The sequence below is a fragment of the Rhinatrema bivittatum genome, unplaced genomic scaffold (assembly GCF_901001135.1).
Source record: "Rhinatrema bivittatum unplaced genomic scaffold, aRhiBiv1.1, whole genome shotgun sequence".
Lineage (NCBI taxonomy): Eukaryota > Metazoa > Chordata > Amphibia > Gymnophiona > Rhinatrematidae > Rhinatrema > Rhinatrema bivittatum.
In genome coordinates, this window is record NW_021820334.1 from 535640 (window position 1) to 679818 (window position 144179).

General features: G+C 44.7%; 1 protein-coding gene across 1 annotated transcript; it reads left to right on the top strand.

Annotated features, from left to right (window-relative positions):
- Positions 1–30802: 30802 nt before the first annotated feature.
- LOC115081506 (vomeronasal type-2 receptor 26-like) lies at positions 30803–102031 on the top strand. Its single transcript, XM_029585960.1, has 5 exons — positions 30803–31084; positions 48933–49736; positions 77782–78009; positions 82344–82470; positions 101136–102031. Exons 1-5 carry the CDS (start codon positions 30803–30805, stop codon positions 102029–102031), a joined length of 2337 nt encoding a protein of 778 aa, XP_029441820.1.
- The last annotated feature ends 42148 nt before the right edge of the window (positions 102032–144179 follow it).

Genomic DNA, 144179 nt, shown 5'->3' on the forward strand with positions numbered 1-144179 from the left:
AGGTTCCAGCCTCAGTACCCTGCTTCAGTTCCAGCCTGGTTCCTGCTTCTGTGTCTTGCTTCCGTTCCAGCCAGGTTCCAGCCTCAGTATCCTGCTTCCGTTCCAGCCAGGTTCCAGCCTCAGTATCCTGCTTCAGTTCCAGCCTGGTTCCTGCTTCTGAGTCTTGCTTCCGTTCCAGCCAGGTTCCAGCCTCAGTACCCTGCTTCAGTTCCAGCCTGGTTCCTGCTTCTGTGCCTTGCTTCCGTTCCAGCCAGGTTCCAGCCTCAGTATCCTGCTTCCGTTCCAGCCAGGTTCCAGCCTCAGTATCCTGCTTCAGTTCCAGCCTGGTTCCTGCTTCTGAGTCTTGCTTCCGTTCCAGCCAGGTTCCAGCCTCAGTACCCTGCTTCAGTTCCAGCCTGGTTCCTGCTTCTGTGTCTTGCTTCCGTTCCAGCCAGGTTCCAGCCTCAGTACCCTCTTCAGTTCCAGCCTGGTTCCTGCTTCTGTGTCTTGCTTCAGTTCCAGCCAGGTTCCAGCCTCAGTATCCTGCTTCATTCCAGCCTGGTTCCTGCTTCTGTGCCTTGCTTCAGTTCCAGCCAGGTTCCAGCCTCAGTATCCTGCTTCAGTTCCAGCCTGGTTCCTGCTTCTGTGCCTTGCTTCAGTTCCAGCCAGGTTCCAGCCTCAGTATCCTGCTTCAGTTCCAGCCTGGTTCCTGCTTCTGAGTCTTGCTTCCGTTCCAGCCAGGTTCCAGCCTCAGTACCCTGCTTCAGTTCCAGCCTGGTTCCTGCTTCTGTGTCTTGCTTCCGTTCCAGCCAGGTTCCAGCCTCAGTACCCTGCTTCAGTTCCAGCCTGGTTCCTGCTTCTGTGCCTTGCTTCCGTTCCAGCCAGGTTCCAGGCTCAGTACCCTGCTTCAGTTCCAGCCTGGTTCCTGCTTCTGTGTCTTGCTTCCGTTCCAGCCAGGTTCCAGCCTCAGTATCCTGCTTCCGTTCCAGCCAGGTTCCAGCCTCAGTATCCTGCTTCAGTTCCAGCCTGGTTCCTGCTTCTGAGTCTTGCTTCCGTTCCAGCCAGGTTCCAGCCTCAGTACCCTGCTTCAGTTCCAGCCTGGTTCCTGCTTCTGTGTCTTGCTTCCGTTCCAGCCAGGTTCCAGCCTCAGTATCCTGCTTCCGTTCCAGCCAGGTTCCAGCCTCAGTATCCTGCTTCAGTTCCAGCCTGGTTCCTGCTTCTGAGTCTTGCTTCCGTTCCAGCCAGGTTCCAGCCTCAGTACCCTGCTTCAGTTCCAGTCTGGTTCCTGCTTCTGTGCCTTGCTTCCGTTCCAGCCAGGTTCCAGCCTCAGTACCCTGCTTCAGTTCCAGCCTGGTTCCTGCTTCTGTGTCTTGCTTCAGTTCCAGCCAGGTTCCAGCCTCAGTATCTTGCTTCCGTTCCAGCCAGGTTCCAGCCTCAGTACCCTGCTTCAGTTCCAGCCTGGTTCCTGCTTCTGTGTCTTGCTTCCGTTCCAGCCAGGTTCCAGCCTCAGCATCCTGCTTCAGTTTGAGCCTGGTTCCTGCTTCTGTGCCCTGCTTCAGTTCCAGTCTGGTGTCTGCCTTGATCCCAGATCATCATCTCTGCATCCCCGCTCACCTACGTCCCAGCGGCCGGGCTCCTACGGGCTCCTCCCGGGAGAGTCTTGGCTTCCAGGGTGAAGACATCTTCACTGATCTCCTAAGTCCCAGCAGCCGGACTCCTACGGGCTCCTCCCAGGGGAGCACGGGTTTCCAGGGTGAAGGCCTACTCCTTCACCTGGTCCAGTGTCTGCCTCCCGGCCTGCACCTCTCTCCATGGAGACAGTGGTCCACCTTTCCCAGTCTCTGCCAGGCCGGCCCAAGTGTCCCCTAAACACTCACAACACCAAGTAATATCTTTAGTATCTGACAGGATTGTTTTGAAAATGTTTTGGTCACATTGTTGCCTACTTTTTATGCAATCTGTCTATCCATCCTCCTAAGCACCCCATGAAGCAAAGAGGGAGAGTATATAAATATATATATATATATTGTTTTTTAATTGTTATCATTTGCAACTGAATCTTTTATATTATCTGATTTTATTTATTCTCTGATCTGTCCTCTTATTATTCAATAAACCTGCTTCCATAAATACCTGGACCCATGATATACTGAATCAGAGTATGGATGTGACTATTTGTGTGGGGAATAAGCTCCTGAGTTCAAGCCCCCAGGTATAATCCCAGTAATTGTGTCTTTTTATATTGGGTAAGCCCCCCGAGGAAGTCCTGAGTACAAGCAGGTGACAAACCTCTCAGTTAACTTCCAGTGTAGACCCCCAGTGAGATTAGCCCCCGGTTCAGAGCCCCTAAGATCTGACCCGGGGACTAATTGTGAATCTTGCACACGCCAAGCCTACTCCGAGCCGCGCTACCTTCCCCCGTTCCCTCCAAAGCCGCTCTGAACCTGGAGCGGCCTTGGAGGGAACTTCCCTTTCCCCCCTACCCCACCTTCCCTTCCCTTCCCCTTCCTCCCCTGCACTTTCCCCCGAACCTTGCTCTTCTTTTTTTTCTTGTTACAAAACGTAAATTGTGCTAGTATTATTGTGCTAGCCGGATGATTGCTGGTGCACAATCCCCGGCACAGCGGCAAATATGGCCGCTGTGCCGGGAGCCTGACCCTGCCCCGCCCCTGGACCACCCCACCCATGCCCCGCCCCTCCCCACCCCTTTTTGCAAGCCCTGGAAGTTACACGCATCCCGGGGCTTTAGGCCTGGCGGGTGTAATACTTTTAAAATCCGTCCCATAGGGAAGGATCATTTTCAACTGCTCACATAAATCAGCAAATACACGCAGAAGGGGATAACTGTGCCTATACTTTATGAACTGGGAGGCAGGAGCTGACCATTTTATGAAACACCACATATCTGTGTCCTGAATATAGATGCATGTATTTCAATATTCCTAAATGTTTGTAGTGCAGGGAGCCACACACTTTCTGCACCTATTTTAGAAAAGTGCACAAACATATTTTTTACTCAAAATAATTGATTTCTATAGGCTGGGCCCTAAATCTAGAATTCCATGCCCCCTGATCTGCGCCAGGAACATTGTATTCAGAAATTTTAAAAAAAGCTAAAAACCTGGCTTTTCAAACAGGCTTTTGCATAACTCCTCCCTCTCCCCTCCCTCCACACACCTTATGTCAAGTTACTCCCACTGCCTCTTCTCCCTCCCCCCTTCGCCTGCCTCTCCTGTTCACAAGCTGCCCCCTGTGAAAGTATAAATAATATCATCATTTTGCCTCTTGTGAATCTGTAAATATTACAACCCTGTTGAAATATATTAATGCTATTACCTATCTTTTCCTTCCTGCCCTTATATTTAGCTCTTCCAGTTCAATGTATCTCTCTTATTTTGTTAAACCGTTCTGTATAAACTGATATGATGTGAAAACGAATACCTTTATATAAAAACTAGGGATGTGAAGCGTGTTTCTGACTATTGAAAATATCGTACGATATTTTCAAAATCATCAGAAATCGGGGGCTTCCCAAAACCAATAGGAAAACCCCACAAAATTGTTTGTGGGGTTCTCTTATCATTTTGGGAGGAGGACGGGAAAAACGGCACACAAAAACAACCCCTAAACCCTCCCCGACCCTTTAAAACCGCCCCCTTAGCTTCCCCCACCCTCCCGATACCCCACAAAATGTTTTAAAATTACCTTGTGATCCAGTGGTGGTCCCAGAAGCGATCTCCTGCTCTCGGGCCGTCGGCTGCCACTAATAAAAATGGCACCGATTGCCCTTTGCCCTTATCATGTGACAGGGTATCCATGCCACTGGCAAGCCCCTGTCACATGGAAGGAGCACTGGATGGCCCGCACCATTTTTAAAGATGGTGCCGGCCGTCCATTATGGCCAGAGCCATTTTTAAAGATGGTGCTGGCCATCCATTACGGCCGGCGCCATCTTTAAAAATGACGCGGACCATCCAGTGCTCTTACCATGTGACAGGGGCCAGCCAATGGCATGGATACCCTGTCACATGGTAAGGGCAAAGGGCCATCGGCTCCATTTTTATTAGTGGCAGCCACGGCCCGAGAACGGGAGATCGCTCCCGGGACCACCACTGGACCACCAGGTAATTTTAAAATGTTTTGTGGGGGGATCGGGAAGGTGGGGGAAGCTAAGGGGGTGGTTTTAAAGGGTCGGGGTGGGTTTTTTGTTTATCGGCTCGGGCGCAGCCGTTAAAAAAAAAAAAATGAGGGGACCGAAAAAAAAAATCCACAATGTGAATCTAACCGGAATCAGAACCGATTCCAGTTCCGATTCACATCTCTAATAAAAACTTGAAATAAATAAATAAATACATGCATGATTACTGCAGTTAAATACTTAGGTATTTTATAATATATTCAAGAACTCTGCTTAGGAATAAACTGATTTGTTCACATACATGTAATCTCCAGTTTGCTGACACCTTCTCCAGTTCTCACACTCTCTAGCTTGTCACCCTGATACTCACTCTTCCTCTGCCATTTAATCCAGACCTCCCACCCAAAAACTGCATTGAAAAGACAAATGCAGGCATTTTCATAGGAGGCTATTTTCAAGGGATTCCAAATGGAACAAACTGAAAATGGCCTCATTCATTGCAGTTTTGGCATTCATTCCAAATGAATGTGCATTCCTACTAAGCAGTGAGGAATGAATGCAGTAATTCATTTTAGAAAGAGGCATAATGATTAGGGATCTCTCAAGGAGATAAAAGACTGAATCCTGTGGCATCTCTCTCTCTCTCTCTCTCTCTCTCTCTTCCTGTCCCTTTCCTCTCTTTCAGTGTTAAGCCCTCTCAGCATCTTCCTAGGGGACATTTCAAGCACTGCACCTTCAAAGGAGTTATCTGTACAACACCAGTGTAAAGATTCAGAAGATAATTAACAAGGTGTGTGTCCAGAGATCACATCCCAAATGGGCTTATCAACCTATTTAAAGTCTCCTAGCTTATAAGGCAATTCATAACACAGATGCAGAAAGCATTGGCCATGAAAGTAAGTGATGGGATCAGACCTTTCTTTGCTATACATGAATTTATGCTAATGTTCTGCAATATGATGTATCCTCAGATACAAATTGTACAATATTTCTTATTCTTAATGGCAAGTGAATATATTGTTTCATTAATTATGTGCAATTTTTAAATTTGTAAACCTGGCCGTTAGGTGGAAATTTGCACTAAGCCATAAGCAGTGACACTCATGAATAGCTTACACTCACATAACATTAGGTGACTTCTCCAGCAGAAACTATCCTGTGGTTTATCTTTGAAAATCTACAAAAAAGCAATGCAGGTGTACAATGGCCGCATATCATAACCCTGCTATTTCTGCAGGTTGAATTATGGGTGTAAACGATATAAACATGCACTTTTCTCACCAACTTAAGATTCCTCCAGGTAAATCCTAAATAAATTCTTTCAAAGTTCTCTTGAACACAATTGAATACAAAAACCAACTGAATCATTTAAACTCTTTTTTTTTTTTTATCGATGCTTTCAGCGACTTTAGTGTAACAGTCCCATAGCCTTATTAAAAGTGCAGTTTTTGACTGCCTTTAGAGAGTGTAAAGGTTGCCTTTGCTATCGCCAGGAGAATGCATTTTCCACACGAATACTTAATTCAAATAATAGGCCCCCTTGAATTATTCTGATTGGTAAAAGACACATTTGAAAAACATCCTGCAAAATCTTTCTTCCTTTGATTGTGAAGAATTTGCCAGTTATTGTGTTGAGAAGCTCGACAATCTCAGACTCCTGCAAGTCACTGTGTCGCATTTGGATCTGCCCATACATGAGCCAATCCGGCCAGTATTGTGCTCAGGGTTTCAAACTGTAAATATATGAGAGATTGTCAACATTGTATCTTATTTAAACTCTAAAAATTAAACCATATCAGTGAAAAAAAACAATAAATGCCAAAGAAAAATTCTTTGCTCAAGGGTCAAAAGGCATTTGTATACTCTTCATAACCTACTTGACTGTCATCCTTTGGATGCAAAATGCACACATCAAATTTTAATATTTAAAAACGTCTATATGTTTTAATCATATTGTCTTATTTTTTTTAAAGAATTTTGTGATATTGCAAATAAAAACTCTTTATCTTTGAAGAAGAAACTGTATCAGTCTGATATGACAGAGTAAAACCCATTCACTATTCTCAGGGAATTGGGGTTCTTAAGGATATCCAAGATTTTGAAGAACACCAAACACTGACCATGTTTTAAAGATAATATATCTCCTTTAGGGAGGTAATCTTCACAAACAATAATGGGGTAGATATTTAAAAGTTAGCAAGTTATGTAAGATAGCCAGGTTAACTTAGATCGGATATTCAGCAGCACAGCTATGCTGCTGAATATCCATGTATATGTCACTATTTAACCAGATAAGTCTGCTATTTTTGTGGATTGATTTAAAGGGTAAAATACAGTATATGCCATTACTGAAACATGCAATATATGTATGCATTTTTTCTCACCAACCTAAACTTTCCCCCAGGAATACCTATCATTTACAAGGATAAATGATGCTTACTACACACAAAAGGACCAACAAATTATTTTCATTATTCATGTGATTGAATATAAATGCTAATTGCATTATTTAAATGCTATTATTAATACTGATGCATTAAGTAAATATTTTCTTTTTAGAGCAAGAAAAACAACTGGTCATATTTATTGGTCATATTTATTGTTAAGTTGTTCCAGTTATTCATAAGGTACTACATTTAAAGTTGTTTTTCTTGCTCCAAAAAGAAAATATTTACTTAAAGCATCAGTATTAATAATAGCATTTAAATAATGCAATTAGCATTTATATTCAATCACATGAATAATGAAAATAATTTGTTGGTCCTTTTATGTGTAGTAAGCATCATTTATCCTTGTAAATTATAGATATTTCTTCATAAATAAATATGAGAGTCCTTGATAGGGTGACTGTGTCACCTTGCATTTGTCACTGTGTAACCCTCTCACTATGACTCTATTGCTCTGCAAATTTAAATTTAGAAACATCTCTCAGACTGTGCAATTATATAAGTAGGAAACAGCAGCATGTAAGTATGTTATTGTGTAATTGTATAGATATCTAACTATGAAACTATCTGGCACTGAGAGTGTAGGTATATAACTCTGTAAATGTTTTATTGCAAGAGTATGTAGCTGTGTGACAGTATACAGGTGTTACTGTGGAAATCCAAGACTGTGGGATCCCACAGGAGGTTTTGCCAAAAAGATAATGGTGATGCTAATAAAAACAGGAAAGCTGATGGGCAATAAAACCATTTACTGATAACAATGGCATGATTAACAGCACATTTCACTTACATGTTGCCCTGGCTGTTCCAAGTAATATCTTTAGTATTTCACAGGATTTTTTTGAAAATATTTTGGACTCAGTGTTGCCTAATTATTATGCATACTGTCTCTCCCTCCTCTCATCAGCACCCCATGAAGCATGCCTACAGGGAAACAGGAAATCACAGCAGTATTACAGAATTCCTGATTTTGGGATTCTCAGAATTCCCAGAGCTGCAGCTCCCTCTCTTCATTATCTTCTCATTCCTCTACCTGATGGCCGTGTTGGGGAATCTTCTTGTAATCTTCATAGTTTGTGCTGATCGACACCTACACTCTCCCATGTATTTCTTCTTGGCCAACTTGTCCATCCTTGACATCTCTTCTCTCACAGTCACTGTGCCAAAATTACTGTCAATCCTCCTGACACAGAACAATATTATATCTTTCAATGCATGTATAATACAGCTGTATTCTTTTATGACTTGTGTGGGGATAGAATTTACACTTCTCACTGCCATGGCATATGATCGTTACGTTGCAATATGCAATCCCCTGCGTTATACCATTGTCATGAATAAGAGAGTCTGTGCTCTTCTGGCAGCTGTTTCATGGATAGCAGGTTTCCTTGAGATATTGCCATACACAATTGTTATATCCCACTTTTCTTTCTGTGATTCCAATGTAATCAATCACTTCTTCTGTGATTCCATGGCACTGCTGAAACTTTCCTGCACAGACACCTTCATCATTGAAATTCTGACTTTTGTGGAATCGGTCTTTTCATGTTTCACCCCATTTCTCCTAACCCTGACATCCTATGTGTTTATCATTTCCAATATACTGAAAATCCGCTCTAGAGAGGGGAAAAGCAAGGCCTTCTCCACCTGTTCCTCCCACCTCACAGTCATCATTCTGTTATATGGGACTATACTAGGAGTTTATATGCAGCCCGGCTCAGGGGATTCTGTGAAATCAAACAAGTTGGTTACAGCAATATACACAGTCACTCTTCCACTATTAAACCCTCTAATTTATAGCCTGAGAAGTAAAGAATTAAAAGTGGCCCTGAGAAAAGCCATAAGCAGGAAGTCAGCATTGTCAGTCACTAAACTCTTTTGGAAGCTCAACTGAAATGAACCAATTTTTTAAAGGCTTTAATTACTTTTGAGAGCAAACATGAAAATATAATTAGGGATTATTACATGACAGATTGGGAGCTTTCTGCTCATACTGTTCTGAATTAATTTTATTTGGAGATGTGGACAGTAATAGTAGCAGTACAGGGAATATACAGTAGAGTGGGGCACGGTAGGATAAAACTTTGATTTAAGTGCCATTATGTAGGGGCAACTACACTAATAAATGTAGAAATTATAATTTAATCTTTATTTAGTTCTCATTCAATAAAGATCAATATAAGAACAGAATCAGATGCCTGTTGTCAGTGTCACTACGTCATAAGAGATTCTGTAATCTCTCTGTTGACTGTTACAGGGTTACTGAATCACTAGGGTTAAAAGTTCTGCAGAGAGATATGGTAGGATAAATGTCTTGCTGAATATCCCTGAATAAAATTATCCAGATTGCCTTTATCTGGATAACTTTAAAACTAACCAGCTATCTTTAAATATCACCCAGTGTCAAAAGAATGGGGAGGTCCAAGGTGAGCCACTTTTTTTGTTTAAATTGGATGGGGAATGGGGCCAGGAGAATATTCTATAATGGGGGTGAGGAGTAGGAGAGTTAGGCCAGAGCAAGGAATTCCTTTCTTTAAGAAGAGATGATAAAAGAGGGATCAGAACTCAAGCCTGCTTCTGCTTTCTATGGTGGGAGGTGGAGGTACCTTAAAGATCTGTGTTATAATTTGGTGTAATTGTGCACTCTTGGATCATGGTGAGAGCTGATTCCACCCTCAGGGAGGAGCCTTGAGGGGACTCACCATGATAGGCTAGCCTCAAAATTTATCTATTTATTTATTTATTTATTTATTTATTTATGAACTTTTCTTTACCGACATTCGTGGAACACATCATGCCGGTGTACAATGAACAAAAGGGGGAAAATTACAATAAACAGGGGAGGGGGAGGTGGAGCAGGCAGGAAATGCAAGAGGGACGAGAGGGAGTGTGGAAAAGGAAAAAGGTGGAAGGCAGTAAGAAAGAATACATAGGAACTGCATATACAGAGGAGCTATATACAATGGAATTATGTACATCTCCATACATCTTATATGGCACTATATGTATCAGTAAGAATCTTATCATTCAAGGTAGTCCTTGGGGGGGAGTCTCCGTGGCAGGCGGAGTGGAAGGGAGGTTACGGGCGGGAGAGGTGCGGAGAGTGGGATAGGGGGAGACACCTATCCTACTCTCCGGGGTGTCTGGGGTGGGGTGAGTGAGGGGAGGGGAGTGGGGTGGGGGATTAAGAAATGGCGGGGATGGCGGGGGGAGGTAAGAGAGATGACGGCTATGTTTGGTTAGCTTCTGGGTAGGCTTGTCTGAAAAGCCAAGTCTTGATGCCCTTTTTGAAAATATGGAGGGAGGGCTCAAGTCATAGGTACAGAGGAAGGGAGTTCCAGAGGGTGGGACCGATGATGGTGAAGGCTCTCTCTCTAGTGCTGGAGAGGTGTGCGGTCTTAAGGGGTGGGACGTGCAGGGTGCCTGCGAGGGCAGTTCTGGTGAGGCGATTTGAGGTACGGAAACGAGGCATGTCCTTGAGCCATGTGCCATTGTTTTTGTGCAGAGTGTTGTGCAGGATGGTGAGGGCAGACACAGGGAGAGACTTTATTAAACTGTAAATGGTAGAATGCCTACCACAAGAGCTGAGAGGCTCAGTCCAGGGTTGAAGTATGGTTCGATGGCGATTCTTGGTAGTGGTCCACGGAGCAGGGTATGCCAATGAAGGCTGTCTCCTCATTGTCTTGTAAAAGGTGGATCCAGTTGTGACCCGCAGCGCGGGGTTGCCGAGAATCCATCCAGCAGTAGATAGAATCAAGTAAGCAGGCAGTATAGTAGAGAAGAGTGTTGTATTCACTCCGAGGGAGATGATCTTGCTGAGGAGAGTTCTGTAGTAACTCAAGACATGGTGTATCCTGGCAGTATCGTCTGCAGAGATGGTGGAAGCGAATGTCCTCGCCCCAGAGGATAGACAGGAGCGGAGAGCACGGCAATGTCCCGAGGTACGGGGTACACCGGATAGTTCTGACAGAAAGGCAGATGGAAGCAAGAATTACTCACACTGAAGCGTAGATGGTAGTCTTGCTGCAGGAGCATGGCAATGGCCCGAGGCATAGGGTACATCAGAGGAATCCGTCATCAGGATAACAGGAGAAGACTCCATTGAGGAAGGCTGTCCGAGGAGCGGATAGCCCTGAACGTAACAAGGCCCCTGAGGAGTGGGTACCTAAGGCATAAAAAGAGTCAGGAGTGAAGCATCTCTGAAGAAGTGGAATATAGCAGGAAGGAAGTCCTTGCTAACTCATAGGAAGCCAGGTCCGAAAAGCTTAAATACACTGACATCTACCGGTTCACCATTATCCACATGTTTATTAACCCCTTCAAAAAATGAAGCAGATTTGTTAGGCAAGACTTCCCTTGGGTAAATCCGTGTTGACTGTGTTCCATTAAATTATGTCTTTCTATATGTTCTACGATTTTGATCTTCAGAATAGTTTCCACTATTTTTCCCGGCACTGAAGTTAGGCTCACTGGTCTATAGTTACCCGGATCGCCCATGGAGCCTTTTTTAAATATTGGGGTTACATTGGCCACCCTCCAGTCTTCAGGTACAATGGATGATCTTAACGATAGGTTACAAATATTAACTAATAGATCAGAAATTTCATTTTTTAGTCCCATCAGTACCCTAGGATGCATACCATCCGGTCCAGGTGATTTGCTACTCTGTAGTTTGTCAATCTGGCCTACTACATCTTCCAGGTTCACAGTGATTTTGTTCAGTTCATCTGTCTCATCACCCCTGAATACCATCTCTGAAGCTAGCTCTCCTGTTTTTCCCAAAGCTTGAGCCCTAGTATGTGTATACACCTGTGCTTTCACCTTACTTGATGTGAACATTTGTCTGTCCCCTTGATGTGAAACATGGCTGTGTCAGGTCTTCTTTTGAATAAAATGAGTGTTTTGTAGATATTGTTTGTGTGTTTCTGTTATAAAAAAATAATAAATGCATGGAGATGTATTGAACAGTGATTTATTTTTTGCCACACATTCTTTTTGTTGCATTTTGTTCTATATGTGTGTGTTGTTGACTCCACCATCGCTGTGAGCTTTCGCCGAATAAGTTTAATCAGAACAGACCTCTTGTGCTGGCTCTGCAAACTCTTCCTAGCTGGTTGTGAAAGGTAAACAGATTCTTCCTGTACTCCTGAGAGGGGATTTCTGCCTCCCAAAAAATGCAAGTCAGAACACTCCCAAAATATTAAAATGGACAAAACCCTTCTCTGATCCTCCTTCCCTCCAGCCTTTAGTACAAAGCACTGTCAGGGCTGTGTCTCACCTTTGCTGTGCTACCTTGGGGCCTAATTCAGAGCGCACACAGAAACACTTTCTCCGTTGCTGAAATCAAAACCACTGCCCCTCTAACTAGGGCTCAACCCTCCCCCCCCCCCCCCCCCCCCCATGGATTAGGATATCATCACTCACAGGCTGTCTCTGGGGGAAGACCTATGCAGAAATGCAGTCTCCACCTAAGCTGATAAAAATCCTAAGGGCTAGAAGCTGGAGCCAATTAGTGCAGACCAAGGGGTCTCTTCACTGCTGGTAATCAAAAGGAAATAGCCACTGCTTGCTGCTGGCATTCATAGCATGGGATCTATTCAATGTTTGTGTAATTGCCAGGTACTTCTGGCTTGGATTGGCCACTGCTAGAGACAGGATACTGGGCTTGATGGACCCTTGGGCTGACCCAGTATGGCATCTCTTATGTTCTTAGAAACAAAGAAATGACAGTAGAAGAAGACCAAACGGCCCATCCAGTCTGCCCAGCAAGTTTTGCACTTTTTTTCTCATACTTATCTGTTACTCTTGGCTCTTAGTAACCTTTTGGTTCTATTTCCCTTCCACCCCCACCATTAATGTAGAGAGCAGTGTTGGAACTGCATCTTATTTGTTTACCCATACTATGTAATTCAGTCCTTGTTGGTTGTTATCTGTATATAGATCCACTTTTCTTCATTCCCCCTGCCGTTGAAGCAGAGAGTTATGCTGGATATGCATTGAAAGTGAAGTATCAGACTTTCTCCCCTGCCATTGAAGCAGAGAGCTACGCTGGATATGCGTGAAGTATCAGACTTTCTCCCCTGCCGTTGAAGCAGAGTGCTATGATGAATATGCATTGAAAGTGAAGTATCGGACTTTCTCCCCTGCCGTTGAAGCAGAGAGCTATGCTGGATATGCGTGAAGTATCAGTCTTTCTCCCCTGCCATTGAAGCAGAGAGCTATGCTGGATATGCATTGAAAAGTGAAGTATCAGGCTTATTTGGTTTGGGGTAGTAACCACCGTAACAAGCAAGCTACTCCCCACTTTTTTGTGAATGCAAATCCTTTTTTCCACATTTTCTCTTGCTGTTGAAGCTTAGAGCAATGTTGGAGTCTTAGCGCAATGTTGGAGTCGCACCAACCATGTGTATGTTTATTGAATAAGGTTATTATCTCCAGGGAGTAGCCGTCATTCCCGCGAGCCACCCACTTTTCATTCAAGTCCTCTAGACTTTATGGATCCACAATGTTTATCCCAAGCCCCTTTGAAGTCCTTCACAGTTCTGGTCTTCACCACTTCATCCGGAAGGGCATTCCAGGCATCCACCACCCTCTCTGTGAAGAAATACTTCCTGACATTGGTTCTGAGTTTTCCTCCCTGGATCTTAAAATCATGACCCCTGGTTCTGCTGATTTTTTTCTGACGGAAAAGGTTTGTCGTTATCTTGGATCATTAAAACCTTTCAAGTGTCTGAAAGTCTGTATCATATCACCTCTGCTCCTCCTTTCCTCCAGGGTGTACATATTTAGATTCTTCAATCTCTACTCATAAGTCATTTGATGAAGACCATCCACCTTTTTTAGTCGCCCTTCTCTGGACCGCCTCCATCTTGTCTCTGTCTCTTTGGAGATACAGTCTCCAGAACTGAACACAATACTCCAGGTAAGGCCTCACCAAGGACCTGTACAAGGAGATAATTACTTCCCTTTTCTTACTCGATATTCCTCTCTCTATGTAGCCCAGCATTCTTCTGACTTTAGCTATCGCCTTGTCACATTTTTTCGTCGATTTCAGATCATTAGACACTATCACTCCAAGGCCTCTCTCCTGCTCCATGCACATCAGCCTTTCTCCCCCCATCGAATACAGTTCATTCGGATTTCCACTCCCCATATGCATGACTCTGCACTTCTTGGCATTGAATCTCAGCTGCCATATCTTCAACCACTCTTCCAGCTTCCTTAAATCCCATCTCATTCTCTCCACTCCTTCCGGCATGTCCACTCTGTTGCAGATCTTAGTGTCATCTGCAAAAAGACAAACCTTACCTTCTCTCCCGTCCGCAATGTCGCTCACAAAGATATTGAACAGGACCGGTCCCAACACTGATCCTTGCGGTACACCGCTTAAAACCTTTCTCTCTTCAGAGAGAGTTCCATTTACTATCACACATTGTCTTCTGTCCAGCAACCAGTTTGCAATCAAGGCTACCACCTCGGACCTCACTCCTAAGCTTCTGATTTTATTCACCAGTCTCCTGTGTGGGACTGTATCAAAAGCTATGCTGAAATCCAAGTAGATGACATTGAGTGTTCTTCCTTGATCCAATTCCTTGGTTACCCAGTCTAAAAAGTCAATCAGATTTGTCTGACAGGATCTTCCCCCTGGTGAATCCATGCTGCCTCTGGTCCAGCAATTCTCCAGACTGTAGATAGTTTACTATTCTATCTTTCAACAGTGACTCCATTACTTTTCCCACCACTGACGTGAGGCTGACCGGTCTGTAGTTACCAGCCTCTTCTCTGTTCCCACTCTCGTGAAGTGGGACCACCACTGCTCTTCTCCAATCACTCGGCACCACTCCCATTTCTAGGGATCTATTGAACAGATCACACAGCGGACCCACCAGCACATCTCTGAGCTCCCTCAGTATCCTGGGATGAACTTCATCAGGCCACATGGCTTTGTCTACTTTCAGTTTCTCCAGCTCTTCCCATACATTCTCTACTGTAAATGGAGTTACATCTACACCATTCCCCTCCAGTTTCTTGTTAACTAGCCATGGTCCTTCTCCAGGGTCTTCTTTAGTGAACACCAAACTGAAGTATTTGTTTAACATTTCTGCCATTTCTTCGTCTCTCTCCACACATTGATCCTTTTCATCTTTCAGTTTCACTATACCACTTTGGACTTTTCTCCTTTCACTGATGTATCTGAAAAATGTTTTGTCACCTCTCTTTACCTCTTTGGCAATCCTTTCTTCCACTTGGCGTTTTGCCATCTTGATTACTTTCTTTGTCTTCCTCAGTTCTACCAGATATTCTTCCTTGTGCTCCTCCCTTTGGGATCTTTTATATTTCTTGAACGCTGTTCTTTTAGCATTTATTTTGTCAGCCACCTCCTTTGAGAATCAGATAGGTTTCATTTTTCTTTTGCTTTTCTTTACTTTTCTAACATATAGATTAGTTGCCTTGGTAACTGCTCCTTTTACATTGATCCACTGTTGATCCGCATCTCTCTCGTTCTCTCTGCCTTTTAGTTCTTCCTCCAGGTACTTCCCCATTTCATCAAAGTCCGTGTTTTTGAATTGCAAAACTTGGGTCTTTGTGCTTATTTTCCTATCCTTTTTGTGATATTAAACCATACCATTTGATGATCACTGGTGCTGAGGTGGGCGCCCACCTGGATATCAGAGACATTATCTCCATTAGTGAGCACTAAGTTGAGTATAGCTCCTTCTCTCGTGGGTTCCATTACCATTTGTTTGAACAAAGCTACTTGCAGGGTATCCACTATTTCTATACTATCATTAGATTCTGCAGATGGGATTCTCCAGTCTACATTTGGCATATTAAAGTCTCCAATGATCACCATTTCTCCCTTCTTTCCCATCTTTTGGATGTGTTCAACCAGATCTCTGTCCAGCTCTTCCTTTTGGTTTAGAGGCCTGTAAACCACTCCAATAAAAATGGATGTCCCATCTTTTTTTAGATCGGCCCATAGTGCTTCTTCATTGCCCCATCTTCCTTGCAGCTCAGATGCTTGGATATTGTTTCTGACATAAAGAGCCACTCCTTCCCCTTTCCTATCCTCTCTGTCCTTCCTTAACAAGTTATAGCCTGGTATTGCTGTATCCCAGTCATGAGATTCCGTAAAAAACATTTCTGTGACAGCAACAACGTCCAAGTCCGCCTCCACTATTAGGGCTTGAAGATCTGGGATTTTATTGCCCAAACTACGAGCGTTTGTTCTCATAGCTTTCCAGCTTTCTTCATTCAGGTTACTGCTGTTCCTGGACTCCTTTTGAAACCTCTTTAGTTGAGTTTTGTTATCCATTTTTCCCTTTGCATTTGTGCAAGGGAAAAGATTAGTGCCTCTGATGTCAGATTCATCCATCACAGTGAGCTTTTTTCTTTAGTTTCTGAGCTGGAATTTCTGTATGCATTGGGTTTCTTCTCTCTTTTCAGATAAAACTTCAATCTTTTTCTCAAGAACTTCTTCAGTATTTAATACAGAGATGGCATTTTGTACTTGGTGCACTTGATACAGTGTGTATCTCTGGATCACAGGTCTAATTCTACCAGAGCCCACTGTAATACTGTTTTTTGAGTTTCTTAATGCCCTATGTGAGTGTGTGTGTGGGGGGGGGGAGGGGGGTTAGAGTTGTGGGCTGCACAACTGTCAATAAAGGGTGTCTGTGGGTCACAGGTCTTATCCTACCTGAGCCCACAGTAAATCTCTTTTTCCTTAACTTTTGGTTATTCTGTGGTAATGGAAAATTAATTCCTGAATAATGTAAAGTGGCTGAGACTTTCTTTATTGAAGCTAATTCAGCTTTAACTTCAGCCAGCTCTTTTTCCAAGGTAGAGAGTTCTGAACAAATGGGGCAAGCCTTAAGTATCCATATGATTACCCTCAATATAAGGCTCCAGAGCAGTTGCATTGGATAGTCCTCATTTTGGTAAATTTGATGGATAACACTTAAGGAATTATCAAATTACCAGCCTATATAGTTGACAAATTATATATTCAGGCAGATTATATCAGAAACCCAACCCTAGGGGTGAGTGGGTAGTGGGGCAGGGTGGGAGGGAGTTAAACAGTTACCCTTGATCAAGGTTACTCTCAGGACCCTGTATCTGCTATTGCATTTGACAATAGCCTCCCCCAGATTGGCTTACTTTGTTAAACGTTTTACTTAGTTGGACACAAGAAGCTTTAGTATTTCCTGTATTCTGCCTGAGTTTTGTTAGGAACTGGGGAACCTTTTTGGGAAGGGGGAGTCTCTTCCGAAGGGATGGGCTCCACCTTAACCAGGGTGGAACCAGACTGCTGGCGCAAACCTTTAAAAAGGAGATAGAACAGCTTTTAAACTACAACAAAGGGGAAAGCCGACAGTCACTCAGCAGTGCATGGTTCAGAGAGAGGTATCTTCAAAGGATACTAAAGATGCAATAGAATTAGGGCATCCTGACAGTGAAGTTCCAATAATAAGAAAAGTAGTCCAAGTGCCTGTAACTAAAAACTCACCTGGGCTAAAAAATTCTAACTTATCCCTATCAATTAAAAAGCAGAATGAAAATACAAACAAAAAACAAACTTTGAAATGTTTGTATGCTAATGCCAGAAGTCTAAGAAGTAAGATGGGAGAATTAGAATGTATAGCAGTGAATGATGACATAGATTTAATTGGCATCTCAGATACATAGTGGAAGGAGGACAACCAATGGCACAGTGCTATACTGGGGTACAAATTAATTCGCAATGATAGAGAGGAGCACCTGGGAGGCGGTGTGGTGCTTTATGTCCGGGATGGCATAGAGTCCAACAGGATAAACATCCTGCACGAGACTAAATGCACAATTGAATCTTTATGGGTAGAAATCCCTTGTGTGTCGGGGAAGACTATAGTGATAGGAGTATACTACCATCCACCTGGTCAAGATGGTGAGACTGACAGTGAAATGCTAAGAGAAATTAGGGAAGCTAACCAATTTGGTAGTGCGGTAATAATGGGAGACTTCAATTACCTCAATATTGACTGGGTAAATGTATCATCAGGACACGCTAGAGAGATAAAGTTCCTGGATGGAATAAATGATAGGTTTATGGAGCAATTGGTTCAGGTACTGATGAGAGAGGGGGCAATTTCAGATCTAATTCTCAGTGGAGAACAGGATTTGGTGAGAGAGGTAACAGTGGTGGGGCCGCTTGGCAATAGTGATCATAATATGGTCAAATTTGATTTAATGACTGGAAGGGGGACAGTAAGCAAATCCACAGCTCTCGTGCTAAACTTTCAAAAGGGAAACTGATAAAATGAGAAAAATAGAAAAAAACTGAAAGGAGCAGCTACAAAAGTAAAAAGTGTGCAAGAGGCATGGTCATTGTTAAAAAAAATAGCATCCTAGAAGCACAATCCAGATGTATTCCACACATTAAGAAAGGTGGAAAGAAGGCAAAACGAATACCAGCATGCTTAAAAAGGGAGGTGAAAGAAGCTATTTTAGTCAAAAGATCTTCATTCAAAAATTGGAAGAAGTATTCAACAGAAAAAAATAGGATAATTCATAAATGTTGGCAACTTAAATGTAAGACATTTGTAAGACAGGCTAAGAGAGAATTTGAAAAGAAGTTGGCTGTAGTGGCAAAAACTCACAGTAAAAATGTTTTTAAATATAACCGAAGCAGAAAGCCTGTGAAGGAGTCAGTTGGACCATTAGATGATCGAGGGGTTAAAGGGGCACTTAGAGAAGATAAAGCCATCGTGGAAAGATTAAATGATTTCTTTTCTTTGGTGTTTACTGAAGAGGATATTGGGGAGGTAACCGTACTGGAGAATGTTTTCATGGGTAATGATTCAGATGGACTGAACCAAATCATTGTGAAACTAGAAGATGTGGTAGACCTGATTGACAAACTTAAGAGTAGTAAATCACCTGGACCGGATGGTATACACCCCAGAGTTCTGAAGGAACTAAAAAATGAAATTTCAGACCTATTAGTAAAAAATTGTAGCCTGTCATTAACATCATCCATTGTACCTGAAGACTGGAGGATAGCTAATATAACTCCCATATTTAGAAAGGGCTCCAGGGGCGATCCAGGAAACTACAGACCGGTTAGCCTGACTTCAGTGCCAGGAAAAATAGTGGAAAGTATTCTAAACATCAAAATCACAGAACATATAGAAAGACATGGTTTAATGGAAAAAAGTCAGCATGGCTTTACCCAAAGCAAGTCTTGCCTCACAAATCTGCTTCACTTTTTTGAAGGAGTTAATAAACATGTGGATAAAGGTGAACCTGTAGATGTAGTGCACTTGGATTTTCAGAAGGCATTTGACAAAGTTCCTCATGAGAGGCTTCTAGGAAAAATAAAAAGTCATGGGATAGGTGGCGATGTCCTTTCATGGATTGCAAACTGGCTAAAAGACAAGAAACAGAGAGTAGGATTAAATGGACAATTTTCTCAGTGGAAGGGAGTGGACAGTGGAGTGCCTCAGGGATCTGTATTGGGACCCTTACTGTTCAATATATTTATAAATGATCTGGAAGGAAATATGATAAGTGAGGTAATCAGATCTGCAGATGATACAAAATTGTTCAGAGTAGTTAAATCACAAGCAGATTGTGATAATTTGCAGGAAGACCTTGTGAGACTGGAAAATTGGGCATCCAAATGGCAGATGAAATTTAATGTGGATAAGTGCAAGGTGATGCATATAGGGAAAAATAACCCATGTTATAATTACACAATGTTGGGTTCCATATTAGTTGCTACTACCCAGGAAAGAGATCTAGGCGTCACAGTAGATAACACATTGACATCATCGGTTCAGTGTGCTGCGGCAGTCAAAAAAGCAAACAGAATGTTGGGAATTATTAGAAAGGGAATAGTGAATAAAATGGAAAATGTCATAATGCCTCTGTATCGCTCCATGTTGAGACCGTACCTTAAATACTGTGTACAATTCTGGTAGCCGCATCTCAGAAAATATATAATTGCGATAGAGAATGTACAGAAAAGGGTGACCAAAATGATAAAGGGAATGGAACAGTTCCCCTATGAGGATAGACTAAAGAGGTTAGGACTTTTCAGCTTGGAGAAGAGACGGCTGAGGGGGGATATGATAGAGATGTTTAAAATCATGAGAGGTCTAGTTCGGGTAGATGTGAATTGGTTATTTACTTTTTCGGAAAATAGAAAGACTAGGGGGCACTCCATGAAGTTAGCAAGGGGCACATTTAAAACTAATAGGAGAAAGTTCTTTTTTACTCAATGCACAATTATTTATTTATTTATTTATTAACTTTTATTTACCGACATTCGTGAAGCACATCATGCCGGTTTACAAAGAACTCAGGCGGGAAATACAATGAAACAATATAACAATATAACAATATAACAATAACACGTTAATAAAAGAACCAAAAATCAGAATACAAAGAGAGCCAAAGGAGCAATGATAACGGAGGGAGGAAGGGGGAGGGGGTGGTGGGGGAGGATAGGCAGGGGGCAGGGTATGGGGAGGGAGGGAGGGTAGGGGTAGGTGGCATGGGAAAAGGGGGGATGGGGAGCAGGAGGGGAAAAAGGCATAGCTAGATGAAGTATAAAAAACAACAGAAATAAATATAAAATAAATAAAAGGGGGAGACTATGTACAGTTGAAGAATGTACAGGTACTATTAACTTAGGTAGTCCTACGGAAGTGTTGGAAACCGGCTACATTAATTAGGCGACAGTATTCACTAGGATATAGTTTATTTAAGGGGAAACTGGAGGTGTAAAAGCGGAATCTAACAGACTAGGTTTTCAGCTGAATATTCGCCTAAATCCAGCCTGGCAAAATTAGACAAAATAGAAACTGGAGGTGTAAAAGAGAGAGAGGTGTACTCGGGGAATTAAACTCTGGAATTTGTTGCCAGAGGATGTGGTTAGCGCAGTTAGTATAGCTGTGTTTAAAAAAGGATTGGATAAGTTATTGGCGGAGAAGTCCATTACCTGCTAATAATTAAGTTGACTTAAATAATAACCACCACTATTATTAGCAACGGTAACATTGGGCTGGATTTTAAAAGGGTTACTCGCATAAGGTATGCGCGTAACCCTTTTAAACCCCCCCTGCGCGCGCCGAGCCTATTTTGCATAGGCTCGGCGCCGAGTGCAAGCCCCGGGATGCACGTAAGTCCCGGGGCTTGCAAAAAGGGGCGGTTGGGGGTGTGGCCAGGGGGCACAGTTTTGGATCGGGGAATGTTCGGGGGCGTGTGGGGCGGGTCCGGGGGTGTGGCCAAGTGCCCCGACACAGTGGCCTGTGTCAGGGCCTGCCACACCACTGCGCGTAAGTTACTACTGCCCGGAGGCAGTAGTAACTTTTCAGATAAAGATAGGGGGGGTCTAGATAGGGCCGGGGGGTGGGTTAGGTAGGGGAAGGGAGGGGAAGGGGCGGGGAGGGGAAGGGGCGGGGGTGTGGAGGGAACGGGCAGCGCGCACTGGGCTCAGCGCTCGCTAGTTGCACAAATGTGCACCCCCTTGCGCGTGCCGACTCCGGATTTTATAAGATACGCACGGCTATGCGCACATCTTATAAAATCCAGTGTACTTTTTTTCGCGCCTGATGCGCAAACAAAAGTACACGCGCGTGCTGTGTTTTAAAATGTACCCCTTAGTTTTTGGCTACTTGCCAGGTTCCTATGGCCTGGATTGGCCACTGTAGGAAACAAGATGCTGGGCTTGATGGACCCTTTGTCTGACCCAGTATGGCATGTTCTTATGTTCTTATGATCCAATTGCCCCCTGCTTGTTCTGTGAGTCTGCTGCCCAAGCTGGTTAGAGCAAGGCTGTTTCAGGAATGCTTTCAGTTTTGCTTTAAAATTATCTCCACATCGATTTTTTGCCCCAATGTTTATATGTAGACAAACAGTGATTTTTAATAACAGCTATATGTAGTTAAAGATAGAGATTAAAGTGTAGAGTGATTATAGTGACAGGAGTATCTTAAGAGGATTTTTTTGTTTTTGTTTTTTTGTCTTGAAACAATTAACCCACAGCAAATTAATAAACAATCTCAATATCTATGTAAATAAAAAGTCCTCATAAAAATCTGTTGTTCCAAAGCAAAAAGTGTCTACTGAAAATTAATAAGGTAGGAGAAACTAAAAAATTCAGACCAGACATTGGGATTTTTCCCAGATTTACAGCTCACAGATCAACAAGAAAATTAGAGTGGGACTGCAGAGAGAGTAACATCTGTCCCTCGGTCTGTTGTGGAGAGAGACCTTCGAGCTGCTGCAGAGGTGTGCCTTGCTCACTGTGGTATTCCATTTCCCTGTCTGAGACCTGGGCATCTGATGTCATGGAGCCGGGACAGCAGGAGGTTGGCTATAAAATCTACTCTGTGATTCTCCATTGAAGACCTGCTGGAATGTAAGTTTCCTCTCTGTTTTTTCTTACCATATTTCCCCTCTGACTGGATGGGAAAGAAGAGAAAAGGGTCTGTGCATTCCCCCATCAAGGCCCATAAACTCTCCTTTATCTCAAACATCTATAGAGGGGTTTATGATTCCATTGGACACAAGCACTCCATCAGGGTCAAGTCAGCTTTTCATGGCTAACCATGCCGCTTCCTCTGGGAATTCAATCTCCCTCAGCCCTGACTCTCTCGTACCACTTCACTTGAATCCTGTGGTTTCTGCAGTTTCTCAGGAGGTCTCCCTTCAGCCTCTTAGAGCTGTTATTAACTCCTGTGGTGGGGGAAGCTACTTTGATTAAGCCCCTTCAATCCATAAGAAACATTAATGAGACTCTGGCTGTTCCTGCTACAGAAACTGTGTCTGAAGCTGCAGTTCTTGAGAGACCTGCACAGATCACACAGAAACACTTTGGACATCTATTAAAGGGTTGGAACAGCCTTTGGTATCTAGGTTTAATAATGTCAGCTGTAGGTAAAGTTCAAAATCAAGCAGTAGGACATGATCAAACGATTAAGAGTAATACAGAGAATGTCCCCTTTAGAAAAGCATGTGATTCTTTGGGAAAATATGATGGGGCTTAGATTAGGGGTCATGATCTTATTCAGTGTAGACTAGAAGTACTGGAAAATAATTCTAGAAGACTTTCTAACGATACTTAATTTTCCTAAATCCTCAATTTCCCCAAAAGAATTGCTTAGGATATTTTATGTAGATGTTCTTAGGGTTCCTTTTAGTTCTGTTCCACCTATCACTAAAGCCTTTTACTTGCCCTCTAGGCAAGGTGATGTGCCTGCTATTACTTCTCCTTTGGAACCTAAGGGCCAGATTTTAAAAGGGTTACGCCCGGCGACGAGCATAAAGCCCCAGGACACGTGTGAGTCCCGGGGCTTGCAAAAAGGGGTAGGGAGGGGGAGGGGTCATAAGCGGTCCGGGACAGTCCAGTGGTGGGGCAGGGCAGGGTCAGGCCCCCAGCACAGCGGTCATATTTGCTGCTGTGCCAGGGATCGTGCGCCGGCAGTCAGCTGGTGCATGCAAGTTGTGCCTGCCCAGAGGCAGGCGCAAAAGGTAAAACAAAGATCAGGGAGGTTAGAGTAGGGCTGGGGGGGGGGGGGAAAGGTTAGGGGAAGGGGTGGGAAGGTCAGGCTAGGTGGAAGGGAACAGGAGAAGGCACGGCGGCTCGGCACGAGCAAGGTGCACAATTGTGTACCCTCTTGCACACGCCGACCCCCGATTTTATAACATGCGCGCAAATGTTATAAAATTGGGCATAAATGTGCGTGTGCCGGGTAGTGCACTCACATGTTCGCTGCACACACTCCTTTTAAAATCTACCCCTAAAGTTTTAGGACTCTATTATGCTGCAAGAATCTCAAATAGAAATTCAGGGTACTGCCACATTGCTTGTTATTTTTGCCTTGGAACCTGATTATATCTGGACTATGAAAATGTTCTTTTCATGTTTCTGTAAATTTGTTTCTTGGCCATCAATTGGCATTATTTCCTGATGTAGCTAAGGTGACAAAATTAAGATGGAAGGCCTTTTTAATTAAAAGGCAACAAGTAATTGATCTTGGAGCTACATTGCTCCTTCAATTTCTATAAATGTAAGGCATAAATAAATATCTTTTCTTTGAACCCAAATGGATGGAAGGGTTCCTTCAAAACAGAGAAAGACCAATGGCTGTCTCTTTTTAGTCTAGCTGCCCAATTATGTTTACATTATAATGAGCTATTATTATATTGCATGCTTGTGCCACATTTCCTCTTAGTTTATCTATAACTGTATGATTACGTCCCGGATGTTGAGGTCTTATTTTCGATCATTATTCTTTTCCTGTGGAAGAATTTTTTTTCTGTATGTTTGTTTTTTTTCTTTGATATCCAAAATAAAGTGATATTAATTTTTTGACTTGTAATTTTGGAAACATTTGAAAATAAAGAGTTAAAAAAAAACCAAGAAAATTAGAAAAATATAGAACAGTAAAAACAGATTCCAGGAGCCCCTTTTGGCTTTTCCATTTGTCTCCCCAGAAACAGCTTTCATCCACAGTTAGAAATAAGCTTCATGTAGATACCCGCAACTACTGAGGTTCTTCAGCAATGGTTCTTCTCTACTCTTCCAAGGAAGGACACCCTTCAAAGTTTGCATCCACATTCCTCATTGTCTTTTCTTGGACACAGTATGGGGCAGATTTTAAGAGCCCTGCTCGCCGGTGCGCCTATGTTCAATAGGCCTACCGGCGCGCGCAGAGCCCTGGGACTCGCGTAAGTCCCGGGGTTTTCCGAGGGGGGCTTGTCGGGGGCGTGTCGGGGGCGGGGCCGAGCGGCGCGCCGTTTTCGGGGCGGGACACGGCGTTTTGGGGCGGGCCCGGGGGCGTGGTTTCGGCCCGGGGCGGTCCGGGGACATGGCCGCGCCCTCCGGAACCGCCCCCGGGTCGCGTCTAGGCGCGCCAGTGGCCCGCTGACGCGCGGGGATTTACTTCTCCCTCTGGGAGGCGTAAATCCCCCAACAAAGGTAGGGGGGGTTTAGACAGGGCCGGGGGGGTGGGTTAGGTAGAGGAAGGGAGGGGAAGGTGAGGGGAGGGCGTTAGCGAATTCCCTCCGAAGCCGCTCCGATTTCAAAATTTCCTCCGAGGAATTCCCTCCGAGGCCGCGCCGTTTTTGAAAATCTACCCCTATGTGTGCGGGCAAGCTTCCTCTTCCTCCTATCATGCACATTCACCATCGCTTACTTAAAATAAAAATAATGCAGCACACAAACATTTTTTGAAAAAAGAGATCTTTATCTGGGTCATTTGGCCGCAGCACAGGTTCTATACCACACAATACTTGTTAGGATATTAAAACATTTATCAATATCAACCTCACAACATTTGCATATAGTTTTTAACCATAACAACATTTGCATACAGCAACATTTGCATACAATTTGAACTTCCTACTGTAGCAGGGGGTGACCATGCTTTGCTTTCTCGCCCGAATCTTTGCTCTCAGTGTTTTGTCCGTTCCTGGCCGTTGAAGCCATTGCTCCATAGTAGCCAGCTGGCCGGTTGTCTTGTCCAGGTGCCCATTCCATAGAAGTCTGGGACCCCAACATCTGTGTTTCCGCTTTTATATGTCCCTTGCCGTTGAAGCGAGTGGAGAAAGTGTCCAACTTGTTATGCGTCCCATCGCTATGTTGGGTTAATTTTTGTTGCGAGCGTCTCCTACTTAGCCCCCTTTTTCGCCTTCTGGTCACCCCTGCCACCCTGCCTGTGTGGTGGGTGGGTGGGGAACTGCTGCCAAGGATGCCTGCTGAACGGAAAAAGGGGGGGGGGGTGTTTCTTGCAGGTCGGAAGCTTTTCAGCTTCGGCGGGCGTCCAATGGCAACCTTTGTTCCCTCCCCTTTTTAACCCCCTTCACATTTTAATTTTAGGGGCTCACCTTTCTTTATCCTCCCCTGAAACCTCCTGCCTGCCCGACCCAAGCCCTCCCTTCCTACCTGACTCACCTTCCCCTCCCCTAGCTGGCTCGTCATCTGCTGCCCAGCACATGTTGTGCCTGCCCATGGTTCATCCATTTTCTCTCAGGGGACGTAAATAAAATGCAGAGCAGTGAAAAGAGATTCTTTCTATCCCCCAAGTGCTCTGCAGAAACAGTGTCAGAGCTACAGCTACTATTTCAGCTTCTTGGAAATTCCTGTAAGTGCTGAAATCTTTCAACAGTTGTTTCAGACTCTTTTCCATGAGATTGATACACGCCAAATGTTTTACTCAACTTCTTTTGCACAAAAAGGAACGCAGTTCCCAGCTGTGCATGTGAAGCCCCTCACCACAGATCCCTTGACAGAAAGGTTCTGCAGAAGGCTGAGCTTTCCAAGATGGTGGAAAAAAAGAAAAGGGCAGCTTCCCCCTAAAAACTGGAAAATGTTATGTGAAACAGGAGCACTCCCTCTCTATGTGAAAATATGACTGATATTTGTATGTGAAAAAGTGAAAATTTGGAAAATTCTCTCCAGAGAGCAGGCCAGCAACTTCACTCCTCTCAGGCATTGATTTCTCCCATTAGCTTAAAATCTGCCCCTCTATGTCCTTCTGGCCTTTCAGGATGGTTCCTGACCTCTATGAGCCTTTCAGCATTGCCCCAGTTAGCATCCCTAGAGGTATGGCCTGCAGAAAACCACCCACTACTTCATGACCTGGGGTAACACTGGGCCATGCTTCCCTTATTTGCCCTTGGTTTCCTCCATTTCCTCTCTCTCCTTGCCCCTGCTCTTTAGGGAGTGAAGGGAGGGTTGGTTTCATACGACTATCTACAATCCTTGATTCTGCAGCTGTGTTTATTTCCTAAATAAAGTTTGAATTGTGCCAAGGATTTTGATGACAACACTTCTAACATAAACTTATTTGGAATCATCTTTCTTGTTCTCAGTAAAGAAGTATTATGGGCCGGATTTTAAAAGCCCTACGAGCGCCGGGCCTATTTTAAAAAGGCCCGGCGACTTGCCTAAAGCCACGAGATGCGTGAAAGTCCCAGGGCTTTACTAAAGGGGCGGTCCGGGGGTGGGGCAAGGGCAGGGCAGTCTAGGGGTGGGGCGGGGTGGTCCAGGGAAGGGGCAGGGCCAGAGGCCTCCAACCACAGCGGCCATTGCCGCTGTGTTGGAGGATCACGTGCTGGCAGGCTGCCAGTGCGTGCAACTTGCACCTGCCTGGAGGCAGTCACAAAAGGTGAGATAAAAGTCAGGGGGGGGTTAGAGTAAGGCTAGGGGGAGGGAAGGTTAGGGAAAGGGGTGGGAAGGTCAAGCTAGGGGGATGTTACCTCACAGGCCGCTCCAATTTCGGAGCGGCCTGGGAGGGAATGGGAGAAGGCAATGCAGCTCGGCGTGTCCAAGGTGCACAATTGTTCACCCCCTTGCTCATGCCGACCCCAATTTTATAACATGCTGTGTTATAAATTCACGTGTCCATGTGTGCTCGCCAGGTAGCGCACACACATGGACGTGCTTGCACAGCTTTTAAAATCTACCCCTATATTTTTTTCTCATTGTATTATTCCTTACTGTATTGTCCGATCATAATTTTGAAACAAACATCCATGGACCAAGCCCTTCCCATTACAATAGAGACCTGCACGGCTTTGCCCAGAAGTGAATGTGCTTCTCATAGAGGCAGAGAACAAAGCATTAGACAACTAAATTATTTGCAGCCCAGTCCATGAAAGTGTTTTCCATATTGGCTTGCTTTCTCTAGAATTAAACTCAAATACACAAAGAGAAGAATTAATGTTATTAGATCCTGCAGGTGCTCTGCTCTGATTAGTATTTGTGCCTTTGGTAAAATCAAAGAAAGAAAAACAGAAATTATGAAAGGTTACATTAATAAAATCACAACCTATCATTAATATTAAGAATACCGTTGATGAACCAGTTTACTTAATATTAATGATAGGTTGAGGACATTCCTTTCAGGTGCAGGGCTCTATAAAGATCACAGCTGAGGGGTCTCAGCAAGAAATAGAAGTCTCATTTCATCTGCTGAAGCCTTAGTCTTTTCTGGTCTTCACTTCAGCTTTTTCAAATGTTTGCCAGTGTCTGCCAGAAAAACACAGAATATTTCCAAATCAGAATGGAAGAATGTGACTGATAGGGGCAGTGAGTGAAACCCTTTCCTGCATTGCTCATTAACTCCTGTAGGGTCAGAAAAATCTGAGGTTTCTCTGGATGTGATATCCTGCAGCCTGAGAGATGGTAGCCTGCAAGTTTCTGATTTTGTTATTATTCATTGATGTCATGTGGAAGACCATAACCCATCAGTGTGCAAAGAAAAGGTTTAGAAGAAGACTATCGGAATTCTACATAGAAGGAGACTTCACAATTGGAGGAATTGCAAATTCCGGAAGCTGTTATATAACCCAACTTCCATCCTTCAAGTCTTTGCCAACATTCTCAATAATGGAGAGGTAAGCAGTGTCATAATGTATTTTCTGTCTAAGATCCAATTGTGAAATTCATTTTATTTATTTATTTATTTATTTATTTAATGCTTTTTTTTTTTTTTTTTTATACCGACATTCATGATACAATCATATCATATCGGTTTACATGGAACAGGGGTATAATAACAACAACAAAGCAAAAAAAGGCAACAAAACAAAGGAAGGAAAAAAGTTACATAAAAAACAGGGGGAATGGAACCGGGAGGTGAAGGAAGAGGAAGCCAGAAGTGGAGAGATAACTCAACAACTATAGCAAAGTGCTTACGTCGAGTGAAATAGCGTGAGGTGAAATTTTGTGCTTACATCAAGGAAATTTTGTGAGGTCACTGACATGAGCATGAATGTCATTTTGCCCTGTAAGAGGGATGAATAGCTGCTTCCTTAATGTTATATTTTCTTGCTGGTGTTCTTTCAGACATTATGATATGAGCATGGTCTTACAATGCACAAAAATAATCTTCATAGTGTTAATGACATTAATCCACAAAAATATAATTTCACTAGAGACAAATTACAACACTCCATTGTATTTTAAAAAGACATCATAACCTAGATGCTAGTTACACATGTACCTTGTGACACAGTTTTTATGGAAGTGTTATCATAGTTTAATCATTATTCTTGGAGAATTTTTTTTTTGCTAATAAACTGTTCCATTGATATGGTATGATCCTTTGTTAGTGTAAGATGCATTCTCTAGAAATCACCTTACACTGGCACCTCAGTTATCATAGAGACAATCACAAATATGATCTACTCATTTCAGATTCAAAATCCCTTCAAAGGGAAATCCTAGTGTGAGAGATTCTTTCCCTTTGCAATAACAGATGCACATGTTTAAATATTTAGTAAGGTACTCCAACCTTACAATTCATGTGTACAATTAGAAGTGGTGTATGATCGTCCAGGAGTTGTGTATCTTGATGGTTTGAATAAGCATATGTCTATGGCTGAGAACAAAACCAGGGATTAATTTACAAATAATATTTGATTTCTATACTTGCTTCTAATATTGTACCAGATATCAAAATGTAGTGCTTTGTTCTGGGAGTTTCAGAGTAAGATATAAATATAAATAAATAAACAAACAAAAAACACATATATAAATATATATCTTACAAATAGATTCCAGATAGCGCTTCAAAGTGGATTATATTCAGGTAGTGTAGGTATTTTTCCTATCCCCAGAGGGCTTACAATCTAAGGCCTGTTACCCAATTAGAGAGTCCATCAAGCTAGGTGGCGAGAACATTGCACAAATCTCATCTTTGGGTGAGTTTCCTCACTCCGAAGGTCATCAAATCTTCACAAGAGAGCACTGTTCTGTTTGTGTGTCTCACTCTGAATGTGAAAGTGGCCCCTAACTCCTACACTCCTACCTCAACCTCACCTCGAGTATCTATGTGGGCCTCATATAGAGATATAAATACCTACCTAGTAGGAGGACATTTTGGTTTAGTCTCTCTCTCTCTTTCTCCCCCTGTAGCTTAAAAGACTAACAATACTATGAACAAAAACATTGCAAAGTACTCTAAAGCCATATCACACAGCTTAACACATATGAAAGAGGTGTAGTTATTTGCTGTGTTAAAACTGTGTGATATGGATTTGCAACTTGCAAATCCAGCCCACTTGGCCAGAAATTCCACCCCTTTTCTAAATTAGCATCGCACCACGAGTTATGGTGCTAATGCAGCTTGGAAAAAAACAACCTAAGTTTGTACCTGAGACAATGGAGGGTAAAGTGACTTGGCCAAGGTCACAAGGAACAACAGTTGGACTTGAAGCCAGGTCTCCTGGTTTGCAGCCCACTGCTCTGACTACTAAACCGAAATTTCAGGAAAATTTGGTTCATTTTTGGGTTCCCCATTGAAATTGCCTAATTCGATTTTCGGGTTACCCATTGAAATTGCCTAATTTTTCCTAAATGATTGCACATCCCTAGTATTTATTGTCACTTGCACCACACACAGAGAAGGAAACATGCTCCCCTCTCTCAGGGAAAGGAAAGTCACCAAAAGTCACTCCTGTTACTCCGGTACCTGAAAGATAAGTCTTTACCCCACCAAGAAAGACTCCCGACCCTGGGGAAAACAAGACTGTGAATAGTCAGGAGTGGTTGCAATCCTGAAGAGACATTAAGATGGTAACTTTGAAACAGTTGCGTGAGCGCACATGTATGCATGTATGTCGGCTCACACACAGAGACGCGACCATTATTTAACATACGACTCTACCGCATAAGTGGGGAATTTTATTAGATACACGTGCCAACACAATTTCAAGTTCTCTGGTCCATTCTCAGTTCATGTATGTGATGGATAGGACTTCCTAACCCCCCTCGTTAATATGCCTCCCTTTTACCCTTGTAACCCCAAACCCTTAAAGCTCTCAGACCCTGCCCATAATCTGCCTCATTTTTTTTACCTTTCCCATTTGTGCAAGGACCGGGAGACATGCGAGTACTCGGTGCTTCTTAAAATCCAGACTTTAACTCTTTTATGGTCCTATCGAGGGTTAGTAGCCATCCAAAGATGGGGAATTCAGTTCACTATTCACATTTACATACATAACATTGAGTTTTATGCAGGTAAATAACTTTGAAAAATCAGCGATATAAGGGTAATTGTTATCAGTCTTTTTTGTTTCACTGTAAAAATATGCTGGCCAACCAGTGCCACAAGAATTCTCTCTCTTTCTCTTCTCTCTCTATTACTATATATATTCTTCAGTGAACATATGCCTATTGCCTATACTTCCTACTTAGATACTAACTTGATTTTACATTTTAAAACATTTCAGCTCTGACAACATGTATTATTATAATTTCCTGGCCTTTATTTCTGCTGTGATGGATATCAACAAGAACCCGGAGCTTTTACCCAACATCACACTTGGGCTTCAGCTGTACAGGATTTGCAACAACCCATTTCTATCAACTAAAGTTTTAATGGATCTGTTTTCAGAGAGGTTCTATGGCCTCCCTAATTACCAATGTAGGACAAAAGGCCTGCTCACTGCTGTCATTGAAGGCCTTCCATCTGAGGTATCGATGCAGCTGTCCAAAGTGTTCAGGATCTATCACTACCCACAGGTACGATTCTCAGCTTTCACTTTATACCCAACTGTACAATTCACCCATACAGAGCATTGTTCTTCTTAAGGATGATTACAGCACATTTAAAGCCTAAAGACATCCTTCACAGAAATATCTCATTGACTTGACCTATATAGAGGGTAACCTTCAAAGCTGGAAATGTCTGTGCATAGATTTTACCTGTAGACTTTACTCTCATTTCTTTCACTTGTACTTTCACTTTGAAATAAATGTATACTGGGAAAACTACCTACAAAGATCTACACCTGCTAAACTGTAGGTTTTGTGGGAACATTTAGATGCATAGAGGATAACTTCACATAACTATGCGCTGCAGCATATATATTCATATATGGCTGCATGCAAAACTATGCTAGCATTTTATACCCCCCGTATATCAGATACACACGCACTATAAAATACACATATCTTTACCCATGTACACTGTATGCATGGAAACAGTGTTTATCATTGCTTTGCACATGAAAACTTTTCCTACCTATTTAAAAAGCATGACAATGTATAATTTACATTAGGAAATAACATGGGACTTATTCAAGCAAGTACCAAATTATGCAAATAAGTTGGCAAAATTTAAAATATTCTCATATAAATGATATTAATCAGTTTACCACATAGTCCACCATTTTCCCTAGTCCATCTCCAGATCATCAAGATCCTTCTGGTTCTTCAGCCTGAACTCCCCTCAGTTCACCCAGACCACTATCCAACAAAAAAATATACTACAAACCCTTTAAATATCACTTCTGCAGGATAATTAGCAAGTGTAAAATTACACGAGTAAGTTGTTGTTTTAAAGCTGACTTAGCTGCTTCACTGTTGCTCCACACTGGAATGTCACTAGATTCATCTCCTATTTATGTGCGAACATGTGTGCATGTGAAAGTGAAAATACACATCCATTTTCAACTTTTATAATGTACTGGTTACATGAATAGAGACTGTTTATGCATATTTAAGCTAATTTTAATGTGAGTAACATTTTGAAAATTCACCTCATACTTTTTAAAATGTAAATTAGTTGTGTAAATCTTATTTCCTCTCCAACACTGCCGCGAAGAATGATGGAACTCAATGCATGAATATTTATTTCCATATTGATAATTAGAAGAGATTGATGTTTTACTGTCAGAAATGGCTTTGACAATGACCTTCTATAAACTTAAGATGAACCCTACCAAATTCAAATGCATAAAGACTTAATCATTGCCATACTTAGTAAGACCAATGGTCCACCAAGCCATTATCCTGCTTCCAGCAATGGCCAAACTTAAGAGTGTCATTTCTAACGCAGCATTAACAAATATAATGAAAGCAATAAGTAGTACATCACACATTAGTATGCAAATTTTACATTTTATATCCAAGTGGGAGGAGTTTTGGCAGAGTTAATGGGAATGAGGGTCTCCTAGCATGGAATGCGGTAGAGTAAAGCAGGATTTAACTACACCTTTTTGCTGTGCATTCTACCCATGTTAGCAGCGCAAATGTTTTTATGAGAGTGAGAGTGAGAAAGAGAGAGAATCTTTAAGATGATGACTAGGACTCTCCATATAAGGAGCACTGTAGATGGGCACATTCAACTCAGGATGGGTTTGGGGGAGTTGGTGGGGGGGGGGAGAGGTTACACATACAGGAAAAAGAATTAACTGAAAATTTGATAGCACAGCTGATGCCTGGGAACGGGAAATCTCTCCCCAAGGCCCCCCTGGATCTCTCCTCTCCCCGAGACCCCCTGGATCTCTCCCCGAGGCCCCCCGAGGCCCCCCTGGACCACCAGGTAATTTTAAAAGGTTTTGGGGGGGTCAGGAGGGTGGGGTCGATTTAAAGGGTCGGGTGGGTTTTTTTTTTTTTAGCAGCGCGGGCCTCCTAAAAAAAAAAATTAACGATGTGAATTGGAATCGGAAACGATTCCAATTCACATATCTTAACGATCAGATTTCCCCCCCCCCCCCCCCCCCCAGCTGAATCTGATCGTTAAGAGGCGCGGGCCTCCCTAAAAAAAAAATTAGCGATGTGAATTGGAATCGGAAACGATTCCAATTCACATATCTTAGTCGAGGACAGAAGTCAATGCCACCTAGGGACGTAAGGCCTGGACTGACAGGCACAGCAATCGAGGTCAAACACTTGTAGGAACATAAGGCCTGGACGGACAGGCAGAGCAATCAAGGCCTCGGGGTAGGGCTGATGAGTAAAATGGCCGGCGCCATCTTTAAAGATGGTGCCGGCCATCCAGTGCTCCTACATTGTGACAGGGGCCGACCAATGGCACGGATACCCTGTCACATGGTAAGGGCAAAGGGGCATCGGCGCCATTTTTTTTAGAACGCTGATGCCTGGGAACAGGAAATCTCTCCCTGAGGCCCCCTTGGATCTCTCCTCTCCCCGAGGCCCCCCTGGATCTCTCCCAGAGGCCCCCAGAGGCCCCCCGGGCCCACCAAGTAATTTTAAAAGGTTTTGGGGGGGTTGGGAGGGTGGGGTCGATTTAAAGGGTCGGGTGGGTTGTTTTTTTTTAGCGGCGTGGGCCTCCCTAAAAAAAAAAGGGTCGGGAGGGTGGGGGAGGCTAAGGGGGGTCGATTTAAAGGGTCGGGTGTTTTTTTTTTTTTTATCGGGCCATCGGCGCCATTTTAATTAGTGGCAGCCAAAATGGCGCCAATGGCCCGAGAGCGGGAGATCGCTCCTGGACCCCCCCCCGGACCACCAGGTAATTTAACATTTTGGGGGGGTTCGGGAGGGTGGGGGAGGGTAAGGAATTGGTTTTAAAGGGTCGGGGTAGGTTTAGGGGTTGTTTTGGTGTGCCGGTTTTCCCGCCCTCCCCCAAATAATTCCCATGCCCTATTTAACGATACAATACAAATGCCCCTGATGATAAATCGGGGGCATTTGTATTGTATCATGCACTCTAACGATTTAGGACGATTTTAAAATTATCTAACGATCATTTTAATCGTTCAAAAACGATTCACATCCCTACTTCCTGCAGGATGGGGTCTGGTGTGCTATTGTGCTCTAGAAATGCAGAGGTTGCTGTATCATCCTGCAGGGATAGATACAGATTTATTCTTCCTTTTTTCCATTTTTCCATGTCTGTTAAGCACCAGATAGCGCTGTAGCACTTCTGAATAGTGTTTGGCTTTCTCATATTCAGACATACCAGAACTTTGAAGTATACCTTTCATTTCTTCATTGAGTATTTGACCTGTGGTGGTTCTAATATTTTCCTCAAGAACTGAAGGATTTCTCAATCAAGTTGTTGACATGGTCATCATGTAGCAACATAAAAACAGTTTTATGGAATTCAGGTCTGTCATTTGTCTTCAAGCAACACTTTCTCACAAATTGCACAAAATTAACCAGTTCATTTTCTGCAGATGCATTTTCAGAGGGGCCTGATATACAATTATTTATCAACGCCCCTGAAACATTGTCATCAGTACAATTATCTAAGGCCATGCTTTCACATTCTTTCTCTATTGTGTCACTATGTGCTGGTCCGCTGTCTCTTACGTTCTCACTGTCTTTTCTTTCAGAAATAGATCCTTTTGTAGCATTTTCATGGTCTAAAAATTAAAAATAATAATAAAAAATGAATATGGGGGGTCATACATTTTATTGATTTTACAATATTTTAAGAAGAATTTTGTAAAACTATAACAGTATAAATTCTTACTATTTTGTTTATCTCTTGGTTTTGGTATGATCTTTTGTCAGATTTCTTTGGCATATGCTGCTCTTGGTCTTTTATGTAAAAAACACATGGTAATATATTTTCATTTATACAGATGAGAACTAATTGGAGGCTTAACTGTATATGTTGTGCTGGAGGTGGACCCTTGGCCTGCTGCAGCATTGGTATGGACCACTGGTTGGACCCAGTTAGCACCTGCCACCAGGAGGTGGAGTACACAAGGAGACAGAAGCTAGCTGGAGCTTCGCCAATAGCAATCCGGGGTTTCTGCAGGTTGAGCCCTTGGATACCCGGACCGCCTGGACTTAGGTGGGCCTCAGAGGGTCTTTTGGAGAGGTAGCAGAGAGGTGTGCCCATCACGAGCAAAGGTGTGTGGCTGGTAAAGAGAGGAGGGACTAGACCCGAACAAGGATCACCAGAGACCTCAGGAAGGCAACAGGAAATGAAAGTCTTCCAGGCGAGATAGGCAGTGCCTAGTGTTCTAGTCTGAGGTAGGCCACGGGCAGCGTCCGAGCAGGCTGGTCTGGTGGTCACAGGAGGAGCAAACAGAGTATTTAAATGCAGCGCAAATGTCAAAGCCAGGGTATCCATCCGAGGGTGGTCAGACAAAGCAAGGATCAGTTACGAGATCAGTCCGAGTGTAGACAAGGCAAGCGGAGATCAGTTCCAGGTGGCGGTCAGCGTGGCCAGCCAAGCAAGGGTCAGTTCCAGGCGGCAGTCAGCATGGTCCAAAGGCAAGTGGCAGTCAATTCCAGGCAACGGTCGACGTGGTCAGGCAAGTGGAGGTCAGGTCCAGACAGCGGTCAAACATGGTCAGGCAAGCAGAGTTAAGTATCGAGTATCAGTCCGAGAAGGTACTACCAGAGGAGGAACATGGAGCAGGAATCAGGACAGACGCTGGGACACAGAGAGGGCCACGGGAACATAGGAATGCAGGAACACTGGAACAGAGACTGGATCAAGGAAGCAGGAACACACAGGAATGTAGGACGGCAACTAGCTATACCAGAGGTGTCGACCCGATTGCCAAGGTGAGGTCCTGGGGACAGGGCCTTGCATTATATAGTAGGGATGTGAATCGTTTTCCATATCGTGTGGCAGGGCAAGAAAATCGTTTTTTCCGATTAGTGCGCACTAACTCGAGTTAGTGCGCACTAACGGGAGTTAGTGCGCACTAACTGGGAGTTAGTGCGCACTAACTGAAAATGATACAATTTGACACTTTTCAGGTCAGTTAAGGACAGTTTAGGAATGAATATGTATTCCTATTGGCTGCCCTCTTATTTATTCATGTTACCAAGTTTCCTACTGACAGTATATGGGGGATGGGAAATGGAAACAGTTGGTAGCTTGACAAAACAAGTAATGTGATCAGTCAATGTGACTAGAACTTGTGCCCTAACCCTGATACCAGGGGTATTGTGATCTTCCTGCACACAGTGCCCTATCCCTATTAATACCAGGAGTGTTGTGATCTTCCTGCACACAGTGCCCTATCCCTAATACCAGGGGTGTTGTGATCTTCCTGCACACAGTGCCCTATTCCTGATACTGGGGGTGTTGTGATCTTCCTGCACACAGTGCCCTATTCCTGATACCGGGGGTGTTGTGATCTTCTTGCACACATCCCGATATCAGGGATAGGGCACTGCATGCAGGAAGATCACAACACTCCTGGTATTAATAGGGATAGGGCACTGCATGCAGGAAGATCACAACACTCCTGGTATTAATAGGGATAGGGCACTGCATGCAGGAAGATCACAACACCCCTGGTATCAGGGATAGGGCACTGTGTGCAGGAAGATCACAATACCCCGGAGGAGTGAGGGTCAGGCAGCTCCCCCCTGTCTGTGAAGCCAGCCTCTCACTAGTAATGCAGGGAGGGAGCTGTCTCAGACTTCACCATCCTCCCCCCCCCCCTTACCCACACACCATTCACTAGCTGGGACATGGGGGAAGGCAGGAGTGAGGGTCAGGCAGCTCCCCCTGTCTGTGAAGCCAGCCTCTCACTAGTAATGCAGGGAGGGAGCTGTCTCAGACTTCACCATCCACCCCCCCCACCTCACCCACACACCATTCACTAGCTGGGACATGGGGGAAGTCAGGAGTGAGGGACAGGCAGCTCCCCCCTGTCTGTGAAGCCAGCCTCTCACTAGTAATGCAGGGAGGGAGCTGTCTCAGACTTCACCATCCTCCCCCCCCCCCCTCACCCACACACCATTCACTAGCTGGGACATGGGGGAAGTCAGGAGTGAGGGTCAGGCAGCTCCCCCCTGTCTGTGAAGCCAGCCTCTCACTAGTAATGCAGGGAGGGAGCTGTCTCAGACTTCACCATCCTCCCCCCCCCCCCTCACCCACACACCATTCACTAGCTGGGACATGGGGGAAGTCAGGAGTGAGGGTCAGGCAGCTCCCCCCTGTCTGCGAAGCCAGCCTCTCACTAGTAATGCAGGGAGGGAGCTGTCTCAGACTTCACCATCCTCCCCCCCCCCCCTCACCCACACACCATTCACTAGCTGGGACATGGGGGAAGTAAGGAGTGAGGGTCAGGCAGCTCCCCCCTGTCTGTGAAGCCAGCCTCTCACTAGTAATGCAGGGAGGGAGCTGTCTCAGACTTCACCATCCACCCCCCCCCCTCACCCACACACCATTCACTAGCTGGGACATGGGGGAAGTCAGGAGTGAGGGACAGGCAGCTCCCCCCTGTCTGTGAAGCCAGCCTCTCACTAGTAATGCAGGGAGGGAGCTGTCTCAGACTTCACCATCCTCCCCCCCCCCCCTCACCCACACACCATTCACTAGCTGGGACATGGGGGAAGTCAGGAGTGAGGGTCAGGCAGCTCCCCCCTGTCTGTGAAGCCAGCCTCTCACTAGTAATGCAGGGAGGGAGCTGTCTCAGACTTCACCATCCACCCCCCCCCCACCTCACCCACACACCATTCACTAGCTGGGACATGGGGGAAGTCAGGAGTGAGGGACAGGCAGCTCCCCCCTGTCTGTGAAGCCAGCCTCTCACTAGTAATGCAGGGAGGGAGCTGTCTCAGACTTCACCATCCTCCCCCCCCCCTCCCCCACACACCATTCACTAGCTGGGACATGGGGGAAGTCAGGAGTGAGGGTCAGGCAGCTCCCCCCTGTCTGTGAAGCCAGCCTCTCACTAGTAATGCAGGGAGGGAGCTGTCTCAGACTTCACCATCCTCCCCCCCCCCCTCACCCACACACCATTCACTAGCTGGGACATGGGGGAAGTCAGGAGTGAGGGACAGGCAGCTCCCCCCTGTCTGCGAAGCCAGCCTCTCACTAGTAATGCAGGGAGGGAGCTGTCTCAGACTTCACCATCCTCCCCCCCCCCCTCACCCACACACCATTCACTAGCTGGGACATGGGGGAAGTCAGGAGTGAGGGTCAGGCAGCTCCCCCCTGTCTGTGAAGCCAGCCTCTCACTAGTAATGCAGGGAGGGAGCTGTCTCAGACTTCACCATCCACCCCCCCCCCCCCCCCTCACCCACACACCATTCACTAGCTGGGACATGGGGGAAGTCAGGAGTGAGGGACAGGCAGCTCCCCCCTGTCTGTGAAGCCAGCCTCTCACTAGTAATGCAGGGAGGGAGCTGTCTCAGACTTCACCATCCTCCCCCCCCCCCTCCCCCACACACCATTCACTAGCTGGGACATGGGGGAAGTCAGGAGTGAGGGACAGGCAGCTCCCCCCTGTCTGCGAAGCCAGCCTCTCACTAGTAATGCAGGGAGGGAGCTGTCTCAGACTTCACCATCCTCCCCCCCCCCCTCACCCACACACCATTCACTAGCTGGGACATGGGGGAAGTCAGGAGTGAGGGTCAGGCAGCTCCCCCCTGTCTGTGAAGCCAGCCTCTCACTAGTAATGCAGGGAGGGAGCTGTCTCAGACTTCACCATCCACCCCCCCCCCCTCACCCACACACCATTCACTAGCTGGGACATGGGGGAAGTCAGGAGTGAGGGACAGGCAGCTCCCCCCTGTCTGTGAAGCCAGCCTCTCACTAGTAATGCAGGGAGGGAGCTGTCTCAGACTTCACCATCCTCCCCCCCCCCCCTCACCCACACACCATTCACTAGCTGGGACATGGGGGAAGTCAGGAGTGAGGGTCAGGCAGCTCCCCCCTGTCTGTGAAGCCAGCCTCTCACTAGTAATGCAGGGAGGGAGCTGTCTCAGACTTCACCATCCTCCCCCCCCCCCCTCACCCACACACCATTCACTAGCTGGGACATGGGGGAAGTCAGGAGTGAGGATCAGGCAGCTCCCCCCTGTCTGCGAAGCCAGCCTCTCACTAGTAATGCAGGGAGGGAGCTGTCTCAGACTTCACCATCCTCCCCCCCCCTCACCCACACACCATTCACTAGCTGGGACATGGGGGAAGTCAGGAGTGAGGGTCAGGCAGCTCCCCCCTGTCTGTGAAGCCAGCCTCTCACTAGTAATGCAGGGAGGGAGCTGTCTCAGACTTCACCATCCTCCCCCCCCCCTCACCCACACACACCATTCACTAGCTGGGACATGGGGGAAGTCAGGAGTGAGGGTCAGGCAGCTCCCCCCTGTCTCTGAAGCCAGCCTCTCACTAGTAATGCAGGGAGGGAGCTGTCTCAGACTTCACCATCCTCCCCCCCCCCCCCCTCACCCACACACCATTCACTAGCTGGGACATGGGGGAAGTCAGGAGTGAGGGTCAGGCAGCTCCCCCCTGTCTGTGAAGCCAGCCTCTCACTAGTAATGCAGGGAGGGAGCTGTCTCAGACTTCACCATCCTCCCCCCCCCCTCACCCACACACCATTCACTAGCTGGGACATGGGGGAAGTCAGGAGTGAGGGTCAGGCAGCTCCCCCCTGTCTGTGAAGCCAGCCTCTCACTAGTAATGCAGGGAGGGAGCTGTCTCAGACTTCACCATCCTCCCCCTCCCCCTCACCCACACACCATTCACTAGCTGGGACATGGGGGAAGTCAGGAGTGAGGGTCAGGCAGCTCCCCCCTGTCTGTGAAGCCAGCCTCTCACTAGTAATGCAGGGAGGGAGCTGTCTCAGACTGGTATCAGGGTTAGGGCACTGTGTGCAGGAAGATCACAACACTCCTGGTATTAATAGGGATAGGGCACTGTAAGAGATGACTGTAGTAGATTGAATAAAGATCTGATGTTTCTGCTCTCCTCACACCAAACAAAAACAACACACAAGCAGAGAAGCCCTTCTTACAAAGCTGAGCTAGTGAGTTAAGTAGGAGGAAAAGTAAACATACTGGTGCCAGTGTGGCTACTTAAAAAATACACTTACCAACAATCAATTACATATATTTGAACTGTGTACAGTTCCAGCCAGGACCACCTTTCTAAAATGCACAGTGATTGGCAATTCAACATGCACTAGCATTTCAGGTGCCTGCTAACAAAAATAATAAACAAACAAGTTCTAGTCACGTGAGTGCTGATCATTACATTACTTTTTTTGTCAAGCTTCCAACTGTTTCCATTTCACATCCCCCCAACCATATTGGTAACATCAATAGATAAGAGCACAGCCAGCCAATAGGAATACATACATACATATTCATTCCTAAGTGACCTTTACTGACCTGGGAAGTGTGAACACTTTGTTTCATTTTCTGTTGGTGTTCGTTAGTTTCCAGTTCCATTTCCCATCCCCCCAACCATCACCTCAGTGGTAACCTTGGTAATATCAATAGATAAGAGGGCAGCCAGCCAATAGGAACACATATTCATTCCTAACTGACCTTCAGTGACCTGGAAAGTGTTTATTTGTATCATTTTCAGTTAGTGCGCACTAAATCGAGTTAGTGCGCACTAACGGGGAGTTAGTGCGCACTAACTCGAGTTAGTGCGCACTAACACGATTTAACGATTTTTAACGATAAATCGTTAGAATTTCTATTGTATCGTGTTCTATAACGATTTAAGACGATATAAACATTATCGGACGATAATTTTAATCGTTGAAAAACGATTCACATCCCTATTATATAGTCCTGCTAGGTGACGTCATCGGGAGGCGTCCGGGTCGAGGTTCTCGCCCTCGGCCCTTTAAATGTGGAGATGGTTATGCGCGCACCTTGGGGTGGAGCCGAGGATGCTGAGGACGCAGAGCCCCTACGGGAGCTCCGCTGAGAGGCCTGCCGCGTGGAGGAAGCCGGAGATGCCCGAGTAGAGCGTCGGCGATGTTGGGAGCTGGCAGCTGGTGGAGGGAAGCGCGAGGTGAGCAGGCCTGGTCGCGGCACCAATGAGGCATGGATGTGCAACACTGAGACCTCGCTGCAACCAGGCTGCTGGTCTGTGCTCTATACTAGGGATGTGAATCGTTTTTTAACGATTTAAATTATCGTCCGATAATTTTAAAATCATCATTAATCGGTAAGGTACTCGATACAATAGGAATTCCCTCAATTTATCGTGAAAAATCGTTAAATCGAGTACGGGAATTATTTGGGGGGAGGGCGGGAAAACCGGCACACCAAAACAACTCCTAAACCCACCCCGACCCTTTAAAACCAATCCTTTACCCTCCCCCAACCTCCCAAACCCCCCCCAAAATGTTAAATTACCTGGTGGTCCAGTGGGGGGGGGGCCGGCGTGATCTCCCGCTCTCGGGCTATCGGCGCCATTTTGGCTACCACTGATAAAAATGGCGCCGATGGCCCGATAAAAAAAACCCATCCCGACCCTTTACAAATTACCCCTTTGCTTCTCCCACCCTCCCGACCCTCCCCCCAAAAAAACCTTTTACATGTACCTGGTGGTCTAGCGGGGGGTCCGGGAGCTATCCCTTCAATCATACCCTCGGTGCCGGTGCTGGACTGGTTTCAAAATGGCGCCGATCGCCTTTGCCCTCGCTATGTCACAGGGAGCGACCGTCGCTCCCTATGACATAGCGAGGGCAAAGGCGATCGGCGCCATTTTGAAACCAGTCCAGCACCGGCACCGAGGGTATGATTGAAGGGATAGCTCCCGGACCCCCCGCTAGACCACCAGGTACATGTAAAAGGTTTTTTGGGGGTCGGGAGGGTGGGAGAAGCAAAGGTGTAATTTGTAAAGGGTCGGGGTGGGGTTTTTTTAATCTGCTCAGGCCTCACTAAAAAATTAACGATGTGAATTGGAATCGGAACCGATTCCAATTCACATCTCTAATGATCCGATTTTTTTCTCCCTCCATCCGAACCTGATTGTTAAAACGATCGGGCACACGATTCACATCTCTACTCTATACTGTATCTGTTCTTGCAATATTTTCTTGTTCTAATAATAAAAATAAAATAAACACTTTTTTTTACCACACTTTTAAAATCATATCTAAAAACAAAAGATACAATAAAACTATTAACCCACCTTTCAGTTTTCTTTGCTGCCTTTTTAGTGAGTGACAATTTACTAACAAATCCAGACTTCTGCCTTTCTTTGTTTGAAAAATCCATTTCTGTTTAAAATTCTTCAGGCCTTACAAACTACAGACTGGTGAACCTTTCTGGTCACTGGCTATACCTTTTATTTCCATCATAAGGGCGTAACCACTAGCATCCCTCAAAACTTGTGTATTGTAACACAAAAGCTACCTGGCCCTTCTCTGTCATGTGATGGACACCTGCTACAACTATCCCAGACACCCCCCTTATAGTATAAGATAGTTCTCTTGATTGGATTATTATTTACAGGCCTTTTGTGTGTATTGTCAATATCTCTTTAGATCTGAAGCCATTTCACAAAGCTACAGTCTATTGAACCTTCTGTGATTTAATGGTTCCTGGACATTGTTTCTCCCTGATTAGATCTTGAGTCCAGACATCTACTCGCACATATGTCATTACAGTATCTACCCCCTTTTGTTCATGAAAGGTAGTGTGTTATCATTGCCTCTTTAGGTTTTGGGGGCACTTTACAAATTGTAGACTGATGATCTTTTCAGTGTGTATCCCCCCACACAGAAATCCTAAAAGATATTGTGTATTATAACACAAAACTCTCTGCCCAAATCTTCACATGTTGAACAACTGTATTGTCTACAGTAGCCCCACCACCATTTATGGCGAAGGCCTATTTCTCTTGAATGGCTTGTCTTTCAGGCCTCTTGTTTTTTTCCTCCAAAGATCACACATATACATTGTCTCACCCTGATTAGATTAACAATTTACAGATCTTGAGTCCAGACAACTTCCCCCACACTTAGGTCATTGCAATGTTCATTCCTTAGTTAATGAAATGGTTGCTATATCAACCATTTTACAGTCTGTACATTATTATCAATGAGTCTTTTCATTGACAAAGGCTGGATCCTGTGAATCAAAAAGCTTTTGTCCCAACGGAAGGTCATCAGATTCTGGATCTGTCATTTTATCTGCGTGTCTCTTCCTGCAAGTGTACGATTTGTGCACTGGTGTATCAACTTCTGTTTCAACATCTTTCAGAAGGCCTCTTCGCTTATGGTACCTCTTTAGTTTTGCCTGCTGCTCACTTTCCATTTCCAGCCTTTTAGAGGTCGCATACAAATCCATTATTTTACTTTCAGGATCACAAAGCTAAAGCCTTTCACGAACAGCTACTGCCCCTGCTGTCAGAAATTATGTTCTCACGTGACCTCTATCTTCTACATCCGGTCGTGCAAGTTTGGACATTTACATGCAAATTACAGTGCATGCAGATCATCACCTTTTGTTTCTTTTAAAATGTACCCTAGCAGGTTTGTGTAGTGAATAAGCATCTGCATAGATGCACAGAGAGAGGAATATCTAGTAAGAGAAAGGAAGTGATGATCCCCTTGTACAGGGCCTTGGAGAGGCCGTACCTGAAGTACTGTGTTCAGTTCTGGAGACCATATTTCCAAAGGGACAGAGACAGTATGGGGGCGGTCCAGAGAAGGGTGACCAAAAAGGTGGAGGGTATACATAAAATGACTTATGAAGAGAGATTGAAGAACCTAAATGGAGGAGAGGACGAGCAGGGGTGATATGAAACAGATTATCAGATACTTGAAAGGTTTTAATAATCCATGGTCAATAACAAACCATTTCCATTGGAAAAAAATCAGTAGAACTAGGGGTCACAATTTGAAACTCCAGGGAGGAAGACTTAGAACCAATGTCAGGAAGTATTTCTTAACGGAGAAGGTGGTGGATGCCTGGAATGCCCTTCTGGAGGAAGTGGTGAAGACTAAAACTGTGAAGGAATTCAAAGGGGCATGGGATAAACACTGTGGATCCATAAAGGCTAGAGGATATGAATGAAGAGAATAGCCAAGGGGGTGGCTCGCTGAAATGGTGATGGCTACTACCTGGTGATTATTACCCTTACTTAATAAGGGGCAGATTTTAAAGGCCCGGTGATGCAAGTAAAGCCCCGGGATGCGCGTATGTCCCGGGGGTTTTCTGAATGGGTGGGCAGGGGGCGGGATGGGAGCGGGACAGGGGCATGGCAGGTGGTCTGGGGGCATGCCTGGGTGGTCTGGGGGCGGTCCTGGAGGCATGGCCGAGGACTCTGGCACAGCAGCTTCTGGCAGGTGTAACTTACAAAACAAAGAGGTACGGGGGTTCTTTAGGGATGGGAGCGGGACAGGGAGGGGAAGGTGGGGGTGGCGGGGAAAGCCAGCAGGGCACCCCGAGGGCTCGGCATGCAAAATTTGCACTAGTGTGCACCCCCTTGCGTGTGCTGACCCCTTATTTTATAACATGCATGCAGTTGCACGCGCATGTTATAAAATTGGGTATACATTTGTTTTAAAATCTGCCTCTAAGCCTTCACATGGTTAATGCAACTCCAACATTGTTCCTAACAATCAGGTTTAATTTACACACCTAGTTTATTATTTTACATTGTTACCGTACTATGATGGCACATGAGTAATTTGTAATCTATACCACCCATATTTCTCTTTATCGTGCCCTTCTGTAAACCGTTGTGATGGTATTTAACTTAACGATGGTATAGAAAAATTTCAAAATAAATAAATAAATAAATAAAAATTGCTCGACATATCAACGGCAAGGGAAAATGTGTAAAAGATGATTTGCATTCAGACAATAACCAACAAGGACTGAACTACACAGTCTGGGTTAACAAATAAGCCTGGGGGTAGCTTGTTTATTGCAGTGGTTACTATCCTAAACCAATAAAGCCTGATACTTCTCTTTGAATGCATATACAGCGTTGCTCTATGCTTCAACAGCAGGGGGAAATGTGGAAAAGAGGACTTACGTTCAGACAACATCCAACAAGGCATTGATCTGTGAGTCTGGGTAAACAAGCATTGGGGTAACTTGCTTGATGCGGCGGTTACTACCCTTAACCATTAATCCTTATGATTTACCTTTGATGCAACTCCAATATTACTCTCTGCATCGAAGGCAGAGGGTAGCAGGAAATTTGAATCAAACAGTTACCAACAAGGGCCCTGAACTTGGTGGTCAGTGAAACAGAAGTATGGGAATATAGGTGTGGGAACTTGCTGGGCAGAATGGATGGGCCATATGGTCTTTTTCTGCCGTCATTTCTATGTTTCTATGTTTCTATGTTGATCTGTAAGCCAATCAGTCACTTGTTTTTTGGTCACTGTCTGATTACATGTTTTAGCAGCATGGATTTATACCAGCAAAACTATCTACAGTGTCTGATTCATAATAAATTTTATTTAAGATCTGATGGTGCATGTCTCTTTTGTATGGCTGTAAACACAGAGTTCTGTTTTTTAAAAGAAAACTAAATCCTTGTTTTATTCACTTTTGAAGCCCCACAACTTCCAACACCCAACATCCTGCTGTTAAGTATCCTCTGCTCAGATTTCACTCTGCCAGGATAGGGGCAGTTTGGGCATGGGTATCTACAGTGAAAGGAGGAGGGAAGGCGGGGTGGGGGGAGGGGGATTCTCCCAGTCTCTGTGTACAGAATGAGACATAGCTTCCTGCCACCTAACAGCTAGTAACTTTTAAAACAGAGGGGCTAGAAAAAAAAAAAGCCTGCTTCCAGCTCTGTCATCATTAAAAAGTGACGGACATTTCTGCTGATGTTCTAGGGGATGCATTTTTGGGGGTGGGTTGGGTTTGTATTGTACTTCTGGTGAGATAATAAAAAATAGCCAGAGTCCATTAATTCTGTCATCATTAAAAAGCAACAGGGCCCTTTCTGATGACATTCAAGGGGGAGTGTTTTTGGGGGTTGTGGTCCGGGGGGATGAACTTCCGGTGATGTTATACCTGTGATATCATAGGGAGTTTGGCTTGGGGTGGGGTGTGGGAGGGGACACCAGTGACATCATAGGGGGGCTGGTTTGTGTGTGGGGTGTGGGAGGTGCCACTCCATTTACTTCTATTGGGGAGGAGCATGGGTGGGGACAGGGGTGGGGCTAGGGGTAGGGCTAGGGGCAGGAGAGGTGTGGCCAGGGGCAGGAGGGGCAAGGTTGGGGGTGGGAATGGGCAGGGATTAGACTGAAAGTGAACGCTGATTGGCTGACATCATTTTGATTGACAGTGTACCCATAGACTACTCACATAGGAGACTCGTGAAGAAGATGAGAAGTTTGGGAGTTGGTGCCAAGGTAGTAGCGTGGATTGCAAACTGGTTGACTGACAGGAGACAGTGTGTAATAGAGATGAGTTTCGTTTTTCTGGGTCGGGTTGGGTTTCAGTTCGGGCGCTTCGTGGAGAAAATTTGTTTTCCCACGGATCGTTTTTTGGCAAAAACGAAGCTGAAACCCAACCCGAATCCGGAAAAATGAATAAAAAAAAAAAATCCAAATCGTAAAAAAACCCTCCTCAACCCTTCAAATTTACTGTATTACAACTCCCCCCCACCACCATCCTGATCCCTCCCCAAGACTTACTAAAAGTGCTGGTGGTCCAGCGGGGTCCCACGAGCGAGCGATCTCTCCCTCCGGGCCATCGGGCTGTTGGGCCTGCTACGAATCAAAATGGCGCCGATAGCCTTTGCCCTTACGATGTCACAGGGGCTACTGGTGCCATTGGTCAGCCCCTGTCACATAGTAGGAGCAATGGATGGCTGGTACCATCTTGTGCTCCTAGACAGGGGCCTCCTGACCTCCCCCCAAGACTTGTCCCTGGTGATCCATCGGGGGTCCTGGAGCAATGTCCTGCACTCGCACTGCCGGCTGCCAGTATTCAAAATGGCGCTGATAGCCTTTGCCCTTGTTTCAGGGGCTATCGGTGCCATTGGTTGGCCCCTGTGACATTGTAAGGGCAAAGGGCCATCGGCACCATTTTGATTCGTAGCAGGCCCGACAGCCCAGAGGGAGAGATCACTCGCGGGATCCCGCTGGACCACCAGGACTTTTAGTAAGTCTTGGGGAGGAATCGGGATGGTGGGGGGATTGTAATACAGTAAATTTGAAGGGTTGGGGGTGTTTGTTTGTTTTTTAATAAATGTGCCCCTCCCCCTCCCCCCGCACTAACCAGAAAAATGAATTTTCCCCGAAGTTCGGGGAAAATCCGTTTTGTGGTTTGGGTCCCCCGAACCATGACAAATTAGGCAATTTCATTGAAATTGCCTAATTCGTGATAAACAAATGCACATCTCTAGTGTGTAAAGATAAATGGAACCTACTCTGATGAACGGTGTTAAATGGAGTGCCATGGGGATCAGTTTTGGGACCAATTCTGTTCAATATCTCTGTGAGTGACCTGGCGGAAAGGATAGAAGGAAAATGTTGCCTATTTGTAGATGATACTAAGATCTGCAACAGAGTGGACATGTCTGAATGAGTAGAGATAATAAAAGTGATTTCAGAAAAGATTTGGCAGCTGGGATTCTGTGCCAAGAAGTACCAAGTCATGCATCTGAGATGCAGCAATCCAAAAGAGATTTATGTGATGGGCGGTGAAAGACGAATGCACATGGACTGGGAGAAGGACCTCAGTATGATAGTGTCTGATGATCTAAAGATGGTGAAGCAATGTGACAAGGTGATAGCTAAAGCCAGAATGATGCTGGGTTGCATAGAGAGAGGAATAACCAGTAAGAAAAACAAGTTGATAATGCTCTTGTACAGGCTCTTAGTGAGGGCTCTTCTGTAGAACTGCATCCAATACTTGTGCCTATATCTCAAAAAAGGATAAGTGGCAGTCCAAAGAAGAGCGACTGAAATGGTGTCTTATGAGGAGAGGCTGAAGGATTTTAACATATACACCCTGGAAAAATGGAGATGCAGGGGAAATATGATGCAGACCTTCATATATCTGAAAGGTTTTAATGATACACAAATGTCAACCCTTTTCCATTGGAAAGAAATCATTAGAACTAGGGGTCATGAAAAGAAACTCCAGGTAGAATGATTCAGAACCAATGTCAGGAAATATTTATTCATGGAGAGGGTGGTGAATTCCTGAAATGCCCTTCCAAAAGAGGTGGTGAAGTTGAAAATATTTAAGTAATTCAAAGGGGCATGGGATAAGCACTGTAGATCTCTAACAGCTAGAGGTTGGAAATATAGAAAAGAGTGCATGGGGGTAACTATGGGTAGCTTACTGGTGTGGCAGTTGCTACCCTTAACAAATAAGCCCTTATACTCCTAATGCAACTTCAACGGCAATGAGAAAAGAGGAATTGGATTCAGACAGCAACCAAAGGGGACCCAACTTTTACAGCTGGGGAACAAATAAACCATGGAGGTAACTAGCTGATGTGGTGCTTACTACCCTTATTCACTAAGCCTGATAGTTTTGATGCAACTCCCACATTGCTCTCTGCTTTCATGGCAACTGTTAAGGGAAATTGGATTCAAACAGCATCTGAAGACCCTGACTTTTAGAGTCTGGTAAACTGATAAGCATGGGGGTAACCTGCAAAAAGCAGCAGATACAGACCCTTTCTGTCATCATTTCTAAGTTTCTGTGGTTCTCTGATAAGTTTGGTAATCTATCTGCATATATCTTTTGCAAAATGATAAAATAGCCTGAAAAGGTCACTGGGCAAGTAGAGGAACAATGTCATTGAATCACTGAAGGATGAAAGCATGTTTCTGATGTCATAAAAAACAACAAAGTCATAAAGCTGTAGTCATAATGAAGGGACAGAGCTAATTATTTTTAAATATGTAGCATGGAATTTAATATGTAGACTCACCTTATCAAAGCTAATGATGATTTTTTTTCTCAACAGATCAGCTATGCCTCAGAGAATCTTTTAATGAGTGATGCTGTTAAGTTTCCTTATTTCTACCGGACTGTCCCCAATGAGCTGCACCTCTGCGAGGGAATATTAAAGTTACTGAAGCTTTTTGACTGGACCTGGGTTGGCATCATTGCATCTGATGATGAAAGCAGCATGAGGGCTATCAATATCCTGAAAGAAGGGATTGAGCAGAACAGTGGCTGTATTGAATTCACAGAAATTTTCAGTCACACAAATGAACTGTCAGCAGAGAAAATACATAAAATTAATGAGAGCATTTATGCATCTTCGACTAATGTGATCATATACTATTCTATTGGAGAAATTGCATATAATCTATTAGATAAAATAGACATGTTGCAGATACCTGGCAAGGTCTGGATCACAACACATAAATCAGACTTTGTTTCAGGCATGTATGATAATGGTTTCAATCCTAAGATAAAGAACAACACCTTGGCATTCACAACAGTAGAGAAGAACATTCCAAACTTTTCAAAATTTATCCAGAAGGTGAATCTTACCCTGCTTCCAGAATATGAAAACCTTGGGTTATTTTGGTTAAGCCTGTGTAACAACCTTTGCAATAAGAACATCAAACGAACATGTCGCAGAGATGAACCTCGGGTCTTCATGAAACACTGTATTGCCAAATTCTTTGGGAGCAGCTACAGTGTGTACAATGCTGTCTATGCCCTGGCACATGCACTGCATGACATGATCAGATCTGGCTCTGGAAACTCCATGCAGAGTGGAGAAAGTAAACATTTCGTGGATTATTTACCATGGAAGGTAGTATCAATTGTTAAAATTGTGTTTAGAAGAAAAGAAGGGATATATAATGACACAAGGTAGAAGGAAATCGTTAAAGGGAGAAGGTATCAAGGAATCTTTATGCTCACAAAATGCTGCTCAGCCTGGGATAATTTGTCAGAAGTGAAGCAGATGATGTTGTGAGAGGAGTAATGGAAGGAACCTTTGTCTGGCCATATTTAAGAAGTAAATGTGCCCGTTTATGGAGGAAAGGGAGATAAATGAATTAAAGTACTCTCAGTAGGGAAGGAAAATAAAGGACCATGGGGATTGAGGGGGAGAACACACCCTGGAGCTCCACCATCTAAATAAAAAAGAAATCAGTCCTTGAAGCCATATAAATGAATAGATTATTGTCTTTATTTATGATTGGTGGGATGTGTTTTATTTTTCTATGCAATAGAAAAGAAATCCTTTATCTGATTCTAGATTTGTCTTAATTTATACAGAAGAAAGTAAAAAAAATGATTTCTTTAATGAGAAAAACCATTCTGATGTGTTATGCTATCTCTGGAGGTGGTGGAGTGCAGCTTTGTGGAGAGATCTATTTTACCTGTGAGGAAGTGAGAAAGTTGTAGTGTTTTAACTTTCCCAGCCAGACTCCCAGTGGTAACAGCTAAATCCACCTTACTTTATATCGCAATGATAGGGAGATTCAACTTGGAGGGGGGTGTGGCACTTTATGTTCAGGAGGGTATAGAGTCCAACAGGATAAAGATCATACAAGAGACTAAATGCTCAGTAGAATCTATATGGGTAGAAATCCCATGTGTGTTGGGTAAGAGTATAGTGATAGGAATATACTACCGTCCACCTGGACAAAATGATCTGACAGATGATGAAATGCTAAGAGAAATCAGGGAAGCAAACCAATTTGGCAATGCAATAATAATGGAAGATTTCAATTACCCCCAATATTGACTGGGTAAATGTAACATCAGGACTTGCTAGAGACATAAAGTTCCTGGATGTAATAAATGATTGCTTCATCGAGCAATTGGTTCAGAAACCAACAAGAGAGGGAGCTATTTTAGATTTAATTCTTAGTGGAACACAGGATTTGGTGAGAGAGGTAACTGTAGTGGGACCACTTGGCAACAGTGATCATAACATGATCAAATTTAAACTGATAACTGGAAGGGGGACAATAATTAAATCTGCAGCCCTAACACTAAACTTTCAAAAGGGAAACTTTGATAAAATGAGGAAAATAGAAAAAAACTGAAAGGTGCAGCTGCAAAGATTAAAAGTACTCAACAGACTTGGACATTGTTTAAAAATACAATCCTAGAGGCGCAGTCCATATGTATTCCACACATTAAGAAAGGTGGAAAGAAAGTAAAACGATTATCGTCATGGTTAAAAGGTGAGGTGAAAGAGGCTATTTTAGCCAAAAAAAAATCCTTCAAAAATTGGAAGAAGGATCCATCTGAAGAAAATAGGGAAAAACATAAGCATTATCAAGTTAAGTGTAAAATATTGATAAGACAGGCGAAGAGAGAATTTGAAATGAAGTTGGCCATAGAGGCAAAAGCTCATAATAAAAACTTTTTAAAATATTAGGGATGTGAATCGTTTTCCATATCGTCTTAACGATAGAAATCGTGTGGCAGGGCAAGAAAATCGTGTTAGGCACGATTTTTTAGTTAAAAAATCGTTAAAAATCGTTTTTTCCGATTAGTGCGCACTAACTCGAGTTAGTGCACACTAACGGGAGTTAGTGCGCACTAACTGGGAATTAGTGCGCACTAACTGAAAATGATACAATTTGACACTTTTCAGGTCAGTTAAGGTCAGTTTAGGAATGAATATGTATTCCTATTGGCTGCCCTCTTATTTATTCATGTTACCAAGGTTCCCACTGACAGTATATGGGGGATGGGAAATGGAAACAGTTGGTAGCTTGACAAAACAAGTAATGTGATCAGTCAATGTGACTAGAACTTGTGCCCTAACCCTGATACCAGGGGTATTGTGATCTTCCTGCACACAGTGCCCTATCCCTATTAATACCAGGAGTGTTGTGATCTTCCTGCACACAGTGCCCTAACCCTGACACCAGGGGTGTTGTGATCTTCCTGTACACAGTGCCCTATCCCTATTAATACCAGGAGTGTTGTGATCTTCCTGCACACAGTGCCCTATCCCTAATACCAGGGGTTTTGTGATCTTCCTGCACACAGTGCCCTATTCCTGATATTGGGGGTGTTGTGATCTTCTTGCACACATCCCGGTATCAGGGATAGGGCACTGCATGCAGGAAGATCACAACACTCCTGGTATCAGGAATAGGGCACTGTGTGCAGGAAGATCACAACACCCCTGGTATTAGGGATAGGGCACTGCGTGCAGGAAGATCACAACACTCCTGGTATTAATAGGGATAGGGCACTGCATGCAGGAAGATCACAACACCCCTGGTATCAGGGATAGGGCACTGTGTGCAGGAAGATCACAATACCCCGGAGGAGTGAGGGTCAGGCAGCTCCCCCCTGTCTGTGAAGCCAGCCTCTCACTAGTAATGCAGTGAGGGAGCTGTCTCAGACTTCACCATCCTCCCCCCCCCCCCTCACCCACACATCATTCACTAGCTGGGACATGGGAGAAGTCAGGAGTGAGGGTCAGGCAGCTCCCCCTTGTCTGTGAAGCCAGCCTCTCATTAGTAATGCAGGGAGGGATCTGTCTCAGACTTCACAATCCTCCCCCCCCCCCCCCCCCCCTCACCCACACACCATACACTAGCTGGGACATGGGGTAAGTCAGGAGTGAGGGTCAGGCAGCTCCCCCCTGTCTGTGAAGCCAGCCTCTCACTAGTAATGCAGGGAGGGAGCTGTCTCAGACTTCACCATCCTCCCCCCCCCCCCCCCTCACCCAAACACCATTCACTGGCTGGGACATGGGGGAAGTCAGGAGTGAGGGTCAGGCAGCTCCCCCCTGTCTGTGAAGCCAGCCTCTCACTAGTAATGCAGGGAGGGAGCTGTCTCAGACTTCACCATCCTCCCCCCCCCCCCCTCACCCAAACACCATTCACTGGCTGGGACATGGGGGAAGTCAGGAGTGAGGGTCAGGCAGCTCCCCCCTGTCTGTGAAGCCAGCCTCTCACTAGTAATGCAGGGAGGGAGCTGTCTCAGACTGGTATCAGGGATAGGGCACTGAGTGCAGGAAGATCACAACACCCCTGGTATCAGGAATAGGGCACAGTTTCTAGTCATATTGACTGATCACATTACTTTTTTTGTCAACTACAAACAGTTTCCATTTCCCATCCCCCCAACCATCACCTCAGTTGTAACCTTGGTAACATCAATAGATAAGAGGGCAGCCAGCCAATAAGAATACATATTCATTCCTAACTGACCTTTACTGACCTGGATAGTAGGGATGTGAATTGTTTTAGGACGATTAAAATTATCGTCCGATAATTTTAATATCGTCTTAAACCGTTATGGAACACAATACAATACAGATTCTAACGATTTATCGTTATAAATTGTTAGAATCGTGAGCCGGCACATTAAAACCCCCTAAAACCCACCCCCGACCCTTTAAATTAAATCCCCCACCCTCCCGAACCCCCCCCCAAATAACTTAAATAACCTGCGGGTCCAGCGGCGGTCCAGAACGGCAGCGGTCCGGAACGGGCTCCTGCTCCTGCATCTTGTCGTCTTCAGCCGGCTGGACTTTTGGCAAGTGTCGTGGGGGTCAGGAGGCCCCCCACAAGCTGGCTGTCCAATCTTTTTCGTCTATGGCCACCGCCATTTTCGGCGCCATTTTGGAAAATGGCGCCGGCTGAAGACGACAAGATGCAGGAGCAGGAGCCCGTTCCGGACCGCTGCCGTTCCGGACCGCCGCTGGACCCACAGGTTATTTAAGTTATTTGGGGGGGGGTTCGGGAGGGTGGGGGATTTAATTTAAAGGGTCGGGGGTGGGTTTTAGGGGGTTTTAGTGTGCCGGTTTTTCGATTTTTCGATTTTTCGATTTTTAACGATTTTTAACGATTTTTCACGATATTTTACCCCCCCAAACGGCAACAATACGATTCCCTCCCCCTCCCAGCCGAAATCGATCGTTAAGACGATCGAGGACACGATTCACATCCCTACTGGATAGTGTCAATAATTTGTATCATTTTCTGTTAGTGTTCCTGAGTTTCCATTTCTATTTCCCATCCCCCCAACCATCACCTCAGTGGGAACCCGGTTAACATCAATAGATAAGAGGGCAGCCAGCCAATAGGAACACATATTCATTCCTAACTGACCTTTACTGACCTGGAAAGTGTCAATTTGTATCATTTTCAGTTAGTGCGCACTAACTCCCGTTAGTGCGCACTAACACGATTTAACGATTTTTAACGATAAATCATTAGAATTTCTATTGTATTGTGTTCTATAACGATTTAAGACGATATTAAAATTATCGGACGATAATTTTAATCGTTAAAAAACTATTCATATCCCTATAAAATATATCCAAAGCAAGAAACCTGTGAGGGAGTTGGTTGGACCATTAGATGACCGAGGGGTTAAAGGGGCTCTTAGGGAAGATAAGGCCATTGCAGAAAGACTAAATAAATTCTTTGCTTCCATGTTTACTAATGAGGATGTTGGGGAGATACCAGTTTCGGAGATGGTTTTCAGGGGTGATGAGTCAGACAAACTGAATGAAATCACTGTGAACCTGGAAGATATAGTAGGCCAGATTGACAAACTAAAGAGTAGCAAATTACCTGGACCGGATGGTATGCATCCTAGGGTACTGAAGGAACTCAAAAATGAAATTTCTGATCTATTAGTTAAAATTTGTAACCTATCATTAAAATCATCCATTGTATCTGCAGACTGGAGGGTGGCCAATGTAACCCCAATATTTAAAAAATGCTCCAGGGGTGATACGGGTAACTATAGACCAGTAAGCCTGACTTCAGTGCCGGGAAAAATAGTAGAAACTATTCTCAACATCAAAATCGTAGAGCATATAGAAAGACATGATTTAATGGAACACAGTCAACATGGATTTACCCAAGGGAAGTCTTGACTAACAAATCTGCTTCATTTTTTTTGAAGGGATTAATAAACATGTGGATAAAGGTGAACCGGTAGATGTAGTGTATTTGGATTTTCAGACGGCATTTCACAAAGTCCCTCATGAGAGGCTTCTACGAAAACTAAAAAGTCATGGGATAGGAGGCAATGTCCTTTCGTGGATTACAAATTGGTTAAGAGACAGGAAACAGAGAGTAGCATTAAATGGTCAATTTTCTCAGTGGAAAAGGGTAAATAGTGGAGTACCTCAGGGACCTGTACTTAGACCGGTGCTTTTCAGTATATCTATAAATGATCTGGAAAGGAATACGACGAGTGAGGTTATCAAATTTGCGGATGGTACAAATTATTCAGAGTAGTTAAATCACAAGCGGACTGTGATACATTACAGGAGGAGCTTGCAAGACTGGAAGATTGGGCATCAAAATGGCGGATGAAATTTAATGTGGACAAGTGCAAAGTGTTGCATATAGGGAAAAATAACCCTTGCTGTAGTTATACAATGTTAGGTTCCATATTAGGAGCTACCACCCAGGAAAAAGATCTAGGCATCATAGTGGCGAATACTTTAAAATTGTCAGCTCAGTGTACTGCAGCAGTCAAAAAAGCAAACAGAATGTTAGGAATTATAAGGAAGGTAATGGTTAATAAAACGGAAAATGTCACAATGCCTCTATATCGCTCCATGGTGAGACCGCACCTTGAATACTGTGTACAATTCTGGTCGCCGCATTTCAAAAAAATATAGTTGTGATGGAGAAGGTACAGAGAAGGGCAACCAAAATGACCTAACCTCTTCAGCCTTTCCTCATAGGGGAACCGTTCCCCTATGAGGAAAGGCTGAAGAGGTTAGGGCTGTTCTGCTTGGAGAAGAGACGGCTGAGGGGGGAATATGATAGAGGTCTTTAAGATCATGTGAGGTCTTGAACAAGTAGATGTGACTCGGTTATTTACACTTTTGAATATTAGAAGGAGTAGGGGGCATTTCATGAAGTTAGCAAGTAGCACATTTAAGACTAATGGAGAAAATTCTTTTTCACTCAATGCACAATAAAGCTCTGGAATTTGTTGCCAGAGGATGTGGTTAGTGCAGTTAGTGTAGCTGGGTTCAAAAAAGGTTTGGATAAGTTCTTGGAGGAGAAGTCCATTAATGGCTATTACTCAATTATACTTAGGGAGTAGCCACTGCTATTAATTGCATTAGTAGCATGGGATCTTCTTAGTGTTTGGGTATTTGCCAGGTTCTTGTGGCCTGGTTTAGCCTCTGTTGGAAATAGGATGCTGGGCTTGATGGACCCTTGGTCTGACCCAGCATGGCAATTTCTTATTTCTTATTTATTTATTTATTTTATTATTTATTTTTTATTTTTATATACCAAAATTCTTGTAGGGACTACAAATCACTCCGGTTTACATAAAACGAAAATGAAAAACTGCCCAACAGAGAGAGGGGCTTTACATAGAACAGTAGCACCGATGGAACAATAACTGGATGACAATTAAACATATTAAACATAGTGATAAATAAATATTATAGCTTAACATAGTAATAAATAAAAATTATATTATATGATATAATCTATACAGTTTAACTAATTAACGTAGAATGGCATATAAACAATGCAAAATATATATAATAAAGTAAAATGAATTTTTGAGCTCAAAGATTGTGAGCTCAAAGATTTTGAGCTCAAAATTTCTTATGTTCTTATGTTCTCACCAAGCTGTTAAGTGCAACCCGTCAGAGAGTTCTCTGCTTCTGCAATGTTTCCTGAGTCTGAACCATGCTTTGCCAAGGCTTTCGTGAGCTTAACTGGATTTTTCCTCAATTTATGAGGTAAGGGGATACTGCATCTCTTAATACTTTGGCTGTTTAGCTGCAAACTGTAAGTTAGGAAGCAAATGTTTTGTTCTTTCTTTTGTTTTCTGCATGAAAGAACAGACTGAAAGCCCAGCTATTGTGTTACTTTGCAGGGACAACTATGTTGATAGAAAGTCAGTGTTGATATTCTCCATCCCAGTCCTATGCTGGATTTCTTCTGGCACTGAAGTCAGGTTGACTGGTCTATAGTTTCCCAGTTTGCACCTGGAGCCCTTTCTAATATTGGGGTTACATTGGCCAATTTCCAGTCTTCAGATACAATGGATATGTTTTTGAGGTGTTTGGTGGATTCTTAGGGCAACAGTGGTAGTGACTTCCACAGGGAGGAGCCCCGTGGGGAACTGTAGCACCAGGCTAGACTTAGATGCACAAACACAGAGATCAAATCTTTATTATGCAGCTTGTAGAGTGCACCAGAGGTGGCAGTAGAGAGTAGATTCTGGTAGCAACAGCCTGGGATCCTCAGCGGAGGAGTCCCATCCCACAATGGTGGTATAAGACTCCAATGCAGGTATTCAACGAGGAGCTGTAGGTGAGACAGACTGGAAGATGTTATTACTCACTCTCTTGCAGCTGTAATGGTAGAGTTCCCAGCAGGCAGAAGAATTGGTAGCAGGCACTAGGATAGACAACACAGGCCCTTGAGGAGTGAGTACCTGAATTCAGGATAGGCACCTAGAAACAAGCAAAGGGCCCTTGAGGAGCGGGTACCCAAGTTAGTAGACCCCCGGAGAGTATAGAGAGCTTCCAGTGGCAGCAGAAGTGGCAGAGCAGCTTACACCAGACAAATCCAATTCTTGCTAACTCAATGGGAGTCAGCAAATGGGCAACCTTAAATAGTCGGAAGCAGTGATGTCACTCAAGGGGACATCCCAGAGGTTCACGCCAACACTGCAATAAAAATGTGGGGCATGCATGAGCGCATGCCCTAGGAGGCCCTCAGGTAGAACATGCCGGGATGCCACTCCATAGCCGTTCTGGGGACGCCGGAGGGTGTGACAAGCAGCTGCTATGGACACCATTCTCCCAAGGCTGCTGGAGAAAGCAGAAACAGAGGTGAGGCATGTGGGACGAAGCCGTATGAGTCTGACGGATGCAACAGTACCCCCCTTCAAAGAGTCTCCTCCAGACCCCTACCTGGTCTTGGTTTCCGAGGATGGATCGATGATACTGGTTCAGCACCTCTTTGTCCAATATATTAGCTATAGGCTCCCACGAGTTATTTTCTGGTCCATAGCCCTCCCATGACAGGAGGTATTCCAAAACTCTGCCTCTCTTCCTTACATCAAGTATAGCGTCAACTTTGTACTCAATGTCCTGTTCTGCGCCAACAGGAGGGGGATCTGGTGTCTTGATGCTGAATTTGTTGTGAATGAGCGGTTTCAGTAATGAGATGTGAAATGCGTTATGGACCTTCATTGCTGAGGAAAGTCTGAGACTGTAGGAGAGATTGCCAAGACATCGGGGAATGGAAAATAGTCCGACACAGCATGGAGCGAAGCGAGCAGATAGCAACTTAAGTCTAAGGTGCTTTGTAGACAACCAGACTTTATCACCAGGCTTAAATTCAGGAGCCTTGCTATGATGAGTGTCATAGTCTCTTTTAGCTCGGATTACAGCTTTGATGAGCATCTCCTTGGTCTTCTTCCAAAGTTGTTGAATCTCTTTGGCAGTAGCTTGTGCTGCTGGGGACGACACTGATAGCGGAAGTGGCAAAGGTGGTGAAGGTAGTTGTCCATATACCACTTCGAATGGTGTTGATCAAGTAGATGTTTCTGGATGAGAGTTGATGGAAAACTCAGCCCACGGTAGTAGTTCAGCCCAGTCATTCTGATGTGAAGAGACGTAGGCTCTGTGGAACTGCTTGAGGGTACGGTTCATCCTCTCAGTTTGGCCGTTAGATTGAGGATGATAGGATGAAGTGATATCAAACTTCTTGAATAGAGTCTTCCAGAATTTTGCTGTGAATTGTACACCTCTATCTGAGATGATGTGCTTAGGTATTCCGTGCAGGCGGAAAATGTGGCTAATGAAAAGTTCACTGGCAGATGGTTCACTGGCAAATGTTCACTGGCAGATGTTCACTGGCAGATGGTAAGCCAGGAAGTGCCACAAAGTGAGAAATCTTTGAGAACTGGTCCACTGTTACCCAGATGGTATTGTTGCCCCTGGTGAGTGGTAAGTCTACCACAAAGTCCATGGTGATGTAACTCCAGGGCTCATCTGGTACTGGCAAATGTTGAAGCTGGCCCCAAGGATGTCTGGGCGGAGGTTTCTGTCTGGCACAGTTGGTACAGGCTGCTACATAAGCAAAAGTGTCCTCTTTCATAGACAGCCACCAGTAGTATTTTTGTAGCTTTGCCAGGGTTCTCCATTGACCGGGATGTCCAGCCAATTTAGAGTTATGAGCCCATGCTAGTATTTTCCTCTGGAGGTTGTTAGGCATAATTGTTTTGCCTGAAGGTACTGGGTGAGTAGCAGATAGAATGACTCTCTCTGGGTCAACGATGTGTTGTGGAGCATCAGGCACATCTTGAGAGAAGATCAGGATGTCATCCAAATACTCAATGACACATTGGTAGAGTAGATCAGGCAGGATGTCGTTCATCATGTTTTGGAAGACAGCTGGGGCATTGCATAAGCCAAAGGGCATCACCAAATACTCAAAGTGTCTGACTCTGGTGTTAAAAGCTTTCTTACATTTGTCGCCTGAATGGATACAAACAAGGTTATATGCTCCTTTAAGATCCAGCTTGGAGAAGATCTTAGCCTCTTGTAGTCGGTCAAACAGCTCTGAGATGAGTGGTAAGGGATAGCGGTCTTTGACCATAATCTCATTTAGACAACGATAATCAATGCATGGACGGCTGGCTCCATCCTTTTTCCCCACAAAGAAAAAGCCTGCTCCTGCAGGAGACTTGGATGGTCTTATGGAATCCTTTTGAAGATTTTCTCGGATGTATTCAGACATCGCTTTATTTTCTACCACCAAGAGGGGGTAGACCCTTCCCTTGGGTGGTTCGGTATTCAGTTTCAAATTAATAGCGCAGTCACAAGATCTGTGTGGAGGCAGTATATCAGCGGCTTCTTTAGAAAACACATCGTGAAATGATGTGTATTAAGGTGGCAACCCAGGCATCAATGGGATCATAGGCATACAGGGTAATGGTGAAACATCCCTCAGGCACTTGCCATGACAATATGGGGCCCAACGTGAAAGCTCCAAAGTAGCCCAGTTGAATTGAGGCATGTGCTAAGGGATGCATAGCCTTCTCTAGCACAAAGAAGGAAATTGATTCTGTATGAAGAGCTTCTGTCCTTTAACGTACTGGTTCCGTAAGTAGGGTTACTTCTCCTGGTAAGGGCTCCCTATGGATAGACGACAACAGAAGCGGAGGTTTCACAGTTGTAATGGGGATTCTCAGAAGTTCCACTAGTCGTTGTTATAATTAGTGAGGTTTGGGTGGACTCTTGGACACTGTGGCAGCTGACTACGCCCATGGAGGACAGTCCCATGAGGGTCCACATGTCAGGCTCAGCTGAGGACACACAAACACAGAGATTGACCTTTATTTAAACAATGTTGTGTAGCCACCAAAGGTGGCAGTGAAGAGTATCTGAAGTAGCCTGGCAGGGCAAGTATCCTTCAGGCGCTAGAACAGCGACTCCTCCGGTAGCAGTGCTGTAGTGGAAAGAACTGAGATAATGAGTACAGTGGAATATGAAGAAGCCCCAGTATAGAGAATCCCAGGATAGGAAGAGCAGGCCCTCAAGGAGTGAGTACCTGATCCCTGAGAGCTGAGAGGCTTATAGGAGATGTACTCACACAGCGGTTCCACGTAGGAGATGGCACCAGGGCTGGAGCAGAGGCAGGCCCTCGAGGAGCGAGTACCTGGTTCCAGGGAATCTCTGAGGTGGAGATGGTACTACTCACTGGTGTTGAAGATAGTAGAGGTGTGCATCTGTTTTCCACATATTTGTAATCCGCAACTTATTTTTTGCTATCTGTTAAATACGTGGGGAGGTGAAACGCATCGCGACTCCCCACGTATTAAACAGATTTCTGTTTTATTCGGCCTAAATAAAAATTTAAACCCCCCACCCTCCTGAACCCCCCAAGACTTACCAAAACTCCCTGGTGGTCCAGCAGTGGGGTCCGGGAACTCACTCACACCCTCGGTGCTAGTTTCATCATGGCACCGATAGCCTTTGTCACAGGGGCTACCGGTGCCATTGGTCAGCCCCTATCACATGGCCATCGGCGCCATCTTGTGCTTCTACCATGTGACAGGGGCTGACCAATGGCACCGGTAGCCCCTGTGACAAAGGCTATCGGCGCCATGATGAAACTAGCACTGAGGGTGTGAGTGAGTGCCCGGACCCCACCGCTGGACCACCAGGGAGTTTTGGTAAGTCTTGGGGGGGTCATGAGGGTGGGGGTTTGTAGTTAATTTAGTAGTAATGTATTTACAGATCGACAACTTATTGAATTCTCCATACTTCCGCATGAAACGGAATTGACCCCCCATGAATACCTATCGCGTACGCAACGAAAACTTTTTGCCTGCACATCCCTAGAAGATAGCGAATCCTTCCAGGCAGAAGAGAAGGTAGGAGCAGGCAGCGAGTCAGGGAACATGGGGCCTCAAGGAGCGAGTACCGGTTTCCTAATAGCGACCTGAAAAGCAAGTGAGTCCCCCGAGGAGCAGGTACCCCATTAGCGATAAGAGTCCAATGAAGATCAGTGGTAGAGTAGCTGGGTACGGAGAGTGAATCCCATCCATAACATTCCCCTTGCTAACTCAAAGGCTAGCAAACAGTGTAGGCTTTAAATATCTGGGCAGCATGACATCATCCCAGGGGGACGCCCCTGAGGTTTGCGCCAAGTAGGAAATAAGAGTGAGGGCCGCATAGCGCACGCGCCCTAAGGTACAGATGGAGCATGGTGGGAGGCAGCGCCCAAGCCAGTCCAGGGACGCCGGAGAGGATTGCAGATAGATACCGTGGCAGCCAGATGTCCATTAACAGCAAGAGGAGGAGCAACAGGAGAGAGGTAGGAGGAGTGCAGCCATCAGGAAGGGACAGTTGCAACAGTACTCCCCTTTAAAGGGCAGTCTCCTCTGCAGGTACCAGGTTTTGGTTTCCAAGGATGCGAGAGAAGAAACTGATGGAGCATCTCTTTGTCAAGGATATTATCTAAAGGCTCCCAAGAATTTTCTTCGGGGCCAAAACCTTCCCATGATAGAAGGTATTCCTAGGTTTTGCCTCATTTGTGGGCATCAAGAATGGCTTCGACCTTGCATTGTAGGTCATATTCTGCATTGATGGAAGATGGTTCCAGAGATTTGGAAGAAAGTTCACTGATGATGAGTGGTTTCAGAATTGAAACATGAAAAGCATTATGGATGTTCAATCCAGGTGGTAACTTCAGATTGTAGGTAACATTGCCAAGACGTCGGAGGATTGGAAATGGTACAACGTAGCGAGGAGCAAATCGAGAGGAGGGTAACTTCAGTCTAAGGTGCTTAGTGGATAGCCAGACTTTGTCACTAGGTTGAAAGACAGGCGCTTTGGAATGATTAGCATCATATAAACTTTTGGCTCAATTACTTGCTTTGAGTAGTATTGCTTTCGTATGAGTCCATAATTAATGGATTTCTTCAGCAGTGGTTGAGCTGCTGGGGACGTCACTGAGAGCTTCAGTGGAAGTGGCAGTGATGGTGAACGTCCATGTACCACTTCAAATGGTGTTGATCCAGTTGATGTTGGTGGATGAGAATTAATGGCAAATTCAGCCCATGGTAACAGTTTGGCCCACTTATTCTGATGGCAACTCACATAGGCCCAAATGAACTGTTTCAGGGTCCTATTCATCCATTATGTTTAGCCATTAGATTGAGGATGTTAGGCAGATGTATAATCTAGAGAGATGTCGAAGAGTTTGCACAGAGCCTTCCAGAATCTTGCCATGAACTGTGATCCTCGATCTGAGACTATGTGCTTCGGTAGGCCGTGGAGGCAGAAGATATGGACTATGAAGAGCTTCGCAAGTTCCAAAGCTGAAGGTAAGCCAGGCAGAGCTACAAAGTGGGCCATCTTGCTGAAGCGGTCGACTGTGACCCAGATCATATTCATACCTCCAGAAAGGGGTAGATCAACTACAAAATCAGTAGTGATATGCATCCAGGGCTGTTCCAGAGCTGGAAGCGGTTGCAGCAATCCCCACGGTTGGCCAGAAGTAGGTTTGTGCTTGGTACAATTGGCACAAGATGACACATAGAACAGTGTATCTTCCTTGATAGTTAGCCACCAATAATACTTAAAAACATAAGAACATAAGAAATTGCCATGCTGGGTCAGACCAAGAGTCCATCAAGCCCAGCATCCTGTTTCCAACAGAGGCCAAAACCAGGCCACAAGAACCTGGTAATTACCCAAACACTAAGAAGAACCCATGCTACTGATGCAATTAATAGCAGTGACTATTCCCTAAGTATAATTGATTAATAGCCATTAATGGACTTCTCCTCCAAGAACTTATCCAAACCTTTTTTGAACCCAGCTATACTAACTGCACTAACCACATCCTCTGGCAACAAATTCCGGAGCTTTATTGTGCATTGAGTGAAAAAGAATTTTCTCCGATTAGTCTTAAATGTGCTACTTGCTAACTTCATGAAATGCCCCTACTCCTATTATTCAAAAGTGTAAATAACCGATTCAAATCTACTTGTTCAAGACCTCTCATGATCTTAAAGACCTCTATCATATCCCCCCTCAGCCGTCTCTTCTCCAAGTTGAACAGCCCTAACCTCTTCAGCCTTTCCTCACAGGGGAATTGTTCCATCACCTTTATCATTTTGGTTGCCCTTCTCTGTACCTTCTCCATCGCAACTATATTTTTTTGAGATGTGGCGACCAGAATTGTACACAGTATTCAAGTATACAGAGGCATTATGACATTTTCCATTCTATTAACCATTCCCTTCCTAATAATTCTTAACATTCTATTTGCTTTTTTGACTGCTGCAGCACACTGAGCCGATGATTTTAAAGTATTATCAACAATGATACCTAGATCTTTTTCCTGGGTGTTAGCTCCTAATATGGAACCTAACATCGTGTAACTATAGTAAGGGTTATTTTTCCCTATATGCAACACCTTGCACTTGTCCACCTTAAATTTCATCTGCCATTTGGATGCCCAATGTTCCAGTCTTGCAAGGACCTCCTATAAAGTATCACAATTTGCTTGTGACTTAACTACTCTGAATAGTTTTGTATCATCCGCAAATTTGATAACCTCACTCGTCGTTTACTTTCCAGGTCATTTATATATATATTGAAAAACACCGGTTCAAGTACAGATCCCTGAGGCACTCCACTATTTACCCTTTTCCACTGAGAAAATCGACCATTTAATCCTACTCTCTGTTTCCTGTCTTTTAACCAGTTTGTAATCCATGAAAGGACATCGCCTCCTATCCCATGACTTTTTAGTTTTCGTAGAAGCCTCTCATGAGGGATCTTATCAAACACCTTCTGAAAATCCAAATATACTACATCTACCGGTTCACCCTTATTCACCTGTTTATTAACCCCTTGAAAAAAATGAAGCAGATTTGTTAAGCAAGACTTCCCTTGGGTAAATCCATGTTGACTGTGTCCCATTAAATCATGTCTTTCTATATGCTCTACGATTTTGATCTTGAAAATAGTTTCCACTCTTTTTCTCCGGCACTGAAGTCAGGCTCACTGGGCTATAGTTACCCGTATCGCCCCTGGAGTCTTTTTTAAATATTGGGGTTATATTGGCCACCCTCCAGTCTTCAGGTACAATGGATGATTTTAATTATAGGTTACAAATTTTAACTAATAGATCAGAAATTTCATTTTTTAGTTCCTTCAGAACCCTTGGATGCATACCATCTGGTCCAGGTGATTTGCTACTCTTTAGTTTGTCAATCTGGCCTACTACATCTTCCAGGTTCACAGTGATTTTGTTCAGTTTGTCTGACTCATCACCCCCGAAAATCATCTCCGGAACTGGTATCTCCCCAACATCCTCATTAGTAAACACAGAGGCAAAGAATTAATTTAGTCTTTCTGCAATGACGTTATCTTCCCTAAGAGCCTCTTTAACCCCTCTGTCATCTAATGGCCCAACCAACTCCCTCACAGGTTTCTTGCTTTGGATATATTTTAAAAAGTTTTTATTATGAGTTTTTGCCTCTATGGCCAACTTCATTTCAAATTCTCTCTTCGCCTGTCTTATCAATGAGTTATATTTACCTTGACAATGCTTATGTTTTTTCCTATTTTCTTCAGATGAATCCTTCTTCCAATTTTTGAAGGATTTTTTTTGGCTAAAATAGCCTCTTTCACCTCACCTTTTAACCATGACGGTAATCGTTTTGCCTTCCTTCCACCTTTCTTAATGCGCAGAATACATATGGACTGCACCTCTGCAGCTTCAGTAGGGTACGGCGTTGACAAGGATGACCAGCCAGCTTGGAATCGTGCGCCCAATAGAACACTTTCTTTCAGAGATGTTTAGGCACAATGGTCTTACCAGCGGGCACAGAATGAGTAGCCGCTATGATGATTTTCTGCAGGTCGATTATGTGCTGTGGCTCTTCCAGAATAGCCTCCGAGATGAAAGAGTGTGATAGAGCATCAGCTCTTGTATTCTTGTCTCCGGTGCAATATTTGAGCACAAAGTCAAAGCGGTTGAAAAATAAGGACCATCTAGCTTGTCTATGGTTAAGACATTGCACATGGCAGAGATACTCTAGATTCTTATGGTCCATAAACATGGTAATTTAATGTTGAGTGCCTTAGAGCCAAGGCCACCATTCCTCGAATGCCAACTTAATAGCCAGGAGCTCTTTGTCACTGATCGCATAATTCTTCTCTGCTGGAGAGAAACATAGTAAGAAGAAAGAGCAGGGACGTAAGGACTTGGAATCTCCAGTCTGGCTCGGAACAGCCCCCACACCGACTTCAGAGGCATCAACCTCTACGTTGAATGGCTTGTTGGGGTCCGGATGATGAAGGCATGGTTCCATGGAAAAGGCAGTCTTTAATTCTTCGAACACGGAAATGGCATCCACAGACCATTTAGAAGCATTGGCCCCTTTCCAGGTCATAGCAGTCAAGGGCACCATTAAAGAAGAAGGTTTGGATAAGTTCTTGGAGGAGAAATCCATTAACGGCTATTAATCAAGTTTACTTAGGGAATAGCCACTGCTGTTAATTGTATCAGTAGCATGGGATCTTCTTAGAGTTTGGGTAATTGCTAGGTTCTTGTGGTCTGGTTTGGCCTCTGTTGGAAACAGGATGCTGGGCTTAATGGACCCTTAGTCTGACCCAGCATGGCAATTTCTTATGTTCTTATGTTCTTAAGAATAGTTCTTTATAAAGCTTCTATAGTAATGGGTGAACCCCAAAAAATCATCTCAGGGCCTTCAGGCTGGTAGGTTGGGACCAGTTCTTGATACATTCTAATTTTGGGGGATCCATCTGGAAGCCATCTTTAGACGCAATGTAGCCAAGAAAAGGCATGGAGTCTTTATGGAATTCGCATTTGGATAGGTTGGCATAGAGTCGTTGTTCTCGGAGTCTTAGCAGAACTTGCTTGACATCTTCTAGATGAGTAGACAGATTCTGAGAAAATATCAGGATGTCATCTAGGTACACTATGACACTGTTGTACAACAAATCCCACAGAATGTCATTCATCATGTTCTGGAACACGGCGGGTGCATTGCACAGGCCTAAAGGCATTACTAAGTACTCAAAATGACTGTCTCGAGTATTGAAAGCCGTTTTCCACTCGTCGCCACTGCGAATCCGGACTAAGTTGTAGGCCCCCTTCAGGTCAAGTTTCGAAAATATCTTGGCCCCCTGAAGCTGGTCAAACAGCTCTGAGATTAAAGGCAGGGGTTAGTGGTCTTTAATCGTAATCTCGTTCAGACCTTGATAGTCGATACAAGTCCTTCTTCCCCACAAAGAAGAATCCTGCAGCGGCTGGTGACTTCAAAGGTCTAATGCAACCTTTCTGTAAATTCTCCTCAATGTACTTGGACATAGCCTTATTCTCTATTGCAGAGAGCGGATAGACACATTCCTTAGGAGGTTCAGTGTTGGTTTCAGCTGAATGGCACAGTCGTAAGATCTGTGTGGAGGGAGGATGTCAGCAGCTTCTTTGGAAAACACATCACTGAATGACACGTATTGAGGTGGCAGTCCTGCCATCACTGGAGTTGTAGGAATGCAGAGAACAGGAGACACTTCCTTGAGGCATCTGCCATGACAACCTGGGCCCAGCGGGAGAGTTCCAAGGAGGACCAGTTGAATTGAGGCTGATGCAACTGCAACCAGGGTAACCCCAGAACGATAGGCTGCATGGCTTTATCTAACACAAAGAAGGGGATTGCCTCCATATGGAGGGCTCCGGTGCGAAGAGTCACTGGTTCGGTGCATTAAGTCACATCACTGGGCAAAGGCTCTCCATGGATGGAAGACAAGAGTAGTGGAACTTCTAAAGTAACGAGGGGAATCCTCAAATGTTCCACTAGGCATCAAAGTATAAAGTTTCCTCCTGTCCCCGAATCCACAAAGGCAAGAGTTTGGATTGTAGACGGTCCGCATGTCAGGGGGACTGGTAGAGAGAATGGAGGAGAAGGCATTGTAAGGCCTAAGAACAGTCCTCCTGCAGGACCTAGGACTGTCTGTTTTCTGGACGAATAGGGCATGTTGGGACATCGTGACCAGCTTTTCCACAGTACATACATAAGCCTTGTCTCTTCCGAAGTCTTCTCTCTTTTGAAGTCAAAAGACTGTGACCAATATGCATCGGTTCTTCTCCACTGGCAACAGATACAGCTGGAACCATCCAAAGTGCATGTTTAGTACCAGTCTCCTCCTGAATCGGTCCTTTATAGGAATGTGAATCGTTTTTTGACGATTTAAAATATTGTCCGATATATTTTAAATCGTCAAAAATCGTTAGGGCCACGATACAATACCAATTTCCCCGATTTATCGTCAAATAATCGTAAATCGGGGGAAGGGGGAGGGCAGGAAAACCGGCACACTAAAACCCCCTAAAACCCACCCCGACCCTTTAAATTAAATCCCCCACCCTCACGAACCCCCCCCAAATGCCTTAAATTACCTGGGGGTCCAGCGGCGGTCTGGAACGGCAGCGGTCCGGAACGGCCTCCTGCAATTGAATCGTGTTGTCTTCAGCCGGCGCCATTTTTCAAAATGGCGGCGCAAAATGGCGGCGGCCATAGACCAACACGATTCGACTGCAGGAGGTCGTTCCGGACCCCCGCTGGACTTTTGGCAAGTCTTGTGGGGGTCAGGAGGCCCCCCCCAAGCTGGCCAAAAGTCCCTGGGGGTCCAGCAGGGGTCCGGAAAACGATCTCCTGCCGCAAATCGTTTTCCGTACGGAAAATGGCGCCGGCAGGAGATCGACTGCAGAAGGTCGTTCAGCGGGGGTTCCGGACCGCCGCTGAACGACCTCCTGCAGTCAATCTCCTGCCGGCGCCATTTTCCGTACGGAAAACGATTCGCGGCAGGAGATCGTTTTCCGGACCCCCGCTGGACCCCCAGGGACTTTTGGCAAGCTTGGGGGGGCCTCCTGACCCCCACAAGACTTGCCAAAAGTCCAGCGGGGGTCCGGAACGACCTCCTGCAGTCGAATCGTGTTGGTCTATGGCCGCCGCCATTTTGCGCCGCCATTTTGAAAAATGGCGCCGGCTGAAGACAACACAATTCAATTGCAGGAGGCCGTTCCGGACCGCTGCCGTTCCGGACCCCCAGGTAATTTAAGGCATTTGGGGGGGTTCGGGAGGGTGGGGGATTTAATTTAAAGGGTCGGGGTGGGTTTTAGGGGGTTTTAGTGTGCCGGCTCATGATTTTCACGATTTTCACGATACTTTAAACACCCAAACGGCAACAATACGATTCCCTCCCCCTCCCAGCCGAAATTGATCGTTAAGACGATCGAGGACACGATTCACATCTCTAGTCCTTTAGTAGGCTGCTGTTCTTTCACCTTATCATGAAGCTGGTGGTCAGTTCTAGTAGAGAAGGCCACTAGTTCATCCAGCGAGTTAGGTGTCTCACGAGTAGCAAGCTCGTTCTTCAAGCGGGTATTCAGACCTCTGAAGAAGAGATTTTTAAGGCATCTTGGTTCTCAGCATAATTCTGTAGCAAGAGTCTCTTACTCTATTGCAAATTCAGCCAGTGGTCGGTTGCCTTGCTTCAGGTCCACCAAGTCAGAACTAGCAACAGTTACTCGAGCAGGATCATCAAACACAGATTTAAATAAATCAATAAATCCATCAATATCCTACAGGATTGGATCCTTACATTCCCAAAGCGTTGAAACTCAAGACAAGGCCCTTCCATCAAGATAAGATAGAATATAAGTAGTCTTGGCATAGGCTGTGGGGAAGTGTGCAGTAGGGATGTGCAGACCAAAAGTTTATGTTCATAAGTCCATAAGTCGAAAGGGGGTCCCATTTGCGGTCAATATGGACATATGGAGAATTCCATAAGTTGAGTCTATGTCCATACGTGCAAATAAAAATTTAAACCCCTCACCCTCCTTAACCCCCCCCCCAAGACTTACCAAAACTCCCTGGTGGTCGAGCGGGAAGTCAGGACGCCATTTGTGAACTCCTTTGCGAGGAGCACGTGACGTCCGCGTCACGTCGGAGTGACGCGGACGTCACGTGATTCCCCACAGGTTCGCTCCGGGACCCTCGTTCGACCCAAAAGGAACTTTTGGCCAGCTTGGGGGGGAGGCCCCCCCAAGCTGGCCTCCCCCCCAAGCTGGCCAAAAGTTCCTTTTGGGTCGAACGAGGGTCCCGGAGCGAACCCGTGGGGAATCCCGTGACGTCCGCGTCACTCCGACGTGACGCCGACGTCACGTGCTCCTCGCAAAGGAGTTCACAAATGACGTCCTGACTTCCCGCTCGACCACCAGGGAGTTTTGGTAAGTCTTGGGGGGGGGGGGGATAAAGGAGGGTAAGGGGTTTAAATTTTTATTTAGGATCAACAATCGTGATTTCCAATGTATTCAACATAGCTATGTTGAATAAGTTGGAAATCCGATCGTTTTTGCCTCATCACTTTTTTAAGTTAAAAAACAAAAATAAGTTGCGTTTTACCTATAAGTTCAAAACGAATGCACACCCCTAGTGTGCAGGCTGCAAGGCAAAATGCATGCAGCTTTGGTTTAGGAATCCTCTGGTTCTTTGAATCTCTCCAGAGAAACGAACTGGAGCAGCCAGAGGTACCATAGTCTTTATAGTTACCTCAGGTAACTGACCTTCATTACTGGAAGTAGTGCCTTGCGTCTTCTGTGCTTGTAGCTGATGAAACGCTGAAGTGAGTTTCTCCAGTGCGTCTTGTAATTCAGCAGTGCATAGGGCCAGGCCTGGAATGGCCTGCAAGGCATTGAGCTGTGCCGGATCCATGGAGTTAGCAATCTGTTATAATTAGTGAGGTTTGGGTGGACCCTTGGACACTGTGGCAGCTGACCATGCCCACGGGGGGCAGTCCCGTGAGGGGCCACAGGTCAGGCTCAGCTGAGGACACACAAACACAGAGATTGATCTTTATTTAAACAATGTTGTGTAGGTACCAGAGGTGGCAGTGATGAGTAGTTGAAATAGCCCGGCTGGGCTAGTATCCCTCAGGCGCTGCAACAACGACTCCTCCAGTAGCAGTGCTGTAGTGGAAAGAACTGAGAATAATGAGTACAGTGGAATATGAACAAGCCCCAGTATGGAGAACCCCAGGATAGGGAGAGCAGGCCCTCGAGGAGTGAGTACCTGATCCCTGAGAGCTGAGAGGCTTGTAGGAGATGTACTCACACAGCGGTTCCATGTAGGAGATGGCACCAGGGCTGGAACAGAGGCAGGCTCTTGAGGAGCGAGTACCTGGTTCCAGGGAAAGCTCTGAGGAGGAGATGGTGGTACTCACTGGTGTTGAAGATAGCGAATCCTTCCAGGCAGAAGAGAAGGTAGGAGCAAGCAGTGAGTCAGGGAACATGGGCCCTCTAGGAGCGAGTAACAGTTTCCTGATAGTGACCTGAAAAGCAAGTGAGGCCCCTGAGGAGCGGGTACCCCGTTAGCGATAAGAGTCCAATGAAGATTGGAGGCAGAGTAGCTGGGTATGGAGAGCAAATCCCATCCGTAAAATTCCCCTTGCTAACTCAAAGGCTAGCAAACAGTGTAGGCTTTAAATATCCAGGCAGCGTGACGTCATCACAGGGGGGTGCCTCTGAGGTTCGCACCAAGAAGGAAATAAGAGCGAGGGCCACGCGGCACATGCGCCCTAAGGTACAGATGGAGCATGGCGGGAGGCAGCGCTCAAGCTGGTCCGGGGACACCAGAGAGGACGGCAGACAGATGCCGTGGCAGCCAGGCGTCCATTAACAGCAAGAGAAGGAGCAACAGGAGAGAGATAGGAGGAATGCAGCCGTCAGGGACGCTTGCAACAAGTATAAAGTTCCCTCCTGCCCCGGAGTCCACTAGTGTAAGAGTCTGGAATTCAAGTGGTCCGCTTATCAAGGAGATTGGAAGAGAGAGTGGAGGAGAAGGTGCAGTTAGACCTAAGAAGAGTCCTCCCACAGGACTTAGGTGTGGCCGTTTCCCAGACAGATAGGGCATGTTTGTACCACATGGCCAGCTTGTCCACAATACATGCAGAGGTCTAATCTTCTCCGCGTTCTTCTCTCTTTAGGAGTCAGGTGACTGCAGCCTAGTTGCATAGGTTCTTCGCCAGCAACCAAATTAGACTGAATGGACTTAGGAATAGTTTTGACTCGGATTTCTCCTTGGCTAGGTCTCCTGGAATCTTTGACCTCTTATTTATTTATTTATTTATTTATTTAAAAGGCTTTTATATACCGGAGTTCATGCACTAGTGCATACCACATCGGTTTACACAGAACAAGGAACAGAAAATTACATCAAACAGATTGAACAATTAAACAAATATACAATTAAACAAATATACTCTTGAACCTTATCCCGAAGTCGGTGGTCAATTCTTATGGCTAACTTCATCAGGTCCACCAAGGTCTCAGGCATTTCTCGAGCCGCCAATTCGTCTTTCCGCTGGGAGTTCAGGCCTTCGAAGAAAAGGGACTTCAGGCATCTTGAGTCCCAGTTTAACTCTGAAGCCAAAGTCACAAACTCGATGGTGAAGTCTGGTAAAGGTTTATTACCTTGCTTTAGATGAACCAATGTAGATCCTGTGGTCGTGTACCTGACAGGGTCATCAAATACAGATTTGAACACTTCCAAAAACCCAGCAAGGTCCCTCAGGATGGGGTCATCACGCTCCCACAGCGGAGAAGACCAAGCTAGTGCTCTTCCATCCAGATAAGAGTGGGAAAATGGTAAGGTTGAAGAGAAAAATGCATACAGCATTGGTTGATGAATCCTCTACATCTCCAGGCTTCCCCTGAGAAGCGTGTAGGAGCGGAGAGATGTACAACAGTCTTAACTGTCACATCTGGTGGTATTTCTTCTTTACCTGTGGTAGTAGGAGCGTTCATCTGTGAGTGCAGTAGATTAAAGGCCACAGTCAAGCTATCCAGTGAGTTCTGTTGTTCGGAGATTCGCTGGGCCAGGCCTGGGATGGCCTGCAACACAGTGAGCTGAGCTGAATCCATGAAGTTAGCAATCTGTTATGTTTTTGAGGTGTTTGGTGGATTCTTGGGGGCAACAGTGGTAGTGAATCCCACGGGGAGGAGCCCCGCAGGGAACTGTAGCCCCAGGCTAGGCTCAGATGCAAAAACACAGAGATTAATTCTTTATTATGCAGCTTGTAGAGTTCACCAGAAGTGGCAGTAGAGAGTAGATTCTGGTAGCAACAGTCTGGGATCCTCGGCGGAGGAGACCTGTTCCACAATGGTGGTATAAGACTCCGATGCAGGTATTCAATGAGGAGCAGTAGGTGAGACAGACTGGAAGATGTATCTGTAATGGTAGAGTTCCCAGCAGGCAGAATAATTGGTAGCAGCCATCAAGATAGACAACACAGGCCCTCAAGGAGCGAGTACCTGGATTCAGGATAGGCACCTGGAAGTAAGCAAAGGGCCCCTGAGAAGCGTGTGCCCAAGTTAGTAGAACCCCGGAGGGTGTAGAGAGCTTCCAGCAGCAGCAGAAGCAGCAGAGCAGCTTAGACTGGATGAATACAATCCTTGCTCACTCAACGGGAGTCAGCAAATGTGCAACCTTAAATAGTCAGAAGCAGTGTCGTCACTTGAGGGGGACGCCCCCAAGGTTTGCGCCAACACTGCAATAAAGATGTGGGGCGTGTGCGCGTGCATGCCCTAGGATGCCCTCAGGTAGAACATGGCAGGACGCCGCACCATAGCCATTCTGGGGACGCTGGAGGGTGCGGCAAGCAGATGCTACAGATGCCATTCTCCCAAGGCTAGTGGAGAAAGCAGAAATAGAGGTGAGGCATGTGGGACGAAGCCATCTGAGTCCGACGGATGCAACAGGATGATTTTTATAATAGGTTACATATTTTAACTAATAGATCAGAAATTTTATTTTTGAGTTCCTTCAGTACCTTAGGATGCATACCATCCAGTCCAGGTAATTTGCTACCCTTTAGTTTGTCAATTTGACCTACTACATCTTCCAGGTTCACAGTGATTTGGTTCAGATCGTCTGACTCATCACCCATGAAAACCATCTCTGGAACTGGTATCTCCCCAACATCCTCATTAGTAAACACAGAAGCAAATAATTAATTTAGTCTTTCTATAATGGCCTTATCTTCCCTAAGAGCCCCTTTAATCCCTCGGTCATCTAATGGTCCAACCGACTCCCTTACAGGTTTCTTTCTTCGGATAAGAATATAAGAACATAAGAAATTGTCATGCTGGGTAAGACCAAGGGTACATCAAGCCCAGTATCCTATTTCCAACAGAGGCCAAACCAGGCCACGAGAACCTGGCAATTACCCAAACACCAAGACATTCCCATGCTACTGATGCAATTAATAGCAGTGGCTATTCCCTAAGTAAACTTGATTAATAGCCGTTAATGGACTTCACCTAAAATGGAACCTAACATCATGTAGCTAAGCATGGGGTATTTTTCCCTATATGCATCACCTTGTACTTGCCACATTATATTTCTTCTGCCATATGGATGCCTAATCTTCCAGTCTCACAAGGTCCTCCTGCAATTTATCACAATCAGCTTGTGATTTAACTACTCTGAATAATGTTGTGTCATCTGCAAATTTGATCATATCACTCATCATACCTCTTTCCAGATCATTTATAAATATATATACAAAGCACTGGTCCGAGTTCAGATCCCTGAGGCACTCCACTATTTACCTTTTTCCACTGTGAAAACAGATCATTTAATCCTACTCTCTGTTTTCTGTCTTTTAAACAGTTTACATTCCACAAAAGGACATTGTAATAGGTCTGAAATTTCATACTTGAGTTCTTTCAGAACACTGGGATGTATACCATCCAGTCCAGGTGATTTTCTACTCTTCAGTTTTTCAATCTGGCCTACCAAATTTTCCAAGTTCACCGTAATTTGGGTCAGTTGGTTTTCAAGGGTGACTTGAATTGTCACCCTTGAAAACCATCTCTAGACTTGATATCTCCTCAACATCTTCCTAGGTATACACTGAAGCAAAGAATTAATGTAGTCTTTCCACGATGGCCTTATTTTCCCTAAGTGCCCCATTAATGCTTGATCATCTAATGGTCCAACTGACTCCCTCACAAGCTTCCTACTCTGGATATATTTTTTAAAGTTTTTGTTATGAGGTTTTGCCTCTACGGCCACCTTCTTTTCAAATTCTGTTTTAGCCTGTCTTATCTATGTTTTAAATTTAACTTGCCAATGCTTATGTTTTATCCTATTTTCATCAGATGGATACTTATTCCAATTTTTGAAAGAAGATCTTTTGGATAAAATAACCTCTTCTACCTCACCATTTTTAGCATACATCTGGACTGCACTTCTAAGATAGTATTCTTTCACAATGTCTACGCTTGATATACACTCTTAACCTTTGTAGCTGCACCTTTCAATGTTTTTTTCTATTTTTCTCATTTTCTCAAAGTTTCCCTTTTGAAAGTTTAATACTAGAGCTGTGAATTTACTTAATGTCCCCCATCTAGTCATTAATTCAAATTTTATCATGTTATGATCTCTAATTCAGTCACCCAAAATGAAATAATCTGGAGTCACAGCATTATTGTCCATAGCTGCTTCTTATGATGGGGACCTTCACGGGCAAAATGGCCACTTTATCCACAAGTGAAATATGGGGGTCTCCCCACATTAGGCTCTGGGGTTACAACTCGCATTCGGGCCTGCTCTTCCAGCAGCCGGTGCCTCTGACTCTTAGGATCTCGTAAGCCTTTATGCACATCCGATACCTTGTCAGGGAACACAGTACTTCTGGAACAAAATGAGCCTGGTAGTAGGCCTCAGCCACTTCCAAGGCCTTTTCCAGTGTTCGATTCAGTTGTTGGAGACCCAGTGCGACAGGAGATGTCCGAGGTCATCTAGGAATTTCTCCAAGAAAATTATCTTGGTGACCTCCTAACCAGTCTTCCCCTCCTGATGAAGCAACTTTCAGGTGACAGAACAAAGTCTATGGAAAAGGTTTCTTGGATTCTCTTGAGGCTGCAGGAAGCTGGACCAGAAGCATTGTCGATAGATCTCTGGGGTGAGCCCAGTTCTCAGAAGAATGGCAGTCTTAACTTCCTGGTATGTGGCTGTGCTATCGGAGTTCACAGTCTGGAAAGCAGCTTTACATTCTCCAATTAGAAAGTTACCTAGGTAGGTTGTCCACCTGTCCTCTGGCCAGCCGGTCAGTCTAGCAGTCCATTCAAAATTTAAGAGGCTGTCAGGGTCCTCCTCAGTATGACCATGGCCAAGGAAGGTGGTTTAGCCACCGCCGTTTGCACCGACAGTGCCACTTGAGTCAGAAAGGTGTTCTGCTGAGGCACTTGCTCCCACAGTGTGTGTTGCTGGTTTATCTAGATCTGCAAAGCATTTTACAGCTGTTGCTGCCTGGTAGCCAGAATTTGTATGACTTGCTCCATATTTACTTGCTATTTGGGGGCTAGGGAAGCTCCTCTACAGGGGAAGCAGAGAGAGAGAAAAAAAAAGAAAATACTGCTGGCCTATCCATCTCTTTCTCACTTTTTGAACCCTCTCTCTATTCCAGGCTACTCCCTTAGCCTAATTGTAGCACCACCAGGTGAGAAACAAGAAAGGCTCCAGGAAACAGGGAAAAGGGAAAAAAAATCTCTGAAATGTTTTTTTTGTTTTTTGGGGTTTTTTTTTACTGTAGCTATGGGTCAGTGCCTGTGATTCCTTGCTTAGGCCACCAGATCCCACTTTTAGCACCACGTGTAGCATATGGACCTGCCACAGCATCTGGAACACCATGGAATACAGCAAGACTTGGCTGTTCTTGTCAGGGAAAAGGATTTATTTAGCGAAGGCAAAATAAACAGCAAAACAAAAGCAGCTCACCTCACTTTAAACATCAAGCAGTTCATATGTATTCAGTAGGGGTATACCATGAGCTCACAGCAGCTCCCTGGGGCCTGCTTAATTCCTCTAGGCCTTGATCTCTTATTGTGTTAGGCAGGGAACCTCCCTGGACCCAGAATTCTTTGCATGTCTGTATCTTAAGGTGGACTGGGGAAGAAGGATCTAACTGGGGTTTTAAAGTGGTCTGAGGGAGTCTTTTGTATACTCCCTCACAGCCCACAATATATGAGGCTTAGTCCATGTGCAGCAATGGGAGGAGTTAGTACAGCAGAGTCATAGTGGGGCCTGGGTCTATGTACACCATTGGTGGTTCAGATGCTTTTCCTGTAGGCTATTTTCTAAGAGAAAGTGCCCATGTTCTTTCCTTCTTTGAAAACTGGTGTGTCTGGGAATATAAAGTACCCCATACTTTGCAGATATTTTAAAGTTGCCCCTTTATGGCTAAATTTGCATAAAAAACCAGAGGATAAGGATCAACAGTTTTATTTCAATGGCATTTTTAAGATTTATTCATGCAATCTAAATTTTCAAATAGTCATGGGAACAGTGAGCACTATTTCTGAAAGTAGTTTGAATACCTCACAATTAATGAAAATTTGGGCAAAAAATGGTCACTGCGTCTAAAAAAAGACATAGTGGAATTAAAAAAGATACAGAAAAGGACAACCAAAATGATAAAGGAGATGACATTTTCCTCTATGAAGAAAGGCTACAGAGATTAATACTCTTCAGATTGCAGAAAAGATGGCTGAGGGGAGATATGATAGAGGTCTATAAGATAATGAGTGGAGTGGAACGGGGAAACGCAAATCGGTTGTTTACTCTTTCAAAAAGTACAAAGACTTGGGGATATTCAACAAAGTTACAGGGTGATACACTTAAGAAATAGGAGAAAACAGTTTTTATTCATTGCATAATTAAACTCTAGAATTTGTTGCTGAAGGAAGTGGTGAAAGCTGTTATTGTAGCTTGCTTTAAAAACGTTTTAGACAATTTCCTTCATGAAATGACCATAATGCATTATTAAGATGGACTAGAAGGAAATCCACTGTTTATACTTGGGATAAGCAACATCAAGTCTATCAATCTTTTGGCATCCTGCTAGTTATTTGTGACTTTGATTGGCCACTGTTGAAATAGGTTACTGGGTTTGAAGGACTTTTGGTCTGACCCAGAATGACAAATCGGATGTTCTTATGTTCTAAAATTTGTTTAAAAAACAAAAATAAAACAAATTAAAACACAGCTTTATTTTTTCTTATTGTGCAGATCAGTAATAGAGAAATATAATGGAACGGAGTCCTAAAATGCGCGTGTGTTCTCTGGATATGCAATCTAGGATAATTTTTATTTTAGTTTGTAATTGACTGATATAATTTATTATATACAAATTTATCTAATAAAACACAAATAGGGGACAATTCATTTTTTTATATATTGTATATTCTTGAAAATATTTGAACCACTCTCCATTTTGGGACACTCCTGAAAAGTTACCCTTCATTCTTTAGCTCCATCATTATCTGAGGAACCTCCACTTTAAGAACGTTCTGAGTGAAGATCTCTCTTTTGATGAGAATGGTGACTTCTCCATGGGATATTATATTATAAACCCAGTCTTTCTAGCCAATGGGACGCAGAATATTGAAGTTGTTGGAGGTTATAACCCAAATGCTCCCTCGGGACAGGATTTTACTATCAATGAGAAGGCAATCGTATGGGAAAGTGCATTCACCCAGGTCAGAATTAAGTCACATTATAGTATGAAAGAAAGCATTGAAACATGCAAATGTCATTTATAACAGGGGTGGGAAGAGGGGAAAGTTTTGTTTCATTTTTGGGGGCTTTATCCACCACAAAATTTGTTTCATGTAATGTTTATTTTGTTGCTTTAGTTTAATAAAAATGAAATAAATATTGAAGCCCCCAAAAAATCAGAGAGAAGAAAAAAGAAATGAGATGTCACAGGGCCTCCTGTGCCCCCCATTCATTTCTCCCACCTAGAAAACTACCAGGGCCCGGAGCCTTCTCAGCCTCCACTTACATGGTCTGAGGAGGATCAGTAGACAGGACCTGGGGCCCGGCCCAAGCCAGGGACTTGTGTGGGGTTTAGACCAAGGTTGTGGCTACTGCAATGGCCTAAGCCTATACAAGGCTGAGGCCTCACACTGGGCCTATGCATTCGAGGCTGAGGCATCAGACTGGGCCTATGCATTCGAGGCTGAGGCATCAGACTGGGCCTATGCATTCGAGGCCAGCTGGTCCTGATGCCTTTTCCTTTCAGAGGTAGAACACTGTGATCTTGGCCTTGGCCTTATGCAAGGCTGAAACTCGGTGGCTGGACCTAATGCCTGGGCCTTGGCCTAGGACATGGCACCCTGATGGTTCAAACCGAATAATAACACATAAGGGTAATTATTTTGTAAATATTCGAATATTTACTATTACACATATCAAATCCACAATCCTTTAATTATTAAATCACTAAAATAGTATTAAACATTTCAACACATCAACATTACAATGTTTCGATACACAATAATACTTTATTTATTCCATAGTATTTGGACACCCAATTTGTGCACACAACCTCCCTATTGCACTGATATTAATTAATCCCCTAAAAATTCTCACCACATTCATCCATCGTGTCCCTTTTTTAGGGGATTAATTAATATCAGTGCAATAGGGAGGTTGTGTGCACAAATTGGGTGTCCAAATACTATGGAATAAATAATGTATTATTGTGTATCGAAACATTGTAATATTGATATGTTGAAATGTTTAATACTATTTTAGTGATTTAATAATTAAAGGATTGTGGATTTGATATGTGTAATAGTAAATATTTGAAAAATATAAGGGTGGATAATAGTCTCTCTTATTTGTTACCATATACGGACCCCTGATGCTTCAGCCAGGTTCAGAAACCTTGGTCTCTGCCTAGGCCAAGGACTGGACTCACATTCAATGCAACAGCCCAGCCCTGAGGCTGGGGCTAGATATCAAGGTCTCTACCTGCATTCATGCCTGACCAAATGCTTGGGCCTCAGCCTAAGTCAGGCTGTGGATAGTCCCAGAGACTGGGCCTCGATGTCGATGCCTGGCCTGGAGGTAGGGACTGATGGTTGAACCTTGGCCTAAGCCAAAGACCAATCCCAGGCCTGATTCCATGGACCTGCCTGAAGGCCATGTCCAAATACCAGGCCTTGGCCTTTGTATAGGGTCCAGCCCTGGCCCAGAGCCCAGGCCTCAGAACTCCTCTTCAGCCATTCTTTCTTTCTTTGGGTCTTCTTCCCCAACTGATGCTGTCTGCTGAGGTTATTTACATCAGACTTAACAATTGAATTAGCTGCCGTCCATCAAAATGGTGCCTTCCACTGGAGATGGTGCCCCAGAGTTAATTAACTCTGGGGCACCATCTCCATCTGGGGCACTCTGGTGCAGTGACCCCAGTGGATGGTGTCAGTTGGCAAAGAACAGCTAAATAAAGAAGACATTGAAGAGGAGCTCTGAGGCATGGGCTCTGTGCCTGTGCCTGACCCTAGAGCCTGGTGTAGAGTGTGAGTCTGAGCCTTGGCCCCCGATGTTGGGACCCAGCCTTCGTGTTGGGCCGTGGCATTGAGCCGGACCAGGCCCTGGTCTAGGATGTGGCCCAGGTGTCATGACCTAGGCTCTGGGTTAGGCCAAACCATTGGGCCTCTGTCCAAGCCCAGTCCCCAGTGTAGGGCCCCAGCATCCAGGTTGGGCTGTATCATCAGGCATTGGTCTAGGTTCTGTCCTAGGCTGAGGCTCAGGTATTGGTTCCCAGCCTTTTGGCCAGGCCATAGCATTGGGCATAGCTCCTGGCTGAGGCCTCAGTGTTGATACACAGCATCCAAATCAGACAGCAGTATCAGGCCGGGGTCTGGGTTCGACCCTGATCTAGGCAGAGTTCCAGACGTTGGAACCTGGCCTCTAATGCTTGCCCTGACATTGAGCCTTGGTCAGTGCTGAGGCCCCAGAGTCAGAATCAGGCATCCTGGCCAGGCCACAGCATCATGCCTGGGCCCTTTCCTAATTTGAGGCCCAGGTGTTAGGACCCGGCCTCCAATATGGGATCTGGTGTCAGGTCTGAGTCCAGATTGAGGCTCCAGCACCAGGGCCATCTAGCCCCGGCTAGTTCATGGTGTTGGGCCTGGGTTTGCACCAAGGCAAGAGAATCATGGAGGAAGTATGAAAGGTAGTCAAGAAATTTCCCAGGTCTAGGCTTTTGCTTGGGTCTCAGCCTAGGCCGCAGCATTGGGCCAGGGTCTAGGAAAATATCCTGTTGTCATGTTTGGACATATGCCATGACCTCTTCATTGGGTTGAAGCCTATGCCCAGGCAAGACTCAAGCTTCAGGCCTAAGCCTAGGCCAAGGCACCAAAGTCAAGCTTGGGCATAGGCTGGGACCCTTCCTTTGGGTCTCTGCCTACTCCCTATGTGAGACCCTGGCCCGATTGGCAACTTTTTTTAAAGATAGGTTTTCAAATCAAAATGAGATTCTGAGTAAATTTAACTAGAATTTATCTTGCTCCATTTTGAAAATGATCCATAGGAAATTTTGTCTCATTTCCTATTTCATTTCCCCCAAATGCCCTTCACTAATTCATAATATTATGAAATGGTCAGAAGAGCTGCTATGTGATTAGCTGCCATAAATGCTGACTCATCCTAGCATAAAGTCCTAGCAGACTTTACAAATCTCATTTTAAGGTATTAGAGAGCAAGAATTTATACCTAGAGAATGTTAAGGGCCACAGGGAAATTAGATTAGACAGATGGGCATTCACTTAAAGAGGCCCTCAAGGATGTCAATAACTTCCACAGCTTTCATAAATACTTTTTTCTGTTATTCTAATAGAAATTATTAGGGATGTGAATCGTTTTTTGATGATTTAAAAAAATCATCCGATATTTTTTAAATCATCAAAAATCATTAGAGTGCGTGATACAATAGAAATGCCCCCGATTTATCGTGAAAAATCGTTAATGGGTTAGTGTCCACTAACGGGAGCTATTTGGGGGGAGGGCTGGAAAACCGGCACACCAAAACAACCCCTAAATCCACCCCGACCCTTTAAAACTAAACCCTTTCCTTCCCCTTACCTTTTTAAAGATGGTGCCAGCCATCCAGTGCTCCTACCATGTGACAGGGGCTGGCCAATGGCACAGATACCCTGTCACATGGTAAGGGCAAAGGGCCATCGGCGCCATTTTTATTAGTGGCAGCCGACGGCCCGAGAGTGGAAGATCGCTCCCCGCGCCCCCACTGGACCACCAGGTAATTTTAAAACGGTTTTTGGGGGGTTCGGGAGGATGGGGGAAGCAAAAAGCACCATTTTTAAAGATGGAGCTGGCCATCCAGTGCTCCTACCATGTGACAGGGGCTGGCCAATGGCACGGATACCCTGTCACATGGTAAGGGCAAAGGGCCATCGGCGCTATTTTTATTAGCGCAGCTAATGGCCTGAGAGCGGGAGATCGCTCCCCGCACCCCCATTGGACCACCAGGTAATTTTAAAATCGTTTTGGGGGGTTCGGGAAACTAAGGGGTCATTTTTTAAAGGGTCGGGTGGGTTTTTTGTTTATCGGCTCGGGCGCAGCCGATAAACAAAAAACCAATCGTGCCGGACTATAATAATTGTAAGATTTGAATCAGAACTGGAACCGAACCGATTCCGGTTCTGATTCATATCTCTAGAAATTATCACAAACAATTGTATTCTCTTACCAGCTAATGGTAATTTGACTGCTAATAGAGGAAACAAATATTGTTACATGCTTTGATGCCAATTCTTTATTTCAAATTTCAACTATAGCTTTTGTTCACAGGAAATAATTCATTCCCAGCTAAACTGAAACTTCTGATTCCAGATGGAAAGGTGTTTCACATTTTATATTTTATCAAATAGGGCTCATAGGTCACCACCATAAACTGTTGAGTACTTTGAACTGGAATTCAAAATACCTGGTTTGAGTTGGCATATATGTAAATTGAAAGTAGAGAAAATTATAGCCCAAGTTACCAGATGTTTTTCTCAATATTTAGACACCTCCACAGTCCAAATGCAGTCAGAGTTGTCCTCCAGGATTCAGGAAATTAACAAGTAAAGAAAAACCCATCTGCTGCTATGATTGTATTCCTTGTCCAGATGGAGAGGCCTCCAACCAGACTGGTAGGTGATATGATGTAAAATGTGGAGGGTTCATGACTGTAAATTCTTCAATTTGACCACTGATATAAAACTCAAAGGTCTTCAAAAGCTTATGAAAAAGATCAAATTCCCATATAGCATGCTCAATTATTCCCTGGTAGGTTTCATGTTTTTTTATATAAAAAAATATAACAGTTATTCTAGTCATGGTTATACTGAATGTGTTGGTAGTTTACAATGAAATTATAAAATCAAGTATAAGACCCTGTCCACTAAGGTCTGCTACAGAGTAGACAGTCCTGAGAGAGTAGAGAGTGAGAAGTGATCTGAGAAACCTCAAAGAATGGATTATGTTTTGACAGAAAGGTTTCACTGCCATGAAGTGCAGAGTCAGGTCTTTGGGCTACAACAATCAAATGAGCTGTATTTCATGGCAGCTGAAGGACTGATGTACATGAACCAAGAATAAGACTTTGGGCTGATCTGAATGTGGTGAAACAATGTGGCAAGGGAGTGACTGAGGCCAGAGCAATGCTGAAGTGCAGAGAGGAATAAGTAGCAAGAAAAAGCAGGTGATCATGCCAGTGTGCAGGTCATTGGTGAGGCCTCAAATGGAGTTTCATGACGAGCTCTGGAGCCTATGTCTCAAAAATGATAGAAACAAGATGAAAGCCACCCAGGCAACCAAAATGGTACAAAATGATCATATAAGAGCATAAGATATGTCATACTGGGTTAGCCAAAGAGTCCATCAAGCCCAGCATCCAGTGTCCAGCAGTGCTAATCCAAGTCACAATTACCTGGCAAGTACCCAGCACATTCCCAAACATTAAATACATCCCAAGCACTGCTGTCTGCATCAACGGTGGGGGTGGAAGGGAATTGGAACCAAAAAGTTACTTATAAGGGCCAAGAGTAACAGATAAGCATGAAAACAAATAGGTGTGAAAGCTTGCTGGGCAGATTGGATGTGCCGTTTGGTCTTCTTCTGCCGTCACTTCTTTGTTTCTATAAGTTTCTATGTTTCTATAAGCTACTATTCCTTTTTTATTACTAGCAGTTGATGGACTTCTCCTCCAGGAACTTATCCAAACCTTTATAAACCCAATTACACTAACTGCCATAACCACATCTTCTGGCAATGAATTCCATAGCTTAACTTTGCTTTGAGTGAAAAATAATTTTCTCTGATTTGTTTTAAATGAGTTACTTGCTAACTTCATGGAGTTGCCCCCAAGTCCTTCTATTATCTGAGAGAGTAAGTAACCAATTTACATTAACCTGTTCAAGTCATTTCATGATTTTGTAGACGTCTATCATATCCCCCCTCAGCCGTCTCTACTTCAAGATGAAAAGCCCTAACCCCTTTAGGCTTTTCTCGTAGGGAAGTCATTCCATATCCATTCCACTTATCACTTTGTTCGCCCTTCTCTGTACTTTCTCCAGTGCTACTATATCTTTTCTGAGATGCGGTGACTAGAATTGTGCACAGTATTCAAGGTCTGATCTCACAGAGGCATTATGACATCCACTGTGTTACTTGTCATTAGGGATGTGAATCGTTTTCCATATCGTCTTAACGATAGAAATCGTGTGGCAGGGCAAGAAAATCGTCTTAGGCACGATTTTTTAGTTAAAAAATCGTTAAAAATCGTTTTTTTCCGATTAGTGCGCACTAACTCGAGTTAGTGCGCACTAACGGGAGTTAGTGCGCACTAACTGGGAGTTAGTGCGCACTAACTGAAAATGATACAATTTGACACTTTTCAGGTCAGTTAAGGTCAGTTTAGGAATGAATATGTATTCCTATTGGCTGCCCTCTTATTTATTCATGTTACCAAGTTTCCTACTGACAGTATATGGGGGATGGGAAATGGAAACAGTTGGTAGCTTGACAAAACAAGTAATGTGATCAGTCAATGTGACTAGAACTTGTGCCCTAACCCTGATACCAGGGGTATTGTGATCTTCCTGCACACAGTGCCCTATACCTATTAATACCAGGAGTGTTGTGATCTTCCTGCACACAGTGCCCTATCCCTAATACCAGGGGTGTTGTGATCTTCCTGCACACAGTGCCCTATTCCTGATACTGGGGGTGTTGTGATCTTCCTGCACACAGTGCCCTATTCCTGATACCGGGGGTGTTGTGATATTCTTGCACACATCCCGATATCAGGGATAGGGCACTGCATGCAGGAAGATCACAACACTCCTGGTATTAATAGGGATAGGGCACTGCATGCAGGAAGATCACAACACTCCTGGTATTAATAGGGATAGGGCACTGCATGCAGGAAGATCACAACACCCCTGGTATCAGGGATAGGGCACTGTGTGCAGGAAGATCACAATACCCCGGAGGAGTGAGGGTCAGGCAGCTCCCCCCTGTCTGTGAAGCCAGCCTCTCACTAGTAATGCAGGGAGGGAGCTGTCTCAGACTTCACCATCCTCCCCCTCCCCCTTACCCACACACCATTCACTAGCTGGGACATGGGGGAAGTCAGGAGTGAGGGTCAGGCAGCTCCCCCCTGTCTGTGAAGCCAGCCTCTCACTAGTAATGCAGGGAGGGAGCTGTCTCAGACTTCACCATCCACCCCCCCCCCCCCACCTCACCCACACACCATTCACTAGCTGGGACATGGGGGAAGTCAGGAGTGAGGGACAGGCAGCTCCCCCCTGTCTGTGAAGCCAGCCTCTCACTAGTAATGCAGGGAGGGAGCTGTCTCAGACTTCACCATCCTCCCCCCCCCCTCACCCACACACCATTCACTAGCTGGGACATGGGGGAAGTCAGGAGTGAGGGTCAGGCAGCTCCCCCCTGTCTGTGAAGCCAGCCTCTCACTAGTAATGCAGGGAGGGCGCTTGTCTCAGACTTCACCATCCTCCCCCCCCCCTCACCCACACACCATTCACTAGCTGGGACATGGGGGAAGTCAGGAGTGAGGGTCAGGCAGCTCCCCCCTGTCTGTGAAGCCAGCCTCTCACTAGTAATGCAGGGAGGGATCTGTCTCAGACTTCACCATCCTCCCCCCCCCCCCTCACCCACACACCATTCACTAGCTGGGACATGGGGGAAGTCAGGAGTGAGGGTCAGGCAGCTCCCCCCTGTCTGTGAAGCCAGCCTCTCACTAGTAATGCAGGGAGGGAGCTGTCTCAGACTTCACCATCCACCCCCCCCCTCACCCACACACCATTCACTAGCTGGGACATGGGGGAAGTCAGGAGTGAGGGACAGGCAGCTCCCCCCTGTCTGTGAAGCCAGCCTCTCACTAGTAATGCAGGGAGGGAGCTGTCTCAGACTTCACCATCCTCCCCCCCTCCCCTCACCCACACACCATTCACTAGCTGGGACATGGGGGAAGTCAGGAGTGAGGGTCAGGCAGCTCCCCCCTGTCTGTGAAGCCAGCCTCTCACTAGTAATGCAGGGAGGGAGCTGTCTCAGACTTCACCATCCTCCCCCCCCCCCCTCACCCACACACCATTCACTAGCTGGGACATGGGGGAAGTCAGGAGTGAGGGTCAGGCAGCTCCCCCCTGTCTGTGAAGCCAGCCTCTCACTAGTAATGCAGGGAGGGAGCTGTCTCAGACTTCACCATCCACCCCCCCCACCTCACCTACACACCATTCACTAGCTGGGACATGGGGGAAGTCAGGAGTGAGGGACAGGCAGCTCCCTCCTGTCTGTGAAGCCAGCCTCTCACTAGTAATGCAGGGAGGGAGCTGTCTCAGACTTCACCATCCTCCCCCCCCCCCCCCCCTCACCCACACACCATTCACTAGCTGGGACATGGGGGAAGTCAGGAGTGAGGGTCAGGCAGCTCCCCCCTGTCTGTGAAGCCAGCCTCTCACTAGTAATGCAGGGAGGGAGCTGTCTCAGACTTCACCATCCTCCCCCCCCCCCCCTCACCCACACACCATTCACTAGCTGGGACATGGGGGAAGTCAGGAGTGAGGGACAGGCAGCTCCCCCCTGTCTGCGAAGCCAGCCTCTCACTAGTAATGCAGGGAGGGAGCTGTCTCAGACTTCACCATCCTCCCCCCCCCCCTCACCCACACACCATTCACTAGCTGGGACATGGGGGAAGTCAGGAGTGAGGGTCAGGCAGCTCCCCCCTGTCTGTGAAGCCAGCCTCTCACTAGTAATGCAGGGAGGGAGCTGTCTCAGACTTCACCATCCACCCCCCCCCCCCTCACCCACACACCATTCACTAGCTGGGACATGGGGGAAGTCAGGAGTGAGGGACAGGCAGCTCCCCCCTGTCTGTGAAGCCAGCCTCTCACTAGTAATGCAGGGAGGGAGCTGTCTCAGACTTCACCATCCTCCCCCCCCCTCACCCACACACCATTCACTAGCTGGGACATGGGGGAAGTCAGGAGTGAGGGTCAGGCAGCTCCCCCCTGTCTGTGAAGCCAGCCTCTCACTAGTAATGCAGGGAGGGAGCTGTCTCAGACTTCACCATCCTCCCCCCCCCCCCTCACCCACACACCATTCACTAGCTGGGACATGGGGGAAGTCAGGAGTGAGGATCAGGCAGCTCCCCCCTGTCTGCGAAGCCAGCCTCTCACTAGTAATGCAGGGAGGGAGCTGTCTCAGACTTCACCATCCTCCCCCCCCCCTCACCCACACACCATTCACTAGCTGGGACATGGGGGAAGTCAGGAGTGAGGGTCAGGCAGCTCCCCCCTGTCTGTGAAGCCAGCCTCTCACTAGTAATGCAGGGAGGGAGCTGTCTCAGACTTCACCATCCTCCCCCCCCCCTCACCCACACACCATTCACTAGCTGGGACATGGGGGAAGTCAGGAGTGAGGGTCAGGCAGCTCCCCCCTGTCTGTGAAGCCAGCCTCTCACTAGTAATGCAGGGAGGGAGCTGTCTCAGACTTCACCATCCTCCCCCCCCCCCTCACCCTCACACCATTCACTAGCTGGGACATGGGGGAATTCAGGAGTGAGGGTCAGGCAGCTCCCCCCTGTCTGTGAAGCCAGCCTCTCACTAGTAATGCAGGGAGGGAGCTGTCTCAGACTTCACCATCCTCCCCCCCCCCCTCACCCACACACCATTCACTAGCTGGGACATGGGGGAAGTCAGGAGTGAGGGTCAGGCAGCTCCCCCCTTTCTGTGAAGCCAGCCTCTCACTAGTAATGCAGGGAGGGAGCTGTCTCAGACTTCACCATCCTCCCCCCCCCCCCCCTCACCCACACACCATTCACTAGCTGGGACATGGGGGAAGTCAGGAGTGAGGGTCAGGCAGCTCCCCCCTGTCTGTGAAGCCAGCCTCTCACTAGTAATGCAGGGAGGGAGCTGTCTCAGACTTCACCATCCTCCCCCCCCCCCCTCACCCACACACCATTCACTAGCTGGGACATGGGGGAAGTCAGGAGTGAGGGTCAGGCAGCTCCCCCCTGTCTGTGAAGCCAGCCTCTCACTAGTAATGCAGGGAGGGAGCTGTCTCAGACTTCACCATCCTCCCCCCCCCCCTCACCCACACACCATTCACTAGCTGGGACATGGGGGAAGTCAGGAGTGAGGGTCAGGCAGCTCCCCCCTGTCTGTGAAGCCAGCCTCTCACTAGTAATGCAGGGAGGGAGCTGTCTCAGACTGGTATCAGGGTTAGGGCACTGTGTGCAGGAAGATCACAACACTCCTGGTATTAATAGGGATAGGGCACTGTAAGAGATGACTGTAGTAGATTGAATAAAGATCTGATGTTTCTGCTCTCCTCACACCAAACAAAAACAACACACAAGCAGAGAAGCCCTTCTTACAAAGCTGAGCTAGTGAGTTAAGTAGGAGGAAAAGTAAACATACTGGTGCCAGTGTGGCTACTTAAAAAATACACTTACCAACAATCAATTACATATATTTGAACTGTGTACAGTTCCAGCCAGGACCACCTTTCTAAAATGCACAGTGATTGGCAAATTCAACATGCACTAGCATTTCAGGTGCCTGCTAACAAAAATAATAAACAAACAAGTTCTAGTCACGTGAGTGCTGATCATTACATTACTTTTTTTGTCAAGCTTCCAACTGTTTCCATTTCACATCCCCCCAACCATATTGGTAACATCAATAGATAAGAGCACAGCCAGCCAATAGGAATACATACATACATATTCATTCCTAAGTGACCTTTACTGACCTGGGAAGTGTGAACACTTTGTTTCATTTTCTGTTGGTGTTCGTTAGTTTCCAGTTCCATTTCCCATCCCCCCAACCATCACCTCAGTGGTAACCTTGGTAATATCAATAGATAAGAGGGCAGCCAGCCAATAGGAACACATATTCATTCCTAACTGACCTTCAGTGACCTGGAAAGTGTTTATTTGTATCATTTTCAGTTAGTGCGCACTAAATCGAGTTAGTGCGCACTAACAGGGAGTTAGTGCGCACTAACTCGAGTTAGTGCGCACTAACACGATTTAACGATTTTTAATGATAAATCGTTAGAATTTCTATTGTATCGTGTTCTATAACGATTTAAGACGATATAAACATTATCGGACGATAATTTTAATCGTTGAAAAACGATTCACATCCCTACTTGTCATTCCCTTCCTAATAATTCCTAACATATTTTTTAATATATATGGTATCTAAACAGAAAGACATATGAGATGAGACTGAAGGACCGAAGTAGGTATATTCTGGAGGAGAGAAGAAGCAGTATTAATGGTATTAAGGCACATGAATTTAAGCTTCTCCAATGGTAAAGAAGCTGAAGAACTAGGGGTCATGATATGAACCTTCACAGGAGGGAGGCTCAGGAGCAATGCCAGCAAATATACTGCTTCATCCAAACAGTGGTGGATGCACGGAATGCCTTCCTTGAAGAGTTGGAGTGGAAAAAGAATGAGGACAGACTTCAAAAGGATGTAGAATAAACACATAGGATCCCTTGTAGCTACATGAGGGAAATCAAGACATCTAGCAATATGTGGTAACTTTTGGTATAACATTTTGGCATGGGGTAACCTGCACAGAGCAATTTGCTAGGCATACTGGTATTACTGGATTGACCAGTTGTTTTTTTTATCTAGCATCATTTATTATGTTACTATTATGTTATGAGGGCTTAGTTATAGTTTGCATATTTCAGCATGTGTTAAGGATTATCATTTTTTTATAACTTTTATCAGTGTATACACTATATATATTTCTATGATATTTGGTTGATGTACTGAGAGAATTGTTATTTTTGAGGACATTTTCAAAGTATTTCTGTGGATAAAATTGGACATTCTAGAGTAAATTTTCAAAGGTTATATGTGAAAAAAATGTTCATATACACTATATGTGATGAATTTGGGTAATTTGTGGGTAATTTTAAGTGTATTCCATATTTTATAAATTTGTCACATATGGACCTAAGACTGTATCTCAAAAAGGATAGAGACAGGATGGAAGCAGTGTCGAGAAGGGAGACCAAAATGGTGTAGGGTCTGTATCAGAGGACCTATGAGGAGAGGCTGAAGGATCTAAATATGCATACTCTGGAAGAGAGAAGGTGCAGGGGAGATATGATTCAGATACTCAGATACCTGAAAGATTTTAATGATGCACACACTTTGAACCTTTTCTACTGGAAAAGAAACAGTAGAACAAGGAAACACGAAATGAAACTCCAGAGGGGATGACTCAAAACTAACATAGGAAATATTTCTTCTCAGAGAGGGTGGTGGATGCTTGGAATACTCTTCTGGAGGAAGTGGTAAAGTAGAAAACAGTCAACAAATTCAAAGTGGCATGGGCTAAACACTGTGGATCCCTAAAGGCTAGAGGACGGAAATGAAGAAGCGGGTGCATGGGGTTAACCTGCATGGAGCAGCAGTTACTACACTTAACAGAAGGCATAGGGATTACTACCATCAATCAATAGCCTTGATGGTTTTGACACAACTGCAACATCACTCCCTGTTTTGATAGCGGGGGGTGGGTGGGAAAGGGGAATTGGATACAGACAACAACCAACATGGGCCCTGGCTTTTATGATCTGGGGTACTGACATGCAGACATAAGGGGGAAGTAGAGGGTAACGTCTATGGCCAAGTCCCAAAGCAAAGAATGGCAAGCAGCATTGTCTGAATTATCAAGAAGGCTCCTCCTCCAGTAAAAATATTGCTAGCAGTAATTAATTGGTTTTAAAGTTGTTTGGTTTTTATTGATTGTATATATTAGTACCCATCATAAGACTTGGGGGTCTCCTGTATGCAGCAGCAGATACTACCATGAGAAGCTGGCAGGGCAGATGGGATGGTACATCTGATCCTTTTCTGCCATCATTTCTATACTACTATGTTTAAAATCATCTAAAATGCACAAAGCACAAACAATATATTAAGCAAATCATGAACCAAATAATAAAGCCAATGAACAGATAACACACAACATATATCAAAAGATTTAAAAATAAAGAAAAAAAACATTTTGAAATAATGGGCTTTTAGCTGCTTTCTGAAAGGTTTATAATCTGGTATTGTATAGAGCTGTAAAGGTAGCTCATGCCAAAGAGTAGGCTCCACCACTGAAAAAACTCAGTTGTGAATAGATTGAAGATTTGGGGGAAAACCTCAAACTGAAATATGTAATGTCCTTCAGAGGACAGTAGTAGCATCTGAGGACATTGATCAAAAAGACACTGGGGTTATATAGGAATTACACAAGAAAGGGTTAGAAAGGAGGAAAGACAGCTCAGTAGAAGATGTGTATTCTACATCACCTCCAGTGAAATCATTTCTGTGGCTAGGTTTAAAGCCCATTCAGGAAGCAAATGCCCAACATCAGAATCTGGGTAGAATCCAGCAACCCCTCTAGATGATGGTTAATAGGGATGTGAATCGGGCTTCAGACGATTGAAAATATCGGACGATATTTTCAAAATCGTCAGAAATCGGAGGCTCCCGATAAGAGAACCCCACAATTTTGTTCCTGTGGTTCTCTTATCGTTTTCGTGGAGGGCGGGAAAAATGGCACACCAAAACAATCCCTAAACCCTTTAAAACTGTTCCCTTAGCTTCCCCCATCCTCCTGAACCCCCCAAAACTTTTAACAAGTACCTGGTGGTCCAGTGGGGGTCCCGGGAGCCATCTCCAGCTTTCGGGCCGTCGGCTGCCACTTATCAAAATGGCGCCGATGGCCCTTTGCCCTTACCATGTGACAGGGTATCCATGCCATTGGCTGGCCCCTGTCACATGGTAGGAGCACTGGATGGCCCCTGCCATTTTTAAAGATGGTGCCGGCCGTCCAGTACTCCTACCATGTAACAGGGCCTGGCCAATGGCACTGATATCCTGTTACACGGTAAGGGCAAAGGGCCATTGGCGCCATTTTTATTAGTGGCAGCCGGCGGCTCCGAGAATGGGAGATCGCTCCCGGGACCCCCACTGGACCACCAGGTACTTGTAAAAAGTTTTGGGGGGTTCGGGAGGGTGGAGAAAGCTAAGGGAACAGTTTTAAAGGGTCGGGTGGTTTTTTTGTTTATCGGCTCGGGCGCAGCCGATAAACAAAACCGCGATTGAGCCCCATAAAAAAAAATTAACGATGTGATTCACATCTCTAATGGTTAAGTCAAATTCTGTACAAATATTCACAAATTGACCAGAAACCATATGTCTCATTGAAAATTTTCTGGGGAAGGGATGATGTTCATAGAACTTTAGCTTTAGTGGACACAGGGGCGGAGGCTATATTAATTTATGAAAATCCAAAATGCTTTCATGGGGTTAATGGGGATTCATTTTAATTGGAGGGAAGAGAACCACTGCTGTGTCTGTGAAATTGAAGATGCAAAATCGAGACTACACATCCAGAGAATACCAGGTACTAATTACTGAAATCAATACATATGTCATTAACAAAGGTTAAGGCTGCAGTTACAATAAGGCTCTTTCTGGTTTAGGATAAGAGCAATATCTCTGTTGGCCATGTAGGAGCAGGAAATTGGAATCCAGACTACATACCTCTTCTGGGTAAACCTATTTGCTTTAAGCTAATGCATACCTGGGTGGCTTGTTGAGATAACCCAAACCATTTAGGATTTGATGGCAGTGGGTGTAATTCACCCAGCTGTTTCCTCTTCAACAGCTCAGTATGTCCAGTCAAACTTCTAATGACACTTGAAGAATGACTATTGAATACAGAGAGCAGAATAAGCATGCTCAACCATTAGCAAGTGCTTATCCTGATGTGATTACTTTAATTGGCAGGAATCAGTAACTTGAAAGGGCTGTGGCATTAGATCTCTCTGTTTTTTATATTAATCAATGAAATTAGTCAAAATCTATTTGCATTCTCATGTGAAGGCAGACAGTATACTTTTACAAGGCTACTGAATAAATATTTACATAATCCCACCCTGTGTCATGGGCTAATTGCTTAAGACCTGGGAAAATCCAAATAGCAAAATTCCTCTCTATATTGGAGGCTACCAATTCTATTCATGTCCCTGTAAGGGCAGCAGGGGATGATGGGTACACCAATTGTAACCACAAGGATTTCCACTCAATCGATATGCATATTGTCTCAAAGGCCAAGGGGATAATCTTCCAAGTTATTGCCAGATTTCTGGTATCCAGTCATATTATCTACATCTACTCTCAGTCAGAAATTAATGATCATTTCCAGGAAAATCACATCACCAGGAGCTGGCTTTCAGGTAAGAATACACGTATCACTACCACCACACAGCAACTAGCATCTTCTTTTTGTCTCCTACCTATCTAGGTAGAGTGACAACATTGGTCCAAGAGGACTGCTCTAACCTTGTCAAAAGAATTACCACACTGCCCAACACTAAGGGTTTTCTGACTCCGCTCTTCTCTGTTTTTTTACTACAGTTGATAGAGGATATCTACACAAAACTTGGCTCATTATCCCATTGCATAATCCATAGACTACTGCTGATGTTTGTTACAACAGAGACCATGAGCAGACCAGGACTGTCATAGAGAGACCCTTTGATCTAATCAAAACATGTTTCAGATCTGAGGGATGTTTTCTTTACAACCTTGCTAAGGTCCCTGGGATCTTTCCACCTTCGATATGCATCATAACGTTGTCAAATTAGAGGTCTGTCTACTTCACAGGGACATAAAATCATCTGACAAAGAAGAGGAGGAGATACATTACCAGAGATTCATCACCAGATTCAACAGCAGGTACTACAGGAAAGGAAGCATGTATTTATATGGAGTGCTTTATGTGTGGATTTGTTAGGATCGTGGACCCTTGGGCCATTTGCGACTGCAGGTGTTGTGCTGTGGAGACCCACAGTGAGCGTCGCAGCCAGGAGGCAACGCTGAAAAGAGATTCCGAAGAAGGCTTCATCACTGGATGTCCGAGGTCCCCCCAGGAGGAGCCCGTAGGGACCCAGACCTCTTGGACTTAGGCGGGACCCTATGCGACCAATGATCCAGGAAGCAGCCGAAGAGATGGAAGATGAGGACAGCAGGGCCCAGGAGGCTAGAAGAGTCTTCACCCTCAGAAGGACGTGGCTCCCCCGGGAGGAGCCCATGAGAGCCCGAGCCGCTGGGACTTAGGAGAATCCTCCAGGCCAATAAGAACTGGATACCTGTTGGCAAAGGGGAAGCTGAAGTCGGCGTCGAAGAATGAAGCCTGGGTCAGAAACCAGAAGTCAGACGTTGCAAGTAGTCATGAACTGGGAAGCAGTAAACACAACTAGATCCTCCGAAGAGTGAACCTCCTTGCAAGGTCCTGTCCTAGTAAAGCTGCAGGGTTTAAATACCCTGCAGCATCTGATGTCATCTGGTGCGCCCTCCTCGTATTTCCCATGCTGGCCCCTTTAAGGCTCCAGCTCCCGGGCCCGTGCGTGCCTAGGGGGTGGGGCCAAGCACGTTGGGTCGGCGGCATCTCCCTCACACAGGGAGAGCCACGGCAGGACGCTGGTCGGGCCTACCAGGCCAAAGAGGAGTCCGTTCAGGCCGGGCCAGCCCCGAGGTAGAAGGAAGGACAGCGGCACGGCCTGGTCCCGTAACAGGATTATATTTAAAATTTACATTAAAAAATATATATTGCTTCCTTGGCTGCCTCCATTTTCATGGTAGATCCTCAGCTGCCTCAGCCTACCCCAATATTGTATTCTTCCACAGCAGTGTCCAATCACAGCTAATGTTGCCCTCAGAGAGACCTGGAGTCTCTGAGGCTGCTGAGAAGGTGACCTCAGAGCAGTTGTGTGCATCTCATCTTCCTTCACCTTGGTCCTCAGAGAAGGAAAGAACATCTGTCTGTGGTGGGGGTGCTGGTGAAGCTGGCATAGGAGTGGGTGATGGGACCACAATAGGAAGTGGAATCAGAATGGATAGTGATGGAGCAATTGATGGGCCAAGCAGACCTATGGCCTTGAGCTGCACTATCCAGGATGGTGGTGCTGCAAAGACTGGTGGGGGCTGCTTCCATGGAGGCATTACAAAGTAGAGAGCTACAGCTGACAGGGATTCATAAGTTGTAGGATCTCCATCCATACAACAGTCTGAGATCTGATTACTTTTCTAATTACTGCATCTGTCAAAGAATTAGGTCATTTTCAGCAACAGATCAATTTTTTTTATCCACATCTTCAATTCCTTATTATGGAATATAATCCTTCTATATTGTCCTTTCCTGAATCCAGCTGATGTTTAGGGACCATACCATCAGTATATCAATTCATTGTAAAAGTTGCAGAATGGAACTAAATAAACTAACTTTCAAAGTTTAAGTTTACCTATCAGTCAATTTCTGTGTCTTATGAGATTGTATTCAGATGAACCAAAATTCAAACATCAGGCTCGAAATATCATGGAACATTTTTTCAATAGAGAGTTTCCACTTCAACGGATTAAATCAAGGTATAAAAGAACACTATATGCCAGTCGTGATTTGCCTTTGGAATACCTATCTTATAGGGAAGATGCTTATCCAAAATGTGTGCTGAGACATTCCACTAGATCAAGAGACATCTCTTCTTTTATTAGGAAGCATTAGCATATTTTAACATGGCATCATGGTTTTGGGAAGCTATCTTGATTTGCCTTTACACAGGGCAGGAATGCTAAAGAAAATGTTTCCAAGGCAGTTTTATCTGGCCCATCTACAGAGTGCAGACTTCCAGTCGGTCATTTTAATTGCAGATCCTGTTTCATTGCCAGCAGATGATTACTGGAAAGGAATAATATCCAATGTCCAAACTTTTCACTGTTTTCAAGTGAGGTATTAACAATAGTGGGTAAACATGGAAGACCAAAGTACCTCTGTTTTCCAAAATAATTGTCCCAAGTGATTAACTCAAAACAAATTTTTGTTATTTAAATGACCTCATACTAGGCTCTTAGTGGTGCAACATTTGCACAATCATTTGGCCGTTATGTGCTGTTTTTATGCAGGATAGCATGTAGCATCACACTTCATATAATCATTGGTCATTCAAATATTTTTCTTTCCCATTCGTGTCAATGCACCATTGTAAGTGAATAAAATCAATTATTGAAGTTATTGCATATCTTTTGACTTACTTCAAGAATCTTATGTTCTTATGTTCTTATGATCTTAATCATTCTTCAATATATCATTTTTCCACATTGCATTGTGAAATTTCAGCTACTTAGCTTTTATTGTGAAGAAACAGTTTGACTTAGTGCCTTGAGGTATTTCTGACAAGCTGCCCGACACGGTACGTGTTTCGGTTAAACACTTTCCTCATGGGGCCATAATGGTATCAGTTCAGCGTTGTTCATCCCCGTCCTCCGGTAATAATATTCCCCAGACATCAAAGAATTAGTCACACAACCATACTGATTGTACGTCTAAGTGTATGGTGTAAGTCATTGTATCTTGCATCGGCTCGGCAGTGCGCACAAGCCCTGGGACGCGCGTATGTCCTGGGGCTTCGAAAAATGGGAGGTCCGGTAGCGGGTCCATGGGCGGGGCCGCGGTCCGGTGGCAGTCCGGGGGTGTGGCTGAGTGCCCCGACACAGCAGCCTGTGTCAGGGCCTGGCCAGCCAGCGTGTGCAAGTTACGCCTGCCTTGGGAAGGCGTAACTTTCTCAACAAAGGTAGGGGGGGATTTAGTTAGGGCTGGGGGGTGGGTTAGATGGGGATAGGTAGAGGAAGGGAGGGGAAGGTGGGGGGGTGGAAAAAAGTTTCCTCCGAGGCCGCTCCGATTTCGGAGCGGCCTCGGAGGGAACGAGGCAAGCTGCTCGGCTCGGCACACGTAGGCTGCACAATTGGGCACCCCCCTGCGCACGCCGATCCTGGATTTTATTGGACTTAAGATTTATTAAAACATATGCAAGAGTGATATTTGTAAGCAAAGCTGAGGGGCATAGTGCAGGTGCAATGCCTGCTATTAGGAAGTTATTTTTATTCCAGTATGTATGGCTTGACTACATGATTGTGTTTCCATAAATGTTAGCTATTCAGTTAAAAGAGCATTAACAAATTATGTTATACTTAATATATATTATTTCTGTACATCATATTGAGTTTTCATAGATGGAGAAGTTTAAAATCAGGAAACAAACAAATTATTTAGGGTCCAACAAGCCATTAGAAAATGATCAGAGACCTTAAATAATAGAAGTTTACCAAATGGATCCATCTTTTCAGAGCAGGTTGATATATATAGAAACATAGAAACATAGAAATGACGGCAGAAGAAGACCAAATGGCCCATCCAGTCTGCCCAGCAAGCTTCACACATTTTTTCTCTCATACTTATCTGTTTCTCTTAGCTCTTGGTTCTATTTCCCTTCCACCCCCAGTTTTAATGTAGAGAGCAGTGATGGAGCTGCATCCAAGTGAAATATCTAGCTTGATTAGTTCGGGGTAGTAGCCGCCGCAATAAGCAAGCTACACCCATGCTTATTTGTTTTACCCAGCCTATGTTATACAGCCCTTATTGGTTGTTTTTCTTCTCCCCTGCCGTTGAAGCAGGGAGCTATGCTGGATACGCGTGAAGTATCAGTCTTCTCCCATGCTGTTGAAGCAGAGGGCCATGCTGGATGTGCATCGAAAGTGAAGTATCAGGCACATTTGGTTTGGGGTAGTAACCAGTCCACCGTAACAAGCCAGCTACTCCCCGTTCTGTGAGTGCGAACCCTCATTTTCTCCCCTGCCGTTGAAGCAGAGAGCTCTGCTAGATGTGTGAAGTATCGGTTTTTCTTCTCCCCTGCCATTGAATCAGAGAACTATGCTGTATATGCATTGAAAGTGAAGTATCAGACTTATTTGATTTGGGGTAGTAACCGCCGTAACAAGCCAGCTACTCCCCTCTTTGTGAGTGTGAATCCCTTTTTCCACATTTCCTCTTGCTGTTGAAGCTTAGAGCGATGTTGGAGTCACAGTAAGCATGTGTATGTTTATTTAATAAGGGTATTGACTCCAGGCAGTAGCCCTCATTCTGGCGAGTCACCCACTCTTCATTGGCGGCCTCTTGACTTTATGGATCCACAGTGTTTATCCCACGCCCCTTTGAAGTCCTTCACAGTTCTGGTCTTCACCACATCCTCAGGAAGGGCATTCCAGGCATCCACCACCCTCTCCGTGAAGAAATACTTCCTGACATTGGTTCTGAATCTTCCTCCCTGGAGCTTCAAATCGTGACCCCTGGTTCTGGTGATTTTTTTCCTACGGAAAAGGTTTGTCGTTGTCTTTTGATCATTAACACCTTTCAAGTATCTGAAAGTCTGTATCATGTCACCTCTGCTCCTCCTTTCCTCCAGGGTGTACATATTTAGATTCTTCAATCTCTCCTCGTACGTCATCCGATGAAGATCCTCCACCTTCCTGGTCGCTCTTCTCTGTACCGCCTCCATCTTGTCTTTGTCTTTTTGAAGATACGGTCTCCAGAACTGAACACAGTACTCCAGGTGAGGCCTCACCAAGGACCTGTACAAGGGAATAATCACTTCCCTTTTCTTACTCGATATTCCTCTCTCTATGCAGCCCAGCATTCTTCTGGCTTTAGCTATCGCCTTGTCGCATTGTTTTGCCGATTTCAGATCATTAGACACCATCACCCCAAGGTCCCTCTCCTGCTCCGTGCACATCAGCCTTTCCCCGCCCATCGAATACAGTTCATTCGGATTTCCACTCGCCATATGCATGACTTTGCACTTCTTGGCATTGAATCTCAGCTGCCATATCTTCGACCAATCTTCCAGTTTCCTTAGATCTCGTCTCATTCTCTCCACTCCTTCCGGCGTGTCCACTCTGTTGCAGATCTTTGTGTCATCCGCAAAAAGACAAACCTTACCTTCTATCCCGTCCGCAATGTCGCTCACAAAGATATTGAACAGGACCGGTCCCAACACCGATCCTTGCGGTACACCACTTAAAACCGCTATCTCTTCAGAGAAGGTTCCATTTACCATCACACATTGTCTTCTGTCCGTCAACCAATTTGCAATCCAGGTCACCACCTCGGCACTCACTCCCAAGCTTCTTGTTTTATTCACCAGTCTCCTGTGCGGAACCGCACAGGATATAGACTTGGTTTTATCTATTTGCATGCATTATTAGAAGGGTTTTGAGTTTTCCAGTTTATAAATCCTTTGGGGTAGATTTTAAAAGCCCTACGCGCGCCTAGCCTATTTTCAAAAGGCCTGGTGGCGCGCATAAAGTCCCGGGACGCACATATGTCCCAGGGCTTGAAAAAAGGGGTGAGGATGGGGCGGGGGTGATCTGAGGCGGAGCGTGGGCATGGCCAGAGGCCTCTGTACGGATGCTGGGCCGGGGATCATGCGCCAGTACTTGGCAGGCGTAACTTCCACAACAAAGGTAAGAGGGTGGTTTTTTTTGGCTGGGGAGCGGGACCGGTAGGGGAAGGGAGGGGAAGGTGTGGGGGAACGGGAAAAGCCAGCTGGTCTCCCCGAGGTCTTGGAGCGTGCAAGTTGCACTAGTGTGCACCCCCTTGCACGCACAGACCCCTGATTTTATTACATGCGCATGACTGCGCGCGCATGTTATAAAATTGGTCTTACATTTGTGCACACCGGGTAGTGCACACAAATGTAGGCCGCGCACATAACTTTTAAAATCTGCCCCTTAGTATGATCTCAATAAGCCACTTAGAATCCCCCCATAATTCCTCAGCTAAATGCATGCAGGAAATACAATTTTGTGAAATATTTTGGCTTTTGGCAATCCCAAATTTGCATATGCAATTGAATTCTGTTTTTACAACTGTTAACTATGCTTTTGAAAAAGAATCCATAATGGACATTTCTCAGCCTTTAGCTGAACATTTAAGAAAGTCAGATATGTCTTATCCAAATATCTTATGCTACATTACAGCCACAACCAGGAAAGATAAGTTGCTGATGTCAACATAACTTTACCCAGCTAACACATGAACTCCTGAATAGAAACCTCCACTTTCTACACAAAGGTTTGGTTAGCTGTGTTCAGCAACTAGCGATGAAAAGCAGTTCTAACAAACTTACATTTTCCCCTCTCCTAACCTTGCTCATAAAATGGACATTATTTTGATTGGAAAGCAATAGCTGCCAACTAAAACTGCTGCTAATTTTACTACTATTTATCATGTATAACGTGCTCCTAGATATATGCAATTATGTACACTGTACAGATAATCTCAAGACATAGTCCCTGCTCAGAGAGGTTTACTATCAAATCACTGCAAAATAAATTACATAAAAGAGTCAATGGGAAGTTTATTTATCACAGAGAAGTGGGTAGGATTTAAAAGCAGCCTCAAAAGGATGTATTTATTTATTTATTTGTTTATTTATTTATTTTTTAATTTAAACAGTTTTATATATCGTTGAATGGAAGAATCCATCTCAATGGTTCACAAAGAATAAAACATAATATAAAACGTGAAAAACCGGTTGAAAAGATGAAAAAAGAATACATATTATCATATTATAAAATCTAAAACTATAACTAAAAGTATAAAAACTCTCATCATTAAAATAAAATGCTACCCTTAAAAATTAGTATAGTAAGCAATAAGATTTGTTTTCATACCAGGTTTGATTGTGGTGAGAGAGAGAGCATTACTGCACCAACTCAACATGTCTAATCCATGCATATGGTGCAGCAAGGTAGAATGTACTGAGGTGAGAAATGATGGTGGAGGAGGGAGCTACAGATAAGAGTAAATTACCCGATGAATTGAGATCAAAAGAAAGGATGTAAGGGAGAAATGATAGATAATGAGGAGCTGCAGAATGAATGCATTTGAAGGAAAAATGGAAGGTTAAACTATCTGCTGAAGCAGAGGGAGAACTAAAGTAGTGGCTTGCAAAGAGAGGATACATAGACATAGTAAGACTGAAAGAAAATAAGCTGTTTGGCTACATATTGATTAGATTGCAATGGAGAAAGTTAGTTCAATGAGAGGCCCAATAAGATCAAGTTGCAACAATCTAAATGGAAGGTGTTAAGTGAGTGGATGAGTGATGTGGTAGCATAATCAGAGTGAAAGAGACAGATTATAACAATGAAATTAGGCATCTAATTGAATCTACACTATAAGGAGAAATTGTCATCTTGGGGATCTAGACATCTAAATCCAGAATTAGATGGATTGATCTCTTTGAATATTGGTTCCAAAATGTTTGGATTGTCTAATCGATATTGTAATTCAACACTGCAATATTCTTAAATATTTGAGAAGTGCATTGATGAGTGTTCAAATTTAAGGACATATTTTTTCCTTAACAGATATGGACAGCTGTTCCAGATGCCCAGAGGATCAATGGCCCAATAAGGATAGAACTTCCTGTATCCCAAAAGCAATTCAGTATTTGACCTATGATGAACCTTTGGGTACAGCTTTGACATTCTTCAGCATTTTCTTTTTCCTTATCACTGCTGCTATTCTGGGAATCTTCATTAATTATCGGGACACTCCTATAGTGAGAGCCAACAATCGGGACCTCAGTTATATTCTCCTTTTCTCTCTCATGTTCTGCTTCCTCTGTTCCTTGTTATTCATTGGCCGTCCTGATCAGGTGACCTGCATACTCCGACAGAGTGCCTTTGGGATTATCTTCTCCATCTGTCTCTCCTCCATACTGGCAAAAACAATCATTGTGGTCATAGCCTTCCAAGCTACCAGACCAGGAAGTAAGCTCCAGAAATGGTTGGGTTCCAGGGTCTCAAACTCTATTGTCCTTTCCTGTTCCCTTATTCAAGTTGTTGTGTGCCTTGTCTGGTTGACCACTGCTCCCCCATTCCCATATCTTAACATGCAATCAGAATTTGGAACAATACTATTGGAATGTAATGAAGGGTCAATAATTTCATTTTACTGTGTCTTGGGTTATCTGGGTCTTCTGGCTGCTACCAGCTTCATAGTAGCTTATCTAGGAAGAAATCTACCTGAAGGCTTCAATGAGGCCACGTATATCACCTTCAGCATGGTGGTGTTCTGTAGTGTTTGGGTGTCCTTCATCCCAACCTACCTGAGCACTAGCGGAAAGTACATGGTGGTGGTAGAGATGTTTGCTATCCTGGCCTCCAGTACTGGACTGTTAGGCTGTATTTTTATACCCAAGTGCTATATTATTATAATGAAGCCTAATAGGAATAACAGGAAGTACCTGACAATCAACTGAAATTATTAATACTTCTGAGAATTATGGCAAAGTTAATTCTGTGACAATCTGAAGTTTTGTAATTATGTATTCCCTTGAATTTTCATTAAATTCAAGAGATTCTAAAATAATAACGTGAAGAAAATAGATATAGGTGGAGAAAGGACAATAATAATACTTGTGTCACAGCTTGTGTATTCTTCTAGTACCCCACCACTCAAAAGCGGCAGTCTTCAAATTGTCTATCAGGCTTGAAGTGCGCTTTACTTTATATTTATAGACCTTTTATCTAATATTCAAGATCAAGGATTTCAAATACTTTCATTCTTCAAAATTGTGTTGGGTAAAATTTGTCATGGATTTTGCAACTGCTTTGAATGTAAATAAAGTTTCTGTGGAAAAAAATGCTTTGCATACACCTGAAAATACCTGTTATCTTCCAATTCTGCAACAAACACTTTTCATGAAGTAGAATAAGTGTGGACAATCATATTAAAGATGAATCATCTTCTAGTCATAATCACCAATTCTAAGAATTAAAGTCAGAAATCATCATCATCATTTATATCAAGCTTTACACAGCATAGAGTACAAAGCATGTTAGAACTGAATGGGACTTTAGTTTATACTACATGTGTAGAGTACATTTGTAAATGGAATTCAGTTACAATTCACAGGCAATACATATTATAGATTCAAATACAATTATAAATGGAAACATAATACAGGATGAATGTAGTATATGTTGAAAGTAAATGTTAAGGGGTAGATTTTAAAAAACTTAATCATGAAAGTCCTGGGATTGGTGAAGGGGGCAGGGAGGGGTAGGGCCAGAGGCGCCCAGCACAGCGGCCATTTACTGCTGTGCTGGGAGATCACATGCCAGCAGGGTGCCGGCGTGCGCAACTTGCGCCTGCTCGAAGCAGGTATAAAAGGTAAGACAACACATTTGGGGGGGGGGGGTTAGGATAGGGATAGAGGGAGGGTGGGATAGGGGAAGGGGAAGGGAGGTCAGACTAGGGGATCGGGAAGTTCCCTCCCAGTCCGCTCCTTAATTGGAGCAGACTGGAAGGGAACCGGGGAAGGTCCCGATGCGTCACCATGCGTAACAGCGAAAATCCTCCCCCCTTGCCTGTGCCGAGCTGGCATTTTATAACATGCATGTGCCAGGGTATGCATGTGATAAAATCGTGTGCATATGGATGCGCACAATCTTTTAAAATCTAACCCAAAACTCTTTGATTGAATGAGCGTCTGCAAGTATAAGTTATGTTACAGACATAAAGGAATCTGAGTCAAGTACATCTGAGGGATTTGATGTGGTGCTTACTTGGTGGGAGGAGGTAGTAATTAGTGTTTGTGTTATAGTGCATTTTATATGAGCCATTGGAGACCAAAACTGTGGTTAAGGGATGTCATCAGGAGGTCAGAGTTCCAGCTGTGGGCCAAAGTCAGCACAAATGGCCCTGTTTTCAATCCCTTCATAAAGGTGAGGAGGCCGAGGGCAAGCCAGACTTCCAGACCTGTGAGCTCCATAGGGTGCAGTCTTTAGTCTTATTCTGAAAAGATTCTTCTTCCAGTGTGTTGCGCCTGTCGGTCGCAGATGGCTGTGACCTCTCATGCTCACCTCTTTTCTTGCTACTTTGTCAGTCATTGGAAGAATGGCGTCCTTCACTAACCACTGCCGACCTCCCTGCCGTTCACAGGATAGCGTGGCCACTCGCGACTGCCATCTTGTTCCTGGAGTGCATGACAGGGAAATGTCAACTAATATGTACACGTAAGACTGTATATTTGATGTACCATGGTGGTAACTTTCAGACCTCTGCCCCTTCTCAACGCTAGGTATAAACTGTGAGTGTGCTATGGGAAATCTTAGAGTACAAGGCGTGAGGCCAATCATTCTGCAGCCCATATGCTCAACTGTCAGAGGCGCCCCTTCTCAAGAGTGCAAGCACTTGATCACTGCTGTCCTGTGTGTGCAAAATTAGAGCACACACACACTGCCTGCTCTGGGGTATGGATTGCTGTGGTAATGGAGGGACCTCTGAGTGAAACAGCACCCAGACACAGAGAGTGACAAACACTAACATATCACGTCACTCACCGAGTCGCACACTCACACTTGAGTACGGACTACCTGCAGCACTTCCTGCACCTACACATGGGCAATGCATATTTTCCTGGAATGTTTGTCATCAAACAACAATGATGTAAGTGGCTGCTTGCCCATAACTTCTAATGAAGTAGTCTGATTCCTTCCTCGGCACAGATTATCTATTTCTGGCCACATAAAACACATCTGTCAGAGGCATATATGACACCTAATTTGGTGATACTGACATGGGCCCCTCCAGGGCTTAGGTGGCACTAAATGGGTGTCTGGCAAGAGACCAAAAAGGCCATCAGCCATCATGGCAACCACATGAGACCTCTGGGACCATAGGCCTATACATTCAGCACTGTTTCCTAGAGATGTGAATCGTGTCCTCGATCGTCTTAACGATCGATTTCGGCTGGGAGGGGGAGGGAATCGTATCGTCGCCGTTTGGGTGTTTAGAGTATCGTGAAAATCGTTAAAATCGTGAACCGGCACACTAAAACCCCCTAAAACCCACCCCCGACCCTTTAAATTAAATTCCCCACCCTCCCGAACCCCCCTCAAATGCCTTAAATTACCTGGGGGTCCAGCGGCGGTCCGTAGCTAAATCAGGGGAAGGGGGAGGGCAGGAAAACCGGCACACTAAAACACCCTAAAACCCACCCCCGACCCTTTAAATTAAACCCCCCACCCTCCCGAACCCCCCCCCCCCAAATGCCTTAAATTACCTGGGGGTCCAGCGGCGGTCCGGAACGGCCTCCTGCAATTGAATCGTGTTGTCTTCAGCCGGCACCATTCTGCACCGCCATTTTGCAAAATGGCGGCGCCACATGGCGGCGGCCATAGACCAACACGATTCGACTGCAGGAGGTCGTTCCGGACCCCCGCTGGACTTTTGGCAAGTCTTGTGGGGGTCAGGAGGCCCCCCCAAGCTGGCCAAAAGTCCCTGGGGGTCCAGCGGGGGTCCGGGAGCAATTTCCTGCCGCGAATCGTTTTCCGTACGGAAAATGGCGCCGGCAGGAGATCGACTGCAGGAGGTCGTTCAGCGGGGGTCCGGAACCCCCGCTGAACCCCCGCTGAACGACCTCCTGCAGTCGATCTCCTGCCGGCGCCATTTTCCGTACGGAAAACGATTCGCGGCAGGAAATCGCTCCCGGACCCCCGCTGGACCCCCAGGGACTTTAACCAGCTTGGGGGGGCCTCCTGACCCCCACAAGACTTGCCAAAAGTCCAGCGGGGGTCCGGAACGACCTCCTGCAGTCGAATCGTGTTGGTCTATGGCCGCCGCCATTTTGCGCCGCATTTTCCAAAATGGCGGCGCAGAATGGCGCCGGCTGAAGACAACACGATTCAATTGCAGGAGGCCGTTCCGGACCGCCGCTGGACCCCCAGGTAATTTAAGGCATTTGGGGGGGGGGGGGGTTCGGGAGGGTGGGGGATTTAATTTAAAGGGTCTGGGTGGGTTTTAGGGTGTTTTAGTGTGCCGGTTTTCCTGACCTCCCCCTTCCCCCGATTTACGATTTTTTGACGATAAATCGGGGGAATTGGTATTGTATCGTGGCCCTAACGATTTTTGATGATTTAAAATATATCGGACGATATTTTAAATCGTCAAAAAACGATTTACATCCCTACTGTTTCCTGTTCACTATGGAGCCTGCTTGTAGGCTCATTAAGTCATCATCTGAGAACAGTTTCTCTAGCCATAATGCTATACACAGACCAGATCACTGACAGTGTTGGAGCACACCTGCCCTGCTCACTACTAACTGTAAAAGTCACTTTCATCACATGAGGTACAGCCTAGAGGATGGCAGCTCTTCCTGATTCCCAACAAGTCGTGACAGGCATGTTGATCAGCAAGGGCCTGCAAGCATGAAAGCACAGAAATGTGAGGACTGACATTGGAAATGGAACTATTTTCAAGCTGTTTGGCGCAGGAGTGCTTAGCCTATGTGATTTAAAGGTGGTCACAGATCACACCAGGATTGTAAGAGATACTAGCTATAGCAACAAGCAAAATTCCCTGCATTTTCTGAGTACATACATCTTTACAGCTGCACTACATGCCTATCATAGAACCATAATAAATAGCATGTAAAATAATCACATAATATATGTAGACCTGTTATATGGTATATCTCATTATTGAAACAAGTTTACCTTCATACGATGCATAGTAATAGCTATCGTGGCGATGAGTCTGAAAAAACTTCTAAATCATTAGGTAACTTGTTAATTGCACATGTCCGGTAATATGATACGATCACTCTTATCGGAGTCCAGTGAAAAAGATTATTTGGTTATTGCCTTGGATCACGCTATCGCCTGCACTCGAATCGTGTTGCCGTACGGCCGGCGCCATTGGCACCGCCATTTTGCTGTATGGCGCCATTTTGCTGTACGGCACCATATTGCCGTACAGCAAAATGGCGCCGGCCATACGGCAACACAATTTGAGTGCAGGAGGTCGTTCCCGGACCCCCGCTGGACTTTTGGCAAGTCTTGTGGGGGTCAGGAGGCCCCCCCAAGCTGGCCAAAAGTCCCTGGGGGTCCAGCGGGGGTCCGGGAGCGATCTCCTATGCTCGTGACGTCGGGGAACAGGAACCAAAATGGCCCCGGCGCTACCTTTGCCCTGTCATATGACAGGGCAAAGGTAGCGCCGGGGCCATTTTCTATCAACGCGCCTGACGCCCGAAGTGGAAGATCACAACGGGACCCCCCTACTGGACCCCAGGTAATTTAAGACATTTTGGGGGGGTTCGGGAGGGTGGGGGATTTATTTTAAAGGGTCGGGGTGGGTTTTAGGGATGTTTTAGTGTGCCGGTTTTCCCGCCCTCCCCCAATTTACGATTTACACGATATTTAAAAACACAAAACCGCGACGATCCGATTCCCTCCCCCCCCAGCCGAAATCGATCGTTAAGACGATCGATCACACGATACACATCTCTAGTAGTTAGCTCCTCACAAACACAGTTTTCTGAAAATCAGTTGAGGTTTACCTCTCTTACAAGCTTATTTTTCTAATTAATGTTTTATTGAATCATTAATTTTAAACATTAATACATTTACAACCTTAACATGACATATTTTTAAAGAAAACATTAGATTCAGAAGAAAGAGTGCCCTTTAAATCCTAGGGGATACCTATACATATTTTTTAATAGGAAAATAAATATATCACAAGTAACAGAGAGAACCCAAATAAGGGGAGAAATACATTTACTTTACCTCCCACAGTCCTACTACTGTCTGACTCATACCAGTTATCCATTCTTGTCAGCAAAAAATGTCTTGAGATGTAGAAATCAGAAAAAACAAACTTATTATTTTGATGTCACTAAACATTTACAGGAAAATGTTTTAAAAAGTTAGCACCTAAGGAAACTATCCTGTTTGTCAATTGCAGGAAATGCTTCTTATGAGGCTGAGTCACCCAGGCCACATCAGGAACTATTTGAATTTTATTACCGCAAAATAGGAAATCTTTGTTTTTAAAATATTTCTGAAGAATTAGATTTTTATGACTTTCAGCACAGAAAGACACTAACAGTGTAGCTCTAAGAGGGATCTCATCAATAGAAGTTTCCAAAAAGGTTGATAAATGGGGGCTTACCGGTGACAAAACATCGGTCCACCCTTCATTGCCTACTTCATCTCTTCTAAACCCAGATATACGTATAATATATGTTGGAAAGAGCCTTATGATGCTCTTCAGGTTTACTCATAATTTCCCTACCAGATTTCTTGAGTAAATCTACTGGTAATAATTGTGTAGAAACAGGAAAATTCAAAAAACAAAGGGGTAGATTTTCAGAGCCCTGCTCGCCTAAATCCGCCCAAAACCGGGCGGATTTAGGCGAGCAGGGCCCTGCGCGCCGGGAAGCCTATTTTACATAGGCCTCCCGGCGTGCGCAGAGCCCCGGGACTCGCGTAAGTCCCGGGGTTCTCGGAGGGGGGCGTGTCGGGGGGCGGGCCCGGTCGTCGCGGCGTTCCGGGGGCGTGTCGGCAGCGTTTTGGGGGCGGGTACGGGGCGTGGCTACGGTCCGGGGGCGTGGCCGCGCCCTCCGTACCCGCCCCCAGGTCGCGGCCCGGCGCGCAGCAGGCCCGCTGGTGCGCGGGGATTTACGCCTCCCTCTGGGAGGCGTAAATCCCCCGACAAAGGTAGGATCGGGGTTTAGACAGGGCCGGGCGGGTGGGTTAGGTAGGGGAAGGGAGGGGAAAGTGAGGGGAGGGCAAAGGAAAGTTCCCTTCTAGGCCGCTCCGATTTCGGAGCGGCCTAGGAGGGAACGGGGGTAGGCTGCGCGGCTCGGCGCGCGCAGGCTATACGAAATCGATAGCCTTGCGCGCGCCGATCCAGGATTTTAGCCGATACGCGCGACTATGCGCGTATCTACTAAAATCCAGCGTACTTTTGTTTGCGCCTGGAGCGCAAACAAAAGTAGGCTGTTCGCGCTCGTTTGAAAATCTACCCCAAAGGTTTTAACTCCTCTAGATATTCTTTGATCTCTCTGACAGATTATGATAAATTAAGCTATCTTTAACAAAATTAACACTAAACCTCTGCAATAATGAAACTTGAGGAGTCACAGATAAAATAGTATATTCCAATGCGGATATATGAGACTCATGATCAACTGAAAAGCTTTAAAGTTAGCCATAAGTTGGATAAATTGGGATGAAATTTCGGTCAGGGTCCTATCCATTTTAAGGATCATTTTCCAGACATCCATTAAGGTAATTGAACATAAATTAGTAGGGATGTGAATCGTTTTAGGACGATTAAAATTATCGTCCGATAATTTTAATATCGTCTTAAACCGTTATGGAACACAATACAATACAGATTCTAACGATTTATCGTTATAAATCGTTAGAATCGTGAGCCGGCACACTAAAACCCCCTAAAACCCACCCCCGACCCTTTAAATTAAATCCCCCACCCTCCCGAACCCCCCCCCAAATAACTTAAATAACCTGCGGGTCCAGCGGCGGTCCGGAACGGCAGCGGTCCGGAACGGGCTCCTGCTCTGAATTTTGTCGTCTTCAGCCGGCGCCATTTTCCAAAATGGCGCCGAAAATGGCGGCGGCCATAGACGAAAAAGATTGGACGACAGGAGGTCCTTCCGGACCCCCGCTGGACTTTTGGCAAGTCTCATGGGGGTCAGGAGGCCCCCCACAAGCTGGCCAAAAGTTCCTGGAGGTCCAGCGGGGTCAGGGAGCGATTTCCCGCCGCGAATCGTTTTCGTACGGAAAATGGCGCCGGCAGGAGATCGACTGCAGGAGGTCGTTCAGCGAGGGTTCCGGCGCCTCGCTGAACGACCTCCTGCAGTCGATCTCCTGCCGGCGCCATTTTCCGTACGAAAATGGCGCCGGCCATACGCGTATGGCCGGCGCCATTTTCTGTACGAAAACGATTCGCGGCGGGAAATCGCTCCCTGACCCCCGCTGGACCTCCAGGAACTTTTGGCCAGCTTGTGGGGGGCCTCCTGACCCCCACGAGACTTGCCAAAAGTCCAGCGGGGGTCCGGAAGGACCTCCTGCCGTCCAATCTTTTTCGTCTATGGCCGCCGCCATTTTCGGCGCCATTTTGGAAAATGGCGCCGGCTGAAGACGACAAGATTCAGAGCAGGAGCCCGTTCCGGACCGCTGCCGTTCCGGACCGCCGCTGGACCCGCAGGTTATTTAAGTTATTTGGTGGGGGATTTAATTTAAAGGGTCGGGGTGGGTTTTAGGGGGTTTTAATGTGCCGGTTTTTCGATTTTTCGATTTTTCGATTTTTAACGATTTTTAACGATTTTTCACGATATTTTACCCCCCCAAACGGCAACAATACGATTCCCTCCCCCTCCCAGCCGAAATCGATCGTTAAGACGATCGAGGACACGATTCACATCCCTATAAATTAGTGTCAGTTGCACCTCAAGAGGAGGAATTAAATGAAATATTAATCACTCTAGGTGCTTCCTCTAAAATGGTAGCATCTATTATATTAACCTGAGGTACAACATTAGAAGAAACCAATGTACTTGAGGAAATCAGGAATGAGCAGATTTCAAACCTCTCACCCTTAGGGAGGTATTTCATGCCCCTATATTGGACAGACCTGATGGCTGGAGTGAAGGTTGCAATATGCTAATGTTATAAATACTGAGGTTTAGATGGAGCCTTGGACACTGTGGCAGCTGACCACACCCACGGGGGGAAGTCCCGTGAGGGGCCACAGCTCAGGACACACAAACACAGAGATTGATCTTGTATTAGACAATGTGATGAAGCCACCAGAGGTGGCAGTAGTGAGCAGCAGAAGTAGCCCAGCTGGGCTAGTATCCCTCAGGCGCTGGAACAGCGACTCCTACAGAAGCAGTGCTGTAGTGGAAAGAACTGAGAATAATGAGTACAGTGGAATATGCACAAAGCCCCAGTATGGAGAACCCCAGGATAGGGAGAGCAGGACCTCGAGAAGTGAGTACCTGATTCCTGAGAGCTGAGATGCTTGAAGGTAATGTACTCACACAGCGATTCCATGTAGGAGATGGCACTAGGGCTGGAAAGGAGGCAGGCCCTCGAGGAGCGAGTACCTGGTTCCAGGGAACAGGTCTGAGGTGAAGATGGTAGTACTCACTGGTGTTGAAGATAGTGAATCCTTCCAGGCAGAAGAGAAGGTAGGAGCAGGCAGCGAGTCAGGGAACATGGGCCCTTGAGGAGCGAGTACCGTTTTCCTGATAGCGACCTGAAAAGCATGTGAGGCCCCCGAGGAGTGGGTACCCCGTTAGCGTTAAGAGTTCAATGGAAGATTGGAGAGGCAGAGTAGCTGGGTACGGAGAGCGAATCCCATCTATAAGATTCCCCTTGCTAACTCAAAGGCTAGCAAACTTCGTAGGCTTTAAATATCCGGGCCTCATCACGTCATCACAGGGGGATGCTTCTGAGGTTCGCGCCAAGTAGGAAATAAGAGTGAGGGCCGCACGGCGCATGCGTCGTAAGGTACCAGCTTAGCATGGTGGGAGGCAGCGCCTAAGCCGGTCCAGGGACGCCGGAGAGGATGGCAGACACCTCGGCAGCCAGGCATCCATCTATAGTGAGAGGAGGTGCAAAGAAAGAAAGGTAGGTGGAGTGAATCCATCGGGAAGGGATGGTTGCAACAGTACCCCCCTTTAAAGGGCGATCTTCTCTGCACGTACCAGGTTTTGGTTTCCAAGGATGTGAGAGATGAAACTGATGGAGCATCTCTTTGTCAAGGATATTAGCCAGAGGCTCCCAAGAATTTTCCTCGGGGCCAAAACCTTCCCATGAGAGAAGGTATTCCCAGGTTTTGCCTCATTTGTGGACATCAAGAATGACTTTGACCTTGTATTCTAGGTCATCTTCTGCATTGATAGGAGATGGTTCCTGAGATTTGGAAGAGAATTCACTGATGATGAGTGGTTTCAGAAGCGAAACATGAAAAGCATTATGGATGTTCAATCCAGGTGGTAACTTCAGACTGTAGGTAACATTGCCAAGACATTGGAGCATTGGAAATGGTCCAAAGTAGCTAGAAGCAAATTGAGAGGAGGGTAACTTCAGTCTAAGGTGCTTAGTGGATAGCCAGGCTTTGCCACCAGATTGAAACACAGGCGCTTTGGAATGATGAGCGTCATAAAACCTTTTGGCTCGATCACTCGCTTTGAGTAGCATTGTTTGTCTGAGTCTATAATTGATGGATTTCTTCAGCAGTGGATTGAGCTGCAGGGCTGGGGACATCACTGAGAGCTTCAGTGGAAGTGGCGGTGATGGTGAATGTCCATATACCACTTCAAATGGTGTTGATCCAGTTGATGTTGCTGGATGAGAATTAATGGTGAATTCAGTCCATGGTAACAGTTTGGCCCAGTTATTCTGACGGCAACTCACATAGGCCCAAATGAACTGTTTCAGGGTCCTATTCATCCGTTCTGTTTGGCCATTAGATTGAGGATGATAGGCAGATGTATAATCTAGAGAGATGTTGAAGAGTTTGCACAGGGTCTTCCAGAATCTTGCCATGAACTGTGATCCTCTATTTGAGACTATGTGCTTTGGTAGGCTGTGGAGGTGAAAGATATGGACTATGAAGAGCATTGCAAGTTCCGAGGCTGAGGGTAAGCCAGGCAGTGCCACAAAGTGGGCCATCTTGCTGAAGCGGTCAACTGTGACCCAGATGGTATTCATACCTCCAGAAAGAGGTAGATCAACTACAAAATCAGTAGCGATGTGCATCCAGGGCTGTTCCGGAGCTGGAGCAGCAATCCCCACGGTTGGCCAGTTCTTGGCACAGTTGGCAGAAGATGTCACATAAGAGAGTGTATCTTCCTTGATAGTTGGCCACCAATAATACTTCTGTAACTTCAGCAGGGTACGGCATTGACCAGGATGGCCAGCCAGCTTGGAATCGTGTGCCCAATAGAGCACTTTCTTTCTGAGATGCTTTAGCACAATGGTTTTACCAGCAGGCACAGAATGAGTAACTGCTAAGACGACTTTCTTAGGATCGATTATGTGCTGCGTCTCTTCTGGAATATCCTCCGAGAGAAAGGAGCGCGTTAGCGCATCAGCTCTGGTGTTCTTGTCTCCGGGGTGATATTTGAGCACAAAGTCAAAGCGGTTGAAAAATAAGGACCCATCGAACTTGTCTATGGTTAAGATGTTGCGCATGGTGGAGATACTCTAGATTCTTATGGTCCATAAACACGGTAATTTGATGTTGAGCACCTTCAAGCCAAGGTCGCCATTCCTCAAATTCCAACTTAATATCCAGGAGCTCTTTGTCACCAATCCCATAATTCTTTTCTGCTGGAGAGAAACATCGTGAGAAGAAAGAACAGGGATGTAAGGACTTGGAATCTCCAGTCTGGCTCACAACAGCCCCCACACCGACGTCAGAGGCATCAACCTCTATGATGAATGGCTTGTTGGGGTCTGGATGATGTAGGCATGGTTCCATGGAAAAGGCAGTCTTTAAATCTTCGAATGTGGAAATGGCCTCCGCAGACCATTTAGAAGCATTGGCTGGTAGGTTGGGACCAATTCTTGATACTTTCTAATCTTTGGGGATCCATCTGGAAGCCATCTTTAGACACAATGTAGCCAAGAAAAGGCACGGAGTCTTTATGGAATTTGCACTTGGATAGTTTGATGTAGAGTCAGTGTTCTCAAGTCTTAGTAGAACTTGCTTGATGTCTCCTAGATTAGTAGACAGATTCTGAGGAAATATCAGGATGTCATCTAGGTACACTACGACACTCTTGTACAACAAATCCAGCAGAATGTCATTCATATTGTTCTGGAACACAGCAGGTGCATTGCACAGGCCAATGGGCATTACTAAGTACTCAAAATGACTGTCTCGAGTATTGAAAGCCGTTTTCCACTCATCACCACTGCAAATCCAGACTAAGTTGTAGGCCCCCCTTCAGGACTAGTTTCAAAAATATCTTGGCCCCTTGAAGCAGGTCAAACAGCTCTGAGATTAAAGGCAGGGGGTAATGGTCTTTAATCATAATCTAGTTCAGAGCTCGATAGTCAATACAAGGACGTAAGGTTCCGTCCTTCTTTCCCACAAAGAAGAATCCTGCCAGCTGGCGACTTAGGTCTAATGAAACCTTTCTGTAAATTCTCCTTGATGTACTCAGACATAGCCTTATTCTCTATTGCAGAGAATGGATAGACACATCCTTTTGGAGGTTCAGTGTTTGGTTTTAGCTGAATGGCAGTCATAAGATCTGTGTGGAGGGAGGATGTCAGCAGCTTCTTTGGAAAACACATCACTGAATGATGCGTATTGAGGCGGCAGTCCTGCCATCACTGGAGTTGTAGGCATGCAGAGAAAATGAGAAACTTCCTTGAACTGCCATGACAACCTGGGCCCCAGCGGGAGAGTTCCAAGGAGGACCAGTCGAATTGAGGTTGATGCAACTGCAACCAGGGTAATCCCAGAACGATAGGGTGTATGGCCTTCTCTAACGCAAAGAAGAGGATTGTCTCCGTATGGAGGGCTCCAGTGCGAAGAGTCACTGGTTCAGTGCGGCATTCACATCACCAGGCAAAGGCTCTCCATGGATGGATGACAAGAGTAGTGGAGCTTCTAAAGTAACGAGGGGAATCTTCAAATGTTCCACTAGGCCTGGAAGTATAAAGTTGCCTCCTGCCCCGAATCCACAAGGGCAAGAATTTGGATTGTAGGTGGTCCACAAGTCAGGGAGACTGGTAGAGAGAGCGGAGGAGAAGGCGAGGTAAGGACTAAGAACAGTCCTCCTGCAGGACTTAGGCCCATCCGTTTCTCGACAAATAGGGCATGTTGGGACATCATTACCAGCTTGTCCACAGTACATACATAAGCCATGCCTCTTCCGAAGTCTTTTCTCTTTTGAAGTCAAATGACTGCGACCAAGTTGCATCAATTCTTCTCCACTGGCAACAAGTACTGCTGGAACCATCCAAAGTTCAAGTTTAGCATGAGTCTCCTTCTGAACCAGTCTTTTAGTAGGCTTGAGTTCTTTCACCTTATCACGAAGCCGGTGGTCAATTCTAGTAGCCAAAGCCACTAGTTCGTCCAGCGAGTCAGGTGTCTCACGAGTGGCAAGCTCGTCCTTCAAGCGGATATTCAGACCTCTGAAGAGAGTTTTCAAGCATCTATGTTCCCAGCATAATTGTGTAGCAAGAGTCTTGAACTCTATTGCAAAATCAGCCAGTGGTCGGTTGCCTTGCTTCAGGTCCACCAGGTCAGAACCAGCAACAGTCACTCGAGCAGGATCATCAAATATGGATTTAAATAATTTTAGAAATCCATCAATATCCTGCAGGATCAGATCCTTACATTCCCACAGCATTGAAGCCCAAGACAAGGCCCTTCCCTCAAGATAAGATAGAATATAAGTAGTCTTGGCGTAGGCTGTGGGGAAGTGTGCAGGCTGCAATGTGAAATGCATGCAGCATTGGTTTAGGAAACCTCTAGTTCTTTGAATCTCTCCAGAGAAATGAACTGGAGCAGCCAGAGGTACCATAGTCTTTATAGTTACTTCAGTTAACTGACCTTCATTACTGGAAGTAGCGCCTTGCATCTCCTGTGCTTGTAGCTGATGAAACGCTGAAGTGAGTTTCTCCAATGCATATTGTAGTTCAGCAGTGCATAGAGCCAGGCCTGGAATGGCCTGCAAGGCATTGAGCTGAGCAGGATCCATGGAGTTAGCAATCTGTTATAATTAGTGAGGTTTGGGTGGACCCTTGGACTCTGTGGCAGCTGATCACGCCCACAGGGGGAAGTCCCGTGAGGGGCCCAGGTCAGGCTCAGCTTTGGACACACAGAGATTGATCTTTTATTAGACAATGTAATGAGGCCACCAGAGGTGGCAGAAGTGAGCAGTAGAAGGAGCCCGGCTGTGCTAGTGTCCCTCAGGAACTGGAACAGTGACTCCTCCGGTAGCAGTGCTGTAGTGGAAAGAACTGAGAATAATGAGTACAGTGGAATATGCACAAAGCCCCAGTATGGAGAACCCCAGGATAGGGAGAGCAGGCCCTCGAGAAGCGAGTACCTGATCCCTGAGAGCTGAGAGGCTTAAAGGTAATATATTCACACAGTGGTTCCACGTAGGAGAAGGCACTAGGGCTGGAACAGAGGCAGGCCCTCAAGGAGAGAGTACCTAGTTCCAGGGAACAGCTCTGAGGTGAAGATGGTAGTACTCACTGGTGTTGAAGATAGCAAATCCTTCCAAGCAGAAGAGAAGGTAGGAGCAAGCAGCGAGTCAGGGAACATGGGCCCTCAAGGAGCGAGTACCGGTTTCCTGATAGCGACCTGAAAAGCAAGTGAGGCCCCTGAGGAGAGGGTACCCCGTTAGCGTTGAGTCCAATGGAAGATTGGAGAGGCAGAGTAGCTGGGTAGGGAGAGCGAATCCCATCCGTAAATATTCCCCTTGCTAACTCAAAGGCTAGCAAATTTCGTAGGCTTTAAATATCCAGGCAGTGAGATGTCATCACAGGGGGATGCCCCTGAGGTTCGCGCCAAGTAGGAAATAAGAGTGAGGCCCGCGTGGCGCACGCGTCATAAGGTACTAGCGGAGCATGGTGGGAGTCAGCGCCCAAGCCAGTCCAGGGACGCCGGAGAGGATGGCAGGCAGATGTCGCAGCAGCCAGGTGGCCATCCATAGCGAGAGGAGGTGCAAAGAAAGAAAGGTAGGCAGAGTGAAGCCGTCAGGAAAGGATGGTTGTAACAGCCAGGGCTTAGAGAGGCTCCAGAAGTATCAGAAACTACCATAGTCTTAGACCCTGCCAAACTTGATTTTAATAGTTCTATGTGAAGATCCATAGGGTATAGAACCAAGCTGTTCACAGGAGATGAAGACCAAAGACTACCCTTTCTTTTCTTCCCCAATCAACAAAAAAAAAAAGAATTACAAAATTAGTCAGAAGGGGCGTGTACCTTTGGTGCACGTCCTCATTTGCATGCCTGCAGCTGAGCACCGCAGAGGCAGCTCTAACATTGTCAACAGTTTAGGCGCCGCTTGATGACACCAGCGGCACAGTGGGAGTAGGGCTTCAATTGCGGTGATCTCAGCTGGAGAGTCTCAGGTGATAAAGGAGTCCTCTCCTCTGCCTCAGCTCAAACAGCAGCACTCCCCACAAGTATCCTCCACTTCCACCCTTATTTGTGTTCATTTTATATACTCCTACTCCTGGCCTTTCCACAGTCAACACTGACATTAAATATTTGTTAAGCTACTTTGCTTTTTCCTTATTGTCTTCTACAAATTCTTCCCTTTCTCTTTCAAATCTCCCAATGCCACTTTTGCACTCTCTTCTATCATTAACATATCTAAAATAAAGTCTTGTCCCCCAGTTTTTCTGTATTTGCTATTTTTTCTTACATTTGAATTTTTGCATTTCTGACAACTTTTCCAGCAAGTTCTCCAAATATTGTTACCTGTCTCCCTCTTTCTGTGACCTTTCGTGCTTTCTGAATTCTAACCTATTCTCCCATACCTTTTCAGCTACTTCTTTAGAAAAGAATATACTCTCTGCTTCCTCTTTATTTTGTTCCTAACTAAAAGTTTAGTTGCCCTTCTATCTCCTTTTAATGTTGCTTGTCGCTTTTCTACTTGCCCTAGAATTTACCATCCAACTAACCATTCCTTGAGGTACTCCCCCATTGTAACAAAAGTTAGTTTTAATGGCCTATGACCCTAACCTTTGAATGGACATTCATCCCCTGCACTCTAATACTGAACCACCATCTAGTGATCATTGATCTCAAATGATTGTCCTCTACAATATTATAGATACCGTCTGCATTGGTAAGTACCAGGTCCAGTAAGGTCCCCTCCCATGTTTCATTATCTGTTGAGAAAATAAATGTCCCTGTAGAGAATTCAGGATCTCCCTGCTTCTGCAAGACCAAAGACAAACATCTTGGATTTCCCAATCAACATCCGGCAGATTAAAATTCCCATTTAATAGCACCTCCCCTTTCATTATAATTTTGTGAATATCCTGCATTAAATCTCTATCCATTTCCTCTTTGTGATGGATTATTATGGAGTATATTACACCAATATAAATAGATGTTTCATCCTCTCTTTCCAGATTAAACCACAATGCCTCTTCCTGTGTCCAGCCAACCATCACCAAGCCCTTATTCAAAAAATGTCTCAAATTCCTCCTACTCCCCTGCACCCTGATCCTCCTCCCTCTCTTCCAACAGGCACCCAGTATTTAATAAAATGCCAGCTTTATCCCCACAGTGCCTTAATGCCACTCTCACTCTTTGCCAACACCTGATAAAAGAAGTGACATGAGGGAGTGCCAATCCCTCCCTTTGATCTGTCCTCACATCCTCTCAAGAGTATCAACCACTTTATCAGAGATAACGGAAAAAGCACAGGACTGCTTCTACAGCCAAGTCCATAAGCAAAGCACATCAAGCAGCACTGTCTGAATTTTCAAGAGGCATTATCACCCAGTAAATGAGAAACATGGGGGTAACTGGCACAGCATGGCAGATACTACCATAAGAAGCTTGCTGAGCAGAATCTATGGACAATTTTGCTCCTTTTCTGCTATCATTACTGTGTTACTAAGTTTTGTTATATGCTGATGATGCCTTAATCTACCTCTCTAAAACATCTCTTGCTGGTACTGTCTTTACGGATGCCATTTGGATATATGGACTTCATTCTAGGTTTATAATAAACTATTCCATGTCTGAAATATTTCTGTTGGGATGTAGGCCCTTTATAAGAAGAACTATGGTGCACAATTAAACTGTGGAATCTGCTGCCAGAAGATATGTTCAAGGCAACTACCATAGCAAAATTTAAAAGTGGTTTAGAAAAGCTTCTGAAGAAAACATCCATAATACATTATTAGCCAGGTAGACTAAGGGAAGCTAGTGGTATCCTTGTCAGTGAGTATATAGTTCAATTTAATGGGATCTACCGGGTACTTGTGATCTGCACTGTCCAAGCATGCGTCCAGCACATCAGCTCCACCATCCTCACTGATGCCATGCTTGTGCTATTCCCTTTCATAGTGCTTTTTCATAGTTTGTGTTGATTCATAGACCAGAATTTGGGTACTGAACATTTGCAAACATCAGAAGTTATGTGTCCAGTGTGATTCAACCTTTTATTCATACAAAATATACATTACAGGATTAGGCCCAATGGGAGCTCAGCCATGTACCTGCCAATCTTCTCAGGTGATAACCAGAAGTCCCTAATGGGTTGCTTTTGATCTCTCTGCTGCATTGGTCTCACTGAGCCAGTCAGAGAAAGAAAGCCATTGCCACTTGTCACACTCTGTACTGGGAGAAAGTCAAGCAAGAAGGAGATATTGTGGAGAATTGTAACAGCAGTGCTAGAAATATTTTTGCCTTTGTGTAGGCACTAGCAAGTTGAGCATGAATGCACAGAGATTGAAGCATACCAGCCTACCACCAGTCTTTTTGTGCGTGAATGTGGAAGCTTGTCAGCAGTCACTGTTAGGGCACTGCACTGCACTCTGTGTGTGTGTGTATGTGTGTGTGTGTGTGGGGGGGGGGGCAGTTCTCTTCACACAAACACATATTACAGTGGTTCTGTCAGTGGGGGTATATTTACAATACTAATAAAAATCATTTAAATATCCTATCTCAGACACTAAAAGTGACAAATTATATTATGTCAGAGAAAGGAAGAGGCAGGAAAGGGATTGTTGGCAGTGCTGGCAGAGTTGGCAACAGTAAGAAAACAAGTAGTCCTGCATTTAAATTGATATGGGACTTTTTCAAAGCAAGAATGGCAGAAGGCAGCTGTACCTAGAAGAAACTGAAATTTAGAAAGAATGCATCACTATAGACTGCTGAGTCTGTTTCTCTCCCTTCTGATTTTGGAGAGGCATCAAAGGCAGGGGCAGTAGAAGAGCAATGCCTAAAACCATCAGCTCTTCCTTACTTACTACCACTGAGGCAATGACAGAACTATTTTCATCAACTGTTTCAGAGGAACAATTTTACCTTGGATTGCCTGAATCATAAGATATCAAAGGGATACTAGTGGAAGAAAATTCTGTTGCCTAATGTATTAAATAAAATCTGATAAAATAGAATTTACCTACGTTCTTCTTTGCTCTCCCCAGAATGGGCCTAGACCACCCTTTTTTTCCACTGGTAAATGTGCGTGTGAAACCAAAATACATGATGTGCATAGTTTGGATACTTTCAAAATACCATATATGCACATGCACATTACTTACACATGTATATGTTAATTTTCTATGTGTAACTGCTATGAAAATATTATTCATTAGTTAGACATAAAAGGGTTGGTCAGAACTCTTTCTGGGATGGGTTTTCAAATCTAACTGTATAGCTGTAATCAAATCACAACCATCTAAATTTGATTGTTTAAAATTATGTACTGCAAGAGCAAGCTACAATCTGTCTGGCAATCGCTCACTAAACTCCTTTACAAAAAAAGTCTCTCAATGCCCCTGTCTCCTTCTGGATACCTGATAATATAAAATATGTGAATTTTCCTGCAACCTGATCTTCCTATCTCTCACTATCTCAACAGGCATGTGATAATAACAATTCAAATATACCCCCTCCAGCTCCCAGATCCTCTATCCTCCCTCTTGGGTATTTAAAGAAGTGAAATGAGGGAGAGACAAACCCTCCATCTAATCCATTCCTCATCCTAAAGATATTCACCACCTCATCCCCCAGAATTCTTCAAAGTCACTTTAACCAGATCCAGCAGGTGGATTCTCTACATCTATATGTCAACGTGGCATCCCACATTGATCTGACAAGAACACTATCAGCTGACACTGATGAGATTTTGGGGAGTTCTGGAGGGGTACAGATTGGGTAGGCTTTTGCAAAGGGGGAATATTCTTTAAATAGGGGAAGAAAGACGATTTGACAAGAAGATTGGCATTTTCTTGTTTTATTTCTTTAGCTTGTGTTGGCAGGGAGTGAGAAAGAACTCAGTGCCAAAAGATGAGATTTTTGGCATTTTTGTATTGGCTACTCTTTGGGAGGAAAGGTGGAGGATTGGGTTGTTAGGGGGAGCAATTACATTTTTTTTATTAGTTTATCTATTTATTTATTTATTTAACATATTTATATACCGTTTTACCAATACAAAATTGACCAAAGCGGTTTACAATAAAATAATTATAAATCAAACAAAACCAACTTAAAAATATAAATTAAAATTAAATAAGGTAAAAATAATAAGAACAGAAAGTAAAGCAAAGTTTGAAAAAAATACAATCTACTGCATGATCAATAACACAAATTTTTGGGTGACTTAGGATTATAGATAGTTGGCCATTGAGAAGGAGGGGTGATCAGGAATTGTTGGATTTTTTTTGTTTAAGGAAGACTATAAGGTAGATATAAAAAGCCTGGTGCATGCATCAGTTAGGGGATGTGCACAAGTCAGGCTTACACACACCCAGTAAATTTTAAAAGCTGCCCAGATGCTTACATCTCCCACCACAGGCATATCTCACTTGATTTCAAAAAGGGGTGTGGTTCGGGCATGGTCTGGGCCAGGCATGGGCATTCTGGGGTGGGGGCCAAGAGATGTACACATAGATACACATGTGCCCAGATCCAGTGCTACGTAAGTTTAATTTTGCTATGGAGGAGGTGTAATGTTAAAAAATAATCACCCAGTTAGTTTGGGGTAACTGGGTGGGTGTAGGCTATTAAACCAGGGTGGTTTTGAGGACTTAACTCTGAATTGGGCAATGAGGAATAATATGAAAATGTAGTTTAAAAGGTTCTGGAAGTAACAACACTTATACTAGGCCTCTGACCCTAATCTTATGTGCCATGTAACTCACAGATACCAAGCACTGTGGTGGACATGAGGTCAGGGCTTAGGAATGTTATAGATACCAGAGAAAATGTGAGTAGTAATACCAAATAAGGGCAAAGGGGAAATGGCATGACAGAGATAAGAACTAGGGATGTGCAAAGGGTACGGATTCATCCAATTCGGTATTCATATTTGTCAGGGCCCAAATACGTTGCATTCGTTCAATGGCGCCCCCGATCCGTTGATACGTTGCATTCGTTTTCCGGTCCCATTAAAGTCAATGGGGAAGTATTTGCAGCCTATTTTTGGCTGCACAATTGGGGTTTTCTTATCAATTATGATGAAACTTCTGGGGAGCGATCATCAGAACAAGAAAAGAGCTCCAATGCACTTAGACTGTGACAAAGTGGCACCAAAGTGGCATGAATAGCCTAAGGTACTTTAAAGGGGCACCAGGAGTGGCAAGAGTGCTTTAACAGAGGCGGAAAGCAGCAGCGAGAGTGTCAAAAACATACCACAGCTTCAAAAGAGAGCACCGATAACAGATGCATGAACCCTTGAAGGCAACGCGACAGGCAAAGCAGCAAGACAAGTGGCATCAACATCCTACAGCACAATGAAGGAGGAACATAGCAAGCAGAAATACTAGCACCAACACACTGAGGAACCATTATAGTGGCAATAACACCACAAGGCGTTGAGTGAGTCATCTGGTGTATGGCAGCAAGGCAGAGTGGCAGAGGGTAGATACAGGCTGGCTACACCCGGGTAGAGTTCCCTTTCCTTTGCGCAGGAAAGGGCTCCCTAGAATGGGTTCGCCCCTAGAGTGGGGTGTTTCTGTTGGTGTCTAGTGAGCTCTCGCTGGTCTTTTAGAATCAAGTGGAGTTAGCAGATATACAAACAAGAATTTTCAAGGCCGAGGCGGAGGAGGTTTTCATGTAAACAGCGGTTCAACATGAGTCAGAGGGTAGATACAGGCTGGCTACAGCCGGGGAGAGTTCCCTTTCCTTTGAGCAGGAAAGGGCACCCCAGAATGGGTTGGCCCCTAGAGTGAAGGGCGAGCCTTCAAAGCATGGTGACGTAGCGCAGGGTCTCACTGTGAGCATGGTCTCACTGTGTTTGCCACCGTCTAAGTACCTTGGAGCTCTTTTTTCGTTCTGAACAAGGGTCAACAGGTGCTAAGAGATAGGCTGCTACATCCGGGGAGAGTTCCCTTTCCTTTGAGCAGGAAAGGGCTCCCCAGAATGGGTTGTCCCCTAGAGTGTATAATGGTACAAATTGATAGGATTTAAGCATTTGATAACAGAACATGACTACATAAGCAAGACGGAGGAAGTTCTCTTCTCTGCCCTGAAACTAACTGTTTGTTTTATTTAAGGATCCATGCTGTGAAGGAATACTAGTTTGAATTGCCAGAGACTGAGGTTTCCCTTTGCAATGAGGGTTCAGCCATTAGGACTGGACATAAGGCCTGGACGAACAGGCACAGCAATCGAGGACAGAGGTCAAACCCGTGTAGAGACATAAGGCCTGGATGGACAGGCAAAGCAATCGAGGACAGAGGTCAAGCCCACATAGAGACTTAAGGCCTGGATAGACAGGCACAGCAATCGAGGTCAAACCCTTGTAGAGATGTAAATCCTGGAGAGACAGGCACAGCAATCGAGGACAGAGGTCAAGCCCAACTAGGGACATAAGGCCTGGAAAGACAGGCACAACAATCGAAGTCAAACTGTTGTAGAGATGTAAGGCCTGGACTGATCCGTATTCTTCCATCTATATGGCACAGCAACTCTTTGGAGAGCACACGCTGATCCATATTCTTTAATCTAGAAGGCACAGCAACTCTGTGGAGAGCACACACAGATCCGTATTCTTCCATCTAGATGGCACAACAACTCTGTGGAGACCACACGCTGCTCCATATTCTTCCATCTAGATGGCACAGCAAATCTGTGGAGAGCACACGCTGCTCCGTATTCTTCCATCTAGATGGCACAGCAACTCTGTGGAGAGCACACACAGATCCAGATTCTTCCATCTAGATGGCACAGCAACTCTGTGGAGAGCACATGCTGATCCGTATTCTTCCATCTAGACAGTACAGCAACTCTGTGGAGAGCACATGCTGATCCGTATTCTTCCATCTAGATGGCACAGCAACTCTGTGAAGAGCATACACAGATCCAGATTCTTCCATCTAGATGGCACAGCAAGTCTGTGGAGAGCACCCGCTGATCCGGATTCTTCCATGTAGATGGCACAGCAACTCTGTGAAGAGCACAAGCAGATCCTTATTCTTCCATCTAGATGGCATAGCAACTCTGTGGAGAGCACACGCTGATCCTTATTCTTCCATCTAGATGGCACAGCAACTCTGTGGAGAGCACACACTGATCCTTATTCTTCCATCTAGATGGCACACGCTGATCCGGATTCTTCCATCTAGACGGCACAGCAACTCTGTGGAGAGCACACGCTAATCCGGATTCTTCCATCTAGACGGCACAGCAAGTCTGTGGAAAGCACACGCTGATCCGGATTCTTCCATTTAGATAGCACAGCAACTCTGTGGAGAGCACACGCTGAGCCTTATGCTTCCATCTAGATGGCGCAGTAACTCTGTGGAGAGCACACGCTGATCCGTATTCTTCCATCTAGATGGCACAGCAACTCTGTGGAGAGCACATGCTGATCCGTATTTTTCCATCTAGATGGCACAGCACCTCTGTGGAGAGCACACGCTGATCCTTATGCTTCCATCTAGATGGCGCAGTAACTCTGTAGAGAGCACACACTGATCCATATTCTTCCTTCTAGATGGTGCAGTAACTCTGTGGAGAGCACACGCTGATCTGTATTCTTCCATCTAGATGGCACAGCAACTCTGTGGAGAGCACACGCTGATCCGGATTCTTCCATCTAGATGGCACAGCAGTTCTGTGGAGAGCACACGCTGATCCTTATGCTTCCATCTAGTTGGCACAGTAACTCTGTGGAGAGCACACGCTGATCCGGATTCTTCCATCTAGATGGCGCAGCAACTCTGTGGAGAGCACACGCTGATCCGTATTCTTCCATTTAGATAGCACAGCAACTCTGTGGAGAGCACATGCTGATCCGTATTCTTGCATTTGATGGCACAGCAGCTCGGTGGAGAGCACACGCGGATCCAGATTCTTCCATCTAGATGGCACATCAACTCTGTGGAGAGCACACGCTGATCTGGATTCTTCCATCTAGATGGCGCAGTAACTCTGTGGAGAGCACATGCTGATCCCTATTCTTACATCTAGATGGCACAGCAACTCTGTGAAGAGCACACGCTGTTCCGGATTCTTCCATCTAGACGGCACAGCAAGTCTGTGGAGAGCACACGCTGATCCGGATTCTTCCATTTAGCTAGCACAGCAACTCTGTGGAGAGCACACGCTGATCCTTATGCTTCCTTCTAGATGGTGCAGTAACTCTGTGGAGAGCACACACTGATCCGGATTCTTCCATCTAGACAGCACAGCAAGTCTGTGGAGAGCACACGCTGATCCTTATGCTTCCATCTAGATGGTGCAGTAACTCTGTGGAGAGCACACGTTGATCTGTATTCTTCTATCTAGATGGTGCAGCAACTCTGTGGAGAGCACACGCTGATCCTTATGCTTCCATCTAGATGGCACAGTAACTCTGTGGAGAGCACACGTTGATCCGTATTCTTCCATCTAGATGGCACAGCAACTCTGTGGAGAGCACACGCTGATCCTTATTCTTCCATCTAGATGGCGCAGTAACTCTGTGGAGAGCACACGTTGATCTGTATTTTTCCATCTAGATGGCACAGCAACTCTGTGGAGAGCACACGCTGATCCTTATGCTTCCATCTAGATGGTGCAGTAACTCTGTGGAGAGCACACGTTGATCTGTATTCTTCCATCTAGATGGTGCAGCAACTCTGTGGAGAGCACACGCTGATCCTTATTCTTCCATCTAGATGGTGCAGTAACTCTGTGGAGAGCACACGTTGATCTGTATTCTTCCATCTAGATGGTGCAGCAACTCTGTGGAGAGCACACGCTGATCCTTATTCTTCCATCTAGATGGTGCAGTAACTCTGTGGAGAGCACACGTTGATCTGTATTTTTCCATCTAGATGGCACAGCAACTCTGTGGAGAGCACACGCTGATCCTTATGCTTCCATCTAGATGGCACAGTAACTCTGTGGAGAGCACACGCTGATCCGTATTCTTCCATCTAGATGGCACAGCAACTCTGTGGAGAGCAGATGCTGATCCGTATTCTTCCGTTTGATGGCACAGCAGCTCTGTGGAGAGCACACGCGGATCCGGATTCTTCTATCTAGATGGCACATCAACTCTGTGGAGAGCACACGCGGATCCGGATTCTTCCATCTAGATGGCACAGCAACTCTGTGAGGGGGCCATCCCTGTGCTAAATCATTAGTTTCTGGCCTTTCCCTGACTATTCATGGCTTTTTTGGGCTCACGGGCCCTTGCCACACTGTGGATTTCCTGTGGGCGGTGGCATAGTTTTGGCTGGATGCCCCCTGCGCCCTCAGATCCCTGAGGGATTGCTGCATGGTGTGGATGGGATAGAACCTGCTGAGGACCTTGACTGTTGTTCTGGCATCTGCTGCAAAATCTGGAGCATTACAGGCTCTGCTTACACTTGGTTCAAGTCTTTCCTCTGTAACAGAGGCTACAAAGTTAAAATCAATAATAAAGAATCTCCCCGCTACAATTCCTCACAAGGAGTTCCTCAAGGCTCCTCACTATCCCCAACCCTTTTCAACATATACCTTCTTCCTCTATGCCAACTGTTAACCAACCTACAACTAAAACATTTCTTATACGCCAACGACGTACAAATCTTGATACCCATCAAAGAAACCATCTCTAAAACCCTCAAATACTGGGAAAACTGCCTACAAGAGATCAACCAACTCCTCGCTAACCTAAACCTGATTCTAAACTCGGCCAAAACAGAACTCCTCCTCATCTCCCCTGAAAATAGCAACTCCCCACACTCTGCAACAGTTAACACCATTGCTACACATGCAAGAGACCTAGGGGTAGTAATAGACAAACACCTGAACCTAAAAGCATTTATAAACAATACAACCAGGAACTGCTTCTACAAGCTGCAGGTAATCAAGAGAATGAAACCACTACTACACTTTCATGACTTCAGAACAGTCTTGCAATCAGTAATTTTCTCCAAGATGGACTACTGCAATTCAATATTGCTAGGTCTCCCAGCCTCATACATAAAACCACTTCAGATGCTACAGAACGCGGCAGCCAGAATTCTGACAAATTCCAGAAGAAGAGACCACATCTCGCCAATTCTATCTAATCTTCACTGGCTGCCAATACACTACAGAATCCTACACAAGTCCATCACCATCATCCACAAATCCATCCACTCACAGGCCCCTCTCAACCTCCAAATCCCCCTCAGAATGCACTCATCATCCAGACCTATCAGAGACGCCTACAAAGGCTCCCTGACCGTTCCTCCAACTAAATCTACACTCCATAAGGCACTCAGAGACCGGGCCTTTTCTACAGCGGGCCCCTCTCTTTGGAATACCTTACCACCGGACCTTAGACTTGAACCCTGCTTACCAACATTAAAAAAAAAACTTAAGACTTGGCTATTCAGGCAAGCCTTTCCGGAGTCAAATATCCATTGAGAGACCTCACTGCACAATGTTAATATCCATAAAGAGACATCACTGCACAATGTAAATAAGTTACCTCTGTAAATTTTTACGCTACTATCCTTATTTCCTTCCTCTCCCAGTTCTACAACCTTGTTTTATTGTAACTTTTGCTTCCGTTGCACTTGTTAAAAGAACAGTTTTTGCACCCCCTGTTATATGTAAACCGGCATGATATGATCTTATCATGAATGCCGGTATAGGAAAACCTTAAATAAATAAATAAAAAATAAATGTTGGAGAGGGTGCTGAAAGCTGCTGTTAAGCTGTTCCCTGTTTGTGTGACTGCTGCTATCTCAAGCTCTCTCAGTCTATTTTGCCGGGTCAAGGCTCTGCGTACCCCACGCAGTTCAGCATGCCATTGCGTTGGATGCCTGCCTGTCATGGGATCTGCCAATTCTGGGGCCGATGGAACAGGGCCCAATAGCGGTGGTGTTGGTGGTGCTGGTGCAGGTGCTGAAGCTATTGGTGGCACAGGTGCATGTCAGGGTGGCAGTGGTACAGGGCTTCATGATGGGGTCAGTGTCTGCAAGCTCGGCATTGCTGGGCTGATGCTTAAGCAGCATGGGGTGCTGCTAGAAGGCTCCTTGGATGCTTCCCACTCTATGTGCTGCTCCATTAATGAGTGCAGTTCTAGATGAGAGATTCAACGGACTTCTTTCTGCTGGTGACTCCATACTATAGAGGGAGCATGGTCTCAATATAGCCTGCTCCTCCTCCTCCAACGCCGACCACTGTGTCTGGGCATCCTTAGAAAAGGGCCTCTGGAATATGGGTGGGCGGCTCATCCCTGGGGGGATCACGACTCGTCCCTGGGCCTTCCCAGCTGGGTCCTGGATGCTCCTGGCTGGGACTGGAGTGTTCTGTTGAAATAGAGGGAAAACAAGAGAGTACATAAGTACCAATGTCTTTATTTCCATGACAGGTGCAGTTTTTTTCATTTTCCTAGTGATCTTCTCACATAGCAGGGTATTTTGAACCTTATGTGTATCTGTTAAGCTCTATGTTTGGAGGCCCAGAGGGTAGAGCCCAACTTACCAGCAGCGAGATGTGAGGTGTCTAGCCGCTGATCCATGCATTCAAATACATCGGGTCCCAGCCGCTCCATCAATTGGGTCTACATCTCCATGAAACTTATTGGGCAAGGGGCGCCTCCTCCTGTTTCCTGCTGATAATTGTTATGTGCCACAATCTTGCCTTTCAGGGGGGCCTTGACATCCCGGTATCAATGTGAAACCTGCTCCCAGCTGCGCTGTATGACACAGTGCCGGCTGATGGTCTGGGCAATGGTGCTCCACAGCTGAACCTTCGCTGCTTTGGAGGTCTTGGCTGAGTGATTACTGAACAAGTTATGCATGGTGCTGCAGCTCACCAGGATCAGATCATGCTCCTCTGCACTGAAGCGGATTGCACGCTGTCTCTACCATCCTGCTGCCTGGCTGCCTGAAGCGGGTGCCACTTCCTGTTCTGGAGGGGTGTCCTCCCTGCCCTCACTCTCTATCCCACCGGACTCTCCACTCGAATCGCCCCCCCACCACCTGACCCTGCACGTACAACTCCCTTCCCCTCTGGCCTGTCTCTCTACCCCTATGCTGAGTAACTCCTTCCCCCATTCTTACCTGACTAACCCCTTCCCCCACCCCCACCCTCCTATCCCTTCCCTCCTGACTGTCTCTCACACAGCCCCATCCCTACTTCTACTCCTACTCCTCCTTCCCCTGCCACTCTGCCCCTCTTCCTCCCTCTCCCTCTCCCTCCCCCTCCCTCTACTCTCCTCACCCCTCTCCTCACCTCTCTTACCACTACTGTCACGCTGCATCCTACATACCTCTTCTCCACTCCTCACCTGCTCCTCCACACCACTCCTGCACTCCACACCACTCCTCCACTCCTCACTTCCTCCTCCTCCACCCTACTCCTTCACTCCTCACCTTCTCCTGTACTCACCTCCTCCAATCCTCACCTCCTCCTCCTCCACACCACTTCTCCACTCCACACCACTCCGCTACTACTCACCTCCTCCTCCACACCACTCCTCCACTCCTCGCCTCCTCCTCCACTCCTCACAGAAAAAGACAAACGTGACAAACAAACTTTTACTCAACAGATATGACAAAAGAAAAAGGGAAAGGGAAAATGAGGACAACAGCAAACAAGACTCTGCAATTAGTAATCAATAGAAATCTCCTCCAAACCACCTACAAAACCTACCTCATCAAACCAAACTCCTTACACACCCTCAAAGGAGGAGGGACAGGAAGTAAGCTTTTACACATTGATATAATATCATGGGACTCGATAAAGTTTCTAGGTTTTTTTTCAAAATATGATGACATTTTCGTAGAATGTGATGATGTTTCGTAAAACGCAATGAAGTTTTCACAGAACGCGATGACGTTTCGCGAACCAAGAAGAGTTTCGTGAATCGCGAAAACATTTTGCGAATTGTTAAGTGGTTTCACGAAATGTGATACCATGGCTGTCTGTGAAATTTACCTGTGCGAAGCGATAATTGCTTCATTTAAATGGGAACGTCCCTTTCTCTAACGTTAGTGTTATCCCTGCGATAAATGATGAATCTAGGCCTAAGTTAGATATTAGCTGGAAAAACCCTGATGTTTGAATTTCCTTCCCTTCAAAATAAGTAACTTTTAGCCAGATAAAATATTACCTGGATAAAACTTACCAGACAACAGAGAGGTAGTGAGGGGCCATTCTTGGGTGGGGTTTTAGCTTAGCTATATGTCTGGTCTAAAGAAATCTGGGTAAACTTGCTCATAATATTAAAGTTATCTGGATATATTCAGTGGAAACCCTTCCTGCAAAAGTTACCAGGTAACCCACCTCCCCTCTAAGAATTATCCTCATTGCGTCCAATCTGCCCTCACCCACCCTTCACCTGAGACAAACTCTTTTCTATGTGGCCAGAAGGACTGTCTGACTAACATGCTATGAAAATATATTTACAGGCAGGAAAACTCCCACCTACTCAGATATGGGTGAGTTAGGTATGTTAGAATTCGTTTTACATCTGAAAAATGTACCTAAGCCTAGGTCAATGTTACCCAGAAACTGAGGCATGCAAATGTGAATGTTTAAGTTGTGACTGAACGAGCATGGGTTAAGGAATGGGGTAGAGAAGACATTTCAAAGAAGAAACAGATTTATTTTGTCCCTTAAGTCTACCCTCTAAAGTAACTGCATGAAACAGTTCTGTAAAATCTGCCATTCTGAGGTGACAGCTCACAGTCCTCTCCTCCAGTTTCAAGGTCACAAACAGAATCGGAGGAATGAGGATTCAAAACAGCCTATAGAGCAAAACATGTTTTGAAGTTCAATTTTGGAGAAATGATAATAATTATATTATTTTATCTAACTAATAATTTTATCTCCAATACACAAGAGATGTGAACAAATGTGTCATCACAGCTGAGTACCTTATTTGTACCTGCCCTGCAATTATAGTGCAGCATGGACTAAGGCTACATATAGCAACTGCCTGAATACACATCCATTCATATGAAGAACAAATCCCCAGTTTCACAGGAGCTGGAAGATAGCAAATCTTTTTTATTTTTTTTAATGTCTTCAAATATCTTCTGCTCACTCTGAAGTCAACTTGTGCTTAATTCAAGACAAAGATAAGATAACACCATAGGTTGAACTGGAGCCAGAACAGAAAACCTGTTAAAGAGGAAATGGATCCGGAACCGCCGTTTCAGGTAGTGAGTGGGTCTGTGCAGATATCCTTTCCAGCTGTTAATCAAAACAAAGGCCCCGGACCTCTCTGTATCCCATTTGGTAATACAGCCAAGACTTACTACAGTGGTGGAGACCTGATCGTAGGTGGGATAATTCAGATGTCTGATTTCGCCACAATACCTCTGCAATCTTTTAGAACATCCCCTGCTCCTCAATCATGCGCTGTGTAAGTAGATTTCTGTCTATTTGTGTCTCACTGGGTAGCATTTTATTTTTAATTAGAAAAAATGTAGGTTGCTTCTCATCTTAGCATGACCTGAAAGAGTGAGTGACAGCAATATATAAGGTGCACAATGTTTGCTTTTTAAGAAGGCATTTCATAGGATTCATGTGACCAAATCATTCTCTCTCTCACATGTGACATTTACCCCATGGCACACCCAGAAGTGGAAAGTCTGCAGGACCAGCATTTTAAGATTTTCTCCATTCATTGCTTTGGTTCTGCCTTTGTCTTAGTGATTACCAAAGACAGCGAGTGATGCAGGAGATTTCTCAGGAGCCTGCTTAGATGCAAAGATCTTAGGCACTTTTGTTCCCATGGACCTAATTTTCAAAGTTTAGCTGTGTTATGGGTTTTTTGGTAAGAAATCATTAGAGATGTGAATCGTGTCCTCGATCGTCTTAACGATCGATTTCGGCTGGGAGGGGGAGGGAATCGTATTGTTGCCGTTTGGGGGGGTAAAATATCGTGAAAAATCGTGAAAAATCGAAAAAATGTAAAATCGCAAAACCGGCACATTAAAACCCCCTAAAACCCACCCCTGACCCTTTAAATTAAATCCCCCACCCTCCCGAACCCCCCCCCCAAATGACTTAAATAACCTGCGGGTCCAGTGGCGGTCCGGAACGACAGCGGTCCGGAACGGGCTCCTGCTACTGAATCTTGTTGTCTTCAGCCGGCGCCATTTTCCAAAATGGCGCCGAAAAATGGCGGCGGCCATAGACGAACACGATTGGACGGCAGGAGGTCCTTCCGGACCCCCGCTGGACTTTTGGCAAGTCTTGTGGGGGTCAGGAGGCCCCCCCCAAGCTGGCCAAAAGCTCCTGGAGGTCCAGCGGGGGTCAGGGAGCGATTTCCCGCCGCAAATCGTTTTCGTGCGGAAAATGGCGCCGGCAGGAGATCGACTGCAGGAGGTCGTTCAGCGAGGGTTCCGGCGCCTCGCTGAACGACCTCCTGCAGTCAATCTCCTGCCGGCGCCATTTTCCGTACGAAAACGATTTGCGGCGGGAAATCGCTCCCTGACCCCCGCTGGACCTCCAGGAACTTTTGGCCAGCTTGGGGGGGGCCTCCTGACCCCCACAAGACTTGCCAAAAGTCCAGCGGGGGTCCGGAAGGACCTCCTGCCGTCCAATCGTGTTCGTCTATGGCCGCCGCCATTTTTCGGCGCCATTTTGGAAAATGGCGCCGGCTGAAGACAACAAGATTCAGTAGCAGGAGCCCATTCCGGACCGCTGCCGTTCCGGACCGCCGCTGGACCCGCAGGTTATTTAAGTCATTTTGGGGGGGGTTCGGGAGGGTGGGGGATTTAATTTAAAGGGTCGGGGGTGGGTTTTAGGGGGTTTTAGTGTGCCGGATCACGATTCTAACGATTTATAACGATAAATCGTTAGAATCTCTATTGTATTGTGTTCCATAACGGTTTAAGACGATATTAAAATTATCGGACGATAATTTTAATCGTCCTAAAACGATTCACATCCCTAGAAATCATCCATGGACCTTCACCTGTAAAATCTTTGTGTAGAATAAATAAACTCTGTGTGCATTGTTTCCCTGCCCTGCTCTCTTCTCGCCCCTCTGAATGCCTCCTCTTAATCAAGGTTAAATTGTGCATCTTGTGACAGAAGGAGCATTCCTCTTTATGCATTAAGAAGGACGGTTTTAGACAAGGGCTATTTACTTGGCTAGGTACTTTCAAAAATTCCTCCAGAGTATATGCCGCCCTGTTTCCTGGTGAATTTACCTTGCTTCTGTTACAGCGCTCAGGTGAATCGTAGAGGGGGAGAAATGTGAAATTATTCATTGTGAGCCAAGATAGATTAGCAGTCAGTCCTGAGCTTCAATAACTAACAGAGACCGGAATCTATATGTGCACACCACGTAATACAAAATATTGATTGATTCCCGCACATCACACTGCACTGTGAACAGGAGGAACGGACCTCAGAACAGATTTTTAAACTCAAGGGATTTTATCCTATAGCATTCTGTATGCTTATTTAAACATTGGTCCACATAATCTCCATTTTCTCTATTATATTTGTTTTTAATTTAATTTAAATTGAAATTGTATTCAATTTTTATCCCAATTTTTAAAATTATTTTATACCTAAAATTCAAAATGAAAATGAAGCATAATCCAAAACGATATCTAACCTCCAATCTTTAAAAATAGTAATGATAGCTTGTTTCAATTCAATCCAATAGTCAGTAATTTATGACATCATTCATTATAAACCTCTTCTCTTTATCCCGCAGTCTGTTGTTCAAAAAACAGCCACACCACGTGTACTTAGCTTTTAATGTTGTTCCTTTCTTGTGAAATCAAACCACTTGGTTGTAGTATTCTATTTCACACCCTACTTTCAATTCAAGAGAGTGGTTTCAGCCTAATAAGTTAATTCTGCACATTAGAAAGACCAAACTGGATAAAACCTCTGCTGATTTGCATTATATACAATTGGATGACCAGGTTTATTCTATTTCAAATAACATTTGTAATCTGCATTTTATGTTGGATTCTGATGTCACATTACATTCCCAGTTAAATGCAATGCAGAAATCCTCATTTTTAAAACTTTTAAAATGCTAAATATGTCATTATGAAGGAGGCTTCTCATACTATAGTTCATGCAGTGGTTTTGAACCAATTGGACTATTGCAATTCACTTCATGTTGGCCTAACAAAAGGCTGGTTGCATGCTTTATAGAAAATGCAAAATGATGTAGCCATATTAATTATTGGTTGTGAATGCGGAGAGCTTAACTCCCTTTCATTGTTAGAGCCACATTTGCTCCCAGAATGTTTTCAAATACATTTTAAAATATAAAGACTGGTTCAAAATCATTATACAAGAAAATGTTGTACCTGGAGGAGGTGTCTGCAGGACATAAAGGCCCCCTGGCCTTTATGTCCTGCAGATAAGTCATAGATAGTGGTCCTTTCCACAAGAAAATGCCGATTGCAAACAACTCACACCCAAGCATTCTCATTGGCAGGACTCACAGTCTGGAACAAGCCCCAGTTAGGTTTTAGACCTCATAGTACTGAGCTACTTTTGAAATTAAGCATAGATTTCATCAGGGGAGACAATGGTACTAACCTTGGCCATTATGTAGCTGTAATTTGGGCTATCTTTCCCTAAGTGTAAAGTGATTCGCACCATTTATTTATTTATTTGTTTGTTTGTTTATCTATGTGTTTATTATATTGATAACATTTAGATCCCATCTATAGGAAGCATTAAATGTCATTTGCCATTTGCATGTCCACTCTTCCAGTTTTGCAAGGTCAGGTTGCAATTTCTCACAATCCTCTTATGTAAGCTTACATTCAAGCTTATGCTTCCAATGCCGCCTCTGTCAGAGCAGCGCTGGAGGTCCCTGGAGTGGGGCAGAGGTTCTCTCACTCCTGGCTGCAACATTAAGGTATCCCAGGGGTATAGGAAGGGTCAGGGGAAAGCAGGAAGGGGGCCTGTGCAATTTGTCATCTTTATGGGAGGTTAGGTAGATGGGGCTGAGGGGAGAGGAACACAGGGCCTGGGTAAAATACTGGGGATTGTTAAAGGAAAAAAATGGGTTTGGAGGTAATAAAAGCATGGCTCAACAGGGCCTTTGTGTAATTTTTTGGATTGGATTGGTTACTAACAGTGCTACTTAGCCGGATATATTTTAAAGCTCTCTGGTGAAGATGTATATTATCCTGCACACAAGGCTGGATAACTAAAAAACCTACTATGCTATATTCACATGTACCCGGTTACATGTAGCCAGATAAGTATGAACTAATATATAGAGTGAGACGTTCAGCTCGCAGAATATAAAGGACAAGTAATATGGCTAACTTTAGTTGTATAACTTGTCCACTAAATGACCTTCTGAATATGATGCCCACCGAATGCAGAGAAAAAAAGCTTCTGCATATGGGCCCAGCATGGACAAATCGACTACACATTGATATTCGTAAAGAAGGCATCATTTTTTAGAAAACATCTATAAACCCTCTTATTTTGAGAGACCTCTAATATGTAACCACATTTCACAGGTTTATAATTTTTAACAAGAAAATTGACTTTCTTGTTCCATGCATGCCAGTTATTGATTTTAATTTAATTAATTTTATTAACTTTGTTTTTTTAGTAGTTTGTGCTATTGTACTTATTCAATTACATACATTTTTATCTGTAAGCTGCTTTGACTCAAAGATAAACTGGCATAGAAATCTTAGAAATAAATCAATAAGATGCTGACAGCAAATATTTTAAGAACAAATTAAAGACCTGTTTAAACAGGTTTTTTAAAACACATTATTAATGGTTCACAAGTGATTTAATCAGTTTTCTGATTTTATTTTCAATGATCATATTGTGTCTTTCTGGATAACGTGTACTGATGCAACATGTTTGTGTGTAAATTAAAAAAAAACAAAAAAAGAAAAAAACAGGGATGGGTTCATGGGCTAAAGGTATTACCAATTATTAGGCTTTTAAATATTTGATGATAGTTAATGTGACTTTCAAGGCATGCTTCACTTTCAGTGCATGTCCGGCATGACTCCCTGCTTCAATGACAGGGGAAAAGAAAAACTGATACTTCACACATTTCCAGCATTGCCCTCTGCTTCATGGCAGAGAGCTATGCTGCCGCTTACCCAACTAATCAAACTTAATATTTCACTTGGAAGCAGCTCCATCACTGCTCTCTACATTAATAGTGGGGGTGAAAAGGGAATTAGAACATAAGGTTACTAAGAGCCAAGAGAAACAGATAAGTATGAGAAAAAATAAGTGTGAAGCTTACTGGGCAGACTGGATGGACCAATTGGTCTTCTTCTGCCGTCATTTCTATGTTTCTATGTTTCTATGTAGGTATTTATCTGTGATCTACTTAGAGCAGTGATGCTGAATTAGGTGGAACTTAAAAGGTTTAAATTAATAAATAATTCAGTTCGGACATCAATCTTCAAAAACAGTTTGGTGTCAAACGTCCTGCATGTAGTTTATTTGATTTGCTATGCTTAACATTTTGGGCACTTTGGATTAGCAGTCTAAAAAGACAAACTGGGTTGGATAGGATTGGATTGGGATGTCAATAAAAGTACAATGATTGATTTTAAGTCCTTCATTGGGACTAGCTGGAGGGTGACCTGCAGGTCAAGATTGAATCCATGTGTGCTTGAGAGTTTCAGTAATGGAATAAAAAGGGAGATACAGATTGGGATTGAGATGAATGAGCAAATATGGGGACTGGGGGGGAAGGCATTTCAATTCATAGGAAGCACAATGTTTTGCAGGACAGGGTTGAGGAACACTTGCAGACTTTGATGGTGGGTTTCTATAGTGGCATAGGAGAAGGTGCTGTAGCTCGGGATTATGGTGCATTTGCATAGTTATCTATAGCTTATGTTTTTTCTTAATTTGAATATATGTGAATCATTAAATTATTGAATATCTATTAAAGATATGTTTACTTGCTCTCAGATGGAGTCTACGTTATTTTCGGCATCTCTTCGTCTTTTATTTTGCCATTCAGGAGATTAACCAAAATTTGGAGATATTACCCAACATCACCCTGGGCTTCCATATTTCTGACTCTTGCACTGATGCAGGTTTTTCACTATGTGGTACTCTGATGATCTTGACAGGGATATTGAATCCTGTTCCTGGCTTTAGCTGTCACCAGAAAGGCCAGTTGGCAGGTTTAATTGGAAGCTTCTCTTCAGTAACATCGCATGCAATTTCAAGAGTTACAGGAATCTATAGGTACCCACAGGTAAATCAAGAATTTGTCTCTCTGTATAATTGCTTGGATCTGCTGCATCCTTAACTGTTTTGTCGTGTCCTTGTTTTCACAGCCTGGTTTAATGCAGGTGATTTCTGGGTATGATAGCTTGCTAAAATTGTACAACTGATGCAGTAATTTTCCACCTAGATTTAGAACTATTATTAATCATGGTAGAGCCATCACAGGAAATTTATTTTGGTGAACACCATAGAAAAGCATGCTTAAGATTATACAAACATGTCACCAGAATTGGGGCTTGCCTAGGTTAACTAGTTCACATCGACATAGCAAGATTAGACTTTGCCAGTCAAAACAGAGATGTAAGGACTTATTAAAGATATTTTTCTCTCATAGATAAATAACAGGTGAAAAGTCTTAGAAAATCAGGCACTAACCCCAAGATTCATCAAAATGCTATAATATTGCAAGCATAACACCCATGGTAAGAGAAAAAGGCATGCTTAGAATTACCACACCAATAGTATCGCATACCGTGTTATAGTTTTTGCACCCCACAATACTTCTATTTCATGAGAGAAAGAGAGAAAGAGACTATTTCTAAGGTCCTCATAGTAGTCAACTATATCTCTACAGGGGAGCCAGCTAGTAGCTCAAGGTAAGGTGTCATTGGTGGTTTAGGGGCCAATTTTACATGCAGAGTGAAATGTACGAACCACACAGTTAACCTTGGTGATGTGAGGAAAGTCTCATAAAGATGAGATTTCTACTATGATATCTATGTCTGTCTTGATGGTACCCTGTTAAAGAGTCTATCAAGTTAGGGTGAGAGAACATTTTAGAAATTTCATCTTTGTGAGACTTTCCTCATCCAAATGACATCAAATCTTCACTGAGGTCTACTGTGCTGTTTGCACGTCTCACTCTGAATGTAAAACTGGCCCCTAAACCCTAAACCACCAATGACACTTCACCTCAAGCTATTAGCTGGCCTTCCTATAGTCAAATAAATAGTTGAATACTGTGAAGGCTTCCCCAGAGGCTCGCTCTCTCTCTCCCCCCCCCACCCCCCAGCCCAGAAAGGGCCAAAATATAATTTGCAAAATTTATCGCAAATTGTGTTATGGCCTTTTAGGGCATATCATTTCAATGAAATTGCATAATTTGGAATGGTTCGGGAGAACCGAAAAATGATCAAACATTTTCTGAAGTTCTGGCAAAAATTAATTTGCAGGATAGTGCGCACTAACTCCAGATAGTGTGCACTAACGAGGCAGAGTTAGTGGGTACGATTAGGGATTGTGGGAAAATGAAATTCCTGCAGGGGGGCCCCAAAATGAAGCCCAACATGATATTTAGACACGAAGCACATTTCTATGCAGTAACTAAAGGCAGTGAATGCTAACAAAAAATGTTACCATAAAAATTTATAAATAAATAAATAAATAAATAAATAAATACCAATAAGTTAAAAAGTGTCAATTGGGGAGGAGTTCATTAGCCAGAGTTAAGGTTCTGCATTCCCTTTGACTGTCTCCTTCTAAATAGGAAGTAAGGAGACAGCCAATGGTTATGCAGAACCATAGCTCTAGCTAACAAACTGCTCCACAATTTAAACTTTTTAACTTTTTGGTAAAATTTTTTGTTACTGCACACTAACTTTAGTTAGTGTGCGCTAACATCCAGTTAGTGCACCCTAAGTCATCTGGCAGGGGTAACTTTTAAAACAAAGGTAGGGGGAGTTAGATAGGGCTGGGGGGTGGTTAGGTAGGGGAAGGGAGGGGAAGGTGCGGGGTTGGGTAGAAGGAAAGTTCCCTCTGAGGCCACTCCAATTTCAGAGGGAACGGAGGCAGGCTGTGTGGCTCGGCGCGTATCTATTAAATCTATTAAAATCTGGTATACTTTTGTTTGCGCCTGGTGCGTGAACAAAAGTACGCGCAGGCGTACTTTTATAAAAATCTACCCCATAGCCAGTAAATAAAAAAACTATAGTTAGTGCGCACTAATGGGACTTAGTGCGCACTAACCAAATTTTAGTGCACACTAACACGAAATACGAAATTCCACGAAATGTTGCCAATTATTTTATATTTTGGAGTGCTCCTGAAACATGATGAGACATTTTCATTGCCATTGTCTATTTCATTTAAAACAAATGTGCATCCCTACATACCGCTGAGATGCAGCGGGCTGCACAGTTTGCCATCCATCCCTTTTTCCCCATAAGAACATGCCATACTGGGTCAGACCAAGGATCCATCAAGCCCAGCATCCTGTTTCCAACAGTGGACAATCCAGGCCATAAGAACCTGACAAGTACCCAAAAACTAGGTCTATTCCATGTTACCGTTGCTAGTAATAGCAGTGGCTATTTTCTAAGTCAATTCAATTAATAGCAGGTAATGGACTTCTCCTCTAAGAACTTATCCAATCCTTTTTTAAACACAGCTATACTAACTGCACTAACCACATCCTCTGGCAACAAATTCCAGCGTTTAATTGCACGTTGAATAAAAAAGAGCTTTCTCTGATTAGTTTTAAATGTGCCCCATGCTAACTTCATGCAGTGCCCCCTAGACTTTATATTATCTGAAAGAGTAAATAACCGATTCACATCTACCCATTCTAGACCTCTCATGTCCCCACTCAGACCTATCATATCCCCACTCAGCTGTCTCTTCTACATGCTGAAAAGTCCTAACCTCATTAGTCTTTCCTCATAGGGGAGCTGATCCAGTCCCCTTATCATTTTGGTCGCCCTTCTCTGTACCTTCTCCATCCCAGTTATATCTTTTTTGAGATTCGGCGACCAGAATTGTACACAGTATTCAAGGTGCGGTCTCACCATGGAGCGATACAGAGGCATTATGACATTTTCTGTTTTATTCACCATTCCCTTTCTAATAATTCCCAAAATTCTGTTTGCATTTTTGACCGCCGCAGCACACTGAACCGACAATTTCAATGTGTTATCCACTAAGATGCCTAGATCTCTTGCTTGGGTGGTAACACCTAATATGGAACCTAACTGAGTAACTATAGCATGGGTTATTTTTCCCTATATGCATCACCTTGCCCTTATCCACATTAAATTTAATCTGCCATTTCAATGCCCAGTTGTCCAGTCTCACAAGGTCTTCCTGCAATTTATTGCAATCTGCTTGTGATTTAACTACTCTGAACAATTTTGTATCATCTGCAAATTTGATTACCTCACTCATCGTATTTCTTTCCAGATCATTTATAAATACAATAGTAAGGGTCCCAATACAGATCCCTGTCCACACCCTTCCACTGAGAAAATTGTCCTTTAATCCTATTCTCTGTTTCCTGTCTTCCATTTATTTATTTATTTATTTAACGTGTTTTGTATACCATCATTTGGTTTCGCCATCAGAACGGTTTACAGAGTCATGAAACAAGTATAAATAGTATCATCAAAGCAAAAAAAGTAAAAAAGAAAAAAAAAGTAAAAAAAGGTAAAAGAAAAAAAGTATGTATAGATATCATCTAAGCAAATGTTCATGTGGTTAAGGGATTATAGGATTATTGCATTCAGCAAACTTATTAAAATTTAGCCAGTTTGTAATCCACGAAAGGATATCGCCACCGATACCATGACTTTTTACTTTTCCTGGAAGTCTCTCATGAGTAACATTATCAAACACCTTCTGAAAATCCAAGTACACTACATCAACCAGTTCACCTTTATCCACATGTATATTAACTCCTTCAAAAAAGTGAAGCAGATTTGTGAGGCAAGATTTGCCTTGGGTAAAGCCATGCTGACTTTGTTTCATTAAATCATGTCTTTCTATATGTTCTGTGATTTTTATGTTTAGAACACTTTTCACTATTTTTCCTGGCACTGAAGTCAGGCTAACCAGTCTGTAGTTTCCCAGATTGCCCCTGGAGCCCTTTTTAAATATTGGGGTTACATTAGCTATCCTCCAGTCTTCAGGTACAATGGATGATTTTAATGATAGGTTACAAATTTTTACTAATAGGTCTAAAATTTCATTTTTTAGTTCCTTCAGAACACTGGGGAGTATACCATCCGGTCCAGGTGATTTACTACCCTTCAGTTTGTCAGTCAGGCCTACCACATCTTCTAGGTTCACCATGATTTGGTTCAGTCCATCTGAATCATTACCCATGAAAACCTTCTCCATTATGGGTACCTCCCCAACGTCCTCTTCAGTAAACACTGAATCAAAGAAATAATTTAATCTTTCCATGATGACCTTATCTTCTCTAAGTGCCCCTTTAACCCCTCAATCATCTAATGGTCCAACTGACTCCCTTACAGGCTTTCTGCTTTGGATATATTTTAAAAAGTTTTTACTGTGAGTTTTTGCCTCTACAGCCAACTTCTTTTCAAATTCTCTCTTAGCCTATCATATCAATGTCTTACATTTAACTTACCAACACTTATGCATTATCCTATTGTTGGATCCTTCTTCCAATTTTTGAATGAAGATCTTTTGGCTAAAATAGCTTCTTTCACCTCCCCTTTTAACCAAGCCAGTAATCATTTTGCCTTCTTTCCACCTTTTTTAATGTGTGGAATACATCTGGACTGTGCTTCTAAGATGGTATTATTTAACAATGACCACGCCTCTTGCATACTTTTTACCTTTGTAGCTTCTTCTTTCAGTTTTTTTCTAACAATTTTTCTCATTTTATCAAAGTTTCTCTTTTGAAAGTTTAGCACGAGAACCATGGATTTGCTTATTGTCCCCCTTACAGTCATTAAATCAAATTTGATAATATTATGATCACTATTGACAAGCAGCCCCACCACCGTTACTTCTCTCACCAAATCCTGTACTCCACTGAGTATTAGATCTAAAACTGCTCCCTTTCTTGTCAGTTCCTGAACCAATTGCTCCATAAAAATGTCATTTATTCCATCCAAGAACGTTATATCTCTAGCATGTACCGATGATACATTTACCCAGTAAATATTGGGGTAATTGAATTCTCCCATTATTACCGAACTACCAATTTGGTTAGCTTCCCTAATTTCTCTTGGCATTTCACTGTCCATCTCACCATCTTCACCAGGTAGACAGTAATATACTCTTATCACTATAGTCTTCCCCGACACACAAGCAATTTCCATCCATAAAGATTTATTGGTGCAATTAGTTTCATGCAAGATGTTTATCCTGTTAGACTCTATGCCATCCCAGATATAAAGCGCCACACCACCTTCCGGGTGCTCCTCTCTGTCAATGCGATATAATTTGTACCCTGGTATAGCACTGTCCCATTAGTTGTCCTCCTTCCACTATGTCTCTGAGATGCCAATTAAGTCTATGTCATCATTCACTGTTATACATTCTAATTCTCCCATCTTACTTCTTTGACTTCTGGCATTAGCATACAAACATTTCAAAGTTTGTTTTTTGTTTGTATTTTCATTCTGCTTTTTAATTGATAGGGATAAGTTAGAATTTTTTAGCTCAGGTGAGTTTTTAGTTATAGACACTTGGACTACTTTTCTTATTATTGGAACCTCACTGTCAGGATGCCCTAATTCTCATGCATCATTAGTATCCTTTGAAGATACCTCTCTCCGAACCATGTGCTGCTGTGCGACTGTCAGCTTTCCTCTATGTTCTAGTTTAAAAACTGCTCTATCTCCTTTTAAAAAGTTAGCGCCAGCAGTCTGGTTCCACCCTGTTAAGGTGGAGCCCATCCCTTTGGATGAGACTCCCCCTTACCGGCATGGTTAAAAGGGGAGGTGAAAGAAGCTATTTTAGCCAAAAGATCTTCATTCAAAAATTGGAAGAAGGATCCAACAGAAGAAAATAGGATAAAGCATAAACGTTGGCAAGTTAAATGTAAGACATTGATAAGACAGGCTAAGAGAGAATTTGAAAAGAAGTTGACTGTAGAGGCAAAAACCTCACAGTAAAAACTTTTAAAAATATATCCGAAGCAGAAAACCTGTGAGGGAGTCAGTTGGACCATAAGATGATTGAGGGGTTAAAGGGGCACTTAGAGAAGATAAGGCCATCGCGGAAAGATTAAATGATTTCTTTGCTTCGGTGTTTACTGAAGAGGATGTCGGAGAGGTACCCGTAATGGAGAAGATTTTCATGGGTAATGATTCAGATGGACTGAATCAAATCACGGTGAACCTAGAAGATGTGGTACGCCTGATTGACAAACTTAAGAGTAGTAAATCACCTGGACCGGATGGTATACACCCCAGAGTTCTGAAGGAACTAAAAAATGAAATTTCAGACCTATTAGTAAAAATTTGTAACTTATCTTTAAAATCATCCATTGTACCTGAAGACTGAAAGATTGCAAATGTAAACCCAATATTTAAAAAGGGCTCCAGGGGTGATCCGGGAAACAACAGACCGGTTAGCCTGACTTCAGTACCAGGGAAAATAGTGGAAAGTGTTCTAAACATCAAAATCACAGAACATATAGAAAGACATGGTTTAATGGAACAAAGTCAGCATGGCTTTACCCAGGGCAAGTCTTGCCTCACAAATCTGCTTCACTTTTTTGAAGGTGTTAATAAACATGTGGATAAAGGTGAACCGGTAGATACAGTATACTTGTATTTTCAGAAGGCGTTTGACAAAGTTCCTCATGAGAGGCTTCTAGGAAAAGTAAAAAGTCATGGGATAGGTAGCGATGTCCTTTCGTGGATTGAAAACTGGATAAAAGACAGGAAACAGAGAGTAGGATTAAATGGAATGGAGTGGACAGTGGAGTGCCTCAGGGATCTGTATTGGGACCCTTACTTTTCAATAAATTTATAAATGATCTTACCATCTCCTCTCCGCGCCAAAAATCGCCGCGATAGGAAGCCCCGCCCGCCGAAGCCAGCCTCCAATAGGAGCCAGCCCAGAGGGGCTTTAAATCAGAGGAAGCCCGGCGCCATTTCCTTTCGAACGCTGCTGCTGCTTGTTGCTTCAGCCTGCGCGATCGGCGCCGAGCCCCGCCGGGGGAAGGCTTGCAAAAGCACCCTCCTCCCCCAGGAGACCCAGCGCAGACAGCGAGGCAAAAAGATAAGTACCTACAGGGACTTTACCATCTCCTCTCCGCGCCAAAAATCGCCGCGATAGGAAGCCCCGCCCGCCGAAGCCAGCCTCCAATAGGAGCCAGCCCAGAGGGGCTTTAAATCAGAGGAAGCCCGGCGCCATTTCCTTTCGAACGCTGCTGCTGCTTGTTGCTTCAGCCTGCGCGATCGGCGCCGAGCCCCGCCGGGGGAAGGCTTGCAAAAGCACCCTCCTCCCCCAGGAGACCCAGCGCAGAC

Excerpts from the sequence above, each read along its gene's own strand:
- LOC115081506 (XM_029585960.1), top strand. The coding sequence starts at position 30,803 with ATGTATTATTATAATTTCCTGGCCTTTATTTCTGCTGTGATGGATATC. Across the intron at positions 49,737-77,781 it reads TGGATTATTTACCATGGAAG|CTCCATCATTATCTGAGGAA; the intron begins GTAGTATCAATT and ends TTCATTCTTTAG. Across the intron at positions 82,471-101,135 it reads AGAGGCCTCCAACCAGACTG|ATATGGACAGCTGTTCCAGA; the intron begins GTAGGTGATATG and ends TTTCCTTAACAG.